Consider the following 144,179-nt stretch of genomic DNA (forward strand, 5'->3'; position numbering starts at 1 on the left):
ACCTGCTGAAACCCACCTCTGTGTTAGATCTATAATCCTTCAATACTGGAGGAAATATACTGTCATAATATTCATTGTTAGCCTTACTGGCTATGAATTTAACTTGTCCTCTTTTGAAAATTTTCAAGCTGGCAAGCATGGTTTGCTTTTATAACAAATGCCATTATTTAATGATATACAGAGTGCAGAGTATATTATCATCTGTCCTGAACTCACATACAAGGGAGAGGAAATGCCAGTGGTGGGTTGCTCCCGGTTCACTCCGGTTCTGGAGAGCCGCTAGTAAAAATCTGCTGGCGTTCGGAGAACTGGTAGTAATGGCTGGCTGGCCACACCCCCGAACCAGTTCCCTGATCATCAGAGGTTTATTTTTTTAACTTTTAAAAGCATCTTTTCTTCAGCCAAAAAAGGGCTTTTAAAAGTAAAAAAAAACCCTCTGATGATGGCGCGGCTGAGCAGGGATCATCAGAACCCTTTAAAAGCTTTTATTTTTAACAACCTCTTCAGCCGAAGAGGTTGTTAAAACAAAAGGTTTTAAAAGGCTCCTCTGGCAATCCCAGCTGAGTTACGAGGTTCTGAGCTGCGATTAAGCAACTTCAGCTGGGATCCTCAGAGGAGCCTTTTAAAATCTTTTTTTCCTCTGGCCCACCCAATCCCCCCTCCTCACTTACCTAATTACTGCTCCTTTCGGGCTTGCTTTCCTTTGGCTTCTGCAATCAGTTGCATCAGCTAGCAACTGAATCTGCCTGCCTGCAATCCATGTCCTCAGTGAGCAGCTCAATCTGCCTTTGCTGGCTGAGGAACTCTGGGAGTTGAAGTCCACAAACCTTAAAGTTATTAAGGTTGGAGACCCCTGATCTAAAAAATATAAATAAAATAAAATAATGAAATAAAATATTTGTGCAGCTTTCTGAGATTTGGTGTGTTTCTGTAGTGTTTCACTCTAACTACACAAGTACACAAAGTGTCACAAAGCTGTATGTGGCATTTTGTGTGTGTGTGTGAGAGAGTCAGTTGTGTTGTGTTGTGTGTGTGTAAAGTGTGAAAGTTGGTTTTTGAGCTTTTTGTGGCTATGTGAGGTTCCTGCTGTTGCAGGGACCATTTTGGGTGAAGTGTAGCTGCTTTTACGTTGTGTGTGAGTCTGTTGTGTTGTGTTGTGTTGTGTTGTGTTGTGTTGTGTTGTGTGTGTGTGTGTCCCTTCACAAGGACTTGGAGGCAGCTCCTCTGAGGAAAAGAGGAGCCGGCAAAGCTCTGGCTGTTCCCCAGGAGAAATCGCCCTGTCTCTGCAGCATTGGTCATGTGACTGAATGGGCATGGCCAACTTGAAGTCACTCAGGGCAAGATGGGGCTGCACCTTGCCCTGAGTGACTTCAAGCTGGCCACGCCCATTCAAACACATGACCACCAAGCCATGCCCACAAAATAGCCACACCCATAGAACTGGTAGTAAAAAAATTTGGAACCCACTCCTGGGAAAGGCAATGAGGTATAGAAGGAAGAGCTGCTATGAAACAATGGTCACCTAAAAGGGGGCCTGATTCTAGCCCAAGATGTGAGTAATCATCTCAGAGAAGTCTCTCCTTTGTTCACACAAAAATAAAGGGCAGGAAAAGGAAGTGCATTCAGACTTGCAAGATTCTTGCAAGGTTTATAACAAAAAGTAGTCTATGGCACTAGTTTCCTTGTTTGGTCTATCTTCAACCCTCCTCTAACTTAAGTTTATTGGATGATCCTGCACACATGCATTCAGAGGTGGAAGAAAGAGGAAAAAGATCATGTAAGTATTGGGACATCATATTGCAAATTTTGGCACTTGGGTAATTGCATCAAGTGTCATCCTACATGCTACATCATAATATATGTGTCGGCATCTTGAGATTATTGTGGTTTATTATGAAGGCCTATGTCCCTAAGTTTGTGCATCATGAAAGTTGGAGAAACATTTTCCCTACTTTTATTTGTCACAATATGTCCATCTGCTCACTCAAATTATTCTAGGTATATTACAGGGCTACTGACCTTATTAAGTTTAGCTGGTCCAGACATAATTTGATGTATTTCTATTACATCTCAATTTGACTTTCCCCCTTAAGATTAAAAAAGAAATTTATAGTATTGCAACCTGTAGCATCACAAGCTTTCCTCTTGGAGAGCTATTCCATTCTGACTGTGTATGTTTTCAGTTCTAGCTCTGTAATACATTGGAGGTACAGAATTCCAAGCGTTTTCATATAACAATAGCGCTTAGACTTATATACCACTTCACAGTGCTTTTACAGCCCTCTCTAAGCGGTTTACAGAGTCAGCATATTGCCCCCAACAATCTGGGTCCTCATTTTACCCACCTCCGAAGGATGGAAGGCTGAATCAACCTTGAGCCAGTGAGATTTGAACTGCTGAACTTCAGCTATCAGTCAGCTGAAGTAGCCTGAAGTACTGCACTCTAACCACTGCGCCACCTTGGCTCAAATATCCATAATATTGGGTATTCTGCTTTCCTACCGATTGCCCATTAAACCTCTTTTCCAAAACAATTTGTCCAGTTCGGACAATATAGTTAAGAGGCTGAGTTTCTGTAATTCCTGGGCAGAATATGGAGTCTGTAGCACATAAACAGAGAAGCCTTTTATGATCATCTATTCTTTCTCAGAAAAAAATAGAGCTTGGAATAGGACGAGCCTCTTCTATTATCAGAGTTCCTACATTTCAGACATATTTTGGGTCTGAGGGTGAATTAGGAATGAAAGGAAGCAGTAAACAAATAGCTATGGAATCCATTCTAATCAAAGCTCAGAAACTGGAGAAGATTTTTTTTAACCTTTAAAAGATCGGTTTCATCAGCCACTGAAATGAGGGGAAATATTCCCAGGCACTTCAAAGTCCCAGTAAAAGGCTTTTACTGACTTCTTTTTCTCACCCACAAGTTGTCAGACCAATTTCCATGATGAGAATAGAAACTGCATCGATACTTTAGAAAGCAAAGAAAGAAAATATGATCCAAGGCCATATCCAATAACAAGAATCATGTTGGCTAGCAGTTTCTTGCTATTTAGTAAGCAGGATAGAATTCATATATTCATGTAATACATGTAATGGATATTTGTCAAGAAAAGGGCTGTCACGTTGGAATATTTATTCTCAATCCTATTTATTTTTCCGTTTTTCTGATTGCTCCATCTCCATTGGGAAATTCTATTGCCCTCTCTGCAACTTAAAAAAAAAATCCAGTGAGCAAATTCTTGGCTTAAGTTCTTCCAGTCTTCCAGATGCAAAATAAATCTGAAACAGAAAATAGAGGGTGCCATTAAACATGGCATCTTAATCATACAATTAACAGTAACCATCATTCCTCCTATGTATTTCCCAGGAAAATATATTCAGCTCAATCCTTAAAAACAACAAGAAGTATTGCTTTAGTCCTCAAAAAAGGAGGAAAGAAATACAAAAAGATGATCAAATAAAACTATATATATTATATACAAAAATAATTCTATTTTTCAAAAACTTCATTAAAATGACCACAAAATACAGCATCAGTCTCATTTTATTATATTGCTAATGAAAAAGAATTCATATTTTTAATGCAGGATTGAGTCTGGGATTACACAATCTTTCTCATATTAATGAGTGAACTTTTTTGCTACTCTCACATTCAACAAATGCTAATCCTGAATGCAGCCCAATGCAAGTAATGCTTAATCAGAGGCTTTCTCACTCCTGAACTATTCATTTTCCAAGCATTTTAATACATGTTTTATTAAAATTAAATACCTGTGCATTATCTTTAATTTTTCTGAGTGCTGACATTTGTAATTGGACAGTGTTGGAGAACTTTTTCGGCACCATGTGCCAAAATGGGGTTGCGCATGTGCACATGTGCGTGCATGCTGGAAACCGGAAGAGCAGCTGCCCAGTATGCATGTATGTGCCAGGAAGATGTTCTTCCGGTTTCCAGCGCACCTGTGTACATTGGCCACCTCATCTTCCGGTTTCTGGCGACCTGCAAGCACGAAGACCAGCTGGCCAGAGCACATGTGCGCACCGGAAACCAGAAAATCATCTTTCCAGTATGTGCGTGTGCACCAGGCAGCGGCTCTTCTGGTTTTTGGTGCTCCCGTGTGCGTAAAAACCAGCTGGCTGGCGTGCTGGAACCTGGAAGAGCAATGGGTGATGGCTCACGTGCCCAGAGAGATGGCTCTGTGTGCCACTTCTGGCAGGTGTTGTTGTAGTCTGCCAGCAGCCCGCAGAGCTAGCAGCAGAGTCAGACAGTGAGGAGGCTAGGGAGGACCATGGGCCAGTCCTGGACTCTGGGGAAGGCTTGGACGAGGGCTCTGCGTCGGAGGCAGAGATGGGGCCAGGGGCATCTGGGAGCAATGCGCGGACTCCGGAGCCTCCAGAGGTGGACAGCAGAGAGGCAGACAAACAGGAGGAGCCTGTTCCTAGTGCACGCATGCAAAGAGCTGCAACGGCTTTTGGTCTCTTTGTAGGAAAGCAATATTGTTACATTTCTTTCTAACCATTGTCTCTTGTTTCTAAACTTCTAAACTTGGAGCTTTGCCAAGAAAAGCCTTTGGCACCCAGCTTTCCTACAAAGAGACCAAAAGCCGTTGCTGCTCTTTTAAGCCTCATGGGAGGGACCAATCATCTCCTGGCCTTACTCCCGAGTCGTCCTTTTTGCTTCAGCTGCTCTTGCCTTCTGGCAGCTCTTTGCATGCGTGCACTAGGAACAGGCTCCTCCTGTTTGTCTGCCTCTCTGCTGTCCACCTCTGGAGGCTCCGGAGTCCGCGCATTGCTCCCAATAATTTTCCCACTTTGCCTCCAAAACTCTATGCCCTTTCTGCTAATCTTCATAGGTATTGTGTGCCTTTAACAAATACTTCTCCATCTTCTAACACAAAAAGAAAATATAACTTGCTAGCGCTGCTTCCCTCCTTCTGCTTGACAATCCATTTATTTATTTATAAGTGTTTGTCTACATTTATCTGATGGTTTGCAGAAACAGAGAAGCAAACACATTTCTGAAAGGCTGAAAAGAAGTGGAAAATTGATTGTAAAAAGATATAAATAGTGCCTGTGGGCAAGATAAATCTAGGGTGATATAGCTGAAAACTAACATTTCAAAACCTTCCAAGTAGCTGCAACCCTGAAAGTATATAGCTAAATCATAATTGTAACTCAGAATGTTCTGATTCTATGGACCATCCGTGGCCTTTCTCCTGAGATGTAAGACCAGCTGGGGCTCAGGAACAGAACAAATTCCTTCAATCTCTTTGAAACCCAAATCTCCACCACCTGTCAACTGTCTCTGAAGCTCTTCCCCAATTCGCAAGCTCACAAGAGCAGAATTGTTCTGTAAAGGTGAATGAACAATAGTCGAGGAATGATGGAATTCCATGCCATCTCTACAGAACAGTCTTGAGCAAACGACCGGAAGGGTCAGCTGTCATTTTCATTGATGGATCTTGTCTAGGGCTACTGCGTCTTGGCTGCAAAGACCTTGATCACGACTAGATACAGCATCCAATGGTATGTATTGGCAAAGCTACGACGTTCTGTAACTCTTTGCATCTATTTAGAGACTGTTTGAAGTTGTACAGTTCAAAGCTGAAGGCCTAAACTTGGCCTGCTGTTTGATCAATCAGTTGATCAAGTTGGTTTTCAAACATTGTAAATGATTAGACTTAGTTCTACCCAGAAACCAGTCACATATAGGGTTAAACCAGGGTTATCAAACCAGGGGTGAAATGCTCCCAGTTCGGACCAGATCGCTTGATCCGGTAGCAATGACAGCGGGTGGTTCAGAGAACCAGTAGCAAAAATCCCTGCCCCCCCCCCTCTGATGATTGTGTGGTTCAGCTGGGTGCTAGGCAAAAAACAGGGGGGGGATCTGTTTTTCCTCCCAGGGAAGCCTGCTGGAAGAAAAACGGACCCCCCCCATTTTTTGGTTTGGCTAGCAGCTTCAGGTAGGCTGGGAAGAAAAACGGGGTGTGTGTGGGGGTTCCTTTTTGAAAGAGTGAGTGAGTGCGAGAGAGAGAGAGAAAAAAAAGAAGGGAGGGAGGCAGGGAAGGAAGGAAGGAAGGAAGGAAGGAAGGAAGGAAGGAAGGAAGGAAGGAAGGAAGGAGGAGAGGAAGGAAGGAATACAAACCTGGCACTAGACGCAGCTTCAGAGGATAATCCAGGGCTGGAAGGGACCTGGAGGTCATCTAGTCCAACCCTGCTCCAGCAGGACATTGTTAGTGAGTTTCTGTCTTTTGATCTCCCAGTCACCTGGTTACATAGCCACACCCACCCAGTCACATGCCCTGCCCCCACCAAGTCACGTCCGCCAAGCCACGCCCACAGAACCAATAGCAAAACTATTTAGATTTCACCCCATATATCAAACTCGATTTCATTGAGGGCTGCATCAGGGTTGTGTTTTTCCTTGTGGGGGAGGCTGAGGGGGGCATGGCCAATACGTCACTGGTATTGGTGGGGCCTGTGGTGGCCCAAGCGCTCTGCCAGCGAAAAAGGACTCCTGAGCTCCGTTTTCGGTTGCAACAGCCTCCTGCAACCTTCTGACGGTGAAAACAGAGCTCCCTTTTTACTGGCAGAGGCACCGCAGGCCCGTCCTTCACTGTTTCCAGGACAGCCCCAAGAGCCAGATCTGAGTTTGACACCCCTGGGTTAAACTAACTATCCCGATCGACCTGGTTGTGGGAACTACAAGCAGTTCTCGACTTACAACGGTTAATTTAGTGACTGTTTGAAATGGCACTGAAAAATGACCATTTTTCACACTTATGACCATTGTAGCAGCCCCATGGTCACGTTATTTATATTCAGATGGTTGACAACTGACTTGCAGTTATGACGATTACAGTGTCCCGGAATCATGTGATCCCCTTTTGCGTCCTTCTGGCAAGCAAAGTCAATGGGGAAGCCAGATTCATTTAATAACTGTGTTACTAATTTAACAAATGCAGTGATTCACTTAACAAATGTGGCAAAAAAGGTCATAAAATGGGGCAAAATTTCACTTAATAAATTTTCTCACTTAACAACATAAACGTCGGGATAAATTGTGGTCGTAGGTTGAGGACTACCTGTATTAACCATGCAGTTATCTAACCCTTATCTTTCCTCGGACTGAGATCAAATTCTAGGGAGGGGTTACGAAAACTGTGTGAGAAAAAAAAATCCCAGAAAGAATTGGGTGAGACCTTCTCAACTGCCATTTACAATATGTATTTCAAATATGTCACAGTGAATTTTTATTATTTTTTCCATTTTGGCTTGTGGGGGGAAGAATGTAGGGTAAGAAGTGACCATCTCAGAGTCCCCTTTCAGCTAAAAGGACTTCAGCAGAAGTGGGGAACAATGGCCCCTTTATAACTTGTGGACTTTGACTCCCATAATTCCTGAGTCAACCAACTCTGGAAATTGAAATCCACAAATCTTAAAAGGGCTATGGTTCCCCACCCCGGACTAAAAAATGGCTGCCACTTTTTTTTTTCCTGTAGAAAGCCTCTTATTCATATGTCAGTATGCAGAGATATACAGCCTTAAGCACATCACTAACCTTACCACTAAAATCTATGGACTCAGTTCTAAAAAATATATATAAGTAGCAGGGATGGGTTCTACTTACTTTTACTACTGGTTCGCATCGTGCCTGCGCGCGCTCTTCTGCGCATGTGCAGAAGAGTTTTGATGACGTTTGGGTCAGTGGGCGGAGCCTACCACCAGTTTTACTACCAGTACTATAGAACCAGGCCAAACCGGGGACAACCCACCACTGATAAGTAGCTTTTGCTTTAGGGCATATGACCTGGGGTGAAGCAGTTATAAATTATGCTGTCTTCACAGTTTCTTCAAAAAAGTTGTCCCAAGTCAGTGAATACTGAGAAGGCCATGAGAATAAACCAAACTATGTTACTATAAAAACTATTACCTATTCACCGAGTGCCAAAACTGTCTGCGCATGCGCATGCATGTGCATGCATGCATGCTGGAAACCAGAAGAGCAGCTGCCCAGTGCACATGCATGTGCTGGAAGATGATCTTCCAGTTTCTAGCACGCGCATGCGCACTGACAACCCGGTCTTCCAGTTTCTGGCGTGCATGCACGCGCAAAGACCAGCTGGCCAGTGTGCATGCGCGTGCCGGGCAGCTGGTCTTCCAGTGTCCGGTGCTCCCGCATGCGCGAAAACCAGCTGGCCGGTGCGCCAGAACCTAGAAGAGCAACAGGCGACGGCTTGTATGCCCGAAGAGATGGCTCTGCATGCCACTTCCAGCACGCGTGCCATATGTTCGCCATCACAGATCTAGGATACAAAACTCCATGTGGTAGCAAAAATAAATAAACAAATCAGGGTTTCTATATCTCTTTGTGGCAATGTCTAGTGGTCATCCAAATTTTCGCAGCCCCAATTTTTTTTAATGTTTTTAGAGTTACTCTTTGATAATATATGCACTGACATATATGACTTACATTGTCATAGTAAAAAAGAAAAACATATCATGAAATATATATATATTTTCTTCCGCGTAAAATTGGGAGTGTCTTGGCAATTTTACACGGGAGAAAACCCGAATAACCAAAGACCTACATACAAACACCCGCGAAAACCTCAGAAAACATATATATATATATATATATGTAAAGGATATGCATAGCTATATTAATTAGATATAATAAAGAGAACAATAGGACAGGAACGGTAGGCACTTTTGTGCTCCTTATAGTCCTCTTAGGAATGGGGTGAGGTCAATAGTAGACAGTTTTTGGTTGAATATTTGGGGATTTTACAGTAAAATGCATATAAGGTATTTTATTGTTGTACACTGTCTGAGAATGGTGCATGGGTATTTTAATATTCTTTTTTGCAGGCATTTTCCCCTAATGTGTATCTTTCTTTTACTGATTTTTCAAACATACACATTTTCCTATGGAGCTTTACCTAGTTAAAAATTTTAATCAGATGGCAAAATCTGATGAGTGCCAATGAACAATGAATATTGGCATTAAGTTTGCAGATAAATTAAGGAACTAGGAAGTAACTTGGTTTAAATTAAAATGCAAACTCCTAAATGGGCAGCTGTAGATTTCTTCAGATAAAACCAATGTAATAAAATTAGCTTTTGATCATCAGTTGTGGACATAGTCTGACTAAATGATATATAGTCATATAGAGATACATCTGATGAAAACCTTGCTAGACCACAAATATTTGGGCTTGATAAATCTGTCAATTTCTTGAAAGGACTGCACATTTCTCTGTTAGTGGCTAGAAGTGTCCTTCATTCATATGCTTAAAAAAAGAACAAGTGAGTTTGACCCCAGTCCACTTAAAAGCTAGACTCCCAGCTCTGCTAGTTTCAGTTGATGTTACTGGAAAGGCCTTAATTTATTTCCGTGTACAGTATAATCTATACATTTTACAAACATATTTCTAATCTCCTTTTGAGTGAAATATATAGTGGTTGGCATTTCCATCTCAAAAAGCCTGTAAATGTTTCCAGATTGCATTCCAGCTTGTCTGGTAAAGTTTGCCAGATGGAGCACGTGGTATATTTTTGTGTGGTGTTAATGTGTTGAGCTTCTGTGTTGAAGAACACTTTATGAGCATTGACTACTTTCAGGGGAACCTGAACACTGTGAAATGGACAGGGCCAAACAGAATCAGAGGGCCCAATCCACTCACCACAGATCATAGTTTCATTATGACAGGTGAAGAATTTGGTGTAATTCTTACAGTTGCAGATTAACAAAGTTCATACCATCTATTAAATGATTATTCCTGTTTAATAGTTATATAGTTTAGTAGTTATGCAAAGATAGATTATGGTTCTTTATCCTGTGACAGATGATTGACCCATATGGAACAGGGTTATTTTTTTCCTGAATGATCATTCTTTTCTGGATTGCTGCTTGGGATGTTTTAAACTGGGGTAAAGGCAGGGGTGAAATCCAGCAGGTTCTGACAGGTTCTGGAGAACTGGTAGCGGAAATTTTGAGTAGTTTGGAGAACGGCAAATACCACCTCTGTCTGGCCCCAGAGTGTGGAGGGAATGGAGATTTTGCAATATTCTTCCCCTGGAGTTGGGTGGGACTGGAGATTTTGCAGTGTCCTTCCCCTGCCACACCCACCAAACCACACCATGCCCACCAGGGCACACCCACAGAACCGGTAGTAAAGAAATTTGGATTTCACCACTGGGTAAAGGATTATACTTATAGTCAAGGAAGATGATGCAGCAACCTTGCTGAACCAGAGAAGTTCTAAATCTAGCCAGCATTTGGACAGGAAGTCACCTGGGAACTCTGTGGAAATCTCCCTTGATTTTCATTATGAAATAAAGACCAAATAAACAATTAGAATAACATAAAGCAACCAAATAAACAAACCTAGGATTTTATAGAGGCCTGGCATACGTTTCACTATAGCAATATATCAATCTGCTGCTTTTCATACCACCCAAATGCATGATAGTTCTTACATAATTATGACATTTGGAGACACATCAGATGTGGGTTTCAGCAGGTTCTGACCAGTTCTGGAGAACTGGTAATGGAAATTTTGAGTAGTTCGGAGAACCGGTAGTAAAAATTCTGACTGGCCACGCCCCCATCTATTCTCTGCCTCCCAATTCCCAGCTGATCGGGGAGGAAATGGGTATTTTTGCAGTAATCTTCCCCTGGAGTGGGATAGGAATGGAGATTTTACAGTATCCTTTCCCTGGAGTGGGGTGGGAATGCCAATTTTACAGTATCTTTCCCCTGCCACGCCCACCAAGCCACGCCCACCAAGCCATGTCACACCCACAGAACCGGTAGTAAAAAAAGTTGAAACCCACCACTGAGACACATCTATAGTGAACTTCTCCATGGCAGAAAGGAAACTAAGGCTAAAGATAAGTAGGTCCTCTAAAACATGTGTTGAATTTCTGTATAAGACAATAATTACAATAGAAGCTCTGTGTTTTTTGAGGCGGCGGGGGGGAATGGCTCTTATGCTTGGAAAAGTGCCAATATCTTCAGCAGAAGAAACCTCAGAAAAGTGGACAATAGAAGACAAAAGAGTGGTAATAGCCGATGAGCCTACAAACTCTTGGAAATTGATTTAATGTCCTTGGTATAGAAGGACATTAAGTGATAAACAACTTTCCAATGAGATAATTTAAGAAGTATTTGTCAGGCATAACAACTGTGTGTGTTGCCAAAATTAAGAGCCTTTGGGTTTGTTGAAGTTGTGGATCTGTATATCTTTTTTTTCCTTTATATTGGGCTAGATCTATATTTGGATTGTTCATGGTGGGTAGAAAAGGCCTACAAGTAGCTGAAATTACCATTTCAAAAAGGAGAAATTTTCTGAGGCAACTATTGGCTGACCAATGGCAGAACAGTACACTGTGATGACTAGTGAAGAAGAAAAAATCCATTCATATGAAAAGCATAAGGGGACTTAGATAAACATCTGTTTGTTTCCTGATTTAGTCTTGCAAAGGAATGTCTGGATTAGAGTTAGTGTGTGGTGTGAGTGCACACATGTATCCCTCCCCCCCAAATATTTCTGCTTACGGTTTTTTTCTTCTTTTTTGCATTTATACCCAGGAAACCTTTTTCTAGTTTTCCATAAATCATAACTAAAATGGAAAAACAAATGAATTTTGTTTGAACCACAATACTTCTTTTTTTTTAAAGAAAAAATAAGGGCAAGGGGAAGCAGACCAAGAAAGAAAATAATTTACCATACAAATGTTGAGACAACAAAACTTATCCTGAATGTCAGCAAACCTCTGCTTCCTTCTAAATAGCCTTTATAAACAGGAACTCTTTCCAAAGAGCCTTCTGATCTGATGGTTTTATATTTATAGCTGCATTTATAGAATTTCTGCTGCCAACTTCATGCTCCGGTAGACAATAGGGGAAAAAATATGGCCATGATGTTTAAATCAACATTTTGGCTAGTTTATTTTCTGGGAAATGTTTTTCCCCTAGCCACAGGCGAAAGAGTTAGTGAATGGCTCACATGTGGTGGCTTTCCCTGTTGCCAATATCTTTCCATTTTCTGATTAAAGGGCTGAGGATCTAGAGATCTGCTGGGTATCTTTCATTGCGAGCACTTGTCCTCTTTATCACCCAAGGCCACATGAAGATTCAGATATGTTTTGCATGCTTGGTGTTTCATGTTGAACCTCACAGCACAGTCCAGCATCTGGTTGCAAAGTCAACCACTGAGAAACACAGCCAGTATTTTCATCCTTTCATGATCTAGAGTTTTCTTGGCATAGCAGATGAGTCTATGTTTAGGGTCTGTTATTTAGCTATTCAAAAGAATAAGCTGGTTTAGAGGTTTGGCTCAGCTTATGTCAATATCAAAACCTGATCAATCCAATTCCATCCCCAAATCTCTCTGAAATGCTGCCCACTACTTCAGGTTTTCCCAAAATTGCCTTTGTAGTTTGATGTTCCCTTAAAACTGTTGTCTTCCCTGTGGAAGGAGGGGAAGGAAGGGCCTTTAATGGGAAGGAGATCGAGCTTAAGGCTTTTCCGGGGGGACAACTAATGCATGCCACTGCTCCATTGTATTTATGGTTCCACAGTTCTCCATTTCCCTGATTCTTCCAGTCCACATGAAGGGGATGAAAATAACCTCACCGAGGGTGAAATTCTATGCAGCTGTTTGTCTCCCTTGGGGGAGATCTGCACAGGCTTGTATTCTATCCCTGTGGTGACTTTTTCATAAAATGAGGCATGTGCCCCAACTCGTTCTACTGATCCAGTTTCCCCTTCAAAATCTATTGTTCTCTTATTGTCTTTTGGGCAATAAGGCTTTCCTGCTGTAGGAAACAATGTCTTCTGAAGTGTGGCGTTCAGGATTCATTGGTGAGATAGTACTGGGAAAAAGCATTATGCTTCTCCAAGTGGGGAAATCAAAGCAGGACTTTCCAGTTGGTCTTGCGAAAGAGAGGAACAGGGGCAGGGGTGAAATCCAGCAGGTTCTGACAGGTTCTGAAGAACCGGTAGTGGAAATTTGGAGCAGTTCGGAGAACCGGTAGCGGAAATTTTGAGTAGTTGGAGAACCGGCAAATACCACCTCTGGCTGGCCCCAGAGTGGGGTGGGAATGGAGATTTTGCAGTATCCTTCCTGTGGAATGGGGTGGGAATGGAGATTTTGCAGTATCCTTCCCCACACCCACCAAGTCACACCACACCACATCCACCAAGCCACACCCACAGAACCGGTAGTAAAAAAATTTGGATTTCACCACTGAGTAGGGGGAATAGTGAAATTGATGGAAAAAATGGACAAGACACCCAAGGCAAAAAGTGAGGGTGAAACAATCCCCTCTCATTTCTGGATTGATAGATAAACAAATTAATAAGCAGAAAAAGAGATTCCCCACCTTACAAAAATTCATGAAATGTACAAGAATGAAAGAGCAGTGCTTTGAAGATTTAATTTTTCAGATTGAAAACTGGACCTAAAAAATTCAATGTTGTTGGAGAACCTCCTACTTCACCCTCAGTTAAATTTCCAGTGTTGGAGCATTCACAACTTCTGCAGGCAAGTCGTTCCACTTATTAATTGTTCTAACTGTCAGGAAATTTCTCCTTAGTTCTAAGTTGCTTCTTTCCTTGATCAGTTTCCACCCATTGCTTCTTGTTCTACCCTCAGGTGCTTTGGAGAACAGCCCGACTCCCTCTTCTTTGTGGCAACCCCTGAGATATTGGAACACTGCTATCATGTCTCCCCTAGTCCTTCTTTTTATTAAACTAGAAGTTTAATAAACTAGTTGTGTGTTTTGTATGATGTTCAACTGATATTTCAATGAATTGCTTGCTGTATGCTTACTAGGTGGCACTTGGGTTTTGGAATATCATGGTGCTTCATACAGAAATAGTTCCAGTATCGGCCTTACTTAGATAAATCTCCACAACCAAGATCTTTGAGGGCTATCATCCACGAATGGTGAATGACTTCTTGTTTAATTTTTCCCTCCCACATCTGATATATTAAAAACAAAAGAATCCAATTATAGTAATTAAAAGTAGATTGCAACAACCATTGCTAGTTTATAAAGTTAATTTCTAAGTATTTTTGCCTGTATTTGGAGAAGATATTGTAAACCTCTCCCATCTCATGCATTTTGTCAGAAATTTTGTCAGCAGAAAAAACTCCAACTCCAAGTAAAAACTCTGAAGCAAGCATTTTTCAAAGTTCTATTTACTAGAATAGGTAAACTGGCACATCCAGTTTTCCCTCAGTAAATCAAACCCCCAAAACCATCCCCTCACTCCTCAGTCCGATCACCATCTGTCCCATCTCAAGACAGCACTCCGACCACTCCTCCTCCAGATGCAGGATCGGCCTGACCTTGACCGACAGGAAGAATGCTATTATGTCTAAAGGCAACCCCTCTACTAAATCTCCCCTCCTACTTTCCCACACATGAGAAAGTGGCAGCATGGAAGCTTCCGCCTTAATAGGGCTTCCAAAGCTGACACATTTTCCATTTGCATATACGTGACATAAGTTTTCCTAAATGAAATAAAGTACTCAAAAATAGTTTCCCTGCTCCTTAAGTATCCTAAAGTATTATGCAATTTAGATGTCTTTGCAAATATCACCAGAGTGGGGTGACTCTCAGGAATAAATCAACCTTGGTACAGAAAGTTAGGACTACCTATCCAGTAAAACAATCCTAGTGACAAAAGAAGCATAGATACCTTTCCATTGTACACTTCAGCTACTATGTGATATAAAAATAGCGCCCTTCATAGGTTATCTCTTACCCTTTCAAGATGATTCTGTAGACACAAATCCTTATAAGGCATATGAGAGTAACTATTCAAACAAAATTAAATAACCTACTCATTTCTTTAATTTTAATTTGTGGAAATGCACCCATATTAAGAAACCAACCACCTCTGTCTTAAGAAATAATTCTCCTTTGAGCATCAAAATATCTGCTTTTATTTACGCCAGCAAATTATCACATGCTTTTCAAAGGTTTGTAGCTTTATGTTAAGGGAAATGCCAGTCTTCTGGCTTAGAACAGGAAAATGAGTAAAAGGAATGGGAGAGAGAAAAGAGAGAGCGAGAGTTTAAACAAAGTACAAAGTTGGGAAGACCCACAAAAAATGTTTTGCATTCCATACTCCCCACAAAGGGCAGGTCGAGGGAAAGGGAATGAGGGGCTGAGCATGCCATAGATGTTTTCAAAGTGCTGCACAGCAAAGTTGATCTGATCACATAACAGCCACATGAAATCAGAACACATTGGTTTGGAATATGGCAAAGATCTTGGGTAACTGCACGCTGGCAACATTGGATCAAAGAGAGGGGAAGCTGAAATAACATATTTATGAGAGTTGCTTGGGCCCTGAACACCAGATGTTTCCAAAAAGAACTTTTGTTGAAGGTGAAATTCAGTCCAAACAATATAAATTGGCTTACTATGTTGCATGCTCCGACTGTTTCAGGAGCTGCATTTAAAAGGCAATTGTTACAGGCTGAAAGAAAGAAACATCCATGCCAATTTAGGACTGTGTTTTTCAGGGAACCACTCCAACTGTAATGAGAAACCTGGATAGCTGCAGAAGGTAGCTTGTCAGGAGTGGATTTCACTTACCTTTGCGACCGGTTCTGCGCATACGCAGAGCATATTTGATGACGTCCAGACCGGTTCTGTGCATGCACAAAGCTTATTTGATGACGTCCGGGAGGAGCTTCCCGGCGCTGCTGCTATCGGTTCACGCGAACCGGTAACAACCCACCACTGCTTGGTCTGGGACTTTGGCTTTGTGCTAACACAAATAGGCCACAGCTCCCAGGAGGAGACTGTACAGAAAAGGTGTTGATGTGCTCAATAAACAGAGATACCCATCTTTTGAGCCAATCAGTGCTTCAGAGGGTGGGGCAAAAGTTCAGGGATATGTCTCTTCCTAAACCAAGTATTCTGCAAGGAGGGTTCTAAAAAGTAATGATGGAAGTCACAACTACATGCTTGAAACTCTACCCCTGATTTTCAAGCGTTGTTGCATTTTCAAATACAACAGGGTTTTAATTGTGGCAATCAAGGCTGCCATTTTCAAGTGCAACAGGGCTTTAATTGGCAATCAAGGCTGCTGTATTTGCTTTTATACTCCCACCCCCACCCTTGCAGGTATCCCTGATTAAATGTAAATGAAAACTTACACATCTATAGGTGGTCCTTGACTTACAACCATTTATTTAATGACCATTCAAAGTTACAATGGAAAAGTGAAAGAAGTAACTTATAAGACTGTTTTTTCACACTTACAACGGTTGCATAGTCATATGATCAAAATCTGGGAACTTGACAACTGACATGTACTTATGACAATTGCACTGTCCAAGGGCCATGTGATCACCATATATAACCATCCCAGCTGGCTTCCAGTAAGTAGAACAATGAAGGAAGCCAGATTTGCTTAATGACTGCATGATTCACTTAACAACTGCAGTGATTTGCTTAAAAACTGTGGCAAAAAGGTTGTAAAATGGAACAAACCTCACTTAACAACCACCTTGCTTAACGATGGAACTTTTCAACTCAATTGTGGCCATATGTCGAGGATTATCTGTACTTGCTTCTCTGCATCAAAAAATGGTCAGAAATCTTACTAGTGTTTCATCCACAGAAATTTGATGGCATCCTGCTGGGGAGATCATTTTGGGGGATACTATGTCAGTTTGGGTTGTTTTCATCATAGATCTCTTCATGATTAATATTTTGAGCAGAGATTGCTTCTTCTCTGAGACGCTCATATTGGAGTCCATAGTTCAACTGGAGTCAATATCAACTCAGTGCTTTCAAGAGCAGGGGTCTCCAACCTTTGGAACTTTAAGACTTGCGGACTTCAACTCCCAGAATTCCTCAGCCAGCAAAGCTTTGCCGGCTGAGGGATTCTGGGAGTTGAAGTCCGCAAGTCTTAAAGTTCCCAAGATTGGAGACCCCTGTTCTAGAGAAATGCTTTACTTGTTCTTCTGTGAACTTAGAACTAAGGAGAAATTTAGAATAGAAGCAACTTAGAACTAAGGAGAAATAAGAAGCAACTTAGAACTAAGGAGAAATTTCCTGATAGTTAGAACAATTAATAAGTGGAACGACTTGCCTGCAGAAGTTGTGAATGCTCCAACACTGGAAATTTTTAAGAAAATGTTGGATAACCATCTGACTGAGATGGTGTAGGGTTTCCTGCCTGGGCAGGGGGTTGGACTAGAAGGCCTCCAAGGTCCCTTCCAACTCTGTTGTTATGTTGTATGTTATGAATATATGTTGCTTCCTATTTATTCTAAGTGAGAAAAAATTACACTGTGTGAGTGACTCATTATTTTTATAATGTTTCCATATGGAACAATGGGAATAAAGCCACTAGAATCAGAATTAAAATTAGGAAGAGGCTGGGGAAAAAGAGGAAGATAGTATTGGGGCAATGATGCTTTGACACTATTGGTAGGTGCCCTTCTAGTCACTTTTTATTTCCAACAGTCAGTAACAGTCTCTACCTGAAGACCTGCAAGATAGCTCCTTCAAATGCATTTTCCCTTCATGGAAAGAAGTTTTGACCATTCTTTATTTGAGGACAGAGACTAAGGAAAAACCACTTACAATCCATAAAGCCCAGTTTCATAAGCAATATGTAATTTTGAAATCAATGCCTCTTTCCATTCTGTCAGATTAATGACGAATGACCACTACTTCTGTAGTGTCAGTAGGGTTGAGATAGAAATTAACCTATCAGTAGTCTCCATTCTGGTTTATTCTGGGGTGAAATTCAAAAATTTTCCCTACCGGTTCTGTGGGCGTGGCTTGGTGATGTGGCAGGAGAAGGATATTGCAAAATCTCCATTCCCACCCTACTCTGGGGCAGCCAGAGGTGCTATTTGCCGGTTCTCCGAACTACTCAAAATTTCCGGTACTGGTTCTCCAGAACAGGGGTGAAATGTAAAATTTGTTACTGCCGGTTCTGTGGGCATGGCTTGGTTGAGCGGGGTAATGTGACTGGGTCACAAAATGCTTTTAAAAGCTTCTGATGATCAGGCAACTTAGCTGGGATCACAAGAGGAGCCTTTTAAAAGTATTTTTCTACAACCTCTTCAGCTGAAGAGGTTGTAAAAAAATGCTTTTAAAGGGTTCTGACGATCCCAGCTGAGCCGTGCGATCATCAGAGGCGCTTTTTTTTTTTAGTTTTAAAAGCATTTTTTCGGCTGAAAAAGTACTTTTTTTACTTTTTTAAAAGTAAAAAAAAAAAGAGCCTCTGATGATCGCGCGGCTCAGCTGGACATGGGGAGGGGGCAGGGATTTTTTGCTACTGGTCTCCGAACCACCCGCTGCCATCGCTACCAGATTGGGAGATCCGGTCCGAACCGGGAGCATTTCACCCCTGCTCCAGAACCTGTTAGAACCTGCTGGATTTCACCCCTGGTTTATTCATTAGCTTATATCTCTTCTTTCCTCTGAGGTGGACAGCATAGGATTCAAATTTCCCTCCAAGAACAGCTTTCTAAGCTAACTCTGAACTGAGTGACAGTGACAGTCCTACAATCACCTAAGGAAGGAGTTTTGATGGCTGACAAACCTGGATCTTCCTGGTCCCCAGTTGCAATTCTGAAACACAATACCGGGACGGCCCTCCATACTTATTGGATTCTAATTCCGATCATCTTTAGCCATTATATATGTGCTGGCTGGGGTTAATGACAGGAGCTGTAGTTCAGTGCATCTGGAGGAAACCTGGCTGGGGAATGCTAATCTATCTAAAGAGAACGATAGAATTAATCACCCTCCCAAAATGATAAATCATTAATACCAGTTAGGGCATTAGACAGGAAAAAATAAATCAGTGTGTGTGACATCTGGTGACAGATGAGGCTCCTTTGATCTTTGCAAAGGAGACACAGATGGTTATTAACTCACAAGGTCAGCTGCCAGACGTCTTTTGGCGACTCTGTGCCCACTCAACCACCCACATAATAAACAGCCATTAAGCCACTTTGCTTACTGTTCCCTCCCACCTCTTTCCCTAGGAGGAGCTTTTTCAAAGCAGTCTCAGTTCAAAGAGCCTTTCTGCTCCCCTGAACTCACAGGGAAACTTTTGGGGAGGGACTGGAGGGTAGAAAGGCTGGTTCTGAGCCACTTCAATACACTTCAGAGAACATGAACAGGATATTGAGTGAAAGCTTCTTTACCCTAACTGGTTTACAAACACCACACAATAAACGTTGAAGGCAGACAACTTCAAGCCAAGGAGACCGCATTTGTTTTAACAGACAGTGGTTAAATCACTGTCAAGTCAATATGAAACCATAAGATGCATGTTGATTAAATAAAACAAACAAGCAGGATTAGTGTCAAATGACCTTACAGAGAGTAGTCTTAGTCACATTTGAGAATATGAATGCAAGAAATCTGCACGTCTGTGGGAACCTCATTAGGAAACAAGACAACCCATATGCATTGGATGCCGGGAGAGGCAGTCCAACATATGTAGAGGGAACCAAATTGTGGAACTCTTCACTGTTCTAGGACTATTCCTGTATCACCTGAAACTTGGGGGTCAATCTATTTTTCAAAGCACCTGCGGGCAGAACAAGAAACAATGGATGGAAACTAATCAAGGAGAGGAGAGAACCAACCTAGAACTAAGGAGAAATTTGCTGACAATTGGAACAATTAATCAGTATAATGGCTTGCCTCCAGAAGATGTGGGTGCTCCAACACAGCAGGTTTTTAAAAAGAGATTGGACAACCTTTTTTCTGAAATGGTATAGGGGGTTGAGCAGATTGCACTAGAAGACCTCCAAGGTCCCTTCCAAAGGGACAAAGGTCCCTTTGTTATTCTGTTTTGTTAAAACTAGTAGTGTAAATATCTCCTTGATTTTTTCTTCAGGGTAATAGTTATATTTATCTTCTTCACCCTCTATACCCTGGCCCCTAGACCCAAAGCAGACTGTTTCTCAGTGCTACCCACCTATTCTTTTTCTCAAATTACTTTTTAACATGTTTAAATTTAAAAAAATCTAGTGTTTTACTAGTGAAGAAATAAAAGCCTCTACAATTCAACTAATACAGAAGGTGAATGGGAGAGAGGAGTAAGGATACTACCAGAGTAAAGAGATTCTTGGGGCAGCATTATTATTAACAGCAGTAAACAACAGTCATGAGAGGCAGTAGACAGTTTCTCCCTAGCTGCTCACCAGAAAAAGCTGCCTCCAAATTGATGAAGGCAGCATAATAGATCCCTCGGGGGTAGCCACATTATTTATCTATCAAATATTAAATGGTAATGCCTTGGTCAAAAATTGAAAAGTCTAACTGAAGCCATATTGTTCCAAAATTAAGATCCTATCCATGAGCTTCACATAAAGATGCCTGGCATATAATTTGCTTATTACATGAAATAAATTAATTAGGCAATAATTATCTGGATTATGCCTATATACTAGTGACAGCTAACCTTTTCGGCACTGAGTGCTGAAACTGGAGCACACGCACCTGCACCAGAGCACCAAAACTTGGAAGAGAGCAGCTGGCTGGTGCACATGCATGTGGCGGCCAGCTGTTCTTCCTGGTTCCGTTACGTGCCTGCATTCTGGATAGTTGGTCCGGTGAACATTCACACCAACCAGCTGCTCTCTTCCAGAAGACCAGCTGGCGCATGAACACGCCAGAATCTAGAAGAGAGCAGGTGGTTGGTGTGCATGTGCACCGGATCAGTTGTTCAGCACGCATGCGTGCGATGGAACCCAGAAGAGCAGCTGGCCGCCGCACATGTGGCCACAAAGAGGGGTCTGCATGTCACCTCTGGCACACGTGCCATAGGTTCACCATCATGGCTATATACTTTTTAAAGATTGGGATATCTACAAAATATTTCCACTCTTTAAGTCCCTGGGTTCATCTGTGTGGGCAAAGAGTGAACCATCTGTTCAAGCTAGCTTTAGAAAAGACCAAGGAACATGAAACATTATTGCCGATGCCTACTAGATAACATAACATAACATCAGAGTTGGAAGGGACCTTGGAGGCCTTCTAGTCCAACCCCCTGCCCAGGCAGGAAACCCTATACCATCTCAGTCAGATGGTTATCCAACATTTTCTTAAAAATTTCCAGTGTTGGAGCATTCACAACTTCTGAAGGCAAGTCGTTCCACTTATTAATTGTTCTAACTGTCAGGAAATTTCTCCTTAGTTCTAAGTTGCTTCTTTCTTTGACCAGTTTCCACCCATTGCTTCTTGTTCTACCCTCAGGTGTTTTGGTGAACAGCCTGACTCCCTCTTCTTTGTGGCAGCCCCTAAGATATTGGAACACAGCTATCATGTCTCCCCTAGTCCTTCTTTTTGTTAAACTAGACATACCCAGTTCCTGCAACCGTTCTTCATATGTTTTATCCTCCAGTCCCCTAATCATCTTTGTTGCTCTTCTCTGCACTCTTTCTAGAGTCTCAACATCTTTTTTACATCGTGGCGACCAAAACTGGATGCAATATTCCAAGTGTGGCCTTACCAAGGCATTATAAAGTGGCACTAACACAGATAATTGAGAAAGGCAAAGAATACCCCAAAGAAGGAAATGCTTTGTTGATTATACTGATTATGTTGATCACATCAAGCTGTGGCATGTATGCAGAAAAATGGAAATCCCAAAGTATCTTATTGTCCCCATGAAAAATTTACATACAGGCCGGGATGTCAAAGTATGGAAGAACACACCGAAACAGATTGATTCAAGGTTGGCAAAGGAATGCAACAAGGTTGTTTATTTTTCCTTTATTTATTCAAACTATATGTTAAATATATATTAAGGGAAGCTAGATTGAAAGAAGATGGAAAGAAAATTGGGAGAATATCAATAACCTGCACTATACTGATGAAATTACTGATGGCCAAAAATGCAAAGGATCTTCAAACTCTAGTAAAAAAAGTCAAGGAGGAAAGTGAAAAAAATGGAATTAAAATTAAAGAAGTTTAAACTAATAACAGATAGAATAACGAGCTTTAAAATTGACTTTGAAGATATCAAAATGGTGGGTAGCTTCTGACTTTTAGAATCAACTTTGAAAAGTAATGGAAGAAGCAGTCAAGAAATAGGTCATACACTAGTAGCAATAGCAATAGCAATAGCACTTAGACTTATATACCGCTTTACAGTGTTTTATAGCCCTCTCTAAGTGGTTTACAGAGCCAGTGCATGATTGTCCCCAACCATTTGGGTCCTCATTTTACCCACCTCAGAAGGATGGAAGGCTGAGTCAACCTTGAGCCTGGTGAGATTTGAACTGTCAAATTGCAGGCAGTCGGCAGGCAGCAAAAGTAGCCTGCAATACTGCACTCTAACCACTACACCACCACAGTTCACATACTTATAGAGCAGCAGTACTCTATGTACTTGTAGAGCAGTACTTGTAGAGCAGCCATAAAGACTGGGAAAAGATACTCAAATGTTATGATGTGTCTATATACCTACAAAGATCAGAATCATGCAAGCCATTGTATTCCCTGTGACACTCTATGGAAGCGAAAATTCCAGACTAACCATGGGCAGAGCCTCCCAGTCCTGGAAGGGGCACAATCAGTGGTGGGATTCAGCCAGTTCACACCACTTCAGGATAACCGGTTGTTAACTTTCTGAACAGAGTGGTAAACTGGTTGTTGGCAGAAATCATTAGGGCAGAGAACCGGTTGTTAAATTATTTGAATCCCACCACTGGGCACAATATATGCAGTAACTGGGCAAAAAATAGCTATAGATGTCACCTATGGTTCAAGTGGGAATGATGAGTCCAAGAGGCCCCAAAATTCTGCACAGGTTCCAAATGAAGGTAAGATAAATCCACCCAGAATTAAAGGTGGATATAACTAGACTGAATGTTTATAAATATTCACCTGATGAAGTGAGCTGAACCTCACATAAGCATGTGCTTTTAAATGACATTTGTTACTCAAAAATGGTGACTGGGGAATTCTGGGAGTTGGCCACACATCTTAAAGTTCCCAAGGTTGAGAAACACTGGTGTAAAGGAAGCTCGGACTGGTTGGGCTCTTCCCTTCTTTCACAGCACCAGATGGAGAATGCAGAGGAGTGAGAGGAAGAGCTAACTCCATGATCCGTCCTTGACATTACTTTCTCCAAATGAGCCAATAAATAGAAACAACCACTTGTCTTCCTTCTGAGCAGAGGAGATGCTAAGCTCCTGAATTTTAGCATTTTCTCTGAAGCAGCAGCTGAACCAGAGATCATTAACTCAGTTACAGAAACCTTCCTAAAATTAATAATGTTGTCGTTAGGACAGCATCAGTCGTGCATTGACTCAGTCGGTGGATGTGGATCAGGCCATTCTTATTATTTTAAAGAAAATCAGAACCCCCTGTATATTTTATATGACCAAACAGTCCTCCATGCAGCCTGCAATAATCTTATAGCTGTTAAAAATTAGGTTACTAGTTATTTGCATTTTCAGGTCCTGATTTGTTCTTGTACTTATTAATATTCCACTCATTTATTTAAAAGATGCCGAGAAATACCTCACTCTGAAAAGTACTTAACTGCAATACATCTATGTCACCGGAGCTTGAAAGGATTGTGGTTTTTTGTTTTTTTGTTTTTTAAATTTGTTGGTGTTGCCCTGGTTTTAAATCTTGCATTAGCTCTCCCCTCCTCCCATTTGCAAGTTGGACAGTCTTATGATTTGATATAATAAAATTCACTATTTTGAAATTGTGCTATTTTAAGCTTGATCCTGCAAAGTAAGCCAATATGAATCCAGTTTCAAATAGGGAAATAATCTCATTAATTCAGCAGAGATGATTCATCTCTTTTCTGATAGGTAACCAGGGGAACCTGAGGTGAACTCTTCAACTGAATTTCAACGAAGGGGCCTGTTTTACATTCAGATCCTTAGTTATGATGACCAACTACTTTCTTTTCTTGAACCACACACGAATACACACAAACACTCTGTACGAGCGGTACCCTTTTCTTCCTAAATTCCTTCAAAGTATCGACAAAAATCAATCTGAGACACATTTTTTATGGCCGCCATGTGCAATGGCAGTTGCAATAGCTCCTTCGTAATATAATAATAATAATAATAATAATAATAATAATAATAATAATAATAATAATAATAATAATAATAATAATAATAATAATAATAATAATAATATTTTAATTGGTATACCACCCTGAGTCCCGAATATCACAAATTGTGAGAGCCTAAATTCACAATGGTTGATAAAAACCATGATTTGTTGGGGGCTCTACTTCAGCTCAAATGCTCATCTCCCCCTTTTTGCCCAAGGGCAGAGATTTATGAGCTGTTGACAGCAGATTAACGCTGTTTAAACAACTCTTACAGAATCACACAGAACTGGCGGACTGAAATCACCCGCCATTAACGAAGCGGAGCCACCCGGAAGTGGCCCCAGAATGATTTCTGGTGGTTTGTTGGGAACGCTCCTTCTATAGCTCGAAAAAAGCTCCAGAATCCAGAACGCTTCTGCAAAAGCAGAACAAAATGCAGCGTCCATCTCCGTGACTGAAAAGGATTATTGATAGATTGTCAACACGGAAAGAGCCGAAAATAGGAGGGCTGGCATTTGATTGTAAGATGATTTTAACTCCCTGATAGAGAAGGTATTTGTATTTAAGAGTGGAGATGATGAAAGATGGCGTTCTTGAAAGTGAAAGCTAAGATAAGCGAAAGCTAAGGAAATGCTGATTACAATTGCTGGTGTGGAACCTTTAAGAAGAATATAACAAGATTTTTTTTTTTAATGGAATTCTTTCTTTTTTAAAATCTCTTTTTTTTATTATCTTTTTCTTATAGTGTTTAAGAAGAAAAGTTTATTGATTTTTTTTCTTTTTATTCCCTTTTTTTTCTCTTCTTCTTGATATTACTTAGTTTAAAAATGGCCTTTAAGCAAAGAGATTTAACCACTTCTAAAATATTGGAAATTTCTTCACTTCAGGTACGGAAATTGAGAGAGGATATTAAAGAAAGTCTAAGGAATTTTTTACAGGAGCTCATGGAGGCTCATCTTTCAGAAATAGATCAAAAATTTAATGAAATGGAGAAAGAAATACTGGATTTTAAAGATTTGGTGGAAGAGCAGAGGAGGGAGATGACAAAATTAAAGGAATCAATTACCCCATTATTGTTATCTAGCACACAGACAGAAGAAAGACTGGATGAATTTAATCAAATTAATTTAGATTTGCAAAGGAAAATAGATGAAGTTCAAATTAATCTGAATTTAGAAAATAAAATAGACGATATTCAGGTTAAGGTTGATAAGGCAGATGAAGAAAGGGTTAGATTACAATATAAATTAATGGAATATGCTATAAGGGTGAGGGGATTAAAAGAGTGTAAGGAAGAAAATTTGAAAGAGATTTTTATTCAGGCCTTTGCTCACATAGATGGAGTGGAACCAGAAGATTTTGAAGTTAATAGTGAAAAAATCTATCGTGTTAATTCTTGGTTGGCAAGTCAGAGGTGTTTACCAAGAGATGTGGTTATTTATTTTACAAATAAGAAGATTAGGTATGGAATTTTACAAGCATTTTATAAAAATAAATTTCAAATATTAGGACAAGATATAATAATGATGAAGGAAATTCCTCCTAAAATGTTAAGAAAGAGAAAAGAATTTGCCTTTTGGTGGATGAGCTTAAGAAACATCAGATATATTTTAGATGGGAGGTTCCAGCTGGTTTAACAGTGAATTATAAAGGAAGAAAGTATTTTCTCAATACAATTTGTAAAGCACGAGATTTTATACTAATGTATTAAAGATTGGGAATTCTTTATTAATAGATGTTAAGTTGAATGGTGAATAGATGGTGGAAAATGTAAGACAGAAGAAGGAGGAGAATGTTTAACTTTATTATATATGATTATGGTTAATTTTGTAAATGATTTATTGTGGATATAAATGTGTAATTTTAGGGGTACTATTTGATATATTAAGGTATAAAGGAATAGGAAGATGGAATATTGTTTAACTTTGGAGGATAGATAGTAAAATTTAGGAATTTGGATTAAATATTATATTTAAGAGATGGATGTAATGTTGTTATATGGCTAATTAGAATGTAATTGTTATAATAGATATATTTTGGATAAGTTATAGGTGTAATTTTAATAATGTTATTTGATATAAGTAAGGTAAAGTGAAGATTTTAATTATTACAATTGATATATTGGATATTTGTAATATTATTTGTTGTATATAAATGTTAAAGATGTGAAAAGATGGACTATTGTTTACCCTTGAAGGTTGGACAGAAAAATTAAAGAAATTAAGTTGGAAATATGAACTATTCTTGAGAGACTGCTTAAGGAAGAAAGACATTTTAGAAGAACCCTTGGTGAATATTGGAAGATGGAACGTTGTTTTGATATTGACTGATGAAGGTTGGATATTAAAAAACTATGTACTTTATTCAAGAACAAACACTAACTCAATCGGAAATTTCTGAGAACTCTAGGAGTGGAATGGTTTGATATATAATGGATTGGAAGAAAAGTATCTTCTTTGTCTCTGGAAGGTGAGTGGAGGTTTTAAGGAATGATTATGGATTATGATTTGTGCTATATTTTAATTTTTGTTGTTAGTTTCATACCCTGTATTCGGTTCTCGGAAGTCCCGGGGGGTGGGGGGAGGAAGGGGAAGAAAGGGGGAGGGGGTAGAAAAGGGATTGGGAGGAAGGGGAAGAAAGGGGGAGGGGGTAGAAAAGGGATTGATAGTTAATGTACAAAGATGATTGAAGATTTATAATTAATGTAAGATCGGAGCTGCCCGGCTACCACTTCAGAATGATGGGAAAGAAGGAAGTAGAAGAGAGAAGGAGGTAGGAAAGAGAAGAGGAGGAAGAGGAAAGGAAGGAAGAGGGATAGAAGAGGGAGAAGGAAGGAGTAGGGAGGAAGGAGGAGAGGATGTAGATAAGAGAGGGGGAGGATGGTTGTGGAAAGTAGAAGAAGGTAGAGAAGGAGAGTAAAAGGAAAAGGAAGGGGGTGGTGACCGGGCAGATCCGATTAATTGTATATGATGGTACATTAAATATGTTATTGGATATGTTATTGGATAAGAATGTTAAAATAAAACTTTTTTAAACAAAAACAAAACAAAACAAAACCATGATTTGTTGATTAAGCAAATGCCTGTTTTCATACCAACTTTGCTAAGGTTTAAATCATGGTTTTCAAATAATAATGGATGGATTCACAACAGTGATGCCAAGATAAACAGTCAACCAGTGAGTTCTATGGTTAAGGAAGGACTAGAGCTCGGATCTCTCCATTTTAAATGGAACACCTTAAACTGGTTTAATGCTCGTGTTTTGTTCATAAAGTGGCTTAAGCCATACTTTAACATACTAAACCATACTTCCCTTAACCACAGTCTCTTAAGTAAATCACAACTTGCTGGGTTTGCATATCTTGCCAAATCACAGCTGTACCTCACAATGCCTAGTCTCATTCAATATGTTAAACCAAGCCTTAATTATATAATGGCTTAATATAATATACAAACTACTAGGTATGGGAGATAGCAAGGGATCTTTAATAAAATCCACATTCCCTCATCCAATTATCTTTTCAAAATAATTTGGGGGGAAAGCATAGCAATTAAAAATATCAGTGTGTAGGTCACGAATGGCCTGGGAGAAAAATCTGCCTCTCTAGCCTACTAATCTAGAAGATATCAGTGTTTATCTGTCTCTTCCTGTACCTGCCAAAATAGAATAGGCTGAAGGCTTGGCAAGTAACTGAATCATAGATAGAAAAAATATTGTTGAAGGCAGGACAGGAACTCCTTCATTTCAGTGGTTTTCAGATATAGCACCGGAGACTATTAATCAAGTCTATATCTGAACGTGCTAAAAAATAACATCAATAACACTTCTATAGTAATGTTTTAAATCTTCTCATCAGTTATATATTGGCTTTCCATACTGTACCTCCTTTCTATACCTCTTTTCTATTGAAATCCCTTCTATCTAAGTTTGCTTTATGTTTGATTATGCAGACAAGCTGCAGTGATTGAGAAAGGATTTCAATTCCATCTTGTTTGGGCAGAAGGCAGTATCCTTCTGTATTTATTCCTCCCATGCCCTGATAGTCCCCAGCTGTAAAGAACAGTGGTGGGTTTCAAATTTTTTTTACTACCGGTTCTGTGGGTGTGGCTTGGTGGACGTGGTATGGTTTGATGGGTGTGACTTGGTGGGCGTGACAGGGGAAGGATACTGTAAAATCTCCATTCCCTCCCCACTCCAGGGGAAGGATACTGTAAAATCTCCATTCCCTCCCCAATCCAGGGGAAGGTTACTGAAAAATCCCAATTTCCTCCCGATCAGCTGGGAATTGGGAGGCAGAGAATAGATGAGGGTGGAGCCAGTCAGAATTTTTACTACAGGTTCTCCGAACTACTCAAAATTTCCGCTACCGGTTCTCCAGAACTGGTCAGAACCTGCTGAAACCCACCTTTGGTAAAGAAGCTAGATGAGGCTGAAATATAGCCACTTGCTTAGAGCCTGTAACTGAGCAGGGTTCGAGCCGTTTCCATAAAGAATAATCTTGGTTAAATGCAGCCGACCCTTGTACATCAGAAAATTGGGGAAGACTCGGTCTTTTCTTGACAACACCTATTTTTATATTTGCATGAGATTTATGTTCTGCAGACCAGCATTCCACTAAGGGAGCTCTCAAGTGCAATTTTGACATTGTGGAATCCAGGCATGGATTCAGCCTGCCATATGTTCTTTTGCAAAAACTAGATTGAAGTAAGGCTGCAGTCAGTAGTCAGGATCCATGCCTGGATTAGAATCGGTTCCAATGTCAAGAAATAAACAGATAAAATTCATGCTGGGCAAAAAGCCAGGAGGCCACAGTAGACTTCAGTGGGATTACAGCAAAGGCAGACAAATTACGTCCAGGGGCCAGAAAAAATGGAGCAGATAAAGCCAGTGTGTTGAAGATTAGACTATGCGTGTAGAAACAGGAAGCCAAAAATTTCAGTGTCATCGGCAGTTAGCCAAAAGGCCTATTGGTTGTTTTTTTATTATTTATTAAACAGGAAACTGTATAAATATCAAGAAAATGGCTGTGGGCCCAAAGGGAGCAAAAGGCACACATGGGATGGCATGACAGTAATCTGGGGCATTTTCACAAGTATCAATAAAATACTGGAAAGAAAGTAGCATTTATTCTATTTACATTTCTTCTTGATGCATTGCCTCAAATCATTTTTTTTGTAAAATGGCATTCCTCTCTTTCTATCTCACATGAAGATAAACACACAGATCAGCACATTGCAGACATAACAGCATTCTTAGCATTATTGATGAAAACACCCACAGATAATGAGCTCCCAGAGTTATGATCCCAGATTGCTTCTCCCAACTAATCTGTAAACTGCCAGATTTGATAGAATTAATTCAGAAGAAAAATGAGATGGAATCATAAAAATGAGTTGCTGTCCAAGAGTACACTAATGTTCATATTCCTTCTGCTAAAGACCAATAGAAAAATCATACTACAACACAGAACAGCAAGGTTGGAAACGACCTTGGAGGTCTTCTAGTCCAGGGGTCTCCAACCTTGGTCCCTTTAAGACTTGTGGACTTCAACTCCCAGAGCCCCTCAGCCAGCAAAGCTGGCTGAGGAACTCTGGGAGTTGAAGTCCACAAGTCTTAAAAGGACCAAGTTGGAGACCCCTGTTCTAGTCCACCTCCTCCAATTTTATATTATTCCAGACAAATGGATGTCCAATCTCTTCTTAAAGACCTCCAGTGATGAAGCACTCACAATTTCTGGGGGCAAGTCGTTCTCACTGTCAGGAAGTTCTTGATTGGATCTCTCTTTAATGATCTTCCACCCATTACTTTTTGTCTTGCACTCAGTGCTTTAGGGATCAGGTAGTCCCCTCTTCTCTGTGACAGCCCCTCAACTACTGGAAGATCTCTATCATCTCATGCCTAGTCTTTATCTTTTCTGAGACTAGGCATCATGAACACATCATGAGAAAGAACACATTATGAACATTAATTAATTATTTATAATTAATTAATTATGAACATTAGAGCACATCATGAGAAAGGCGGGGCTAGATGAATCAAAAATTGGAATTAAGATTGCCGGAAGAAATATCAACAACCTCAGATATGCAGATGATACCACTCTAATGGCAGAAAGCGAAGAGGAACTAAAGAGTCTCTTGATGCGGGTGAAGGAGGAGAGTGCAAAAGTTGGCTTGAAACTCAACATTAAGAAAACAAAAATCATGACATCCGTCCCTTTCAATTCCTGGCAGATAGATGGTGAAGAAATGGAGGTAGTGACAGATTTTATTTTCCTGGGCTCCAAGATCATTGCAGATGGGGACTGCAGCCAAGAAATTAAAGGACGCTTGCTCCTGGGGCGGAAAGCTATGGCAAATCTAGACAGCATACTAAAAAGCAGAGACATCACCCTGCCAACAAAAGTGCGTATAGTCAAAGCTATGGTTTTCCCAGTTGCAATGTATGGCTGTGAAGGTTGGACTATAAGAAAGGCTGAGCGCCAAAGAATTGAGGCCTTTGAACTCTGGTGCTGGAGAAGACTGGTGCTGGACTGCAAGGCGAACAAACAAGTCAGTTCTAGAGGAGATCAACCCTGACTGCTCTTTAGAAGGCCAGATCCTGAAGATGAAACTGAAATACTTTGGCCACCTAATGAGAAGGAAGGACTCACTGGAGAAGAGCCTAATGCTGGGAAAGATTGAGGGCAAAAGAAGAAGGGGATGACAGAGAACGAGGTGGCTGGATGGAGTCACTGAAGAAGTAGGCATGAGTTTAAATGGACTCCAGAGGATGGTAGAGGACAGGAAGGCCTGGAGGAATGTTGTCCATGGGGTCGTGATGGGTCGGACACGACTTCACAACTAACAACAACAACAAGACTAGACATATCTCAGTTCTCTCAGCCATTCTTTATATGATTTATCCTCCAGACTCTTTATTTTTGTTGATCTTCTCTGTACTCTTTCTAGGATCTCAACATCTTTTTTTCTATCATGGTGAACAGAACTGGATGCAATTTTCCAAGCGTGGCCTCACAAAACTAATCACACATAGTCATATACTACGTATAACAAACTCACAGTGATTCCAATTCCACTTTGGAGTGGTGAAACATATGCATTCCAGAGGTGGGTTTCAGCAGGTTCTGACCAATTCTGGAGAAATGGTAGTGGAAATTTTGAGTAGTTCGAAGAACCAGTAGTAAAAATTCTGACTGGCCCCGCCCCCATCTATTCTCTGCCTCCCAATTCCCAGTTGATTGGAAGGAAATTGGGATTTTGCAGTAACCTTTCCCTGGAGTGGGGTGGGAATGGGGATTTTGTAGTATCCTTCCCCTGGAGTGGGGTGGGAATGGAGATTTTACAAATCCTTCCCCTCCCACACCCAGCAAGCCGCGCCCACCAAGCCATGACACACCAACCAAGCCATGCCCACAGAACCGGTAGTAAACATTTTGAAATCCACCACTGATGCATTCTGCTTTCACATATATTTCTGTGGTATAAGATTTATTTACACACAGATACAGCTCTCAGCAAGATGAGGGTTCACCCTAGTGCCGTGATGGCCAACCTATGGCACGCATGCCAGAGGTGGCATGCAGAGACCTCTCTGCTGGCACACACATCATCGCCCCAGGTCAGATCTCCATAGCGTTTCTTTCATGAGCTTCTGTTTCCCCACAAACAATGAAACAGAAGCTCACACACAAAAAAAGATCTTATCACTTGCTGCACTGCCGGTGTTGGGATGTCCCGCCTCTTGCCGGCCAGCTGGTCTTCAGGTCTCTGCTGCGCTTGCGCGCATGTCCATGCATGTGTGCATGCATGTCTGCACATTTGCTCATGTCTGCACATGTCCGCACACATGTGCACATTCATCCATGTCTGTGCATGCACGCACATTCACACATGTGCACATGTTCGCACATGTCCATGCTCACACTTCATGCACACACCTTTCAGTTTGGACATGCACATGCACAGTTTGGGCACTCAGTTTCTAAAAGGTTCAGTGTCATCATTGCCCTAGTGGCATTTAACAAAATTCTGTACTTGTAGGATTTTTGGGAGAAGCTAAGCTGTGTTTTAAACATTGCTAACCCAAACTATCCTTTTAATATACAAAAAGGAGCCATATTCTCTTGTTCCCTTTGATCAGAGGGATTATCTTGGCCCATCTATGCATCTTTTGACCATACTAGCTCCCATGAGATAGTTGTAACCTATCAAATGTTTCCTTTAAGGACTCAAAGCACTCACTAAGAAAATCTGGAGAATTATAGTAAACAAAATCTGATTTAGTCATCTGGATTAAGTCATCTAAATTCATATTAAGATGTTTTTATAGTAAACATTTTAGGGAGAAAAACCCTCTGGTGGCTCAGCAGACTAAGTCTGTCTGTTATTAACACAGCTGCTTGCAATTACTGCAAGTTCAAGTCCCACCAGGCCCAAGGTTGACTCAGCCTTCCATCCTTTATAAGGTAGGTAAAATGAGGACCCAGATTGTCGGGGGCAATAAAGTTGACTTTGTATATAATATAAAAATGGATGAAGACTATTGCTTAACACAGTGTAAGCCGCCCTGAGTCTTCAGAGAAGGGCGGGATATAAATTCAAATTAAAAATAAATAAATAACAGGAATTATCAAATTCCTGTTATCAATAGTTTGATAACAGGAATTAACAAGAACAGGGATTTTTTGGAATTCATTGGACAGTAATATAAAAACCTATGGATTCCAGGTTGATCACTGGATGCAAATTAGCATGAAAATTAGACCCTAATAATAAAAAGTTAACAATTAATATCCATGAAGGGTCCTTAACCAAACATTTCTCAGAAATATTTGTATTAAGGTGAAAAAATTAAATTCCAAAAACCAGTCTACTCTACATTTTACAGAACTGTTCCACAACCAGAATCAAGTATAAAACTGATAAAACTAATCTGGCAAAAAAGTCTTAACAATGTGACTTCAATTATTTGTAAGTTTGATTTTAAGACCATAGCTATTAACTCTTTATAAACAAAAATCAGAAATAAATCTAAATGAAGCATTACCCAATAAATTTGTTTCCTGGACTCTGTAGATAGATGAATAACTGAATATTGGCAAATTAAACAATTCAGTAGTTCAGGATTTTTTCATTTTGTTCAAAATTCTGAAGATCATAATTATATATAGTTAAATCTATGATGAGGTGTGGCTCCTTGGTTTCATATATGTATGACAGTCAACATTTAAAAACATCATCCTCAACTATTTTTGTTTCTGGAAAGCAAACCTGTGATTATCTACAGTCTGTGAAATTCATACTAGCAGAACAAAGTGAATATAAATGGAAATACAGGAGGGGAATAATGAACTATATTTTGTGTGTTTCTGAATGTTTTGCATAGAATTAAATTGAAACTGTTCAAATATATTTATTTATTTATTTATTTATTTATTTGATTTTTATACCGCCCTTCTCCCGAAGGACTCAAGGCGGTGTACAGGCAGAATAAAACCAACAAAGAACAATATACAAGGTTAAAATATCAATTAAAAACTGATTAAATGAGCCTGGAAAATTTAAGAAATTTACCATAAAACCAAAAACCCCATTAAAATTGCTAAAAATTTGAGTTTAAAATTCCATTCAAGCCAGCCCCGCGCGAATAAAGAGATATGTTTTCAGTTCGCGACGGAATGTCCGAAGGTCAGATATCTGGCGTAAGCCCGGGGGGAGTTCGTTCCAGAGTGTGGGAGCCCCCACAGAGAAGGCCCGTCCCCTGGGGGCCGCCAGCCGACATTGTTTGGCGGACGGCACCCTGAGGAGTCCCTCTCTGTGAGAGCGTACGGGTCGGTGGGAGGCATGTGGTAGCAGCAGGCGGTCCCGTAAGTACCCAGGTCCTAAGCCATGGAGCGCCTTAAAGGTCGTGACTAACACCTTAAAGTGCACCCGAGAGGCCACAGGTAGCCAGTGCAGCCTGCGCAGGAGAGGTGTTACATGGGAGCTGCGTGCAGCTCCCTCTATCACCCGCGCGGCTGCGTTCTGGACTAACTGAAGCCTCCGGACGCACTTCAAGGGGAGCCCCATGTAGAGAGCGTTACAATAATCCAAGCGAGAGGTAACGAGCACGTGAGTGACCGTGCATAAGGCATACCGATCAAGGAAGGGGCGCAACTGCTGAACCAGGCGAACCTGGTGGAAGGCCCTCCTGGAGACGGCCGTCAAATGATCTTCAAACGACAGCCGATCATCCAGGAGGACACCCAAGTTGCGCACCCTATCCTTTGGGGCCAATAACTCGCCCCCAACAGCCAGCCGTGGTTGCAGCTGGCTGAATCGGGATGCCGGCATCCACAGCCACTCCGTCTTGGAGGGATTAAGCTTGAGCCTGTTTCTCCCCATCCAGACCCGTACGGCCTCCAACGGGACAGCACTTCAACAGCTTCATTGGGGTGGCCCGGGGTGGAAAAGTACAGCTGGGTGTCGTCAGCGTACTGCTGGTATCTCACCCCAAAGCCACTGATGATCTCACCCAGCGGCTTCATATAGATGTTGAACAGCAGGGGCGAGAGGATCGACCCCTGCGGGACCCCACAAGTGAGGCCCCTCGCGGTTGACCTCTGCCCCCCCGTCAACACCGTCTGCGGCCGGTCGGAGAGATAGGAGGAGAACCACCGATATACGGTGCCTCCCACTCCCAATCCCTCCAACCGGCGCAGCAGGATACCATGGTCGATGGTATCAAAAGCCGCTGAGAGGTCTAACAGGACCAGAGCAGAGGAATAACCCCTGTCCCTGGCCCTCCAGAGATCATCCACCAATGCGACCAAAGCCGTCTCTGTGCTGTATCCGGGTCGGAAACCGGACTGGAACGGGTCCAGATAGACATCTTCATCCAGGTACTGGGGTAGCTGTCGAGCCACAGCACTCTCTACAACCTTCGCAACAAAGCGAAGATTGGAGATCGGACGATAATTACTTAAAATAGCTGGGTCCAGAGAAGGCTTCTTAAGGAGGGGTCTCACCACCGCCTCTTTCAAGGCGGCGGGGAAAACTCCCTCCAACAAAGAAGCATTAATAATCCTCTGGAGCCAGCCTCGTGTCACCTCCTGAGTAGCCAGTACCAGCCAGGAAGGGCACGGGTCCAGTAAACATGTCGTGGCATGGAGCCTCCCCAATAACCTGTCCACGTCCTCGGGAGCCACAGGATCAAACTGATCCCAAACAGACTCAACAAGGCGTGGCTCCTCTCCCCGCTTGGATCATCCCAAATTCGGTCCAGATCGTCCGGGCTGGCGATTTTATCGTATAGATAACCACTAAACTCCTCGGCGTCCCTGCAAAGGGTCATCCCGCACCTCCTGATGAAGGAGGAGCGGGTCACCAAACAGGGCGGCCGGGCGGTTATCTGCCGACGCAATGAGGGTGGGCGTGATGCGCCTCGCCTCCCCATTGCCACTAGGTAGGTCCTAGTATAGGACCTAACTAGTGTCCGATCAGCTCGGAGCGACTGGACCTCCAGGTGCTCTCTAGGCGTCTTCTCCGGCGTTTCATCTCCCTCAGCCCTCGGAGAACCAAGGGGCCAGGCGAGACCTCGCCGGGTCAGAGGCGCAAAGGCGCGACACGGTCCAAGGCCCCCGCCGCGGCCTGTTCCCAGGCCGCGACGAGTTCCTCAGTCGTGCCGTGGGCCAGATCCTCAGGGAAAGGCCCAAGCTCCGTCAGGAACCTCTCAGGGTCCATCAGGCGCCTGGGACAGAACCAACGTATAGGTTCCGTCTCCCTGCGATGGTGAATGGCGGTTCGGAAGTCTAGGCGAAGGAGAAAATGATCGGACCATGACATTGGTTCTGTTACTAAATCATCTAGTACCAGATCATTTAACCACTGACCAGAGATATAGGCAAAGCTCAACAAATTAACAAAACAGAGTGTATTTCCTGAAATTGTGTAGCTATAAATCAGAATCCAGATCAACAGTTAAAAGAACAAGCATTCAGGAAATACACCAGAGACTAGCACTTGGTAGGGCAGCCATGACAGGCTTGGAAAAGATATTCAAATGCCATCACGTGACTACATGTGCAAAGATCTGAACTGTGCAAACTACAGTATTCCTTGTGACACTCTATGGAAGCAAAACTTGGACTTTGAAAAGAAGGATAGGGAAAATATTGACACTTTAGAACTTCAGTGTTGGAGAAGACTGCTAGGAATACTGTGGATAGCCAAGAAAACAAATAGATCCTTGAATAAATCAATTCAGAGTTCTTGAGATATAAATGACCAGACTCAAATTATTCTACTTCGGACACATTATTCAAAAACATAGCTCTCTGAAAAAGCTTAAATGCTTGGAAAGATGGAAAGAAAGACAAAAAGAGGGCCACCAGCAGTTAAATAATAGAGTTAATTACAGTGGTGATGAGTGCACCATTGGAAGACCTGAAAGGCCAGGTTAGGGACAGATTGTCATGGAGAAGATTTATCTATGTCACGGCAGAGGTGGGTTTCAGCAGGTTCTGACCAGCTCTGGAGAACCGGTAGAGGAAATTTTGAATAGTTTGGAGAACTGGTAGTAAAAATTCCCACTTGCCCCGCCCCCATCTATTCTCTGGTTCCCAAGTCCCAGCTTATCGGGAGGAAATGGGGATTTTGCAGTAACCTTCTCCTGGATTGGGGAGGGAATGGAGATTTTGCAGTATCCTTCCTCTGGAGGAAGGAGATTTTACAATATCCTTTCTCTGCCATGCCCCCCAAGCCACACCCACCAAGTCATGCCATGCCATGCCCCCCAAGCCACACCCACAGAACCGGTAGTAAAAAAAATTGAAATCCACCGCTGTGTCACGGGTGTCAAAGTTTCTGCGTCATGGTGCCATCACATGATGTTTCGCGACATTTTTCCCACAGAGCCGGGGTGGGCATGGCCTGTGCATGACGCAACCGGCCCGCAGGCCGCCAGTTTGACACCCTTGATCTATGTGGCTGCTACGAGTTAAAAACCTGATAGCACACAATGAATAATAGTACAGATGTTCAAAAGCATATTTATTTATTAGATTTTTTAAAAAGATGGCTACAATACTGTGACTCTCCATAGTATGCATGGGCTTGATGGCAATAAAGATTCTTCAGAATCTGAGCCCTCTGAATAAGGATGGATTCACCTTGCCAGATCTGTTCATTCATCCAAAATCAGGGTTTCAAGCTAATTTTCTGCTTTGTTCACCTCTTCTACTGGTAATAGGTCCTGATGGAGCATGACATAAAGTCTACATTTCTCAGAGTGAAAAGTAGCTTTTCTAGAATTATGCATGTTCGAAAGAAGAGAGTGCGTGGATTCTGCTCATTTTCATAGCGGCTAATATATTTTCCTGGAACAATTAATAATGACAAAGGATAAAAGTAAAATACTACAGGTGTAAAAATACTGATGGACATGTTACAGTTAAACTGGATGAATTCAATATCAGAACTGCACAGCATTCCCCAAGTTTGGGAGCAGACAAGGTCACCAGTAAAATATTCCAAGAGGTTTGCATCATTTATTTTCCTAACCTCTAGGTAGCAAATAATTGAAAAGCTTTGTCTTGGTTGTTCAATAAAATTGAACAGTTGAAGAGAAGTTCAGAAGATTATCAGGATTAATTAAATCATCCTCCAAGGTCCACATTAACAGCTACCATATCTGGATAGCAAGAATCTGGATGACCGCTAAATGAAAGCAGCCAGAGCTAATGCCATCCTGATTATCTCATTCCTCCCTTGTCTGTTGCTTCCTTTGATTTTCAAATTTGCCAGCTGCAGATCTCTTTAGTCAGAAGAAACCTGGGAGTTGAGATTGATGATAGACTGCCTTTAAAGATTTTCATCAATAAACCTGCTGAAATCCATATCTAAGTGATGAAAGACAGTAATAGCTTGGCACCCTAGTATCTTTAAGACCTCTTTCTGCAAGTAGAACTGACCTGCCCAGTTCACTCTTCTAAAGGACGATGGGATAACCATCTCTTGGAGATGTACTGAATGTTGTAGCAGTTATCTATACTTCTTCTTTTGTCATAATTACAGGAGGCTCTTCATATAAAATGACTATGAACAAAGCATTGTTTTGGGAGATAGAAAATGAATGGAAATAAACCAGTTATTATCAGTAATAACTTTATAGAAGGAAAAAAAATAGGAAAATAAATGTAATAATTTTAAAGTTTCAAAGGGGCAAAATAAGTTTTTTATCACATTTTATTCAACAAGACAAAATGTGCTATATATTTCAGCCACAGAATCACTTCTGGGAGGATAAAATATATTCTAAACCAGGGGTCTCCAACCTTGGCAACTTTAAGACTTGTGGACTTCAACTCCCACTCTGGGAGTTGAAGTCCACAAGTCTTAAAGTTGCCAAGGTTGGAGACCCATGTTCTAAACTACAATATTGTTGTTTCAATCTGTTGACAATTTGTTATTGGTTGACTCTGTAAAATAGCCAGAAGAATTATTTTTCTGGAAAATCTAAAATCATCATGTTTACCAGAGTTTTAAGCAATCTTTCTAGAGGGCAAGTCTTATCTTAATGAAGAACTGTTTAAACTGATTTTACCTAATCTGTTAAAAGGCCTCATTTGTGTTTAAAATGCCCCAACAAGTTTAGGCTGGCCAGACCGTTGTTGGCCATAAACGTGTATTTTAAATGCTGAGGTTTGACTGATTTACAGCTCTACTGTAAGTCCAACGTTACAAATATATTTAATTATATATTCTCTTAAGATTCATCACAACACATATTTTTCTGCTACTTGAGTATGGCAGAAGTCTTTCCAAGGTTGGTAAAATGATGACCCAGATGGTTGGGGGCAATATGCTGACTCTGTAAACTGCTTAGAGACGGCTGTTAAAGCTTTGTGAAGTGGTATATAAGTCTAAGTGCTATTGCTATTACAAGTAGGAAGATGGAGCAAGGAAGAATCATGTAGAATGGTGCCTAATAACATACAGATGGGTTGGTCTATTAATATAAAAAGGAAACAAGACTTTTTTCTCCTCTTCTAACATGATTTTTCATGCATACTTTGCACTGTAATATGAATACTTTTTTTAAAACTAATAACTAGGAATTGTTTTTAATGCATAGCTGTTATGTTAAATCCAGATGTTTGATGCAATGAGAATAGTGATGATTTCAACACAATTGCATGCATCAATACAAGTTAAAATATTGAACGTGTCCTTTTAAAACAACTGGAGTTCAATTGCAAACATATTACAATTAGTCTCTAATATTTTTTTCTCTTCCACTCTTTGTCTTCAGTTTCACCAAATATCAAAGTTGCTGTTGGGAAGGACAATTGTTTTTATGTATGGCTTGTGGTGGTCTAACAATATTTAGACTTTTTAAAAGAATTATTTGTAGTTTGGAGCTTGCGCTATATGGTCCTTGGGCCATGGACCACTACCAGGCCATGGCTTATTCATAATTGGGCCATGTAAGTGGCTGGCTGGAAACCGTGCATGCACGCGCAACTCAACTTGCACAATTGGCAAGTCGGGGGCAATCGTGTGTGTGCCAGCCTGCTGCTTGTGTAAATTGAGCTGTGTCTATATATGCTGGCCCACTGCTCACACAAGGGCTGCCTGTGTGTGCTGGCCCAGCACTCATGCCAGGGTTGCATGCACATGTCAACCCACCACTCGCATGTTCCAGTTCCCCTCTTCCTCCCCCACCAAGCTGGCCCACCAAGCTGCAAAGGTTGAGGACCGCTGCTATATAGACCAGTAATGGGTTCTGATGGCTTAGTGGCTAAGACACTGAGTTGTCGATCAAAAGGTCAGCAGTTCAGCAGTTTGAATCCCTAGTGCCACGTAACGGGGTGAGCTCCCATTACTTGTCCCAGCTTCTGCCAACCTAGTAGTTCGAAAGCATGTAAAAAATGCAAGTAGAAAAATAGGGACTACCTTTGGTGGGAAAGTAACAGCATTCCATGTACCTTTGGCATTTAGTCATGCCGGCCATGTATGTTCAAGGGGAGCCTTTACCATTACCTTTTAATGGGTTCCACTTACCTTCGCTACCATTTCGGAACCGGAAGTACCCACGTGCGCAGAACCTTCTACATATGCGCAGATCATCTGTGATGATGTCCGGGTGGGTGGGTGGAGCCTCCCACCACCACCACTACCGGTTCGCTCAAACCTGGGTGAACCGGTAGAAACCCACCACTGATATAGACCATCTGCACTAGCCTTGTAAACCAGTAGTGACCACCTGTTGGGAAACATTGCTCTGAAGTTTTAAAATTAGACTATAGTTTCACTAAATCTCGCTGATTGAGATTCTTTTTAAACTACAGTTCACTTGCTTCTGCGATCACTTTTGCCTGAAATCATACAGAGTTGTCCTTTTTTGTTCTCTGATTGTAAAAGACACTAATATAGAGATGTTCACTCTTAGAGGGAGAAACCAGTTTAGAAAATATTTTCTAATTTTTCCAGTCCCATCACTGATGAGAAATTTCCTGAAGTCAAACAGTTTCACTGAGTAGGACCAGAGTTATGCAAGTTCCGTTTTTTTTAAAGGCGAATAATTAGAATTTGATTATTTTTTTATACCATATTCTATACATAGATACAGATTGTAGCCCAATGTGCATAACATAGGACATGATGACAGTAGGTCAGCGGTGGGTTGCTATCATTTCAGTCCGGATCTTGCGAACCGGTAGTAATGGCAGTGGGAGGCTCATCATGGTCACTCTATGCATGCACAGAAGCTTCTGCGCATGCACAAAAGCGCTGCACGTATGCTCCCATTGCGAACCTGTAGCAAAGGTAAGTGGAACCCACCCCTGCAGTAGGTGGCAGTACTTATGCACCTTGGGATAATCCAGAAAGTTAAACTTGATTAGCTCCTGGATGGAGAGCCATTTCGAAAGTCTAAGGCTCAGGCTAGACTGGAAATTCAAAATAAATTCTGAAAGAAAATAACAACACACTAAAAAAGCATATTATCTCTCTTATTTAGTTTCTATGGAAATTCAGAATCATGTGGTTTCTTGCAAAGGGTTACATTAGAACAGCTATACTAAGTTTTGGAGTCAAAGGTTCAAAAAGGAACTTTGAAGAGCATGTAAACACTGCTCTTCATGTGTGAGTCTGCACACATTACAACTTTCTACAACTCCTTACATTAAATGCATCATTTTCCGTAACTATTCCAGAGCTGCAAAAAACAGTCATGCAATCCCCAGAAAATGACGTTGCTGGGTTAAAGTGTTTCAGACATCCATATGCTTAGAACACAGGTCAAACTCGTGTCGTCATAGCAGTGTCACGTGATGTATCGGGACATTTTTCCCCTTTACTAAACTGGACGGCGGCGGGACCAACACGTGACCCATCTGGCCCACGGGCCACAAGTTTGATACCCCGGCTTAGAAGAATATTTTTGCCTTCAGATCTGAAGTACCACACTGTTCTTGTCTGTAGTTGCAGCATGCACAGCCCTCAGAAAGAAGCCAGAGGCTAGGCTATCTCCTTTCCCTTAAAGGGCAGAAGGCTAAATTGTCTTCAACCATTATGACCATGCCATTTCCATTTTGAGATTATTGAAACACAGTCCTTTTTTCTAGCTGTCAAATGGCAGCCATGTTGACTGCTCTGTTAGGCCAAGAAATCCAGGAGAAAGAGACTGTGTGAGGCCCACTAAGCTCTCTTCCCAAATCTAGTAACAGTTTTATACTGAAATTGTCAGCTTGGATGCTCATTTGCATTTGTCCGATTAAAAAAAGAGAACAAGGAAAGGGACGGGCAATTTCCCAAAAAAATTAATCTTCAGAAAATGAATGCAGAACGTATTTATGATATCAGTGATGGCTCTGCCCCAAAGCCCATAAGCCAAATATTTTGGTGAACTCTGAGATTTAGATCTACAGCTTCAGGTCTCTATCCATATTTGGTGGGAGAAGGATAATCATGTTGCCTGCACACTGGAAAAGTAAGTCAGAGGAAGATAGGCATCTGTTTGTTGGAAACATATTGCAATAAGACATGAAATAAAAGAGAGATTGTGTAGAGTAGCTGAGTAATATCTATAAACTACAAAAACAACAGGGTCTATAAAACTTTCAATAGTTTCAGGCCAAGATAACTAAGATAAGTTAATGAAATGCTCTTGAAGACAGCGTAAACTCTGTCCTCTGATTTGAGCTTGTTGAAATTTGCAATCTTCATCAGAGACTCTGTTATATGTCCAACCACAATAGTATTGATAGATCCATAAGATTTGCTAGGATCTCAGTGCTTTGGAACAACCTCTTATTAAGCATATTAACAACGCTAAGAAACAGAATCAAACACAGAATGGTTAATAACATATTGAGTATCTGGGATAAATACAAGAAATGTATGTCATTTTGCTCTTAAATGCTTGTTTTATAAAAAGAAGAGCATAGTGAAGTTCTCTAAGAGAGGGTATAATACATTTAGATTGCAAGATGATTATAAAATAAGACAAGGATAACATCTTTTGAGACTTGCTTCACAATGGCTTAGTCCACCTGATTGGCTTCTATCTTTTCATCTTCGTAAAAGTAGTCTAGGATTCAAAGAATTATGAAGTACAGATTTGACTAAATCTGAGAATCTTTTAACATGTAAGTCAGAGCATCTGTTGGGCCTTCTTTATAAATGGCTGATGAAGGATGATTCAGAAACCGAACAAGACAAAGACTGATTAAATAGATGGAGAAAATGGGGCCGGCAAACATTAAATTGCTTCAAGCTAAGTAAAGGTTGGAGGGAGAACACTTTGACAAAGCCTTTCCTATTGCAGGGATGCATTTAAATTATAGCAGTAAACTTTACTTTTGCATGAATGCATAACCAGCATGTGTAAAATATATGTATAATGTTAGATTCATGGATAGAGAGACAGGAGACAGGCTTCAGCTGCAGCTTTTATTTGCAACTATGTACAATCCAGCAGCTAGCCTCTCTGACAGCCAGCCCTTTTATAGGGAGCTGTCAGGAGGACTAGCCAATCACATTCAAGCTATTTTCCCGCTTGAATAGCGGACCAGAGGGAAAACTTCAGTTGTTACTATCTAACATATAATATTTCCCTCTTTTGTTTTTTTTCTTCTGCTTTGGTTTTTGAGGTGTTGCATAAAAGCCTCCTTTACTGCAAAATGATTTTAACATGTGTTCATTCATTGTCAATTTTTATTTTGTTGCTGTTGTTTTGTATCTAACTTTTTCTTTTAGCTGATTGAATATTCTTCCCATGTAGAAAGGCAAATATGTAAATCTAATAAACGTTACCTCTATTATTATTATTTTTTGTGGTCAAAGCCCCCCTCCCTTTAAATGAGGACCCAGATTGTTGGGGGCAATAAAAGTTGACTTTGTATGTAATATACAAATGGATGAAGACTATTGCTTAACACAGTGTAAGCTGCCCTGAGTCTTCGGAGAAGGGCGGGATATAAATTCAAATTAAAAAAAAAAAAGAATCCTGAGAACTGACGTGGTGGTATTATAAACATTCGATCAGAAATCCTAATCCCATCCCCAAAATGAACTTAAGTAACCAAACAAGGAAGCAATGTCAATAAGTCGTCAGTGACGCTATCATTCCTGATGGCTCAAATCTCTTCATAAAGAACTGCACAGCGGGGTTTATTTTTTCAAAAGGACAAATGGGGACCTGGCTATAACCTGTGCTTTCCACAAACTGACACACATATTCCTATTATGTAATAGAAAGAAATGAAAAATATGTGATTGACAGCCAGAAGAAGAACAATGGCAGAGTTCTCTCTCTTTTTTCCCCAGCCAAATACCACAAGCAGCCTATGCTTTGTAATTTTAGTTTATTGCTCATTCCTGCCCTTTTTTCTTGCTTCCTCATAATTAAACACTGTTGGAACATTGCTCTGAATCATATATTCAATAGAATAGCCAGAGTCAATTAGCAACATATTTTTAACATAAAAAGTGGGGATCATAAGTATTGCACATGATAGCTCTTTGAAGATTGTGTTGGAAAGGTATCCATCTGTTCTGAATTGAAAGCTAAATCTGGAAAATCTGCCCTCCGTGGAGGTCTATAACAGTTAAATGGCACCCCATTGCTAGAATTCTTTTCCGTTACAGTAATCTTTCTCTTTTTTGAGACCTGCTTCGCTAGAATTAAATAGCTAGAACTGTAACCTTGTGAACTACTAGAAGTAAGTCCCTCTGCAATCTTTAGTTTTTTTTAAAAAAAAATAGATGTATATGTCATTGATTTTAAAATTAAGGATGAGCAAGTTGCTACTCCCGACGACTATGAACTTCATTTCTTCTGAGTGCCAATTACATAGCCCATGGAGAGGTGCAGTTCATTAGACTATGGAGGATCACCTATGGCCAGGAACCATCATAAATAATCATAAAATATTGAATATAGCAACCAAGTAAATAAACCCTCTTCAATGTATGGATACTGTGCATGAGTATCAGAATGGAATAGAACTCGAAGGGACCAAGGAGGTCTTTTAATCCAGCCCCCTGCTCAAGCAGGAGATCCTATACCATTTCAGAAAAGTGATTGTCCAGTCTCTTCTTAAAAACCTTCAGTGATGAAGCACCTACAACTTCTGTTCCATTAGTTAATTGTCCTCACTTTTAGGAAATTTCTCTTTAATTCCAGGTTGCTTTGCTCCTTGATTAGTTTCCATCCATTGTTTCTTTTTTATATATATAATAAGTTTTGTTTTTATTTTATTTTATAACATACAAAACTTCCAATTTCAATTGAACAGTATGTTGTCTGGGTACAAATCATTTTAGGAAATAATAGTCAAAGTGTTAACAGTATTCCTTGCATTAGTATCAGTTATAATAGTCATAAGGTTGCGAAGGTTGTAGAGAGTGTGGTTGCGTGGCAGCTTCCCCAGTACCTGGATGAAGCTGTCTATCTAGACCCGTTCCAGTCCGGCTTCCGGTCCGGTCACAGCATGGAGACAGCTTTGGTCGCGTTGGTGGATGACCTCTGGAGGGCCAGGGACAGGGGTTGCTCCTCTGCCTTGGTCCTATTAGATCTCTCAGCGGCTTTCGATACCATCGATCATGGTATCCTGCTGCGCCGGTTGGAGGGATTGGGAGTGGGAGGCACCGTTTATCGGTGGTTCTCCTCCTATCTCTCCGACCGGTCGCAGACGGTGTTGACAGGGGGCAGAGGTGGGCCGCGGGCGCCTCACTTGTGGGGTGCCTCAGGGGTCGATTCTATCGCCTCCTGTTCAACATCTACATGAAACCGCTGGGCGAGGTCATCAGTGGTTTTGGGGTGAGTTATCATCTGTACGCTGACGATACGCGGCTGTACTTTTCACCCGGACCACCCCAGCGAAGCTGTCAAGTGCTGTCCCGGTGCCTGGAAGCCGTGCGGGTCTGGATGGGGAGAAACAGACTCAGCTCAATCCCTCCAAGACAGAGTGGCTGTGGATGCCGGCACCCCGGTTCAGCCAGCTGCAGCCGCAGCTGGCTGTGGGGGGCGAGTTATTGGCCCCAACGGAGAGGGTGCGCAACTTGGGTGTCCTCTTGGATGGGCGGCTGTCGTTTGGCGATCATTTGGCGGCCGTCTCCAAGAGGGCCTTCCACCAAGGACGCTTGGTGGGGCAGTTGCGCCTTCCTTGACCGGGATGCCTTATGCACGGTCACTCATGCCCTCGTAACCTCCGGCCTGGATTATTGCAATGCTCTCTACATGGGGCTGCCCTTGAAGTGCACCCGGAGGCTGCAGTTAGTCCAGAATGCAGCTGCGCGGGTAATAGTGGGAGCAACTCGTTGCTCCCATGTAACACCACTCCTGCGCAGTCTGCACTGGCTTCCTGTGGTCTTCCGGGTGCGCTTTAAGATCTTGGTCACCACCTTTAAAGCGCTCCATGGCTTAGGACCCGGGTACTTACGGGACCGCCTGCTGTTACCGTTTGCCTCCCACCGACCCGTACGCTCTCACAGAGAGGGCCTTCTCAGGGTGCCGTCCGCCAAACAATGTCGGCTGGCGGCCCCCAGGGGCAGGGCCTTCTCTGTGGGAGCTCCCACGCTCTGGAACGAGCTTCCCCCTGGTTTACGTCAAGTACCTGATCTTCGGACCTTTCGCCGTGAGCTGAAAATGCACTTATTTATTCAAGCGGGACTGGCCTAAAATTTTATTGGGTTAAAATTTTATTGGGTTATTTATATTTTAATATTTTAATTTGTTTTAAATCTGGCCACTTTATAATATGTTTGTTTTAATTTCTTTTAATGTTGATATTGTGACTTTTTACTTGGCTGTACACCGCCCTGAGTCCTTCGGGAGAAGGGCGGTATAAAAATTGAATAAAATAAATAAATAAATAACAACAATATTTGCTTAACCAATTTAACATACCTTCCTTATATCACTATATCATTATATACATGGTCCTTCCATATATTTCCCTGTTTCTAGCTCCTGGTTTTGTCAGCTAACCATTGATAAAATAAGTCCCAAGTCAAAAAATATTCAGTTTCTTTCTTTTCCTTAATTATAAGTGTTAGCCTATCCATTTCTGCATGTTCTAATATGTTTTTAATCACTTTTTCATCTGTTGGGATCTCTTCACTTTTCCATTGTTGTGCAAATACTATTCTAACTGGAGTCAGTAGATGTAAAATCAAATATACATTCCCTTTATATTTGTCTAGTAAAATACCCAACAAAAATGTCTCTGGTTTTAAATCAGTATTCTGTTTTATCATTTTTTTTAGCCATGTGTATATTTTTGTCCATTGTTTCTTATCCTGCCCTCTGGTGCTTTGGAAAATAAGTTGACCCCCTCCTCTTTGTGGCAGCCTCTCAAACACTGGAATACTGCTATCATGTCCCCCAATAGTCCATCTTTCGCTAGACTAGCCAAACCCAAATCCTGCAACTGTTCTTCATACGTTTTAGTCTCCAGGCCATCTCTTTGCACTTTTTCCAAAGTCTCAACATCTTTTTTGTAATGTGGTGGCCAAAACTGGATGCAGTATTCCAGGAGTGGTCTTACTAAGGCTTTATAAAGTGGTACTAATCATTCACAAGGGGCTAGGACGTTGAGCTCAGGGGCTAGGACGTTGAGCTTGTCGATCGAAAGGTTGGCAGCTCAGCGGTTCGAATCCCTAGTGCTGCCATGTAATGGGGTAAGCTCCCGTTACTTGTCCCAGCTTCTGTCAACCTAGCAGTTTTGAAAGCACGTAAAAATGCAAGTAGAAAAAATAGGGACCACCTTTGGTGGGAAGGTAACAGCGTTCCGTGCGCCTTTGGCGTTGAGTCCTGCTGGCTACATGACCACGGAGACGTCTTCGGACAGCACTGGCTCTTCGGCTTTGAAACGGAGATGAGCACTGCCACCTAGAGTCGGCAACAACTAGCACGTATGTGCGAGGGGAACCTTTACCTTTACCTTAATCATTCACATGATTTTAATTCTATGCCTCTGTTTATACAACCAAGGATTATATTAGTTTTTTTGCTGCCGCACACTGCTGACTCATGTTTAAGTGATTGTCCACTAAGACTCCAAGGTCCCTCTCAAGTTACTGTTTTTGAGCCAGGTTTTGCCTAATTTATACTTATGCCTTTGATATTTCCTGCCCAGGTATAAAACCTTGCTTTTCTCCTCATTAAATTTCATGTTGTTGGATAGAACACATTGTTCAAGTCTATCAAGATCATTTTGGATCCTGTGCTTGTCTTCTGGGGTGTTGGCTATTCCTGGCAGCTTAGTGTCATGTGCAAATTTGATGACTTCCCCTTCTAAGTCATTTAGTAGGAGTAATATTTATTACTGTTGGTATTTGGGAAGGGTAAATAAAGGCAATAAGAAAGGACAATACGTAAGCTAATGTTATCATTGTGGAATTTGCATTTAATAACAACTGGAATCACATATTTCTATACTATAATGTGATTTCCTTGTCTGAGGCTTAGTCTGAAGTGTGAACCCCGTTGATAGTGGGGTTTTCCATCAGGAAGGCTTGATTGCTAAGCATAGTTTATGAACTATGCTAAATTAATCAGAAAAATGATGAAGAAAGGTTGCAGACTTTTAGAGACTGTGCTCTATTAGGTATTGTAATTGTATCTCCTAGAAGTCTCCATAGTATGACTGGCAGAAACACATTATGAGATCCAACCATTATCAGGCATTGCCTTTTTGCTTAGGGCCTATTGTTCAAGTCTGTCAAGATCTTTTTGGATCCTGAGCTTGTCTTTTGGAGCAGGGGTCACCAACCTTTCGGACCTCAGGGACCACTAAATTCATAATTTTAAATCCCGCGGACCACTAATATGATCTGCCTAATGACTGGATGGGTGGGCGTGGCTAGGTGGTCATGTGACTGGGTGGGAGTGGCCAATTCGATGTCACTCACATTGAGGGGTGCCTCACCAGCCTCTACTCACCCCTCCCCTCCCAGCCACTCTTCGCTTGCCCACCCAGGCTCCTTAGGGCCCCAACAGAAAGCAGTTGCTAGAGCTAAACAGCCACCACGAGAAAGAGTTGGCAAAACAGCTGGATCAGTTCAAATTGGATCTGACTGAGAAGGAGGCTCAGCAGAAGCACCTCACTGAGGATGAGTAGCATAGGCTTTCCAAGCAGAGGGAAGACCTGCAAGAGTGCAAGGCCAGGTACCGACACCTGGAGGCGCCCTCTGGCTCCTTGCCACCAGCGACTCTTCCTTCCAGCCTTCGCCCAAAGCCTGCACCAGGATGCTGAAGCAGACTACAGTTTGGAATTTCTGCCCCTGCAACCCACACAAAAAGACCCCAAAGTGGGAGACTCTCTGCAGCAACAGAAGTGTTCATTGCAGAGGCCATATATTGCACTAAATCAGGACCCCTGATTTAGTACAATATAAAAAATGCAAATAATTTTTCTGCGGACCACCAAAATTTTCTCACGGACCACCAGTGGGCCACGGACCACCAGTTGGTGACGGCTGTTCTGGAGTGTTGGCTATTCCTGGCAGTTTAGTGTCATGTGCAAATTTGAGAGGCCTCTACTAGTAAAATTGGGTAGCTTTATCTAGAATTAGAGAGGAAGTATGCTTAAAGAATATCTTCCCACTAAAATAATAAAAAAACCTAATAAAACAATCCTTTATGGGAAAACTACAGTAATAGGAGCCAAGTCAAGTTTTAGAGCCATAGATATCTTTTAATTTCCTTTGTTTGGAATAGCAGATTGCCTACATCCAAGTATCCCTCAGCACATTTTTTTTACTGCTCCCCTACAATTCATTTTCCTCATGTGTCCCAGGAGATAACAACTAAAAATTATAACTATCTGATATCAACTGAACATCTGATAAGACAAATTCCAATTAAGAATGTGTGTGTGTGAGAGAGAGAGAGATTCTATTAATGCAGTATCCATTAGCCTGCCTAGCTTTTGTTCCTCCACTTCATTGGTGGAGGCTTAATCACATTAATACTATAGCCAAGTAGATTTCCTGCTTGGAAGTATTCAAGGCAATAAAACATGGGGAAAGTAGTATAGGATGACGCTGGAAACCATGGCTGATGAAAGAGCCCATTGAAAATGAGTTCATTTGAGAAGTGTTTCTCAATACTACCTTTTAGGAAAAGTTTTACTAAGAACTCATAATGGAGCCAAAGAGGGCAGAAGAGGCAAGCTCAATAATCTATGAGAACAACAACAAAAAAAAAACTAATTTCCTTAAAAACTGCAGCACGGATGCCCCCATGTGGACACAGTAAAATAGTTTGCTCAGGAAATTATACTGATCTTTAGCTAAAAGGATAATTCAGAACTTGTTTTAAAAGAACTCAAACTTCCATTTTATCGGCAAATAGGAGAAATCAGCAATATACTTCAAATAAAACAAACACACTATTTTTTAGTATTAGTGATTTTTATAAATCACACGCAGATAATCTGGTATCAGAGAAAGTAAGAGAATTCTCGACTGATACAGCTTTTAAGCTGTTTTCAGTTCTAGACATGTTATTTGGAGAAGGATACCGCTTTAAGAATAATTCTGTAACGGCCTGAAGAAATAATCTTGAGGAACAGGTGGAAGAGTATGCTACCAAGATATACTTTTCAGATAAAAGAAATCTTGAGTCTGGAGCAGAAATGTAATTTGAGAACGTGACTCAGACAGGATCCTCCTAGTTGTCATTAAGATAAAGGGAGGGGGAAAGCATATTCAAACTTAAAAGACTGATATTAGACCCTCAAGGTAGACCAGGGGTATCCAAACTTGGTTCCTTGAAGAGTGGTGGACTTCAACTCCCAGAATTCCCCAGCCAGCATGAGCTATAAATATGAGCAAGTTGCTGGCTGGGGAATTCTGGGAGTTGAAGTTCACCACTCTTCAAGGGGTCAAGTTTGGATACTTCTGGGGTACACCAAACTAGGAAACTAAAGTTATCCTAATACTACTACAGGTAGTCCTTGACTTACAACAGTTTGTTTAGTGACTGCAACAGCACTTTAAAAAGCGACTTATGACCGTTTTTCACAGTTATGACCTTTGTAGTATCCCCATGGTCACATGATCAAAATTCAGATACTTGGCAACTGGTTCATATTTATGACTGTTGTTGTGTCCAAAGGTCATGTGATCACTTTTTGCAACTTTCTGACAAGCAAAGTCAAGGGGGAAACCAGATTCATTTAACAACCAGGTTTCTAATTTATCAACTTCTGTGATTTACTTAGCAAGAAAAGTCATGAAAGGAGGAAAATCTCATTTAATAAATGTCTCATTTAGCAAGAGAAATTTGGGGCTCAATTGTGGTCGTAAATCCAGGATTACCTATACAGGAAGTCCTTAACTTACAACCGTTTGCTTAGTGACCGTTCAAAGTTACAATGGCACTGAAAAATATAATTTAGGACTATTTTTCGCAGTTACAACCTTTGCAGCATCCCCATGATCATGTGGTCAAAATTCAGTTGCTTGGCAACTTGTTCATATTTGTGACCATTGCTGTGTCCCAAGGTCACTTTCTGTGACCTTCTGTCAAGCAACATCAATCAGAAAGCCAGATTTACTTAATAACCAGGTTTATAATTTACCAACTGCCATGATTCACTTAACAACTGTGGCAAGAGAGGTTGTAAAATGGGGCAAAATTCACTTAACAAATATCTCCTTTAGCAACATAAATTTTGGGCACAAATGTGGTTGTAAATTGAGGATTACCTGTATTTTTATTATAAGCTTAAGTAACAGAATCTTTCAAACCTAAATACCTTCCCCCTACTTCTCTACAAAAAATGTGCCTTGCAAATTCATAGATGGCCAGAAGATGATTAGAACAGTAAAACCAAAGAGAAATTAAGGTAATTGGACCTGTTCAACTTTGAGAACAGAAGATTGGGAGGAGCTATGATAGCATTGTTCAAGTATCTGAAGCGATGACACATAGAAGAAAATCAGGGCCAGTGTATGACCTAGAAGAATTTAATTTAATTACAGGAGTATATGGGAACAGATCATTTACACTTAACACAAGAAACTAATGGACCAACAGGAAAAGGTTACCTTTCTAGCCAAAGGCAGAGCTTGAACTTTAACATCTGGTGGAGGAAATTCCTTTTTCCTCAGTTGTGTACATTAATCTCAGCTGAAAGCAAAACCTATACATATGGAAAAAATATACTTCCAACAACATCTAAAAATAAATCCATAACCAGTTGATCAATGAAATAACAATATTAAACAATTGGATTGCATATGCTTTTTATTATAGTCCCTTCTCTCCAGTTTGGATTCCTGACGCTGTTCTTGATTACTGATGATGGAGCTAATGGGACAGTGATACACCATATCCCGATTCTGGGGTTGAAATGAAAGTTACAGTACCATCTGCAGCACTAAGTGGTTGGCTGCCTCTACTGAAGTGAATTTATTTGTAATTTATTTGCTGTTAATATTTAACAATTGTTGTCATTTCCACCCAAGTCACAACTCTAGAGATGTCTATCAATGAAATCAATAGAATAGAATAGAATAGAATAGAATAGAATAGAATAGAATAGAATAGAATAGAATAGAATAGAATAGAATAGAATAATAGAATTTTATTGGCCAAGTGTGATTGGACACACAAGGAATTTGTCTTGGTGCAGATGCTCTCAGTGTACATACAAGAAAAGATACCTTCATCAAGGTATAACACAACACTTAATGTTGTAAGTACATAGGGTACAAATTTAACACTTAATGATACAACACTTAATGATAATCATAGGGTACAAATAAGCAATCAGAAAACAATCGATATCAATATAAATCATAAGGATACCAGCAACAAAGTTAGTCATACAGTCATAAGTGGAAGGAGATGGGTGATGGGAACGATGAGAAGGATGTAAAGGAATGAGCTGTGATGCCATCCAGAAATTATGGCCAGAATAAATTATTGCTGTACTATGTATTTCCTGCCCCATGCGTTAATGGAAGGTAGATAATTCACCTCTCAGCACTTCCTGTCTTATAAGACACAAATATGTGCTTAATAAAGAGATAAATTCTTATGGCTCTGTATGCAAATAATTTCTTCCAATTATATTCCATGAAAAAACCAAAATTTAGTAAGATTATCTCCTGGACAGAGCTGGCAGGATTTTACCACTGGTTTCAATATGGAATCTGAGACAATCACTATTTTATACAAAGTTTGGGTCCTTAGGGGGATCTAGGACAAATTGCTGCAGCCAACTCAGCGCGACCAGCTTATCACCGCCAAGCTGCCTGTGTCAACTCACAACTACCAAGTTGCTTCAGGACAACTCCACATGGCCAATGTGCCATGGGGACAATTCACATGGGTGACTCAAGAAAGAGCCAGGCAAGTGAGTGGGTGGGTGGAGCACAGAGCTTGTCAGGACAGGTGGCAGGGAGGCAGTGGGTGCCAGGGGTTTCCCATTTTCACATGCTCAGCCGCTGGTGCTGCTCTTGGCTCTGAGACTGGCTTGGTGGTGGTGGTGGTATTGGTGGCAGTGCCGAGCCCAGGATGGATTAGTATCTGTGCTGTGCTCAGAGCTGCAGCTGCTGCTGATGCCACTGTGGCAGGCTCAGAGCCCAGCATGGCAGCAATGGCAGGGTGTTTGAAAATGGGAAGTCCCAGCTGCTGTCGCCTCCCTGTTTGCCCACCCACCCGCCTAGCTCTTTGGCCACCTGTGGTGAATTGTCCCTGCAGTGAGTTGGCTGTGTGGAGTTGTCCTGTGGCAACTTGAAGGCTGTGAGTTGACAAAGGCAACTTGGCGATGGCTCTTGACTGCTTTCTGTTTGGGAAGCTATGATGAGGAAATGATAAAAATTGGCATAAATATGGAATCCCTGAATCCTCAGGTGTCTGATAATTTGAGTGCTAAAGTCAGACCAAATCTCTGAATTGAAGATATTTTTTCATATACAAAACTGGGGAGTAGATGGTAAGTCTGTCTGAGGAGGCTATGATGGGAAAAGGCAAATATAATATTGACGGCTCCACTGAGGCTGTAAAATTGTTTGGTATGATGGCTTATGCTGTGATCTCGAAGTTTCCATTCTAAAAGGGGTTTGAGATTCAGAACAACTCTCATGCTCTCATGCTCCCATTCTTCTTTGTGATATCCTGTGATTCCCATGACTCCTATTTTTGTTTACTTCAGCAAGGCCTGGGTAGCAGCACCATGGACTTCAAGAACATGGGTGAGATAACTCCTCTGATAAGATTTCCTCCCCACTGCGTTTGTGTGTTCCTTCTCAAAATGTAATTCTTTCTGCCAAGAACATGAACTGGAACATTTCAAAGAAGATGAAGCAGGAGAGAAATGGAAAATTCTAAAACGTTTTGTGGCCCGATGCCGTCAAACCTCTTTAGAGTCTTGTTTAAGGCACATACAACATGAAATAAAACTCCATCTCCAGTTCCAATGTGCCCCCATCTTTGAAGTAAGAGCTTGTTGCCTGGAACCGGGTGGGTGGATGATGTGTGACATTTTGTTACATCCACACAATTCAGCTAGGCATTTTTTCATTCTAACTAGAACTGGTCCTCTTACTTCTAATAACATGTCCATTCTAAAGGCGTCTCAAATCTGTCATTGTTATACTGGTACAAAGGAGGGAGATCAGGCTACTTTATAAGTCAGTGTAAAGGTTTTGGCTGCTCTTGGGCTTCCTTCCTGGGGCAGGGAATTGGGACAGAAAGTCTTCTGCAGTTAGTCACGACATGCCAAGTGCCTTTATCTCTGATAGATAATTTTAAAAAGTACCACATGGTTATTTTCAAGGCTCCCTTGGCCACTGGCTTCTTCTTATCCAACACGCAAGGCCTTTTTAAGAACGCTTTGTTATTTTGCATGACTCTAATTGAGGCCTTTGAACTCTGGTGCTGGAGAAGACTCCTTTGAGTCCCTTGGATTGCAAGGCGATCAAACCAGTCAGTCCTAGAGGAGATCAACCCTGACTGCAATTTAGAAGGCCAGATCCTGAAGATGAAACTCAAGCACTTTGGCCACCTAATGAGAAGGAAAGACTCACTGGAAAAGAGCCTAATGCTGGGAAAGATTGAGGGCAAAAGAAGAAGAGGATGACAGAGAATGAGGTGGCTGGATGGAGTCACTGAAGCAGTCGGCGTGAGCTTAAATGGACTCTGGGAGATGGTAAAAGACAGGAAGACCTAGAGGAATGTTGTCCATGGGGTTACGATGGGTTGGACATGACTTTGCAACTAACAACAACAGAATCAGAATTGCAGGGAGGAAAAGAATGCCACCTCCGCCATGCACCTCTTCTTTCAAATTTAGCTTCCTTCCTTTTTTTCTTTTTGTGTCTTTTTATTGACTGCAAGTGAAAAGAAAAAAGTTGCTTCTTGGCCTGAGATGAAGCTGAGAAGAAATGCCCGATGGCAGAGTTAAGACTGAGGAAGGAGAAATTCCCTCCACCAAATGCAAAAGTCTAAAAGGGTCAAAGTGAACCCTTCCTGTAGGCTCCACCATTAGTGACTAAAATAAATTTCTCCACAAAGCAAGTTGAATTACTGGTAATTATCCATAGAGGCTAGATAGAGGTTGGAAGAGTTCCGCTGGAAAGCCATCATTTGGATTCCTGGCCTGCACAGGTGACTAGACTCAAATGACTAGTAATGGATATATTCCTTGATTATATTTTTGTCCTCCAAAAATTCAAAACATTTTATATGGTTCCCTTTGCTACCATTTTTTTCCTCATAACTGACAAAGTTACATTAAGACACAGCAAAATTACATTGAGACACAGCAATTGCAATCTTAATTAGATTGCAATTAAGTCATTGCCTTAATGACTTTTATTCACAACTAGGAATCTGAGTCTGGTTTCACCAAACAAGCAAGTTTCTATGATGTTTGTCCACCGCTCAACGTATGTTAAGATAACAAATAAAATATAAAAATAGTTTGATTGTAAATTACTATTTTGAATGTAACTTAAAGGATTTATTGTAAATTGACTGAAAAAAAAGGACAGTCGTTTTAATTTCTTTTATTGCCTTTCACAACTGGGCCATTGCATAACACAAACTTAACACAAGGTTAAAAATTTGGATTCCTTCCATGCCAGTTTACATATTAAACAGTATTCTGGCTCATTTATTGTGTATAATATATATTTCAAGTAAATAGTGAAAGGTCGTTTTCCAAAGATCATTTTCAACTAGCAGTTGCATCGCTTGTATAAACAAAATTGCTTTCTGTTGTCCGGGGAGACAAAACGCCTTCATTCTCCTCCATCCACCTGAAATGCCCTTCAGATTTTCTCCCAAACAAAACAGCCACGTTATTTACGTCAAAACTCCTATTGCATTCAGTGCCGATATTAGTTAAATCTCATACTCGGTACGGGTAACTGGGCATCCTAACAGTTTCCGCCGGTATTGGTCTCCGAGACCTCCGAGGCCAGGAGCAGCGGAGGAGAGAACCTGCCAAATTGGCTCAGCCAGCCGGATGCACGGCGGCGTTGGCGTTGCGAGCCCTTCGTGGAGATTAACGAGGTCTCCATCCCTGACAGAGGACTCCGGAAGTCCTCCCAGGTCCGTGAAAAGCCGTCCTCGAGCCGCGTTTGGAGGTCAACTTCCACCGCCCTACAAGCGGCACCGGCAGGGGACGATGGGAGCTGCCGTCTGGCGAACAACTAAGAAGCGGCGCTTCCCCGGGAGCGCTGTCCACCGCCCGCCCATTCGTATCCGGGTCTCAAACGGTGTGGGCGGCCCTTGAGCGGTTTCTCCGCCGCCGTCTCTCCGCAGGCTCAGGTGCGGAAGCGGGAAAGCGGCGGCGGCGGGAGCGCAAGTAGCAGCGGGAAACCGGATCGGAGCCCCGGCGGGAGGGCTTCCCCGGTAGGTGGAAACTGAGCATGCCTGCGTCCTTCGCAAGGGAAAACGGGGCTGGCTGAAGGAGAAGAAGAGGCGCTCGGAAGCGGGTGCAGGGATGCGTCTTTCCTCCTCGACAGCGCCGGAGGCTCGCGTAATTTGCGCCTAGGCGCTCTCTGCTCAGTTAGGGCTGCCTGGGCTGGATATAGCACCGCTTCTTGTGATTGTATGCCCACAATGAGCATGCATGGATTTTCGGGTTACGCGCTTGGTTGTTTCGGTTATAAGAAAGCCGACCTCTGCAGCTTAGCAACTCACCTAAAGCATTGGGGACAGCATAGTTAGAGACAGACTTTCTGGGGAGAGAACACAAATATAGAGTTTTAGAATAGAATAGAATAGAATAGAATAGAATAGAATAGAATAGAATAGAATAGAATAGAATAGAATAGAATAGAATTTTTATTGGCCAAGTGTGATTGGACACACAAGGAAATTGTCTTGGTGCATATGCTTTCAGTGTATAGTTTTAGACACCCTAGAAATGAATATTATTATTATTAAGTCATAGGTAGACGACCTCTCCAAAGCTTTTGCTCTATTAAAATAAATGTCCCACAAAACAGTCATAGGCAGGACTTCGTAGAAATAACTTTTCCTGAATTTAGTTTAGTTCTGAGGTTTGCCTTTCAGGTATCATTAGATTACCGGTATTTGAGCCAACAAAAGTTATGACCCTGGATACTCTTATCTTAAATTGATTTTCCTTGAATTATTTACTACCATACGGAATATGAGATTTAATTAATATCTGCTTCTAAGTAACATTTTAAAAATCTAATGAATGATTATGCTGAAGCAGGTCAACCAAGTCTCAACCAAGTTTTTAGCAGTGTATGGAAAACTGGAGCTGGATAGTTTCAACAGTATGAATTGTTTACTCGCTCGGCACCTTCTAATCCCATTTAGGAAATAGGAAGTTATTGTTATTTTTTCAATGTAGGCACTACTCCATATGCAACTTAATGCAGTGCAGTCATGGTATGAAAATATCAGCCTTCATCCTTGACCCTGTCACAGTTTCCTCTTCTCATTCCAGACCAATAATTTAAACAGCCTTGTCCTGTCCCCTTTGCATTGGGTTTAAATTTCAGTGAAACCTTGATGTATCAAAGATCAACGTGATTGGCTTTGCAAGAACAAATCTGTTTTTACACATTGACTAACAACATTTGTCTTTGATTTAATGGACACTTGTAAATATCAGATATCCTCTCCTTTAAATTGGTCTACTGAAATGAAGATTTGTATTAAGCCAAACCTGTCCTACTGCTCCAAGGTATATAAAATCTTAATTGGTGATACCAGCTTGATATTTGGGAAAGGCCCAAAGCCAGTTGATCTATTGTAGGTGTGATCAGTTCTGTTTTAAACACTTTGGATGCAGCATGCTAACACATGTTATATTGCAACTATTTATTTCCCTGCATTTGTTCTTCCTACACCCTCTGCTTCCACCAATAAGACACTTGGTTGTTTGTGGAGATTCTCAGTCATCCAGGTCATAGTTGTCTCAAGGTGCTTTTTTTTTTCTTCAAAAGGCAACTGGACTCCAGTTGTCTATTGAATGGCGGGGTGGGGGGGGGGAAACACCTTTCAGACAATACACTTGGTTATCCAATAACTACTCACTTGTTAGTTGCATGGTCATGGAAGAATCTGACTCACACCTAATTTGGACTATTTCTGCGTTGTGTCCCATTTCTGTATTCCACATTATTTTAATTTGAGAAATTGGGCTGTGGGAGGAACAGTAGACCAACTAGTCTACAATTGCCTGGGCAGTATCTAGAAGTGAGACACCATGGGCCAGTTCTTTGCTGTTTCCAGGACGGTCCTGTGGGCCAGATCTAAGCACCCCGTGGGCCGGATATGGCCCATGGGCCTTGAGTTTGACACCTGTGCTCTAGCCTGTCTTTTGCAAAAAGCAAGGTATTTCACAGAAAGCATTAAACCATGGTTTCTCTTCTGCTTTGTACACTCTTTCAGAAGCAGCAGGCATGTCCCAGTTTGAAAACAAAAGGCTACTATTTGGCTTAATGGCAGGAGCTGCTGGAGTAACCTTTGCCCTGTGTTGGTTTCTCAAGACATACAAACGCAGCAAAGGTATGCATTTGCCCATATATCCAAATTCAGCCAGCAGTTTTGATTTAATAGATTTTCCACATGAAACTCACCAAGAGGAAAGGACCGTTTTGCTGTTACAAGGAAGACAGCTTCAGATCCTGGAGAAATTGAATGGCTTGGTGATAAGTGTGGAAGAACTTAAAAGAGAATTGACGTTTCTGAAGGAAGCTATTCCAAAGTTGGATGAACTTGTTCGAGATGAACTTCAAGGAAAAACAGAAAGTCGCAGAACCAGCCCTTCCCATAGGCTTGTAAAGAAGCGAAAAACTGAGGCAGCAGCTCAAGGCGTATCTGATGCCACCAGTTCTGAAGAGGCTGAAAGTGAAGGCGGGTGGGTATTTTAAAAATATTTGGAATTGTGTTAATGAAATGCTTAGTTTTTAAAAGATAAAAAGCCCATAAAAGTGAGGTACATTTTATATATAATTTTTATTACTTGTTATAAAGGAAGATTAAAAACTAAATCAAACAAAGATAAAGTTGCAAGAAAGGGGAAAAAGGAAAGAAAAATAGACAAGAAAGGAAAAAGTTACAAAGAAATAACTTCCAGTTTTGTTTGCAGCAGTTAGAAATACAATTATAATTTTACTTTATACTCCATGTTTACAACATAATGCTTCTTTCTATAATCTACCCTGTCTAATCATCGAAACCGTAAGTCATAATTTCATTTTTTCCTGTTTCATACAAAAGGTTTACTAAGAGCTTGTATTCAGCAATAAACATAGGTATTGTCTTTTCTCTGATAAAGAATTCAATTTAGCTATCTAAGCAAGTTCCATCATCTTCACCAACCATTCCTCCACTGTAGGTTGTGCCGCATCTTTCTATCATCATACATACAATAATCTCAATTGAACCAAGATGGTGCTGACGAAGGCTGCCTTGGTGAAATGCTCTCTAATGGTTCTCTGCGACTCACTACAGATTTCCTACAATAATCTCACTACAGTTATGTAAAAAAACCAAAGCTCCAAAACCTTTTTTTCCAATTGTTTTGTCCATCGATCCCAAAAGAAAAAAATGTGGTTTCAGTTGCGTATTAATCTTTAAAATCTTCTGAGTAAATTCTAGCTTTTTTTTACATGTTCATCAAACATGTTCAAGATTGATTGACAGATTTATATTCCTTGATGTGGGAAGACCAGTGTGCTTGGATGGAAAGCTGAACCAATTGCAAGAAGTAGAGATGCTTGGTTTACCCGTGAGGGCTGTCTTTACCAATGCAACTACTACGTTGTCTTCTTTATTTATGGATTACTGCAATGCTCTCTACATGGGGCTGCCCTTGAGGTGCACCCGGAGACTGCAGTTAGTCCAGAATGCAGCTGCGCGAGTAGTAACGGGAGCCGCGCGTGGCTCCCACGTAACACCACTGCTCCGTAGTCTGCACTGGCTTCCTGTGGTCTTTCGGGTGCGCTTCAAGATTTTGGTTACGACCTTTAAAGCGCTCCATGGCTTAGGACCTGGGTACTTATGAGACCGCCTGCTGTTACCCTATGCCTCCCACCGACCCGTACGCTCTCACAGAGAGGGTCTCCTCAGGGTGCCTTCCGCCAAACAATGTCGGCTGGCGGCCCCCAGGAGTAGGGCCTTCTCTGTGGGAGCATCGACGCTCTGGAATGAACTCCCCCCTGGCCTACGTCAAGTGCCTGATCTTCGGACCTTCCGTCGTGAGCTAAAAACATACTTATTTATTCAAGCGGGACTGGCATAATAGTTTGATTTTAAATTGGGGTTTTATTAATATTTTAAATATTTTAAATTTAAATTTTAATTATCAGCCTTTTTCGTAATTTTGCTATATTTTAATTCGTTTTTAACTGTACATATTCTGTATTTTATTTCTGGCTGTACACCGCCCTGAGTCCTTCGGGAGAAGGGCGGTATAAAAATTTAAATAATAATAATAATAATAATAATAATAATAATAATAATAATAATAATAATAATAATAATAATAATAATAATAATATTTATAATCTATAAGCTCTACAGACTACAGTAGAGAGAGAAGTTGAAATAAAATTCTTCCTCTTCCCCGATATTGAATGTACTAATTTTCATAGACAAAAAAACATATAGCAGATTTAAAAAGCTCTTGCAAACTTATAAGAAATCAGTACAGTATTTGCAAACTTGTAATGATGAATTTGACGGCTTGAATTTTACTGGCATAACAAATACTGCACTAAGAGACCCAGTGTGGCATAGTGGTTAATGTGCTGGACTAGAAGGAGGGAGTACCGGTCCTTCTCCATTCACAGAGGTCCAGTGGGTGGACTTCGGTCAGTCACTCCCTCTCAGCTAATAAATTTCGGATTCTGCAGTAAGCCGACTGAAAAACAAACCCCCTTGTTGCATCATGCATTGGTAGCTTTGCTATAAGAAGTAGGTGAGCACAGTTCAAAAACAAGCAGACTATGAAATCTTGTGGGACAAAAACTAAGAACTGCAACAACAACTTGCAATATCCAGTACAGTCTTTTCAAGGGTAAGAACAAGACCTTGACTGTTTTTTCTTTTTAAAGGATTGAAATGTTTTCATTGGAAACTAAGAGATAATTTATCTTTTCTCAAGGTCTTGTGATTTAGTAAATAATACTAAATCTTAATACCTCTGAATGTCAGAACATTTTTTATTTGGTGCAGAAATGTTGTTAGTTCCAAATGGTTGCATTTAAAAACCTATAATTCCATTGGGTATCTTTTCTACAATTAAATTGTCTGAAGAAATTTTCAGTTGGTAATTTTAAAGAAATTAAAATTAAAAAATAATTTCTTCCTTTTAAAAAGTTAAACATTTTAACTGAAACTAATTTTTTTATGTTATTTAGCTTGTCAAACATGTAAAAAGATAACAGGTATAGGTTTGAACATAAATATGAACATAATAAATGGAGACAGTAGGACAGGGACGGTAGGCACGCTGGGGCGCTTATGCATGCCCCTTAGAGACCTCTAAGGAATGGGGTGAGGTCAACAATGAACAGTCTATGGTTATGGGAGTTTGGGGGTGTAACAACAGAGTCAGACAGTGCATTCCAGGCATTGACCACTCTGTTACTGAAGTTGTATTTTCTGCAATCAAGTTTGGAGCGGTTTACCTTGAGTTTGTATATATTGTATATACAATATTTGAGTTTGTATATATGCTCGTGTATTATTGTGGTTGAAGCTGAAGTAGTCATTGACAAGTAAGATGTTATAGCAGATAATTTTTTGTACTATGCTTAGGTCAGACCGAAGGTGGTGTAGTTCTAGGTTGTCCAAGCCCAAAATTTCAAGCCTGGTGGCGTAAGATATTCTGTTGTGAATACAACATATAACCATATATATATCTCTTAGTTTCCAATGAAAACATTTCAATCCTTTAAAAAGAAAGGACTTGTTCTGTGGATATTGCAAAATTAATGAAAATGCTCAACATTGCATACTTTGCAGAATTCTTAAGCTATGTTAATTAGGAAAAAAAAAAGAACAGTTACAAGCTGCAATATAACCATGTGGTTTTTAAGAAGAGATTATGTTTCTCCTCTTCTATTTTAGTTACATGACAGCTCATACTGATACTGAAGGAGAATCTGAAGAAGAAAAAGGATGGATCAATTCCTCTGTATCCTCTTTGTCACCAGAAGAAAAAATAGACTTATTTAATCTCCTGCAGGAGGTGGACAGAATGCATGGTGGCTCGGAACATGAGAAAAGAGAAAGCTTCAAACTATTGCTTGAAAGAGAAGAAGAGGTATGGTCGATAGTTCAGTGCCTTTTAAGATGTACTTTTAAAAGTTTTAGTCATGTTGAAGTTTAAGGACACATTTGAGTAGATTGGTTTTAAGGGGAAATAATTTCATTGCTTAAAAATGACCTCTGATTAACATTCCCAAATATTTGCTGAGGGTGGGCTACCCATATAAGTGGTTATGGTTATTCAATGCAGATGGGAAATAGGACTTAGCAATAGCACTTAGACTTATATACCACTTCATAGTGCTTTACAGCCCTCTAAGCAGTTTACAGAGTTACCATATTGCCCCTAACAATCTGGGTTCCCATTTTACCAATGTCGGAAGGATGGAAGGCCGAATCACCTTTAGCATGGTGAGACTCGAACTACTGACAGTCAGCAGAATTAGCCTGCAATACTTCACTCTAACCATTACACCACATCCATGTACAAGTTCCACCTCTCCTGGTTTCCCTTTTCTGGTTGCCAACAGACCAGCATAGGCTTTCTTCCCACATTAAATTTTTGGTTTATATGAGAGTCAATGTGGCTTTTACTGTGGGGTCAGAGAGAAGATAGAACATAGAATAATAAAGTTGGAAGGGATCTCAGAGGTCTTCTAATCCAACCTCGTGCTCGAACAAGGAACTTTATACCATTTCAGTTAAATGGTTGTCCAGTTTCCTTTTGAAAGCCTTCAGTAATGGAGCACCCACAATTTCTGAAGGCAAGCCATTGCTTTGGTTAATAGCTCTCATGGTTAGGAAATTTCTCCTTAGTTCTAGGTTGCTTCTCTCCTTGGTTAGTTTCCAATCATGGATGAAGGGATTCTAGCAGCAAACAAGGACTTCCCATTTTGTTTGTAGAATTTAGTACAAACAGAATTTAGTACAAAAACATAGAATGCAGAGCAAGATTGCTAGGAACTTCTCTTGTTTACACTAAAATGAAGGTGATAGGAGGGAGCTGGCACTGCATCATATATGATGCCTGTGGCCATTCTAAGGAAATACTAGTGATGCTTTCTTCATAGGCAGCCCCCTTGCCTAGGAAAGAAAGACAACCGTTGGCTCAGGTGATAAAAGAGTCTTTAATGCATAGGGGAGATGTTGGTTTGCATTTTGCCAAATTATTGTTGCTAGATGTACCCACCATGGCAACTGGTTCATACAAAACCCCATAGCATGTTTTCAACAAATGTTGGGGTCCCCTGAACTGTATGAATGAATGAATGAATAAATTTCAGTGGTTGGATAAATGCATTTGAAGGGTCAAAATAAGCTACCGTATATTAGTTCAGTTTGCTGGAAAAAGGAAAAAAAATACTTTACTGCTTCCATGTCACTATTTATAGAAATCTGGCAGGCCGTACAGCAAAAAAAAAATCTTACTTTACTGCAGAGACTTTAAAACATATAAATTCTAGATCCTATTATTTGCTGCAACAGAAAACTCTGAAAAAGTTTTTTTTTTTTTTTGGCATAGGGTCATTTATTTGGAGTGCACTCTGAGTCTCCTCAATTAAACAGTGTCATCTTTTGGGACCCAGGAAGGGTACAATGTCTGTAGTGGCACCTTCCCTCTCAAATTAGGGCCCCCATGAGATCCATACGGCTCCCATTCTAATGGTATCCAGGAAGCCTTGAAAACCTGACTGTTCTCCCAGATCTTGGCCTAGGGTGGATGGCTCTCTCCCTGCTTTTTCATGGGTTGTCTGGATTGCTATCTTGTAATTACCTTGTAATTTGTTTTGGCCTAATTTATTGTATTTCATTGTTTTAAGTTGTTCTTCGTTCTGTGAACAGTTCCAAATTGGTTGGAGTCAGGCAGCTTCAAAAGTTTAGTAAATGAACAAAGCACAACACAATAATGCATGAACCAGGGGTGAAATGCTACCGGTTCACTCTGGTTTGGGCAAATCGGTAGTGATAAAAACTACCAATTCGGGCAAACCGGTAGTAAAAAAAAAAAGCTACCGGTTCGGGTGAGCCCGTAGTTTAAAAAAGTAGTTTAAAAAAGCTATCGGTTTCTCCGAACCAGTATTTCTGACGATCAGCCTTGCAGTGGGGTTTAGCTTTGCTAGAAAGCAGGAAATCCTGCTTTCTAGCAAAGCTAAATCACGCGCCACAGCTGATTCCCCCCCCCCTTGCTGTTCTGCTTACCTTCCAAAGCCTCATTTTGGTGCGGACTATGCATGCACGTGCAGCACGCAGTTGGCGTGAAGTGTGCATGCGAGGCCAGCGAAGTGGTAGCAAACCGGTTTGGATTTCACCACTGGCATGAACCCAATGAATTTAAAATACAAGACAATGTAATTGCTTACAGAATGGCACATGGGGATTGGGGGAACATGCATTTTAAATACGTCAAAGGATCTCTACAATAAAGCCAATCTAATGCATTTCTTTTGTTTGCAAGCAGTATCAAAACCAGCCTGGCTTTCTTTGGAGACTTGTCCGAGCTTATGGGGACATGTTTGAGTTAACTACAGATGCTGAGGAGAAAAAGAATTATGCTGTTGAAGGTTGGCTGCTCAGATAGATTTTAATGCAAATTTGTTCAAACTAGAAATATATCAGGAATGCTGTTTTATTATTGTTTCTGCTAAAAATAAGATGTGGCTCATTTAACCAGCTGAGGCAGAGAAATAATTTTGGTAACAATCCTAATCTGATTCCCTCTTTACTTTTCTTTGTTTGTACCAGGGCAGTCTCACACCAAGAAAGATGGTGAGAATATTTAGCTAAGCAAGTATATTAGTGGAATTTCAGAGATGGAGCTTCCCTGCCCCAGTTCAATTCTGAATACACAGGGAATGCTAGGGATAGGGCTTCAGGTTTTATTCTGTTTCAGGTTCTTTTTAATTTTCTACCAAAACATGCATTGTAGTTTTCAAAATATTAATTACAAAGCTGAATATATTTATTTATTTATGACATACTGTTGAGCCCAGCTCTGGCTTGACACATGACGCTACAGGGATATGGATCATGGGAGCAGCCTCTAATCAAAGATCCAAAGGGATGACATATCAAGGACTTTTTTGAGGGCTGCAGGGATCTGCGTTTGGCAAGCATGGGAAAGGAATCAGCACACTGGGGGCGGGGATAGAGGGAGATGAGGGCTGGGTGTTAGGAAGAGCTGCTTTAGTTCCGGGATTTAGTAGATGACATGGCAGCTGAGGCTGACATGGCAAAGAGGAGGGAGAGAGCGGCTGGGCGTCCAATCAACGGAGTAGTTCAGCCATGGGGCGGGGCATGAGCAGCGCGGGATGTTTAAAAGGGGCTGAGAGTTCAGAAGCTCTCAGCGCTGACTTCCTCTCGACTCGCTCAGCCACAGTTGTGTCAGAAAAAATCCGAGATGTCTGGCCTCATGTAAAACAAGTGTTACAGGCAAAGAATATAGAGCACAATATAGATTTAGATAATTGAGAATTAATCTGGAATAAAAATTTAAAATTAACCAAATCTACTGCTTACAAAGAAAATCAATATAAAATGCTTTACCGCTGGCACCTAGCACCAGATAGGTTGGCCAAAATGTACCCTAACCTAAGCCCAAAGTGCTGGAAATGTAATCAACATCAAGGTACCTTCTTTCATGCCTGGTGGACATGCCCCAAAGCTAAAAAAGTACTGGATTAAGATACAGGGATGGTTACAGGATATAACAAAATGCCCAATTGAACTGAATCCAGAAACATTTCTTTTGGGAATGTTTAAGACAAAATTAGTTAAAAAAACAAGATACTTGATTTTGCACATTCTAACAGCGGCAAGGATTGCGTTCACGCAATATTGGAAACTTAGTATCATACCACCAGAGAGTCTGATTATCCAAAAAGTATATGACTGTGCAGAAATGGACAGGTTTACCATAGAACTACAAGAAAAAGAAGATTCAGAATACTATGCGGTCTGGGAAAACTGGTACACATGGACAATCAATAGAAATAGAAAACAAAATATATATAAGGCTATTGATGATTAGATGTATATAATGTATATAGAAATTATATGGAAGGTAGATTCGAAATATACAATAATGTCACAGCTCTGTTGAATATGTACAATTGTTATGAAAAAAAATTGTAATAAAAATAATTTTTTTTTAAAAAAACAAGCATTACAAAAGGCTGCTACCGAATGCAAAATGCAAGTGGATAAGAGAAGGAGGGAACCCAAGCCTTTCCGAGTAGGAGATCGTGTATATTTGTCCACTAATTATATCAAACTAAGGCTGCCGTGCAAGAAATTAGGGCCTAAATATTTAGGACCATTTACGATAATCAAAGCACTACATACATTTAGTACATCTTTCCCTTGAGAATTGAAGGCAACATGCCTTTTCCAACTTTCTCCTAAAAGCATCCTTGGGAACAAGGTTATGCTGAGAGACAGTAGCTCTATATTTCCTTCAACAGCTGAGGTGGGACTTGGACCCCTGCCTACACCACGTTTGTTTTATCCTAGATGTGTGTCCTGCTGAATTAAATTAATCTGGAGCCAAATAAGATAAATTCCCCATTTAAGGTCACAATCAATATATAATTGTATTTATTGTTGCGTGGATGGAGCATGATCTAATATTACTTTATGCATATTGCTAAAATCAGTAAAATGCACCTTTTTCAGGAAAACTTGTTGGAGAGAATGCAGTTAACTTGGATCCATCAAGTGCTGAAAGTCATCAGTGGTAAGTTTGAATAGTGGAGACTTTACCACATCTTTGATCCCATTTCTACAACTTTTAATCATGAAATGCCTGAAACAAACTGTTTTAATAAATGCATTCAGAGACTTTTCAACTTACAACCACAATTAAGCCCAAAATTTCTGTTGCTAAGCAACAGTAAGTGTGAAAAATGGTCGTAAGTCACTTTTTTCAGTACCATAACTTCGAACAGTCATTAACAAATGGTTGTAAGTCAAGGACTACCTGTTTTCACAGGTTCAAACTTCTTCTCAAAGAAGTTTGACATCTTCATATAGTAGAGCTGAGTAAGTTATTCTAGATGTAGCAGGTCTCTTTTATGATTGGTCAGTTTGGCTCATCATTTTTTGTGCTACTAGATTGCCAGCTACTATTGAAGATTATTGATAGTAAACTTTCCAAAAAATGGAAAATAATGCTTCCTTTAAATTGAGTTGGATTCATCGTGATGCTATGACAAATATTTATTGTTTTCTTGCCACTAACATGAAAGTAGCTCAACAATGCCACCTTGTAGGACAGAATTTCTCAACTGTGGCAACTTTTTAAGATGTGTGAACTTCAGCCCCTAGGTGTTGAAGTTCACACATCTTAAAATTTCCACAGTTGAGAAACACTCTTCTAGGATATTTCCAGTCTAGTCATCAGCCCTGCTTTTCCCAAGTGGATTTCCTAATCAGGTTTGATCCTATTGAACATCCACATTAATATAAGATACATAAACTGTATAAACTAATAAACTAATATAAGACATAAACTGTTTCAACTCCTACCCTCAAAACGACGCTATAGAGCACTGCACCAAAGAACAACTAGATACAAGAACAGATTTTTCCCGAACGCCACCACTGCTAAACAAATAATTCCCTCAACACTGTCGAACTATTTACTAAGTCTGAACTACTATTAATCTTCTCATCGTTCCCATCACCCATCTCCTTCCACTTATGACTGTATGACTGTAATTTTATTGCTTGTATCCCTATGATTTATATTGATATTGATTGTTTCCTGATTGCTTATTTGTACCCTATGACTATCATTAAATGTTGTACCTTATAATTCTTGATGAAGTTATCTTTTCTTTTATGTACATTGAGAGCCTATGCACCAAGACAAATTCCTTGTGTGTCCAATCACACTTGGCCAATGAAAAAATATTCTAAATTCTATTCTCAGATACTATCATCTTCTGAACATCTCTATAATTATTGCTTTTTTTAACCTTGGCCATTAGATGGAGCCATTGGATTCTCTACTTTTCTAATTTCCTAACTGTATGATAAATTCTCATTCTTCATTCAGAATCTTTCGAAGTTACTGAATTATTTTACAATTCACCAAGATTTTCTTTCTCAGAAGAGACGGCTTCTCTTCTGAGATTTCAATGAGACAAAAACAGCTTTGCGGTTTTTAAGGCTTTAGCTCATATTTAACTCATATTCTGAACCACTTTTATAATTTGTGTTGAATTTTCTCTCTCTCTTCTTTTACATTTACAATATTATAGAAGAATTAACTGTGACACCTTCAATATTATATATAAACCAGTAAAAACCAGCTCAGCTTTTCTTGCCTGGAACCCTCCAAATGCTAGGAAAATAAATTTAGTGTCAGCACATGCAAAGGGCATTAAACAGAGTGAGGCTTGGCTCACCTCACGTTTTGAGATGTTTATAGAGGTTCTCAATCACCCAGGCTTGAGAATGATAAATTCTGGAATCTTTATTGATAAAGAAATGATTGATATTTGAAACTATGGAAATAGGTAGGATTTATTCAAATGTAAGACATATTTTGTCAAAGCAAGGACTTTTAAAGAAAAACAAGAAGGAAACTAACACAGGTTAAGATTGAAATATAAAAGAGATGAGAATTAAATGCACAAGAGATTCTTTGGAAAATATTAAAGAGTTAAGAATTAAATACATAAGAGAGCTTTTGAAATAATGAATGTTAATATTATTTTGTCTTTTGTCTTTGTTTTTGTTTTTCTTTCAATAAATTAAGATAAATGGTTTTTTAAAAAATGTTTATGGATGGAATTATAGATGTTGATGATATAAAGATTGAAAAGAAAGAAACTTTTAATTGGGAATATAGGGTTTTAATTTAGATGGGAGAGAGAAGGGGGACAAAAAAGGGGGGGGCTAGACTTGATTAAAGAGTTAAATTCAGGACAGAGGGTTAGATTGAACTTTGTGTTAGAGATATGCAAATAATGAAAATTAAAATGGGGGAAGGGAAATACATTTTTAAAAAGTATACAAGAGGGTGGTGGAAAATTGAATTGGGTTTGATTATGTACTTGGCTGATATTTTTGTTCAAAAAATATACTGTATGTGGTTTGTTCTAAAAAAAAATTAAAAAATCAAAAAAAAATCACCCAGGTTATAATTATCCCAAAGTGCTTTTCTCAAAGGCATCTGGACTTTCTTGTTTTTTTTCCTTGAAAATGTTTTGCTTCTCATCCAAGAAGCTTCTTCAGTTCTGAAGAACTGAAATAATTTTGCTCATTTTTCTGCCCTTAATAAATGTATTTTTCTCTCCCTTTTTTTAGCCAATGTATAGTAACGAGGTAAATTCATCCAGCTATTCAAATGAAAAAATGATGGCAGACATTTTTATCACTTCTTCTTCCCGTAAGGTTGCAATTTTGGACGTCTGTTTCTGTTCCTGTTCCCATTAACAGATTTTTTTTTCTATCCTGTTCTATCTCTCTTATCTTCTTCCTAAGGTAGATCTTTTCCTTTCTCTAAGTACAATTGAAATGTACAGTAAATGAAACAGTAATTACAGAGTTGGGAGGGACCTTAGAGATCAAATAGTCCAACTCTCTGCTCAATCAGAAGATCCTGTCCTATTCCAGACAAATGGCTGTCCAGGATCTTGCTCAGATTTTAAAGGTGTATTGCTCTTAAGTGTCTGGATTTCTGTTTAGGCAAAGTGATTGGAAATCTGCTTTATGTAAACTTTTGGATAAGAATTTATTTTCACTAAGAATTTGAGGAGCTGTGAGAATTGATTTCTCATTTGTATATTGTAGTTGAAGCAATTAGAAGCTTATGGCAACGCCTAGATCCTTATCTTGGTATAATAGGATGAAACCGGATCACAAAAGAGCTACTGTATGTATTTAGTTAATGTTTTCATTTGCACATTATGCCCTCAATAGTAGCAGTAGATATCCATGAACTCCTGTTGTACAAAGACTCCATCCTTCACAGATTGCAGGGTTATTATTCTTTCATTTTTTATATTGCCCCTTATATTTATCTATTTGTGGGAAGCATTGAAAGATGTGAATTATTTCTCAGTTCAGTTGTGATGAAAAAGAAATACATTTTCCTCTTTCTGATTTTAATAAAGGAAACTGTTACCCTATCTGTACTAGGTATGCAAAAAAAAATCTAGATCATCCAGAAATTAAGTCATAATAAGTGCTGGGTCAATGCTGAGTTAAGATCTCCTCTTTTAATTGTGTTTAAAGTTATTCTACTGTTATAGATCTAATACTTGTAGCTAAACATGTTTAATAAATAAACAAACATGAAACATGCAGAATATCAAAGAGGGAATCCAGGGTTAAATTCAGTACAATCAGTAAGACGTAGGTTTTTATGAAATAAAAGCTCTCCAATTTTCAGAATAACAGAGTTGGAAGAGACCTTGAATGTCTTCTAGTCCAACCCTCGGTTCAAGTAATTTCGGATAAAGGCCGTCTAATCTTTTCTTTAAAATCTCTAGTGATGGAGTACCCACAACTTCTGAAGGCAAGCTGTTCCACTGATTAATTGATTTTACTGTCAAGAAATTTCTCCTTAGTTCTAATTCTAGGTCCTTTCCTTGATTAGTTTCCATCCATTGCTTCTTGTATTGCATTCAGGTACTTTGGAGACTAGGTTGACCCCCTCTTCCTTGTAGCAGCCCCTCAAATATTGGAACACTATTATCATGTCACCCCTAGTCCTTTTCACTAGTCTAGACATATCCAATTCCAGTAACTGTTCTTCATATGCTTTTTAGCCTCCAGTCCCCTAATCATCTTTGTTGCTCTTCTCTGCACTCTTTCTAGAGTCTCAACATCTTTTTATATCATGGTGACCAAAACTGGATGCAATATTCCAAGTGTGGCCTTACCATGGCATTATAAAGTGGTATTAACACTTTATGATCTTTGTGATCTTGATTCTGTCTCCCTGTTAATGCACCCTAGGATTGTGTTGGATTTTTTGGTGACTTCAGCACACTGCTGGCTCATTTTTAAGTGGTTGTCCACTAGGACTCCTAGATCCTATAATCAATGGATCTACTCTAAGCATACTAAGACACGATTCCCATTTGTGATTTATAGTTTCATTCCTGTTTTATCACTGTATGAAGATGATTTGCTAAGTGGTTTCATTTATGTAACAATACTTATATGCTGCCCCAATCCATGCAGATTCTGGGAAATACGGTAAATAAAAAAATAAAGTAATGAAAGTCCGCTATGATGGTTGCCCATACTAAGGACCAAAAGCTTGCCAGAATAATAGCATTTTAAACTCACTTCCTAAAAGATGACCTAGTCTGAAACCTCTTTAAGAAGCGATGACCCCAGAAGATCCTCCCTGGTGGATCTTCCCTGGTGAAGCAGATCCAGTTTTGGCAAAATATTGCCAAACATAACCTGGTATCATATCCTGAAGTTGTCAGTGGCTGTGGGAAAATCTGAGATGAAAAGCTTAGTGTGAAGGCCAAAAGAAGTTAGTAAATTCCAGCAATCACTTCCCTTAACTTATATTATGGGCATTACGGAGACCTGGTTGGGCACGGAAGGGGGGGTCCCCCTAGTGGAGATGTGCCCACCAGGTTTCCAAACATTCCATCAACCGAGGGCCCAAAGTAGGGGTGGCGGGGTGGCGGTTATTATTAAGGAAAGCCTGGAACCGAGGGAGACCACTGTGCCTTAGATAGCTGGTTGTGAATCCCTCTATGTGAAGTGGGGTCGTAGGACTGACGTGGGCTTGTTGATCACGTACCTGGCTCCTTGCTGCGTGACAACAGCCCTGCCCGAGCTGTTGGAGTTGCTGGCCGGGTTGGCAGTTGAAACCCCTAGACTGTTGGTCATGGGGGATTTCAACTTGCCATCAACTGGCGTGGCATCCTCGATGGCTCGGGAGTTCATGGCTTCCATGACGGCCATGGACCTGACTCAATTAGTGGACGGCCCTACCCACATTGGGGGAGGCACTCTAGATCGGATTTTTGTCTCTGGCCAGTGGTCGAATGATCTGATTTTAAATGATTTAGTTATCGAGCCTTTGTCATGGTCAGATCATTCTCTTCTTCATCTGGACTTCGGACCGCTACTCACCACCTCAAGGAGACGAAACCAATACGTTGGTTCTGTCCCAGGCGCCTGATGGACCCAGAGAGGTTCCTGACGGAGCTTGGGCTGGTTCCCGAGAATCTGGCCCGCGGCACAGCTGAAGAACTAGTCGCGGCCTGGGAACAGGCCGCGGCTGAAGCTTTGGACTGTGTCGTGCCTTTGCGGCCTCTGACCCGGCGTAGGTCTCAACCAGCTCCTTGGTTCTCCGAGGAGCTGAGGGAGATGAAACGCCGGAGAAGATGCCTAGAGAGCGCTTGGAGATCCAGCCGTTCGGAGGCTGACCGGACACTAGTTAGGTCCTATAGTAGGACCTACCTAGTGGCATTGAGGGATGCGAAGTGTTCTTACGTTTCCTCCCTCATTGCGTCGGCAGATAACCGCCCGGCCGCCCTGTTTCGGGTGACCCGCTCTCTCCTTCAACAGGAGGGGCGGGAGGACCCATTACAAGGGCGTGCTGAGGAGTTTAACGGTTATCTATACAATAAAATCGTTCAGCTTCGGGATGGTTTGGATCAAAATTGGGTAGATCCAGACGAGAGGTTCGAGACACGTCTTGTTGAGACGGATTGGGATGACTTTGACCCTGTGACTCCCGAGGACATGGACAGGTTGCTGGGGAGGTTGAATGCCACCACATGTTTGCTGGACCCGTGCCCCTCCTGGTTGGTGCTGGCCACGCAGGAGGTGACACGAGGGGGATTACAAATGCTTCCTTGCGGGAGGGTGTCTTTCCTGCTGCCTTGAAAGAGGCGGTGGTAAGACCCCTCCTCAAGAAGCCTTCCCTGGACCCAGCTGTTTTAGGAAATTATCGTCCGGTCTCCAACCTTCGCTTTACGGTGAAGGTTGTAGAGAGTGCGGTGGCATGTCAACTACCCCAGTACCTGGAGGAAACTGTCTATCTAGACCCATTCCAGTCCGGCTTCCGACCCGGTTACAGTACGGAGATGGCTTTGGTCGCGTTGGTGGATGATCTCTGGAGGGCCAGGGACAAGGGTTATTCATCTGCCCTGGTCCTATTAGACCTCTCAGCAGCTTTTGATACCATCGACCATGGTATCCTGCTGCGCCGGCTGGGGAGTTTGGGAGTGGGAGGCACCGTTTTTCGGTGGTTCTCCTCCTATCTCTCTGGCCGGACGCAGACGGTGTTGGCAGGGGGGCAGAGATCGACCCCGAGGCGCCTCATGTGTGGGGTGCCGCAGGGGTCGATTCTCTCGCCTCTCCTGTTCAACATCTATATGAAGCCGCTGGGTGAGATCATCAGTGGCTTTGGGGTGAGATACCAACTGTACGCTGATGATACGCAGCTGTACTTTTCCACCCCAGGCCACCCCAACGAAGCCGTCGAAGTACTGTCCCGGTGTCTTGAAGCCATACGGGTCTGGATGGGGAGGAACAGGCTCAAGCTTAATCCCTCCAAGACGGAGTGGCTGTGGATGCCGGCACCCCGGTACAGTCAGCTGCAGCCGCGGCTGACTGTTGGGGGCGAGTCATTGGCCCCAATGGAAAGGGTGCGCAACTTGGGCATTCTCCTGGATGGGCGGCTGTCTTTCGAAGATCATTTGACGGCCGTCTCCAGGAGAGCTTTTTATCAGGTTCGCCTGATTCGCCAGTTGCGCCCCTTTCTGGACCGGGATGCCTTATGCACGGTCACTCATGCTCTCGTTACCTCTCGCTTGGACTACTGCAATCTCTCTACATGGGGCTCCCCTTGAAGAGCACCCGGAGACTCCAGTTGGTCCAGAATGCAGCTGCGCGGGTGATAGAGGGAGCAGTTCGGAGCTCCCATGTAACACCTATCCTGCGCAGACTGCATTGGCTACCTGTTGTCTTCCAGGTGCGCTTCAAGGTATTGGTGACCACCTTTAAAGCGCTCCATGGCTTAGGACCGGGTTACTTACGGGACCGTCTGCTGCCATCTTCTATCTCCCCGCGACCTGTGCGTTCTCACAGAGAGGGACTCCTTAGGGTGCCGTCAGCCAAGCAATGTCAGCTGGCGGCTCCCAGGGGAAGGGCCTTCTCTGTGGGGGGCCCCACCCTGTGGAACGAACTTCCCCCTGGACTTCGACAACTACCTGACCTTCGGACCTTTCGCCGCGAACTTAAAACCTATTTATTCCGTCTTGCTGGACTGGCTTGATTTTTTAAAATTTTTAGATGATTTTATGGGTTTGTAATCTTTATTAATTTTAAAGGGTGGATCGTATTTTAATATTCGGTCAAATTGAATAAGTTTTTTAATGTTTGTTTTTAATATTGTATGTGTTGTTGTTGTATTTTATTCTGGCCGTAAACCGCCCTGAGTCCTTCGGGAGAAGGGCGGTATACAAATTAAAATATTATTATTATTATTATTATTATTATTATTGTTGTTGTTGTTGTTGTTGTTGTTGTTGTTATTATTATTATTATTATTATATTAAAACTACAAATACAGTTCTTGTATCCAAGGTGGAATACGATTAGGCTATATAACTGTGAGGAAAGAATTAATGAATAGTAAAGTACACAGATAGTCCCCAACTTACAACCACAATTGAGCCCAAAATTTATGTTGTTAGCTGAGAAATTTGTTCAGTGAGTTTTGCCTCATTTTACGACCTTTCTTGCCACATTTGTTAAAGGAATTGCTGCAGTTGTTAAATTAGTAACACGGTTGTTAAGTGAATCTGGTTTCCCCATTGACTTTGCTTGTCAAAAGGTCACAAAGGGGGATCACATGACACCAGGACACTGCGACCGTCATAAATATGAGTCAGTTATCAAGTGTCTGAATGTAAATTTATTTATTATTTATTTATTTATTTATTCGAATTTTTATACCACCCTATCTCCCGAAGGACTCAGGGCGGTTCACAGCCAGATAAAAACATGCAAATAATACAGGTAAAAACAACAATTAAAAAACTTATTAATTAGGCTGAATTAAAAATATCACTAGAATGAAATAATATAAAACCCCATTAAAAACTAAATTTAAAAACTAAAACCCTAGGCTAGCCCTGCGCAAATAAATAGATGTGTCTTAAGCTCGCGGCGGAAGGTTCGGAGGTCAGGAAGTTGACGAAGCCCTGGGGGAAGCTCGTTCCAGAGGGTGGGATCTCCTGACCATGGAGATGCTGTGCTGGTCTTAAGGGTGAAAAATGGTCATATCACTTTCTTCAGTGCCACTGTCACTTTGAACAGTCACTAAGTGAACTGTTGTAAATCAAGGATTACCTGTATGCCATTCTGAAAAGATTGGAGGAGACCTCCAATATAGCAGTGAAGGAAAGTCACTAGTATCTAGTATCATCTAGTATCCCCCAGCCAGTCTGGATTACTGCTATTGTCAGCTGAATAATGGTTGGTTGACACTAAATCATAAGAATTTTTTTTATAGAATTTTTTTATTGGCCAGGTGTGATTGGACACACAAGGAATTTGTCTTGGTGCATATGCTCTCAGTGTACATAAAAGAAAAGATACCTTCATCAAGGTACAACATTTACAACACAATTGATGATCAATATATCAATATAAATCATAAGGATTGCCAGCAACAAGTTAGAGTCATACGGTCATAAGTGGAAAGAGATTGGTGATGGGAACTATGAAACGATTAATAGTAGTGCAGATTCAGTAAATAGTCTGACAGTGTTGAGGGAATTATTTGTTTAGCAGAGTGATGGCCTTCGGGAAAAAACTGTTCTTGTGTCTAGTTGTTCTGGTGTGCAGTGCTCTATAGCGTCGTTTTGAGGGTAGGAGTTGAAACAGTTTATGTCCAGGATGCGAGGGATCTGCAAATATTTTCACGGCCCTCTTCTTGATTCGTGCAGTATACAGGTCCTCAATGGAAGGCAAGTTGGTAGCAATTATTTTTTCTGCAGTTCTAATTATCCTCTGAAGTCTGTGTTTTTCTTGTTGGGTTGCAGAACCGAACCAGACAGTTATAGAGGTGCAAATGACAGACTCAATAATTCCTCTGTAGAATTGGATCAGCAGCTCCTTGGGCAGTTTGAGCTTACTGAGTTGGCGCAGAAAGAACATTCTTTGTTGTCCTTTTTTAATGATGTTTTTGATGTTAGCTGTAATAGGGATCTTGTCTAAAGCTTGATTCATCCCAAAGAACTTTCTACATCCTTTTAAAATAGTTTTCTTCAAAATGAAAATTGTCCTGCAAAATCAATTTCTAGTACTGTATAGTTTTGATATAAGAATAGGGACAAGAATGTATATAATAGCTATTGTTAAATCCCCATCATTGCTGGGAGACAGCCATGGCAATGTATGGCATTCACAAAGAAATAAAAGTTCAATCATGCTGTCCTTATGAGCTATGGTGTTCACTTTTCCTGCCTTTTTTGAAAAAAAAAAAACCGCTTGTCTCTCATCTTTTGGAAGCTGAATATGAGGCAAAAATGTGCTATCGTTTTTTATTGTTTTGTTTTATAAAGTCTGTTTTTGATTTCCCATATTTTTAACCAATGGATTAATACCTGCTAGTTTCACGAACATATTCTGGGAAAGAGAGATTCCAGATTGTTTTTGGTCTACTGGAAAAAATTAGAAATCCAGGTTTTTAGACAAGAGGTTGTGAATTCTTTAAATTTTTTAAATCTCTGGTAAACTTACCAGTTTATGGTTTGTGGAGTTAAAAATCTATTTCAGACTTCCTTGGGACATGCGTCATCAGCCTCTATCTTTAAATTACTTTCTAAGACCATCATTGCTTTCTTCTCACATGAAATCACAAATCTGTGATAGCTTACAATAGCATCAAAAGAGTCCAAAGAAGGCTGGCCTAGCATTGCAGTCATTTAATCAAATCACTAGCATATATCCCAAAACAGCTATGGTATACAGTGGATCTTATGAACATAAAATTGCAATCCTATCTGACACTACAGCTTTTCTCTCATAGATGTCAGTAAATATAGACTGCGGATTATTGTTCGTGTGACTTTTCCACTAAGAGAAAATAAGCAGCTTTCTTATTCATCCAGAAAAGCCCTCACATACAGAAATATAGCCCTTAACTGGTTTAACCCAGCACTTTTCTTTTCTTGTCACGCACAGACTTGGAGATTCTATGAAACTTCAGGATTAGCTTATTTGTATTTCATTGTTTTCTTTTCTAGCTGTAATCCGTTTAGCTATGGTATGCTGAGTTTATCTGATTAGCACCTAATGAGCCAAGCGGAACTGGAGAGAAAGTGGCGTTGCCGTCCTGCAACATACGAGAAATCAAGTTTTAGTAACTTTGTTTCTCCTGAATACTTGAAATTCTTTAACTGTCTTTGCTAGGAATATCAAGTCTGGTTTCTTTTTGAGTTGTGCTACAGTAAGATGATCCCAACTGTTTGGATAGAAGACTATCCTGAATATCCTGAATTTGACTTGTAAAGGAAATAGATTGGGATAAGATGAGAGACTATAAAATAATGAATTGCTTTATTCCAGGGGTGTTAAATTTGATTTCATTGAGTGTCACATCAGGGTTGTATTTGACTCTGGGGGCTGGAGTGGGCATGGCCAGCTTGAGGTCACTCATGTCAGAGGCACCTGTGGTGGCCCGAGGACTCTGCCAGCAAAAATAGGCTCCCAAGCTCTGTTTCGGGCTGCGACGGCCTCCTGCAACCCTCTGCCAGCGAAAACAGAGCTCAGGGGAGCGTACATGGCCATCCCATGCTCTATTTTCGGCTGCAACAGCCTCCTGCAGCCCTCTGCCAGCAAAAACGGAGCTCAGAGGGACCGTGCATAGCCCTCCCAGGTTCTGTTTTCAGCCGCAACGGCCTCCTGCAACCCTCTGCCAGTGAAAATGGAGCTTAGGGGGTGGCGCATATGGGCCTTGTGTTTGACACCCCTGCTCTATTCCTTTCCCCACCTGGCATTCTTCACTTGGATAGCAATACAGTTTCAGCTTGTGGCACTATACAGCTAATGGGTATTAGATTAGAGAAGACAGATATTAATTGTATCCACAAGTTTTAATTACACACAAGTGTGTAATTGCTGCTTGGAGAGCAAGGCACAAGAGTGTGAATACTTAATAGCTGAAGTTGAAACTCATTTAAAGCATCCTAATCTTTATGGATGATCTGAGTCAGGATTGAAAACATTAAAGTTTGAATCACTGAAAACTACACTTGGGAATTTGTTAATACAAAACAGATTTTGAGCTAGCAGATACATACTGAAGCTGAGTTGGCAACTAAAGGTGCACAATAAAAATGGGGCTGTTGTCTAGTTAAATAAATCCTCGTTGCTTCACCCTTTGCAATTTTAAAAAGTTAAAGCAATGAGCCTAAGCACCGCAGCGCCTAAGCTTCATTCCAGTAGATCTATGGAACTTTCTTTACTGCAAAATGGTTTAGGTTTGTTTATAGGAATTATTTTTTCCAGAACAACAAATAAATAAAAAAATTATGTAATCTTTTTGTTGATGTTTGTACAAATCAGAAGGAGCCATCTTAGAAGAGGTTGGGTAATGCATGATAAGAGAAGGAATGCCTCTTCTAAGATGGCTCCCTTCCTTATAAATATCTACTGAAAGTAAAAGTCTGGCATTATAGGTAGTCTTTGTTTAGTGGCCACAATTGAGACTGCCAACTTGGTCATTAAGTGAAATGGTTTACCATGACTATGCTTACAATTTTACTTCAGCTTTCCTTAGCTTTACAGACCTGTAAAGTGAATGTCTTAAATGCAAGGATGGCAGCGGCTAAGCAATGTCTTAAATGCAACGACACAGTGGCTAAGCAAGGGATATCTGTATTGTAATGATCGTAAAAGTCTAATGATTTCCCCCCTCTTCCCCTCTTTTTTGTCACTTCCTTTTCAGGTTTGCAATGATGTGTGGCTATGTGTCTCAGTTTGAAACTATACAAAACAAAATCAGGAATGGCTATCTTTTTAAGGTATGTTTTGGGTAGTTTTCTTAAATTGCTTGCTACTGTAATTAACTTAATTCACCCTGACAGTACTGAAGATTATGTGTAAAGTAAAACTAACTCTGCCTGGGAGGCACAGTTTACTGTCAGAGTTACGTTGATGAACGCTTGCGTGCATGCGTATGTGTGTGTGTGTGTATAATCTTCCAGATAACTTAAACTAGTTTTCAAACTGAAAAGAATTCTTTTGGATTAGCTACAATATTTTCATCCTGCTCCCACCCTAAATGCGGAAGGAGCAGCATGAGACCCCACTGACCTGGAGGCCCAGAGTATGTGGTTCAAGAAGTTTGCCTTAGAAATATTCATTTGTTCTTGATTCTGTGGATTCCAATTTCTGAGGGTGTCTGTCAGTGGTGGAATTCAACTTTTTTTTTACTACCGGTTCTGTGGATGTGGCTTGGTGGGCATGGCAGGGGAAGGATACTGCAAAATCTCCATTCCCACTCCACTCCTGGGGAAGGATATTGCAAAATCTCCATTCCCACCCCCTCTGGGGCCAGCCAGAGGTGGTATTTGCTGGTTCTCCAAACTCCTCAAAATTTCTGCTACCAATTCTCCAGAACCTGTCAGAACCTGCTAAATACTGCTGTTACCACATGCCTCCCACCGACCCGTACGCTCTCACAGAGAGGGACTTCTCAGGGTGCCGTCCGCCAAGCAATGTCAGCTGGCGGCCCCCAGGGGAAGGTCCTTCTCTGTGGGGGCTCCCACACTCTGGAACGAACTTCCCCTGGGTTTACGCCAAATACCTGACCTTCGGACATTCCGTCGCGAACTGAAGACACATCTTTTTATTCGCGCGGGGCTGCCTTAAATTGAATTTTATCAAATTTTTAAAATTCTTATTAATTAATTTTAAATGGGGTTTTTAGCTCACTGTATATTTTAATTTTCAGGCCAATTTTAAAATAAGTTTTTTAATTGCATTTTAAATTATATATTGCACTGTTTGTTTTATTTTTGCCTGTACACCGCCCTGAGTCCTTCAGGAGAAGGGCGGTATAGAAATCAAATAAATAAATAAATAAATAAATAAATAGCACCCCTGGTGTCTCTGCTCACAATAGATTTAAAATGCTATTCTCTTAAAATCAGTCCCATCTTACTCCTGAGTTCAGTTGATTGAGAGAGGATTCCTGAAATGCATTCCACTTTTATCATTTTCTGTCTACATGTATTCTTTGGTTGCCATTAAACGTTTTTAATGCATGCATAACCTTGATGAACTCTTAATATTTATGGAATAGGTAAGCAAACAAGATGCCTAAATTTATTGTGGCAAAGTAGCTGAAAACAGGAAAGGCAATTCTTTCTTACGGTCTTCTTTCTTACAGGAACATCTTGACAAAGCAATTGCACTTAAGCCACAAGATCCCCTTTTGTATTATCTAACTGGAAGGTGGTGTTATGAAGTAAGTATCCCGTGATCCTTTACTCATAAACTTCTGATGAGCATTTACTCATCAGAAGTTTATGAAGATTTTTGTTTTGAAAAGGGGAAAAAAAGGGAGGGCAGCTGAGTAATTTTAATAAAATTTGGGACTGGATTAAAACTATACCTCAGACTGGTATGAGAGATGCACTTTAAAGCCCTAAAGGATTTATGTCCAGGGTAACTTCACAACACCCTCTTCCTAATTTAAGATCTGATGGAGAAACCCTAACCCTAAGTTAGAGGCACAATGTCTAACTTTAGTTACTACATATGCCTGCTTTTATTTATTTTTTCTTCTGTTTAATAGTTGTTCGCCTCTGAGAATAGAATCCAAGTTGATAATTTGTACATCAGGATTCATATAATAAAACTACTAATAATCGTGACCTACTCTTTTTCTTAAACTGAACATACTCTTTATAGTTTATATATGTATTTCCAATGACTCACATTTACTGGAATACTGTGTCCAATTCTGGTCATTATGAACAAAAATGATGCTAAGACTCTAGAAATAGTGTAGAGAAGAGCAACAAAGGGATGATAAGGGATCTGGAAACTGAACCATATGAAGAATAGTTAAGGAAACTAGGTATGTCTAGCCTATTGAGAAGGATTAGGGTGACATGATAGTTGTCTTCTTGTACTTGAGGGGCTGTCACAGAAAAGAAGGGGTCAAGCTAGTCTCCAAAGCACTTGCAGGCAGGACAAGAAGCAGTGGATGGAAGCTTGTCAGAAAGAGATTCAGCTTGAAACTTAGGAGGAATTTTTTGGCAGAACAGTTAAGTAGTGGAACAACTTGCCTCCTGGAAATGTGGGTGCTCCATCACCAGAGGTTTTTTTTAAAAAAAATGGACAACAATTTGTCCAGAATGACATAAGCAGGAGGTTGGACTGGAAGACCTCCAAGATCCCTTTGAGCCCTATGATTATGTCCCTTCTAAGATGGCATGTTTAGCCTTGAGAAGATTAAGAGGGGAACTTTTTTTTCCTGTGTTGGAGCATTTACAACTTCTGCAAGCAAGTTGTTCCACTTATTAATTGTTCTAACTGTCAGGAAATTTCTCCTTAGTTCTAAGTTGCTTCTCTCCTTGATTAGTTTCCGCCCTAATTAACTTGATAGTACTTTGTATAAAAGGATGTCATCTCCTGTTCTGTAGTGCAAGTCACAGAATAAATTACAAGAAGATAGATTTCAGCTGAATATTAGAAAAAAAATTCCCAACGATAACATCAGTTTAGCAGCGAAGCCAATTACTTAGAGGAGTGATGGAGTTCACTTGGTTGGATGTGCAGTATTTGACGTCAAGGCCGGAGAGCCATCTGTCTGGAATATTTCAATTTGGATTCCTTCACCAAAAGTTGAACTTAATGGTCTACAGGGCCCATTATAATATTACCTTTTAAAATTACAGTTATAATAACATTTCTTTTAAAAATGGTTTAATTTTAGTTTTAGAATATACTAGAATCAAGTAAAACAGGACCTTTGGGGAAAGAAAGATTATTAAGCAATATAGACCAAATTCGCATCCAAACCAAAATGTGAAACTGAAATCCTCTATATCAGTTCTTATTAGGTTTTGCAAGAAAATGTACATTGCCCCAGACAGTTCCTTTATTTTGCAATTCAGCTACAAGCCTTAGAAGCTGATTTCAGATTCCACATGGAAAATCTAGAAGCCTGTGTGCTTCAATATCACAGATGAAACTTGTTTGTGAGCCATCCATTTGTGGTATTCCAAGTGTGCATGCATGCACGCTTGCCAATAGGTGCATTAAAATGTGAATGGTTTCTAGTATATTACAGAATATACGGTATTTCCCTTTATTTTACTTTTCCAACAATCCGTATATGCTTCAGATGGATGGAATGACCTTAATGGTGTGATTCAAAGATCTCTGATTTTCCAGAGTTCTTGCTCACAGCTACATTTTATTTTTATTTTTTAATTTATTTTATTTATTTTGTCACAACAATATATGTAAGTATCATACAAAAAAAGATTATATAGTATATAAACATATATACGAGTAAATATTAGGAGGTATAAGCATATATATATATATATAGGAAGAAGAAAAGAAAAGCAATAGGACAGGAACAGAGTTGGCAGAAAGTATACCAACATCAATTGCATGGCCATGATGCCTGAAGCCCCATTCCTCTTCAGTGGCGAGGTCAGAGTCTGATGCTGTCCCAACAGTTTTAATGTAGGGCAGCTGATGTGTAGCAATTGGCTGATCTCTTGAGTTGCATTTGCCCTTCAACCCAGTGTGTTTTTAATGTGAGGTGGAGCCTGCCTGGAGTACTAGGACTGGTGCCTGGGATGGAGATTTTTACCCACTTTCAAGTTGCTTGATTTACAGATTGGTTTCATTGAGGTTCCCCATAGTGCAGAAATATTCAGGGTGCTTACGTCCACCATTCTTCTGGAAGAGCCCTCTAGCCGTGTCCAAAATGAAGAAAAGAGAAGCCGAGAGGTCACAAGCATGATGGGTGAAGTGTAAAGAAGTCATCTCTGTTTTTTTCTATGCCCTTCTATACTATGTGTAGTCTGTTGCCCAGACTATTTTAGGTAGTGTTCTTCCAGAAGAGTGGTGGACATGTTTTTAGAAATACCCTGACAGGTCAAAGAAATGACATTACAAGGAAATTGCAAAGAGAATCAAGAGTGGTCATTCTATTCCTTTGTTAGCACTTTATGAGGGATGGAGTAAAGGGAAATGAAGTGGTTCAAGGAAATGTCAGTGTTGGCAGGAAATGGTTGGGCCAGATTTAGCCTACGCCAGTGGCTCCTCTTTGAGGCCAAAAGATGAAACAGGCAGAATCCTTGTCAGTTTCACTGTATCTCACCTATATCCCAAATCAGTAAGTGCTGCAGGATAATGTCAGCAAGAGTAGCCCATAAAGTACAGAAAATTGCACTGGAGTAGGCAGAACAACACACAAACACACAACCATTAAAAGGGGCAATCATGTAAAATGCCTAGTTATTCAAAACAGCAGAAACGCACTCATTTGTGCCCAGGAACTTGAGGGCAGGAACTTACCCACCACAGCCTAAACAAGCAGGTAAGTATTTGGCATATGCCAACCTCTAAGTACATTATCGCCAACATAATCAACCAGCCATCATAGATTCTACAGCAATATATGGGTTGGAAGAACAGAGTAACCAATATTTCAATATTAGAGTATACTTTAAGCTGCCAATAATAATATAATATAATATAATATAATATAATATAATATAATATAATATAATATAATATAATATAATATAATATAATATAATATAATATAATATAATATAATATAATATAATATAATATAATATAATATAATATAATATAATATAATATAATATAATATAATATAATATAATATAATATATCAAGACGATCTGTTTTCAGAAATCTGCTAACAAGGCATATTTGTGCCATGGTTAGCTGGATATAAGAATAAGCCCCAAAAGGACTTAGAGGAGAACATAGAATACAAGCTGCAGGTAGTCCTCTACTTACAACCATTCATTTAACAACCTTTCGAAGTTAAAACAACACTGAAAAAAGTGACCAGTGCTTGCATTTATGACCATCACAGTGTTCTTGTGATCACGATATGGACTCTTGGCAACCAGCATATATTTACAATGCTTGCAGCATTCTGTGGCCACGTGATTTGCCATTTGCAACCTTCCCAGGGGACTTCCAACAGGCAAAGTCAATTGGGAAAGCTGGAGTTGCTTAACATGTGATTCGTTTAACAACCAGTTGCAAAAAAGATAGTAAAATTGGGCATGATTCAATTAATGACTGCATCGCTTAGGGATGAAAGTTCCCGCTCCAGTTGTGGTCATAAGGCAAGGATTATCTGTACAAAAAGTACAAGTCTGTTAAAAGTTTAACTTTTTCAGTAGTGAATTTGACCACATTTTTGTTACAAAGGTGTGAGAAAGGACTCTGTTTTATATGGTTTCCATCCTTTTGCAAATCATTCCAATAACTACATAAAATGTGTATTCATGATGCAGCCTATTCTCCTTGTAAATGGAATACAATCAGCCTTGTTCAGAGAAGTTTTTGGGTCCTTCCTTATCTTAGTCCAAAACCCCAAAAGCAAACATAGTAATATATGAATAAGTTGGTAGTCCAAGTGTTTAAATTCTCCTAGACTACATGCAACCATGTAATCTTTTTAGTGCAGCCCCTGTGGCCCATTTTGACCATGAAGAAAATTACAGCAGTGTGGTAATTTTAAAAATGGGCAGAATGCTTTTCTGTCAGTTGCAAGTAGAAAAAACAAACAGTGTCTGTCCCCAAATAGGCTTGAATTACTTTTAAAAATAAGGAGAAAATGTAAAGTCCAGCAAAATAATAAAAAACATATCATAGAGATCAGCGGTCCCTAAGTTGAAACTGGCACCACGAACCAGTTTCATGGAAGACAATTACTCCACAGACTGGAGGAGGGGAGCGGAAAATGAGAAGCATGGAATCTGGATCCCTCACATGACTAGTTTACAGAAGGGTTCAGGCTGCTGTGAGAATCTAATGCCTGTTGATCTGAGGTGGAGCTGAGACAGTCATGCTAGTGCCAGGCAGTCGCTGCAAATGCATATGAAGCATCATTTGCTTGCCCACCGCTCACCTCCGGTGATGCACCCCGGTTCCTAACAGGGCACAGATCAGTACTGGTCCGTAGTCCGGAGGTTGGGGACCCCTAATAGAGATATTTTTTCATTTCACTTGTCTTGATACCCAAAAACACACTAAATGATTTTTTTTCCACCTTTCCCTTCTTCCTGTTGGGGTTTCCAAAGGTCGCTCAGTTGTCTTGGATTGAGAAAAAAGTAGCTGCTGCTCTTTTTGGGACGCCGCCAACTTCAACAATACACGAGGCTTTGCAGAATTTTCTGAAGGTAGGTAAAATATTCTGTCTTCTCTCTGGCTGCCAACTGGCTGGCATTCAAGAAATTTGTTCGACAAATTGTTCTCAGGAGCTATCAAGTCAATGTTCTTCAAAAGATTTTCCAGACAGTATCTTTAGAAGAGTGACCACTCCTGTTCACCTAAGCTGAATTTCAGGATCTGCTACGTTGCTCTCTCTCTCTCTCTCTCTCTCTCTCTCTCGTTTTTTTTTTGCAATTAAATATTCAGCTCTTTGAATTCCATCCGTAGAGTTGCTTATGAGCATTTCCTGTGGGAATAGCTCCTGTTGTCATCTTTGACTAGTTAAACACAGGAAGTTTGTCTGGGCAATTTAATAATTGCTGTTTAGCACAAATGCCTTAAAGAGATTAGAGCTTTCATCTCCTTCTCTTCTTCTCCTCTGCTCCCCCCCCCCCGCTTTTGTTACTTCATTTTTTGTGTGTGGAGTGGTGTCTTCACTTTAATCCTTAGTGCTAGTTAAGAAGCAAAAATAATGCATCAAGTCTAGATTTCAGACAGTTTCCCTGTTCTTGTCTCCCTCGGATCCCTTCCTGAAAGTGATATACTGTACAAATAGCCCAGCAATCTCTATTGAATGATTTTGATATGAAAGGGTATGAAGATCATGGGAGGTTTGCAAAATGATTTTGTCTGCTCTCTGAGATCCTTCCTTCCACCTCCCACCAGTCTACAAGGTGTACTATTTCAACAGTTGGTAGAAACCGAGCAAATATTAAGTCTGTTTCTGCTCACTGAATTGACTGTAATGGTTCAGTGGTAGGTGAGCTGCTGGCTAACAGCAGCAGAAGTATCAAACCTGTGGAGGCTATATGGTGCCTACATGACTGAAATGTCTAGTTTTTGCTTGCCCCGAGTACAGTCTTTGTATGTTGCTGGCTTCAATCTTGGATGAACCACACACTATGGATGTCCGCAACCTTACTCTTACTGGCTAAGTTTTGGGAAGCTTTATTTGCTTTGTAAGAATCATGTTTTTCTGGAGAATTGGCACCTGGAGAATTGGCACCTGAGGCTTTGGCATCAGTTCTGGATGGGTGCCATACAGGGGTGAAATCTACTTACCTTCCCTACCGGTTCGGAAGTGTACACATCACGTGCGCATACTCAGAGGGTAAAATACAGGTTACTTCCTGGTAAAAACCAGGAAGTAATGACGATGGGACAGGTGGGTGGAGCCTTGAGCTGCCATCGCTACCGGTTCTCCGAACCACTGGCCGCCATTGCTACCAGCTCAGCCGAACCGGTCCGAACCGGGAGCATTTCACCCCTGATGCCATATCTCTACCATCCCTTGCCCTGCTGAGTAGCTGAGGTTATTGACTTCTACGAGGCATCATGAATCACCCAAATTTCAACATAGCAATTCCTCCGAAGCTTGGGAGCAAGTTAATTCTCCTTGATGGGAATTCCTTTTCTAAAGTCCTTCGCTCTCTTCCTTCCCTGCAGTTGGGAAGCCACATAATGCCAAAACACCTCACTTGGACCAAACAATGGCTTTTATCAATACCTTGATAAAATATCTTTTAATATTGTTCCCTGTAAAAAGAAAGACAGCAAAGTAGCAATAGAAATGAGAGCACAGTACTAGCAATGTGTATCTTCAACCATTAGCAACTCAAGGGAGATCTGTTCAGGTCCAGAAATGGAGATTGGCATTATGAAGATATAAGAGCAGTACAAAATATTTTGAAGGTTTGGGGCATGAAAGCAATAGTTAAATGGAACTATGCCTAGTATTGCTATGGCATTCTCATCTCTCTCTCTCCCTTTTGTCCTTCTACTCAGGCTGAAGAAATACATCCCAGATATTCTAAATGCAACTATATGTATTTGGCAAAGGTATGGGGCATTGCGGTCTTTCTCTGCTTTAATTTCTTTTCTCATGTTTGATTTTGAATGCAAAACAAATTTCTGATCACTAAATACCTGTTATATTTTTTTTCCTCGTCCTTCTTTCTACCTAAGTGCTACAATGATCTGGGCCAGAGGAGCAATGCCCTGAGTTACTGTGAAACAGCATTGTCCATTCTGCCAGTCACCAAAGAGGTAGGTCTGAAGGTTGTGTATTCATCTTCTGATGGAGGAAAAAGATTTTTTTCCTACAGCTACTTTCGCCACTATCTGTCAAAGTCAGAAGACGTTGACTGTCTTCAGCAGTTCTGATTAATTTCAGTCAAAGAGACAGAGAAGAAATTCTTGGTAAACTGAATTCTTTAACACTGTAGAGGAAGATCTAGAAACGAAAGGAAGGGAAGTTAGTATGTGTTCAAAGTCTTGCAAAATAAGTCATAAGAAAACAAAAGAACTTCTGATGTCCGTGATTGCAATGTTGAAAATGTGTAAAATCCGATATTATGAAATTATACTTAAGTAGATGATACGATCACAGGGCTAATGTCTTATTTGATTATGAACTGAACAATTTGTAGCAATCAGAGCTGGTGATTCTGATTGCTGTGGTCTAATTTTGAAATTATTACTATCTGATTTAGAAATTACTCTGCAGGAGAAAATGGTTAATTAACCCTATTAAGCCCACTGATTTACCATGCTTTAAAATGACTTTAAAAATTTGGGGATAAGGAATCATAGAAATTATATCTCATTGTGATTTAGTTATCTAACACTTTTAACTAGGTAATATATGCAGTATAACTTTTGTGCAATGTAGATAGAGGTTGAATGAATGAATACTATAAATTCCTTTCCAGCACTGATATGTTATTACTTAGCTATTTTTATTGTCTACTTGCAAGTATCGATCCAGCTTACATTTGAAGACATGAAGCTTTAATATTGGCCTGCAATATAAATAATATTTAGTGTTCAACTATCCTTGGGAAATGGCAACACTTGGGCCTCAACTGACTCTAAAGATAAGCAATATCATTTTTGTTTAAAAGTTGGATAAAAGAACTCCAGGGATCCCAGCATAATAAATTAGACTGGGAAAATGTATCTCAGAAGTCAGCAGTGAAACCGATGTCCATACTGTTGCCAAGAAAACCACTTGGCTGCCTCTGTGAAGTCATTAGGCGTTAAACTCGACTTGAAGAAAACTACCTTTTTCATGCTCAATGACAACATGCTGTTCTGCTACTTAATTCTAGTGAGTACAGTGCCAAGTTCTCTGATACTTCCCAACAGACAGATAAATCCCAATATTGGCATTTCTGACTTTTGCAGCAAACAGAGACCTTCTTAGGCTTGTACATAAATGCTTATATTTATTTTAAAGTAGTGTTTTTGTTGTTCAGTCACTTCTGACTCTTATTTTGCCAGGATTAGTTTCCGGTATTTTTTTTTTAAGTTATTGTAAGTTCATGCTTGTGTCACAAGTGATAGTATCTGACTTCCTTGTCTTTTTGTCAGCTTCTTTCCTTTTATTTATATTTTTTAAATCATAAAGTAAAAGACAAATCAAAAGGAAAAAAGGAAAGAAACAAAATAGAGAGAGGGGAAAAAAAACCTAAAGCTAAGAAATAGAACTTTTAGCCTTTCAACAAATAGTTACAATTTTATAGTCCTTCCCCCCTCTTAGATATTATACAAGTCCCTTAGCCTCTTACTGAATTTATATCTTTCTTAACCTTCAACCCCATAAGTCATTGTATTCTTTCTTTCTTTCAGCAAAAAATGTTTCCAGACTTTTTCCAGACAAGAAAGTTGTTGTTTTTTCCCTGATCAGACAGGTCAATGTTGCCATTTCTGTAAATTCTGACATTTTCACAACCTATTTTTCTACTGTGAAGATTTTGTTCTTCTTGCATCATTATACATCAAATAATCTTGCTGCAGTGACCATATACAAAATCAGTCTACCATGCATATTTTTCTAATTCAGTGCCCATAAGTCCCAATAAAAAGAATCCCGGGTTCTTTGCAATATCATTTTTAAAAAATTGTTACATCATTATATGAATTGGTATCCAACATTTCTGCGCTTTCTCACAAGTCTACCAAACATAGTTCCTGCCTTTTTGTCTTTTTTCATCTTTTTCATTTGCCTTTCATTTTTCCAGGTATAAAGGTCTTCTCAAATAATTTTTGTCTTCAGATTATGCATCTAAAATATCCAAAATACTTAACCTTTACCTTTATTATTGATGTTTCCAATGAGGAGGTTTTACTTCAATCAGTTTTTATATTGATGATTTGTTCTGCTTGTAGGTCAACGTGTTTTAGTAATATTCTCCAGCACCACAGTTCAAGGGTACCAATTCTTCTTAGTTCTGACGGTCTAACTTTCATGGCTGTATGTTTCAGCTGGGAAAATCATGGCCTTGACAATTCATATTGTCATTTTATTGCCATACATTTATGAGTAGTCTTCGACTTACATCCGTTCATTTAGTGACCGTTCAAAGTTACAATGACACTGAAAAAACTGGCTTATGACCATTTTTCATGTTTACAACCATTTCAGCATCCCTATGGTCACCTGATCAAAATTCAAGAGATTGGCTACTGACTCATATTTATGGCAGTTGCAGTGTCCTGGGGTCATGTGATCACCTTTTATGACCTTCTGGCAAGCAAAATCAACGGGAAAGTTAGATTCACTTTACAACTGTGTGACTAACTTAACAACTGCAGTGATTCACTAAACAACTGTGGCCAGAAAATGGGGCAAAATTCTTTTTCTCTTGGCTTGTGGTCATACGTCAAGGACTAGCTGCATAATGTGATTTCTCTGTATATTTTGTCAAAATCTGTCATTGACTTTTCCCCAGAAAGCAGATGTCTCTTTATTGCATGGCTATCCTCACCAACTCTATGCATTTTTTTTGAGCCTGGGAAGATAAAATCTTCAGCTTTCCTTTGATTTACAGACCTGCAAAGGTTGTAAATTCAAATATTGGTCACAAAATTACTGTAGTTTGTCCTTATCATTAAAACTGTGAAAGGATGCTAATTATGCTGCCATTAAATGAGGACTACTTGTCTAGGAACTGGGAATGTCTAGTTTAATGAAAAGAAGGACTAGGGGAGACGTGATAGCAGTGTTCCAATATCTCAGGGGTTGCCACAAAGAAGAGGGAGTCGGGCTGTTCTCCAAAGCACCTGAGGGTAGAACAAGAAGCAATGGGTGGAAACTAATCAAGGAGAGAAGCAACTTAGAACTAAAGAGAAATTTCCTGACAGTTAGAACAATTAATCAGTGGAATCACTTGCCTCCAGAAGTTGTGAATGCTCCAACACTGGAAATTTTTAAGAAGATGTTGGATAACCATTTGAAGTGGTGAAAGGTTTCCTGCCTGGGCAGGGGGTTGGACTAGAAAACCTGCAAGGTCCCTTCCAACTCTGTTATTATTATTATTAGATAAATATCTTATATGAATTTCTTGTTTTCAACTACACTACGAGCAAATTTGTGGGTGATATGATTATGGAATCTAAACCAGATAGAAAACGACTTTGTGCCAGTAATGTTTTGCTTAGAGATGTGTCACTTAATACAATTTCATTTCCAAAGGCCACCCAGCTTTGTGGGAGCTGAACTTGAAGTTCAAGAGCAACGAAGTGCTCAGAGGTGCAAAACAGCTGTAAAAACCAACAAAGCTGCGGTCCCTCAGAGCAGAAGTCTTCAAACTTGGCAACTTTAAGCCTGGAAGACTTTAACAGCAAAGCTGGCTGGGGAATTCTGGGAATTGAAGTCCTCCAGGCTTAAAGTTGCCCAGGTTAGAGACCCCTGCCTCAGAGTATCTGTGTTTTAACAGCAACAAAGGAGAGGGAGAAAATGCATATTAGAAACTTCAAGCCTCAGGAATGTTGGGTTCACTGAAATACCTTCAAAGGTGACTGTTGGAAGATGAAAACCTTTAATTACAAGGCATTAGAATTGTAGACAACACTTCATTATACTTCTTTAGAAGGAAATTGGAAAGGGAAAAGTATAGTGTAGTTTACAGTATAAAAGTATTCTCCTTTTCCCCTACTTTGTTTTTGTACTGCATTTGAAAGCAGAATGAACCTGTAATCCTTTCTGCGCTTTTAACAGTGAACATAATCTCTTGTTTTGATGCAGAAATTGGTGCTGGCTTCATGCAGCTCTGGGTGGTTCTTAAGGCATAATTACATAAGCTTAATTCTTTTTTTTTCTGTTTTCTTTTTAGGATCAAGAAGCTGAGAAAGTTTTAGAAACTTTACTTCCATCCTTGAAGCTTTGATGATGACACGAACACCATTTAGGTTTCTGTGAAAAAAGGCAGAGAAGACTCAAGTCCCTGTTCTGGAAGAAGCGTTCCGTTGAATTCAGAGGGATTTCAGTCCATTTTGAAGTTAGGATTTGAGGGGATGGGGAGGAATTTTAATTTTTAATGATGGCGGTTCAGTGACAAATGAGTGGACTGACTTCTCTAAGCCTGCAATTTTTGTACAAGTTACTTCAGGGCCTGCAATAATAACAGACTTACGTGCAATGTTACCAGTTCAGCAGGACAGTCTTTCATTCTGTCCATGCAACCCCATTGAGGTGGGTTTTCTGAGGCCATGTGGACCATTGTATAATGAGACTGATGTTTTGTGTGAAAAAATGCAGAAGAAAAGTGAAACCATCTACCCTTTTCCTCTGGCACTACCCTTCTCTAAGCTGAAGAAAAAGCAATTCACTCGGGATATGGCTTTATGTTTGCAACATCAAGCAGAAGAACAGTGCTTACTGCATTCCTTTTATTTTCATAACATTTATCTCCAACAAACAGGTTGCGATTCAGGATTCTTAATCAATGGTACCAATGATCTTAACCCAGGGAAATCAACCATCTTTTCTTTTTCTCATTTTTTTAATGCATAGACACAATGAATTTAGCATTTAAAATACTAATTTTAACTTGTTGGGACTCTCCAAAATGTGAAATCCACTGCTGGCAATGGATATATTTGTAGTTACTGAATGATGGGCACAATTTTGCTGAGAAGGATTAGCTAGTTGGTTTTATGCCTGAATGTAGATGTACGTATGCAGCTGAGTTTTTCTGCTGAAGAGACATGGGAGATATTATATTTCATGTTTCTTTTCTCTTGAAAAATATCAATTTTGTGGGGAAATGATACTTTGTGGATATAACTTGGTCTTTGAATCTTAAACTGAAAAAAAATAAAGACATGGTGAATTTGTCATATTTTGACATTTCTGAGCACCCAAATATTTTGGCATTTCCTTCATCTGGCTAATATTTCTCCTTGGAGATTATGTCTCTGCTACAGAAGGGGAGGAAAAGAGAGGTTGGATTCTGACTAGCACACATTTCGAAGTACAGGCTGTAGATATTATTTGAGCTCCCTGAAGCAGGAAACAGCTGACTCTCCTTCATCTTTTTTGCCAAACCAACTACCATTCACATCCAAGCTCAAAAGAGCAAGCCAAAATGTAATCTTAAACTTGTGAGACAGACGTTAGTGATTTTAGTCCATGATGCTGGGGCCAAATAGACAGACAGACCATTCAACTGTGAAATAGAAGAGTCCATGGCCAAGGAAGAAAAAAAAGTGCCCAGGAAAATGTAATTCCTGAACACCACTTGTGTAAAGTTTTAAACATTACCTATTTACTTTGTTAGAAGTCTCTTACAGTGTTAGATTGTGTTGTTCTCACACTCTTACTGCCCTACACTGAGATCATCCACATAGAAGTAAAGTTTAAAACAAAAGTACATTTTTGTTTTAAACATTTTTTTAAAACAATCTAATACATATAAGTGAGGTCTGTGATACAGCCTATATCAAATTATAATGCAACCATTAAAATTATATTAAACATGATAACATCAAACGTTATATAACAAAGTGATGTAAAATTTAAATGAATTATAGTTACATAGAATGCATTGGAAAATTGGCCCATCATCTGTGATGTTTCACAAAATCTAGCTACATATGTTGTAACAAAACTATATGAACAGCATCTGGGCATAGACTGAATCTGGGTGACCAGGATATCTATTGATTAGAGGTAGTATGAATCTAGTTCAAATGTCTATAAAAAGATCAACGAAGAATAATATGTTCTGTAATTTTTACCTGTCCAAATCACAAGGGGCAAAACCTTTCAGACAATGGTACTTTTTAGTATTTACCATCCAATACCGCAGAGGAAGAGATTGCATGACATCGGGCAAGAGAAAGCTTTCTGACAGCTAAGTGGTTGTTAGATTGATAAGTTGACAATACTATAGAAAAACTTTCAGAAATCCATTAAGGACATGGAATAGGAATAACACAATTGATGTTAACGTGATTCACTCTGACTCCAGGATAGGAAGAAAGCATGGCAAAGTGGCCATCCAGATTATTCCACTATGTTCTAATGTCTACCTGTGCTAAAAAAAGATCCCAGAGTTGGCAAAGTTAGGGTATTGCTGCTGAATTATTTGTCCTATCACATATATTTTATATAAATTTAGATTGATTTCAAATGCAGAATGTACTATCCAAGAGGCAAGGCTCCAAAGTGTGAGGGTTCCAATCTCTTAATTCACTCTCATCACCACTCCTGACATCAGATGTTCTTAAATTGGATAGAAGATAAAGCAGCATAGTAGAGGTTGGTTGAAGTGTGAGGTGAAGACCAAGCTTTGCCCCGGTTCTCCACCATGACTTAACTCCATTTGTTGCGGTAATCTGCGTCACAGCAATATTTCCACCTTGCTAGATGAGAGATTGAGAAACTTCATTTCAATCCTCTTCATAGCAAAATCCAGCACTTCTTCTTTCTCCATTTCTCCAATGAGAAGTGGGGAGAGGGGGAGAAAGAGACAGAGGGAATGGTTTCCCTGTGAAAGACTTAAATATTCAGAAATTTATAAACATTGAGTATAATTAGCTGCATGTCAAAAGTCTTATCAGAAAAAGAGGCAATAAAAGGAATTGAAGTTTATAACTTGCAATATTTAACACTTGGTGCAAAGCAGGTTGTATTATACCTGAATTTTGTGCTTTTAATGACCTCTTGGCAAAGAAAGTCTGCATGACACAAAAGCAATCTGCTGTGTCAGCTATAGAAACACATGTATCAATGCAACAATTCTCAGTTTGGCAAGACGCACTCAGAAATTACTATTGCCCCTAAGACTATAAAGAACTTACAGTCCTTTAGCTGACTTACAACCCCAAGTATATATCTTTCAACGGAAACAGAGTAGGAGTAGTGGAAGAGATGGTTAAGCTACAGGGGCAAACTATAAACAATGTCCAGTGTACCCTATCTTTCTACGGAGTTGAGAATTTATCTCAAATTCTTTTCAATGGGGAAAGCAGCAAATATCATTTTGCCCATCTAAAACCCAACAGAAAACAATAATTGGCCTAGTTACTGAATTGCTTCAAGGATATTTTCTGTAATTTATTTATCTCCATAATAAAACCATCAGTCCTCCCAAGAGAATAATCAAAACAAATAAATGCTAAATTTCCTCTCTGATGCTCCCTCTCTGTTCCAGTCTTCCACTGTTTTTCCTCCCCTCTAATCTGCTTCTTAATCGGTACCGCTGGAACTTACCATTCAAAAAGGATCAAAGAGAACTGAGGCCCACCCAAAAGCACAAGACTTTGCTGTAATTATGTCATAACCCAGTTCAGAAAATCTGGCAGAAGTGACATCCCTGGGAAGTGCTCAGGTCATTTGGACAGGGCAGCTTACATTGCGGAGACGATTTCACACTGAAGAGGTTTCAGTCCTTGCTAGTCCTAATCAACATAGAAACTAAGGTAACTGCTTGTTAATACTTTGGTCTCGGAAATTTTCAATAGTAACTCCAGCCCAAGGATCAAACCTCCTTATTTCTTCCTGTGTACCAGTTAACGCCTTCCCTCCCTGCACTCTTAATTACACCAGCATTTGTGTTTGCGGAAAAGCCAAGCCAAGCAATACAGACGGTTTCCATTATAGCACAAAACAGAAACATATGAAACCTCATGAACAACTTGCCAGCTCATTTCACTCCAGGGAGGCCTGACTGATTACTTGTGGCAAGTAATTCCCGCCATTATATATTGCCAGTAGAAAAACTGGATCGATGGATGGATGGAGAAAGTAAAGCGCTTGCTATAGGTGCTCTCCCTGTTCATTAATATAAATATTTCATCAATGTCCTATTAATATTATTAGGGCCTCTACCTTTCAATGTATTTCTGAGTATATATAATTCAAGATGCTAGTTTTAACTAACAAAGCCCCCATGGGGAATGAGATTGTCCCATCTCTAGTAACACTAGTCAGCCTGTCCCTTCTACCTGTTAGGGAAATAGTCCGAATTTCCTCAGTTCAGCAGGTGGAAGGAATAGGAATTGATGCTATGTTGCAACCCCATTCTTTGGAATAGACTCCATCAAGCTAGAGTCTAGACCTTATATTAGTCATCAACTTAGCCTGGAAAGACAGGAAGGGATGAGGAAGAAACTCAAGATTGGCCTACACTGATTTACATGTGTATAAGAGGAAAAGGGAATATCTGTCCAGCTTTTAAGACTGATGTCACTCCTTCAGCATAGACTAAACTAGAAGAAATATTAAAAGTCCACTTTATTGATATTGGCCATAACGGAAACTGAAAGCCAGGCAGAGTATTTCTTTTCTAGGTTATGTTTTTGTAACAATTGTCATGTACTACCTTTGATTCTTCAACACCTACTGATTCCCAACCTTCTCAAGAGTAGTGTACTATTCTCAATAATTATGGAGGTTAATATCTATACTTCACTTCCTAGTCAAATGGCAATGGGTTATTTTAAATTTTACTATTTTTAGGCTGTTACAATGCTTACTGCTTTTCTATTATTTGATACGTAGACTGCCTAGAGATATGACATTGTGCCAAGGTAGAAATACTGGGATTTGAATAACTACATAGCTCCTATCCATTACATTGGTAACCCTGGAAGTGTGTTTGGATTGTTGCATTGTATTCTGAGGCAAGACTGCCACAGGAGAAAATTTAAAGGCTGACACAAACTGATCCAGAATATGGTTCTTAGGTTGGTCACAGGATTTGTGTTTGAATATGTGACTACTAATTGCATTATATTCCATTTTGACTTAGGGGATGATTCAAAATGCTGGTTGGTGGCCTTTAATATCTTCAAGGTTGAAAATGAGAGGGCCATACCTACTACTGTCTTGTGTGCCTTCTACCCAGCTTAGAATGTGGTTGCTGAAAATCAGACCAAACAAACAAACAAACCCACATGATTTTAGCACAAGAGATGCATATAAGACTTGTGATAAATAAATAAATCTCATAGGAAACATACAAGATTTGTCAAACCTGCTTAGTAGTCTGACTGTATTTGTGTTAGAAGCACCTACAAAGCTAACTGAAGGGTGCTCCTGGATTGAAAGGATTTGTCGATGACTACTTAATAGTAAAAAGCAACAATAAACAAATCATCCAAGACTCCCCAAGACAATAGCTAGAAGAAACCCACTCAGATCTTATCTCCATTCATACAGCAGAAATGGCGTCATCAATTATGCATTCAACCACTGCTCTCCCCCACCGCCTCTTAAGTCTGATCCTTGGCCACTAAACATTTAAGATCAGGATGTGGGAAAAACTGTCTTTCATCATATGCACTTACTGCTTTTGAGCTCATGTTTGGAAGGATTGCAGCAATGCCAGGAATATGTTTTTTGGAGTTGAAGTGGAAGGTTGTTTCAATGGCTGGACTTAGATTTTAGAATTCCCTTCCATGTTTTTTCCCTTCCTTAATGGCCTTTCAGAAGATTTATAATGCTTTCCTTTTTAAAAAGAACATTGGGATTGTTATTGTTCTTTGATCAAATTAATCAGGTTTCAGAATTGCTTTTTAATTGCTGTTCAGTTGGGGGGGGTTGTTCCTGCTTGCTGCTATTTTAATGATGTTCTACAATTGTTAATCAGTTGTGAGCTGCCAGAAAAAAATCTCTTCTGAGAAAAAAATGGAAGGAATTCAGATAAAGTAATGAATATATTTAAAACTCAGGAAGATCTTTCTGTATGATTACTGCTGAGTTCAAGGTTGTTAAGAAATTTGAATGGGGTTCATAGTTTTTAACATAGTCTTAAGCACCAAAATAGCAAATGACAGGAAAAATATGCAGCTAAAACAGTCACTGGGGTATATTTGCTCAAAATAGGAGTAGCAATCCAGATTTAAGTCTCTTCTTAGCTAGGAAGCCATTTCTCCATTTTTCAGCCACTCGCTTAATTTAATGGAGTTAATTTAATGGAAAATAAATTATGTTCTTTTCCTTTTCCAAAAGCAAGACATAAAGTGAAATGTTTAGGGCTGGGAGGCATTGTTTTTGTATACAAGATATAACACTTAAAAGTGTTGGGGTAAGGATCTGCACTGCAAAATTCCATTTTGCATTCCACCATTCCACCAGATGATAACATTTCATATAAAAATTAGAATTAATGTATATGTATAATATTTAGACTTATTAATTTAGCTACTAGCACCCATCTAGAGGTCATCGGGGTTTTGCAACCCAGCTCTGCAAAATTGAATTTAAAAAAAGAGATTTTCACATTGGTTTTGCCTCTGGTCAAATGATAAATTCCTCAAGAATCCCAAATTTTCAGCACACCCACACATTCCCCCTAACTTTGGCTCAAAGATATCTCCCTAACCACTAAGAATACATTTTCATGCTACAGCCTTACTCACATCTCTAACACATATGTAGCTGAGACCAGCTAATTTTGGGCTTTTTCTGATCTAGAGTAGAGTTGTTTCCTTCTGAAACAACACATGCTTAGGTGCATGTTTTTTTGTTGCGGTGGTAGTGACCATGGTGATGATCCAGATGGGACTGGGATCTGGCCACCTCCTATTGGCTGTTTTTGATTTTTGCAATCATTCTCTGCTTCTTTGGTCATTGCTGACTTCCCCCTACAGCCATTTTTGTTTATGGTGATGGCTTATATTACACAAGGAGTGTGGGAAGAGCAGCTAGATTATTAAAGAGAGAAAAATGCTCTACTTGTTAGATGTGGAGGAACAAAGATTCTTACAGACAGGTTGTCCTGGTTCTACGTCGATATGACAGGCAGATCGCTTTAGAGAAGACTTGATCTGCCATTTTCTCCATTTCACATAAAGCTACTGTTTCAATGAAAGGAGGTAGTCAAGAACCACTGTAAAGTGCTGGTCAGACATCCTGGTTTACTAATTCTGCTAGTAATCCTAATTTAGCGCTAGCACTTATAGGTAGATTAGGACCATGCAAGTAGTAGACAAAGGCGTCTGGTCTATTTCCTGTTGATAACACAGCATCAGCTTTCCTAAGAAAGGGGTAGATCAGGAATTTTTGTGCAGAACTATAAAGGTGGATGTTTCACTGGCATTCTTTCCACTAGCATGTCATTGGGTCTTTATTTATTTATTTATTATTTTATTTATTTTGTCACACAGTATATATAAGCATAAGCATGAGATAACTTTACAATGTATAAGCATATATATAAGCATAAGTATGTAATAACTATATTAATTGGATATAATGAAAGGAAACAATAGGACAGGAACAGTAGGCATGCTTATGATCTTATGCACGCCCCTTACAGTCCTCTTAGGAATGGGGTGAGGTCAATAGTAGACAGTTTTTGGTTGAAGCTTGGGGGATTTTGGAAAGAGACCACAGAGTCAGGTAGTGTGTTCCAAGTATTAACAACTCTATTCCTGAAGTCATATTTTATGCAGTCAAGATTAGAGCAGTTCACATTAAGCTTAAATCTATTGTGTGCTCGTGTATTGTTGCAGTTGAAGCTGAAGTAGTCTTCGACAGGAAGGACATTGTAATAGATGATTCTATGAGTTAAACTCAGGTCATGTCGAAGGCAGCGGAGTTCTAAATTTTCTAAACCCAGGATTTCAAGTCTGCTGGCATAAGGTATTTTGTTGTATTCAGAGGAGTGGAGAACTCTTCTTGTAAAATATTTCTGGACACGTTCAATTGTATTGATGTCAGAATCAATACTCTGCAGTAAATTATTCAGACAATATTATTTGCTTCCACATTAAGGAGAAGGAACAAAGACTAGCTACGTAGTCAGAACAAATTTTGCCATCTTATTTTTGTGCTACCTCACAACACTGATGACAACACTGTGACCAGTTTGTTTTTCAGAATTTTCTTTCATTATTTCATTGGCTTCTTTCATATAAGGTTGCTTGTGTGTGTGTGTGTGTGTGTGTGTGTGTGTGTGTGTGTGTGCCTTCACATTATGGCTGACGTCTGGCAAACACCTGGACAAGTCCCTGCAGTTTTTTTAGTAAGACTTTGAAAGTGCTTTGCCATTGTCTTCTTTCTAGGGCTGAGATACAGATATTGGTTTTGTGCCTAAAACAAGCCAGAAATAACTGTTTCCCAGTCTCTAGCCTGATGCCTTAACACCAAACTGGTTGTAGCCCTTTATGCTTAGCTCTTCCCATTTTTCATATCCTTTTCAGTATAACAATACTGAGACTCAGTATCTGTTGTATGCTTGTTTTTCCCTTAGGAGACTGAATTAGTCGCTCTGTAGTAGACTATGCTTCAAGCATTCTTGTCATGCATTTCAAAAATATGACTTGGAAACAATGTACAGGATGCTAAATGGGGATACCTAAGAGAAATAATGCATTGAACAGAAAATGGTCATGGGTGGATCCATATTTCCTTTTACTCTTGCATCCCTTGAAAAGTTTACCCAGAAGGCCCAATGTTTTGGACTACAGATTCAGAAGTCTGCTTCTCACTTCTGCCAGAAGCTGAAAGGGCCAATGCAGAGCCGTCTAGGAACAAGCAGCAACATGAGCCAAAGCTTCAGAATGAGGCTGTTCAACTTGACTGAATCTCAGCAACCGGAAGGAAGCCCAGACTTTAGAGAAATCTCTCAAACAAAGCTTCCTTTCCACTTGAGAGGTTATCTTGGAAAGGAACTAATCTTCAATTATATTGTTTTGGTTGAACTAAAACTAATCAATCATCCGAAGTCAGAGGCCGGATCCAATCCAAAATCTACAACTAAGGGGGAAATCTGCTGTACATGAAAAATTAAAGATATGCTTCTACAAGCCCAGAAACTAAAACTTATTGAAGTTTTTGAGAATTAAATATATTTGCAGAGCTCGCATCATTCATCAATACCTGATTTCTGCTTTGGCTCCTCCACATTTGCAAATTTTAATTTTAATTTTGCAAAAGCATAAGGTTCCATTAAGGATTCAAGACAAGAAAAATTGTGGGAACATAAAATGGGAGTATTCAGGGAAATCCTCTCAGGAGCTTTGAATTCCCAAAAGTAAAACTTTATTGGATACACCATATTGGTACTGAAGAAACAAAACCAGCTCTGGTTTTCCCGTGCAAATGCTTGCCTAGTTAAATAATAACTTCCCCTTCTTCCCACCCCTTGGGGTTCGCATTGTCCAATTATGAGATATCCATTTGTTATGGGAACAATCCTTCTCTTTCTCCAACACCTGCAGTGGTGACCTTGATGATTTCCATGTTCTCACCATCTCCCCATACATTCTCGGCACTCCATTTCCCCCTTCCCTTCCCCCAGTTCATTGGAAAGTTGAAAAGCATTATGGTTTGAAAGAAGCAAACTGGTTCAATCTTGACAGCCTGCTTCTTCAACTCCAATAATGTGATAATCATAAGCGACAGACTTAAGACAAAAACTAAGGAGACCAAATTTGTTATAAAAAATTGCTTTTAAAAGATAAAAAAAAAGGCTCTGGCGATCACAGCTGAGCCATGTGACCATCAGAGCCTTTTTTTCTTTTAAAAGCATTTATTTATAACCTATTTGGCTGAATAGGTTGTAAAAAAAATGCTTTTAAAAGTAAAAAAAAACTTTGCACACCACAGCTGATCACCCCCCCCCACCCAGTGCACTATTCTACTTACCCCGTGCCTCTTTTGGCATGCACTGCGTGCACACACACCTCGCATTTGGTGCATGGTGCGTGCAGCATGCATGCATAGCCAGCGAACCAGTAGTAAACCGGTTCAGATTTCACCACTGGCTAGAACTGATACTGAAATACCTTGATCAAAGGAATTAATGAGCATCTTACTTGCCTATCCATTTCCTAGGGTCATTAATTGTATATATTCTTCTAGCAAAAGTCTATGCATTGAGTTCACCAAGTTTATGCTGGCATCATTATATGTTTGCTTCTGTAGGAATTAAATTCAATCATCAGTTTCCCTATTAACTGTCTATCAACTGTGGTCTTAGCCAGAAACTATCACTTCAGGAATCTTCCCAGTTGCAGTGCCGATTTATGAGGTGGCTCTGGCAAGGGACAGGGCCTAGGATGATACTGCAGGAAGAGCCACTCGTTTTTCTTTCTGGTGCTACGTCCGCTTGCCCTACTGTCATGTTGAAATCCAACAGGTTCTGACAGATTCTGTAGAACCCATAGCGGAAATTTTGAGCAGTTCATAGAACCTATAGCGGAAATTTTAAGTACTTTGGAGAACCGGCAAATACCACCTCTGGCTGGCCCCAGACTGGGGTGGGAATGGAGATTTTGCAATATCCTTGACCCAGGAGTGGGGAGGGAATGGGGATTTTGCAGTATCCTTCCCCTGTAGTAGGGTGGGAATGGAGATTTTGCAAAATCCTTCCCCTGCCACGCCCACTAAGCCACACCCACAGAACCGGTAGTAAGAGAATTTGGATTTCACCACTGCCTACTGTGCTGCACCTTGGGAAGCATGTGAGCATGTCCTACAACAGGGCTGGTAAATTGGCAGCCAAACTACTATTCTGCAATAGCATTGTGGTCTCATTATTATGTACCAATGCACTAATAATAACTTCAGGAAACAGATGGAACTGCTGCATATATTTGCAAGATATACACAAGTGGAAATAAACAATTCAGGTTTCTTTATTAAAACTATACTGATTAACAATATAGAAATTTATTTTCTGTGGAGGATGGTTCCTTGTTACAAATAATGATGGATAACAGACATATAATACAATAATGAAGATTAGGAAGACTTCTCTAGGTAGTCCAATAATAACTTATCCAAAACACTTCATCCCCAACCACATCTACCCATAGACCATCTACTGATTAAGGACATATGAGTTACAAACCCCCATTATACACGACCATATTGCAACAATATGCATGATCAACTCAGATTAATAATACATATAATTAACATGGTACAAACACAGGAAAAATCATGTTCTTTCAAGATGAATACAGCATAAACAAAGGAAGCATCAAGAACCTCCCACTGAGATTATAGCTATAGTTAGAAGAAAGGAGAAACACCAACACCCAAGATTCAAAGTTAGTATAAACTATTATCAGGAAGTAATATAAAATAAAATTAGAATTTTACTTTTTACTGGATAAACTGTAAATGAATGTGTATTATAATAAGATCTATATAAAATTAGAAGTCTAATCTCTTTGAAATCCCAATAAAATATAAAAGGCAACTGATTCCACAGGACATTAGGATATTCAGAATATTTTACCACCAAAAGGCATTAGTCATTAAACCCTGGGCCTGGCTGCCCTAAGTATGGTACGGTTACCTACCACAAAGGTAATTCAAAGCTTTTGCTGATTCATAAATCTAAATCAAACGAGCCCAAAAAACCTTCTCTGCTAAGCTTCAAAAGTACAAAAGATTATGATTTTGTAGATGAACTGGAGGTAGAGAATAAGGAACAAACTGTACTTGGTAAGAAAAGGGCCAAGGAAGGAACCCAGCTAAGATGGAGGGATTTAAGCTAGGTTAATAACCAAAAATGAAACAAAGTCACAGAACCATATTAAATTGGCCAGCAACAGGGTCATCAGGATGCTGGAAATGTGTTGAGTCTTAAAGAAAGGACAAAGTTCAGGCAAGCAAACAAACACAGAAACTAGATTCTGAGTTTTCTAAAGCCAGAAATTTCCAACACTATTATGCAATGATTAAACACAGAATATAACTAATGCTGGCTCTCCCGCTTCATTTTATAAGAATAAATGTATGAAGTTTTAAAAGAAGTACTTAAATTTCCCACTTTTGAAGGTGAGACAAAATATGTACCGTTTCCCCCAAAATAAGACATCCCCTGATAATAAGCCCAATCAGGCTTTTGAGTGCATGGCAACAAAGCAAAGCGCTTATTTCAGGGTTCAAAAAATATATAAGACAGGGTCTTATTTTCAGGGAAACACAGTATGTTCTGTTTTGAAAAACAACACAGCTTCTAGAGGAGGGCCAAGCAAATTTTGTGGGTGGATGTACATATTTGGAATGCTAAGAATATGTTCTGCCCACTCTTATAAAACAAGAAAATTAAAAAGATACCAATGAAAAGATGTCCCCAGCCAATGGAAAGATGTTTCCTGTAACACTTCAGCATGCATTTTAATCACCCCCAGATTTTCTTTGAAGTTTTTTTCTGGGCAGGTGGGCACTTATCCAAATAAAGCATTGGATTACAATCCCACACGGGTTGTTTTTTTTAAAGAGTTCTTGTAGTATATTTTAAGCCAGAAGTATTTTCAGAAGACTGGCATTTTCTTGTGTGCCATGCTAGCTGCTCATTCATTTTTTAAAATAAAACGAATTAGAAAAGAAATAAGTTAGGTGGTACAAACAATAAAAACCTGATGGACACTAAGAGTGACTCCATGTTGCCTGCTCCTAGCCATAATAATAAAGTTCAAGGCAATCCAAATTGATATACTTTTTAAAATTTCATTAGGTACAAAGTAATTGGAATAGAGGAACAAATAGTAAATAGTTTGGGTAATTAATCATCCATCTCAAAAAAACAACAACAACGCTCAGATCTATTAGCTTTCAAATGAAGTGACCATTATGAATGAAGGCAAATATACATGTCCCAGGATAACCTTGCAGTATCCAGTCTGGGCTGGTCACCAGGACGAGAAGTTTAGTCTTCTGAGCTTTTGGAGTCATGCTGGTGCCCAACCACAGGGAACTTCTCTCTACCAGAATGTGACACATTACTGTACTATAATAACATTCTGTTGAGAGAGAAGTTGCCCAGCGATGGGCTCAAGCACAAGTCTGAAGTCTCATAAAACTAAATCTCTGATCCTGGTGACCGATCCAGATTGGAACTCACCATTATGCATATTGGATCAAGTACAATAGGTTTTAAACATTTTAAAAGTGATTTATATAACTGAATTCTGTTTGCATATATACATGCTGTATTTTCAGTCTGATATATTTTTAAGGAAAGTTGAATAAACAAAGTTACAGTCAACATTTGTTAAAAGAAAGTCAGTGAGAATTATGTTGAAATATTACATTCTGTAATATATATGCATATTCATAAACATACACAACACACAGTTGCAAACCTTCTGTACATAACTAAAAATATTACCCTATGTTCAATCCTATGTTGACCTGAGATTAATATGTTTATAATCATACAGAGGGTTTCACAGGAGCAGGCTAAGTTCTATAAGAACACATTTTATACGTTAGATTATGAAATAATTGATATCACCTTTCTAAATTTGTTTTTAAACTCTAGGCTTTCTCTCTCAAAATTAAGTATGAAATTAAGAATTCTTAAGTATAGGAATGCATGAATTTATTGCTATTTTGAATTTCAGAAATAGAATGCACAGGAAAATGCATTGGTTTATACAGCTGCAGGATTACATAATATAGCTTTCTAGAATACAGTATGATGCCTTTCAGGGATTGAACTAATATCCAGTAGGATCAAAGGACATGTTGGCAGACTATTATGGAAATTGACTCTAACACCTATGCAGGGTATCAGTAAGAGGAAGGTCAACATAATGCACTGGCAATCACAAACCCATTGCTTCATTTCCAATGTATACAGCTGGATGTTTTTTGAAACTTCGGTTTTTAGCAGGTTTGAGAATAGTGCTCTATATATGACATCTAAAAACAGAAGCAAGGCACTAAATTATTATTCACTGTGGGTGTTTTACTCAGAACCAAATTTGATATTTGTCAGATTGCCCTGATAAGACTTGATATTAAACCTTTAAAGTATTGCAGGACATTGTTTGGCAATACCGCATGAGAATCTTTACTTGGGATAGGCAACTTGTGGCACTTCCATGTTCTTTTTGCATCTCTTACCATTGGCCACTTGGGGCTGCTGAAAACTATACTTCAGCACAAGCCAACAGGTTATGCAGATGTGGATAAAACTGTATGGAATATGACAACTATGTGGAAATTAGAAACATGATGTGTTGTCCCCCCCCTCCATTTTCCTAAAATGAGTGCTAATGTTTCAAATTGTAGTTTACACATACATAGAACACTCAATTTGGAAGGTAAAGTCTGAGAGCAGCCGTTTCCACCCTAGACAACTTTCAAACTCCCATGTTCAGTTCTCAGGTTGTCTCTGGAGAGGTGATAGTTTGTGCTAGTTTGGCTTAGATGATCTGGAAAAGAATGACTTAATGACAAATTCACATGGGGTCGATGGAGGACAGTCAATTCAAAGGGGTCTGGGCATCCCAATCTTCCATCACTCAAACTGTATACAACATACAGAATGACTGTATGCTGTTACTATTTTTTTTTACTAAGAACCTTTTTAAATGAAATATTACAACTTGGGAACTTTTTGCCTCTCATTAGTAAACCACTGATTTCATCAGCAAAATTCATAGAGCTTTCGACTTCCTATTCAATTAGTTTAAAACATAGACAATCCATTTTATTTTATCCTATGATTTCTAAGTATATTGTGACCAAGGACAGGTCATTCTATTTCTGAAAAGAAATGCATTTCTTAAGAAAGCACAACTGAAGAAAGCCGGGTAAATTAACTGATTTATAAACGGTGAACTACAAATAATATCCAATGATATAGAATACCTTGAAAACATGTATTAGGGGGATAAAAATAATTCACATTACTAAATCCATCATCTCTTATCAATATGTTATGCATGTGCAATGCAATGCACCCATTTAGTTAAGATAATGTGAAGTGCATTTCTGAATTTGTTTTAAAGCCACCCTATGAGCAACAAAAACAAAAAATCCTATTTGAATTTCAACATTTGTTCAGCACTAGGAATACAACTACAAGCCTATGGCAATATATTAGATAGAGCTGCTTTAGCAAATGTCAATGCACCATATGTAGGTGAATGTAGGTTCTTCAAAAAAGCAGAGTTTATATTTAAGGTTTCAGATGGGTATATCTTCTAGGAGTATGTATTGTTCTTACCATTTGAAACCAATATACTGAGAATTCTGAGGGCCCTAACACCTAGAAGACACTCAATTACAGAAACTGATTTCCTATATTTTTTTCTACTTGTCACTTAACAAATAGATCTGACAATTCTACCGTTGGTGGAAAAGTCATCTAACTGGCCATCTGAAACCTAGTGCTTGTGTCCATTATCTTGACAGTAGGTACTATTTTATAATCTATAAAATAGATTAAAGGCATTAACATGTCTTTTTCTGAATATAATATTATTAGATAAATATACCCCTCCCTAAAAAGGTTAAAAACACAGAGAAAATACAGAAAGGGAACTGTGTAATGAGAGAATCGTGTGGATGGCCAGTAAAAAGATAAGTGAACAAAGTATAGGAATGTCACAGTGTAATTAGGGAAGAAATCTAATGATTAAATTCACACTACAGAGAACGTTGACAAGATTTGCTGAGGTAAGTAAAACATCAATTTGCAAACCACACCATGCTTATTCATACATTGTCTTATTTTGTCTCTTGCTAGCATTTCTCCAGAATACATTGTATTTCTAAGTGCTTCATTTAAAAAAAAAAAGAGGGGAGAAATACAATCCTTACACAGCATTACAGACAACATTCAAACCTGAGCATTCATGTATTAAACAAGCCATTTTCAGATGCGTTTTCAGCCTGAAGTCCCTGGACAGCATTATCTAGCAGATCCATGCTATCTCGAAGTGTGACGCTGAGTGTAAATGGCTTTGGTTTAACAGTCAAGCCATAAGTGAAATCCATTTTAGAATCTTCCTTTGGATTAGCACTGAAATTGCACTGGTGGACCAAGACGGCAGTAAAGAGAAAGAGCTGCACTTTGGATAACTCCTCTCCAATGCACCTTCGTTTGCCCACTGAAAAAATCAGCACGCTGCTAGCAAGGTCCTTGTTCAGGAATCCACTCTCATCCAGGAATCTTGCTGGATTGAAAACTTCTGGAGCAGGCCATTTCACTGGGTCGTGGTTCACTGACCACTGATTGATGAAGACCACTGTGTCTTTGGGAATGTGGTAGCCCATCAGGATGGTATCGGCTGTGGTGGAATGAGGAATGGTAACTGGCACAAAGCTACTGAAACGCATAGATTCATATAGGAAAGCCATGACAGAAGGCAAATGGGGCTGATCCTCAGCACAGGGCAGGCGGTTGCGGCCAACGACTTTGTCTATTTCTTCTTGCAGTTTAGTTTGCACCTCTGGGTACCTGGTTAAAAACAAGAGCAGCTGTTTTTAAAACACTTTCCTCAATTCTCTGAAAGCAGGTATTATCTAGGCAAACCTATGCTACCGGGAACACATGAAGACAATACCAGGTGAGGGGGCACAACTGACAGGAAAGGAGAAGATACATATGAATCTCTTGTGACTATGTGTTTCCCCTTGCAAATGCAGTTCTGGTGTACAGTAATTGGGCCTTGCCATTTTGGAGATGGTTGTCAACTTTTTTTTTACTTTATTTAGTACCTTGCTAGAGAGATTCACACATATATTCTCTTTCTTTCATGTTCATTTTCCCAAATGAGTATAAAATTAATATCGTTCTCCAATAGTTTTACAGATGGACAAACATATTATGTTGAAAATCATGGCATACAAGGAACTGACCAACCGCTCCATTCACAACAATTTTATACAGTTCTAACAGAAAATATATGACAATAGGCAAGTTAATGAAAAGATAGCTGAACATCTATTCTTTAAAACAATACCCACTGTAATATTTTGATCGAATTTGACTGAAACAGGACTCCTACTGAAAGTTCCTTTTTTATATATTTATCCTGCCTTTATTATTTTATAACAAATAAGGTGGCAAACACACCTAATACTCCTTTCATCTCCTATTTTCCCCACAACATAAACCCTGTGAGCTGAATTGGACTAAAAGTGACTGGCCCAAAGTCACCCAGCCAGGTTTCATCTTCCCACTGACAAAATTTCTTCTGTCAGCTGCACCACTTGGATCCACTATATTAGGCTGATATATTACGATATCCTAAGTTCTTGGGAAAAACTTGATGCATATGAAAGCCAACACCAGATAAAGAACTGGCAGCTGTGACTCCACATTGTTGAGAACAGATAATAACGCCCACTAGAAATCCAGACTCTTGAACAAAAGTGAAAAAAATGAAAATTACTTAATTAAGATCTGTTATTACGCTTATTTTTAATACTAATTCTGTTTACAATCAGTTGTGAAGATTTTGACAGTTTTGAGGATTATTATTTCTAAGGGTTCTGATTTTCTGTTATGTTCTTGATTCCTTTTTTATACTGCCATGTATCCATATGGAGGGGCAATATATAAATAAAAATATACATTAAAAGATGCAGTAAAGTTTTCCTATTTGTCATCTACCCACAACATTACAATTGTCAGTTGGTTTTTCTTAACCTAACCAAAGATCCAAAGAAGAGCTATTATTTGGTCTAAAAAAACCAATCTCAGAGAACACAAGTTTCATTGGAGATTCATATTAATGAAGAGCAAACCATGGAAAATCCATTCTTCCTCCTGAATTGATAACTGCAAATTTCAAACAGAAATTATCAGTAACATCTCATAACCCTTTTTTTTCCTATAATCTGGTGGGAGAGAGAGATGAAAACAAACAACATTCACTAAAAATAATTGCCATTGAACCGCTGAAATATTCATCATTCAAGTTTATATAAGCCTGCAATAGTATTGACTAATATTAGATTGCTTAATTTCCTTAAAATATTGAAATATTCTCTGGTACATGGGAAGATATAAAAAGCTTGTTTAAATTATGAGTCCTTGGCCAGTTTGGTCTAGTGGTTGGTCTACCAGGCTATAAAGGGTGAGACTGAGAGTTCTAGTCCCATTTTAGGCATGAAAGCCAGTTGAGTGTCCTTGGGCCAATCACTCTGTCTCAGCTCAACCCACCTCATAGGGTTGTTGTTCTGGGAAAAATAGGAGGAGGAAGATGTGTTGGGTATGTTTGCCACCTTGAGTTATTTGTAAAAATAATAAAGATGGGATATAAATAAATAAATAAATCTAGTTTTTTTGCTTTCACAAATGGAATTCTGTTCTTCCATGAGATAAAATTCTACTGGGGAGATGGGGGAAGGAGGCAGTATTTTGCACGTTTCCTTTGTCCCCCTTCCGCCCTTCCCATATTTGCTCCAAATGATTCAGAAACCCTCTAAGACTATCTGAGCAGGTGGCGTGGGAATAAATGGGAAACTTAAATTTTTGCTTAGCACCAGTGCAGATTAGATATCAGAGACCACCATCATGCAAATTTGTGTGATATCATCCTCCCTCTTTTTTTAAAAAAAAAATGGCATAACCTTGCAATGCTTCACAATCTTTCATAACGGTCAAGTCTTCTTACCCTGAACATTTCCAAATTCTCACTAAATATTCATCAACTTTTTCTGCTGTCCAGAATTCATAGTTTAGCTCAAGTGTAGCCACCATAGAGAAGATATACGTAATGTATGTTTAAAAGGCACAAAAGTGGGGTCCAAATCGGGATCATGGTTGGGATGCAGGGATGAATCGTGAACCCTATCCTGTTTTTATCAAACAGGATAAAAAATTCTCCCTCGATTTTCAATTTTTCTATTTTTGGCTGCTTTCATAGATTTTAGACTCTCCAGCTCAGTTATATCCCCATGACTGTGTTTTTTTTACTAATCTTTCTTATATTATCCCGAAGGTGCTTTTTTAAAGAGGCAACTAGACTTTCTGATTTTTCTTTGAAGATGTTTTGCTTCTCATCCAAGAAGCTTCTTCAGTTCTGACTAGATGGGGGCGAGGTATGGGGGGGGGGAATGAAGGACCTCTTCAAAGAAAAACCAGAAAGTCCAGTTGCCTCTTTGGGACAACCATGACTGGATGCCTGAGAATCTCCATGGACTTTCTTATACTGGTATCTAACACTTCTAAGCGCACAATAGCTCCTCCAGTCTCCCGCCAATCAGCTCACCTGATGAGGAAGATCAAGAGCCACTGCAGGGCGGTAGAGAGAGTGTCCTGGCTGGCGCCGAAGATGTCCGTGACGGTGGCCGGCACATGCTCCAGAGGCAAGCCAGGCTGCGTTTGCTGAAGGCGGATGAAGGCATCCATCAGGTCGCGTAGAGGGTCTCCGGGGCGGAGACTGTTCCGATGCCACAGAAACTTCTGGCGGACGAAACTGTAGAACTCGTGATTGAGGGCGCGGAAAGCGCGGAAGGCTGAGCGCACCGGGTTGGGAAAGCGCTGCAGCCAAGGCAGCACGTCGACCACGCTCCCGGCGCCCACCGTGCGCCCGAACTGCTCGTTTCGACCCACCAGCCGCCGGAACTCGACATCAGCGTGGCTATAGCGGCGGCCGAAACAAAGCGCGCTCATGACGTTAGCCACGGCCACCCCCAGGCTCCGAGACGGATCTACGAAGGCGCCGCCGGCGCAAGCGCTCACCAGGAGACGCACCACAGTGCGCGCCTCGGCCAGCAAGGGCTGCTCCAGGAGGCGGCGCGCCGAGAAAGCGCGCAAGGTCGAGTGCGCCAAGCGCCTCTGCAGTTTCCATAGCTCGGAGTAGCCGCCGAAGGCCAAGCTGCGACCGCCGGATACCAGCTGAAAGGAAGGGAAAGGAGGCCTACCCGCGAAGGTGGCCCCTTGGCGGATGAGGGCCTCGCGGATGGCGCGCTCGCCGCTCAACACTACCACCGGCCATCTGCCGAGGCGCAGCTGGAAAACGCTGCCGTAGGTAGCCGCCAGGCGCCCGAAAGCTAGGTGAGGGGCGCGGCCCAGTTGAGCGGCGTTGCCCAGAAGGGGCCACGGGAAAGGACCCGGCGGTTCCAGCCTCCTCCGTCGTGTCCACTCGAAGACCAGAAATTTCACCGCCTGGAAGGCGAGCAGCAGCGAGAGGAGCAGGAGCAGCAAGTCTTGCATTGGCGGCACGCCGGCCCGGAGCGCTTCTTCCAGCCCGCGAGGGCGCGCGCTGCGGAGAAAAAGAGGCTCTGCCTTAGGAGCGCTTCTGTGGGTCAAAACTTAGGTGTGTTGCACCAGACTCCGGTGCTGCTTTTCAGTGGCCAGCTTGCAGATGCGTACATTTAGGGGGACCAGATATGGGTTGCGACATTATTGCGTCGCCTTAAAAAAAAAAAATCATTGACTCCACTTTCTACACTTGGATCTATCTGTATCCCAAAGAATTTCCCCTCCCGCGGTAAGATACTCAGACCTTCAGCCTCTCCTCTGGAGCTTAGAGTAAGGAGTCCTCAGACAGAATATAATTGGAGACTGTTAATAAACTGACACGTGTTGGCTTTCAATTATGTATTGCATGTTTCCAAATCCTATAATCTCACTCTTGCGTTTTTCTGGTCGGTTGCATTACTAGAACATATTACTTGAGAGCATATGCACCAAGACAAATTCTTGTGTGTCCAATCACAGTTGGCCAATAAAATTCTATTCTATTCTATTCTATTCTATTCTATTCTAGAAATAAAGACAGCAGGGGTGGGGGCTCCGTGGGTGGAGGGAAATGGTACCCCAAAGGTCAAGGTGGGTGCAATCTTTATCAAAAGGGGTGAGGCTTCAGTTGCACAGTAATAGCTGCCATCTTGACTTTTTTGATCATCACCACTACCCATGCCACAGAAAGAGGCATGAAATTTGTGAATTTCTGTTTGGCTAAACAGGAAGCAACTTTTGTTTCAGGTGCACAGAGTGAAGTGCACTGGGTATCTAACTAAAAAGTTTTAGTTCTTAATATATCATTAAGAGTAACTCACTTGTATGCTGAAGAATTCATGCTGTAAATATCTAAAACTTGCCAGAATGGCAAGTGATACTTAAGTATTCAACCGTAATGGAGGAGAACCATTGACTTCTAGAGCAGAGATTTCCAGTTTAGATTTCCAGTTCCATCGAGTTCTACCAGAAAGTTGAATGTTCAATAACACTATATAGGAACTTAACTTTTGAAGTGAGAATTTTCATATTTGTGCTATTTGATAGCACAAATCTAAATAGATCTAAATAGAAAAAAACAAAAATAAAAATACATAGCAGGGAACAGGAAGATGTAAACTTACTAGAGAAAGTATGTTCGTGTATAACCTGTTTATTGCATCATTGACCAAAGGAGACCCTTAAATGAAAAAAAAAGGCACCTGAACAAGATTTATGTATATTTATATTAATAGGTTCTCTTCTCTGGGATTATGTCACAAAATGAGAGCATCTCCTAAAAGGGCTGGGTTGTCACAAGATACTAAGGTTCATTTGATAGGGATTTGTTCTGTGAGTTTGCATAAAACACTAAAACTATGTTATCTGAATTAAATGCATAACATAGTAAGCTATAAACTAGTCAATAATGTTTTAGATTCATACATAAGATGTATGACTCCAACCATAAAAAGTCATTTCACTGAACTTGTGGGGGATTCTACTGAACTTGAATCTCTTTATTAAATCTTTGTTCTAACTTGCTAATTTCAAAATAAATCCACCACATTAAACAATAGATGATAGCAAATTACTTCCCTTCTCCCCCCAAATTAATGCCACTGGTTTGAGCTAATCTGATCTGCTGTATATGCAAAGTGTTTTACAGGTTTTGTTTATTGTCATGGCTTAGTGTTTTAGGATGAAGTGTAGCATTTCCAAGACCACCCACAAATGGGGATTTGGCTGTGAATCCAAACAGCATTGTATCCATATTACTTGTTGGCTCTTCATTTTCTTAACACAAAGGTTGGGATGGATAGAAAGTCAAGATAATTCTTAGGAACGCCTGGGGCTACATGTCTGAACTGCAAAAATACCATAAAACTTGGATAGCAGCAGAGATTTAGAAAATGCTGAGTATTGCAATCTAGTGGTTTTCCAGATTTTTTGCAGGACAAAACACTTTCCTCCCCCCCCCCCAGGTATATGAGATGTAAGTGAAGAACAGGGAAAACTACAGCACTATGGCCAACATTTCTGAATTCTTGAGTGTAATAAAACATTTATGCTTTGCCTGTCTTCTTGACTAGCTCATATTCAGTAAAATATCCTAATTTTTGTTGTTGTTAGTTGCGAAGTCGTGTCCGACCTATCGCGACCCCATGGACAAAGTTCCTCCAGACTATCCTAATATGCAACCCGGTTTAACCTATAGTTGAAGGCAAAAACCAGTTTCAGTAGGATTTGGTCCTAAGTGGATCCACAAATATGGGGGGGGGGGTGTCATTGACTTCAATATAACTTTTTTCCATGTAACTAGTGAAGGATGAAGCCTTTTATCCTGATACTAACCACTGAAGTTAATTGTTAGATTCAAACTGAAGTGAATAATTGTAACTTGGCAGTAACTCTTCAGCTCGATTTCTTCTCATCAGATACATTGAACAAGGAATCCAGTAACAACAACAGAAGAAGCTATAGTTATAACAGGACTGCTACAGTTTATTCAGAAATCTAATCAATAGTTGATGAAGCATACTTGTACATAATAGTGGGGAATTCAGCAAGTTGGTAATATTTGGTGATGCACTCATCCACAAACTAGCCAACTGTATTTTGGGTTAGTGTAGTTGTTCAGAACTGTTCAACTGTACAGTTGTACAGAAAATGAGTTAATTAGAAAAAAACCTGATGGTACAAACAATTATGGGCAAGCCAGTGTGAGAACAGAGTAAAATCAGGTATTAAGTTTCCAAGTTAAAGATGTGGAATACCTCAAGGTTTTGGTGGTCATCCTAAAGTCAACATTTTTAGAAGCTGATGGCTGCAAATCACATGGAATATTGGGATCTAAATTCCAATTCAGAAAAATAGGGTTTTTAATTTGCCATTGTAAGGTCAAAAGTTATAACTCAAAGAGACACTGGAAGACAACAGGCAGTTTAAGTTTCCAAGGCATACATGTTAGCAGCTTAAGTTGCTATGGTGAAAAGGATTTGAAAGTTCCCTCAACATATTGTGTAAGGAACCTCTTTGCATGGGTAAAAAAAAAAAAAAGACAGCAGACTTTTCCTTCAGTGGTATTATACCATAATGAAAGAAGACACCTGTATTTTGCAAAATGGTAAAAGTAAACTCTGCCAAACTTTTGTTTGATACTTTAATGATTGATTCTAATTTCTATTTGAACATATTAATTTTGCTTTATCCTTTTGGTTTTTATTCCACTTGATAAACCAGTATTGAGTATTGGAATAATTGGAAAATAAATAAACAAACCACCTAGCTCATTTGATGTGCGTGGGTAGATAATCTCACCATCGCCAGGACTTTTATTACAGGCTGACATTAACCACAAAAGAACCACCCCGTCCTAAAATACGCAAAGGGTTGGAGCTCTTTCCAGTCTCAGGACTAACCTGTTAATTAACGCTTCTCCCAGATCTCTCTGGGTCATAATGCCTCCGTCCACGAGGGAGCTGTGCGCACAAGTGGTTGCGGTTCGCGGTCTTGAGAAGGAGGAGAACAGCTTAAGATTGTCGTCTGGGACCGGGGCTGCCGGCGATCGAAGTTGCCACTGTCTCTGCTGCCGCCGCCGCCGCCGCCTATTAGAGACTCTGATCGGACAAGGAGCCGGCTGGCGTGCTCCGAGTTGCACCGGCCGTTCAGTTTAGCTCGGCGCCCGGCAAAACCTCTTGCGCTGCAGTTGCCGAGAAAGATGGAGCGGGGAGAAAGAAAGAAGTGAGTGAGTGAGAGGGAGGGAGGGAGGGAAGAAGAGAGAGAGAGAGAGAGAGAGAGTTGGCGCGCTTAAAGCAGCCACTCTCCGTCTCAAGTCGCGTCCCGAGTGACCAAGGCGAGCGATCCCTAAAAGCATCCAGCCAGCAAACGCTTGAGATGGCGGCAGGGAAAAGCGCCCTCCTCTTCTTATTATCCCTGGGGGCTGAAAAAAGTTTCTATCCTTCGAGTGTCACCTCCCCGTTGCGTGCAGAGTTGCATTGCGTGATCTGTTGATGGAAAGCCTCTGGCCATCCCCTCCCCTCCCTCCCTCCCCTTCCCCGCATTAGATGCTCGCACACGCGAGATCCGAGGGTGGGGGGAGGAGTCCAAGGAATTGCAGAGAGGGACGGGCTAGAGGCAAGCCCTCCGCCCGGGGACCAAGCGAGTTTCGACCCTTCCCAGAACTTTTCAAATGCCGCCATTCTTTCCCCAAATCTGGCTAGAAAAAGGGTGGTCGGTTTCTATTATCCAGCTTCATTTGGCAAGGTGAGGTGGGAGTTTGGGGTAGATCTTGAGGGCTATGAATGAACCTCCATAAAACTTGAGAGCTACAGACAGCTTGGAAAATTGAGAAAGGTCCCAGAAGAATTTAGTGGCAGACCATTTTCTCTGCTATAGTCACAACGTGCCTGGATGTCCTGATGAAGGCATCAAGAAGACCATCCACCCAAACAAAACCTTGAAAAAGAATATTGGAAATTGACTTGGTGGTTTGGGTTCCCCATGAAGCCATATTTTGAGTGGGTTCTGCCCAGCCAAATTTCCTCAATGGGGGGTTCCCTTAGAAAAACCATCATTTCTGGGTTCCCTAACAGGCAAAGCTGATTCCATAGAAATCACATACAACCAGCTGAATATTATGGCATCATGCAATGTATGAGTCCTGGTAGTGGCTTCCTAGCTGAAGGGTATCAGCGGTTGAGTCAGACCTCTATCCTATGTGAATGTTCTTATAGAAAAATATCACCTAAGAAATCAGGGGCTCTCAGAAAACATTCTCCACTTGGATACAGTTTTATTTCTCAGGAACGTATAAATGATAGTATAAGTTGGTACACGTAGCCAATTTGCACTAAAACAAGATAACAGGAGAATTAATGGCATTCTGCAATTGGAAGGGAATCCTGGTAGAGACATTGGGAATTTTGGGAGTGGGTCATGACCATTCCAAAAAAACACAAAAATACAGTTGCCATCCTGGGTATGGCCGGTCATAGGACACCCATCCCATGCAAACTTGAGAGATTGCCCCCCCACTACCTTCTCCAGCTTCCCAAGATATTGTCTGCAAAAATTAGTCTTATGTGATGGTCCAGAGAAGCCCAGCGAGGAGTACTAGCTCCGTCTTTACTGTTAAGTTACATTAACATAATCTTGTGAGTCTGAATGTACCTCATCTGTCCTTCACCTTTACTGTGCCCAAAATTACAAAGGGTCCCTTCTGAGGCATTTTCGCTACCCCGCCTCCTTCAAACTCCAATTTTGTTTAGCATACCATTGTCTAGGCTGCCACTCTTCCTCTTGGCTCCCAAGATCATTCTCAGATAGCAATAGCACTTAGAGTTGTATACCATTTCACAGTGCTTTACAGCCCTCTCTAGGCAATTTACAGAGACAGCATATTGCCCCCAACAATCTGACTTCTCATTTTATTGACCTCAGGAGGATGGAAGGCCGATTCAACCTTGAGCCATTCAGGATTGAACTGCTGGCAGTTGGCAGAGTTAGTCTGTGATACTGAATTCTAACCACGGTGCCAGCCCAACACCACCATTGCTTCAAAGTTATAGCCAGCTTAAAAAGAGGGGAAAGCTTATAAGTGGTCCCCAGTTTATGAACATTTGTTTAGTAACTGTTGGACGTTACAGTGGTGCTGAAAAAAAATGACTTATGATCAGTCCTCACATTTACTGTATAACCATCACAGTGCTCCCCTAGACATGTCATCAAAATTTGGACACTTGACAACTGGGAAGTATTTATGACAACTGCAGCATCTTATGGACATGTGATTACAATTTACAACTTTCCCAACTAGCTTCCAACCAGCAAAGTCAATGAGAGAATTGAGGTAATGACAAGAACAGATTAAGGATAGATTGTCATGGAGAAAATCTATCTATGTGGTCATTAAGAGTAAAAAAAAAGTTGATGGCACATAATCAGTCAATCAAGATGGGTTCAGCCATGAAGTTTTCTTGGTAACTGTATAAAATGGATTGGTTATTGCTGATTATTAAGATGATTAGGGGGCACTTAGACTTATATAACTTCATGAAACAAATGAAGAACAGTTGCGTGAATTGGATATGACTAGAGGTGACATGATATGGTTCCAAAATCTAAGGGGCTGCCACAAAGAAGAGGTGGTCAAGCACTTGAAGGCAGAACAAGAAGCAATGGATGGAAACTAATCAAGGAGAGAACCAATCTAGATGTAAGAAGAAATGTCCTGACAATTAGAACATTTAATCAGTAGAATGACTTGCCTCCAGAATTTGTGGGTGCTCCATCACTGGAAGTTTTTAAGAAGAAACATTTGTCTGAAATGGTATAAGGTTTCCTGCTTGAGCAAGGGGTTGGACTAGAAGAACTCCAAAGTTCTTTCCAACTCTTATTGCTTTCTAGATTACACCCCTGGTATTCCCTAATAATCCTATTAGTAACAATCCTATCTGGTTCTAACAATCAGTAAGTAAAAATCCTATCTGATCCTGTTTATCGTCTAATCCCAGACAAGGTACATATATGATGGGACCAGAGTTCTCAGGATTCCCAGCCAACATCCAATGTTTGGAAATTCTGGATGCTGAAGTCCAAGACTGAAGAATCGGGAAGATAGCTCTACAGTCTAATCCAGGGGTCTCCAACCTTGGCAACTTTAAGACTTGTGGACTTCAACTCCCAGAATTCCTCAGCCAGTTTTGCTGGCTGAGGTATTCTGGGAGTTGAAGTCCACAAGTCTTAAAGTTGCCAAGGTTGGAGACCCTTGGTCTAATCTAATTGGAATTGGGAACGCATCTAAATGAGAAGATGGCTGAAATTTCCTTTATGGTAAGCATTTCCTGTTTGATGGTCACATCCGCAATGCAAACTTTGGACAACACCTTGGAGATGTATTCTTCTGCAGAGGCATATGCTTAACTTTTTAAGTTAAGTGGAGAACTGCTGTACTTGGTAGGGATAAGATAAATTTACTTGAGTGGAAATTTTAGATTTTAAGCTACTTCGTATATTTTATTTCAGTATGTAATAGAATAGATGTAGGGAAGATTAGTATGCCTATCATGAATTATGTGTTTTTTAGATGCCGTTTCCATTGTTGATTTCCCTTAAGAAAACTACAAATAAAGTACTACAGAGAAAATAGTTTGAGCATGGGTTATAGTGATTGTATAGAAGTGTTTAAAAGTGTGTAGGGAAGCATTTGACTTGGACAGTCCATTTCCACTTGCCTGCCTTTGAAAGAAACTTATGTTCATGAATACAATTGTTAGTTTTTCCTTTTAAAACTCTTCATTGAGATATTTATATACTCTATCATAAAAATGTACCTCAGGCAACATTTCATTTGGTTTACAAAATCAGAGAGAGACCAGAGATTTATGGGATTAGAAAGAGGAAGTTTATCCAGTACATAAAGCTCTTTTCATCTGCTTTGTGTTCTCTGTTTGATTCCTATTTGGCTGTAAAATATATTTTCTGCACATCATTATTATAGTTGGCTTTTGTCACAGACATTGGAAGATACTGAGATCATAACCAACCACCCTCAATCTTCTCCTATGTGAATGTTGACAGTTTCCAGCTATTGAGTTATTCTCAATGCTGAAAGTAATGTACATGAGAGCACAAGAAGATAACATGTTTGAATTGCAGGCCCATTTGAAATTTTGTGAGCATATCACAAAATGGCTGTTAGTGTACGTTTCCATGGCAAGGGAATACAAGGGAACAGGCGATAAAGCAGTTGCGGCAAACTCTGCCTTTTATGAACAGGCATGTGATGTCATGCAAGCATAGAAAGATAGAACTTGTATTATTATTAGAACTGTAAGATATGATGGACATTTTGTCATTTTGTCATAGTTGTGATTAAGTCATATCTATGGTTACCAAGATTATGCAGCTAATCACAAAGGATTGTGGAAGTGGGTGGAAAAGACAAATTGGCAAGCTTGGCTCTCCCCATTATCCCAAGATACTCACTCACTCACTCACTCACTCACCCTGGTGGAAAAATTTCAGTGCAAAGCATTAAATTGTTACTTTTACTTTCCAAGAATGCCTGATTTGGGACCAAGGGGCTTACTTTGAAACAACAGGAATGCTGGACGTTATTGCTTTGATTTGCAGCAGGCCATTTCCCCATTTCGAAATAGTAGTAGTAGTAGTAGTAGTAGTAGTAATAATAATAATAATAATAATAATAATAATAATAATAATAATAATAATAATAATAATGCCAGTCAATGATATTTGTGATACATTTTTAAATGCTTGGTTGACTGAGTTTCATGTTTAATTAATAGATGATGATGATGATGATGATGATGATGATGATGATGATGATGATAAATTGATATAGTGGTACCAGGAGATGCCAGAGTCAAAGAACAAGAACTGGAAAAAAATCACAAAATATTGCAACCTGGCCATCAAAACTACGCAATTATGGATGAAACAGGTAACAGTGATACCCATTGTCATCGGGGCTCTTGGTACCGTGTCCAAAAATTTTATTAAAATACATCAAGAAATTGAAGCTTCCTGCAATAATACCAGCAGAAGTGCAAAAAACTGCGCTACTCGGAACATCATACATGTTAAGAAGGTAATTGGTTAATACCTAGGGTTCTGGCAGTGACCCGTATCAACCATTAGCACCAATCGATGGAATTTGTGATGCATTTTTGAATGTTCAGTTTTTTGTTTTTTGTTTTATTTGCATTTATATCCCGCCCTTCTCCGAAGACTCAGGGTGGCTTACACTATGTCAAGCAATAGTCTTCATCCATTTGTATATTATATACAAAGTCAACTTATTGCCCCCAACAATCTGGGTCCTCATTTTACCTACCTTATAAAGGATGGAAGGCTGAGTCAACCTTGGGCCTGGTGGGACAAGAACCTGCAGTAATTGCAAGCAGCTGTGTTAATAACAGACTGTCTTAGCAGTCTGAGCCACCAGAGGCGCTTGACTGAGTTTCATGTTTAATGAATAAAGTACATAATAATAATATAATCCCCAGTGAGGCACTACCTTGACATGGTTGTAGAGCTCGCCCACTCCAAGGATAATGAGAGCTACACCAAAGGTTCAACTGTACTGGACAGGTCTCATCAGAGGAACCAGATGAAGAGTGCCTCTCCCATAAATAAATAAAGGCTCAGACTGCTAATGCAGTCTGTTATTAACACAGCTGCTTGCAATTACTGCAGGTTCTAGTCCCACCAGGCCCAAGGTTGACTCAGCCTTCCATCCTTTATAAGGCAGGTAAAATGAGGACCCAGATTGTTGGGGGGGCAATAAGTTGACTTTGTATATAAATATACAAATAGGATGAAGACTATTGCTAACATAGTGTAAGCCGCCCTGAGTCTTTGGAGAAGGGCGGGATATAAATGCAAATTAAAAAAAATCATATGATGAGATGTAATTTATAGAAAATTTATAGAAATATACCAGTTCATAACCCAATTGAACAAGGACTGCACTAGGTGTTGGAGTTCCTGGACATCTGGTGACAAATGGGCTACAGAAATAAGGATTGTGGGTTCACCAATGAGGGCCAGGAGCTGCAGGGTTACTGAAAGATAAGTTGTTAACTATCACAAATATACAAAGACTGAAAACAAAGAAATAATGATTTCCTATTACAAATCAAGTCCAGCAGGAAGAAGATATCTGAAAAGAATGCACCAGGTCTGGAAAGAACACCAAGAGTCAGAAGTAACAGAACCGAGGCTAGCAGATCAACATTGATTTATAATACAAAATAAAGTAGAAGAAGAAGAATTGAGAAAACTGAAAACGTCTACCCAAGTCAAAAAACTAGAAGACTTGCCAGAAGTTGCTCAAATTGTTCCAGGGGCAAACCAGAGGCAGTCAGCAGTGGAGGATAGCATAGTTATACAATTGTTTTTATTCCTAAAACAGATACCCTCTCCTCTGCCTTCAACAAAGCCTTCTAACTAAAACAAAAAACAAAAAAACCAGGAGGAACTGAAACAGAAAATAACTGAGCATATAGAACAACACAAAAATAACAGAATAACATTGCCTGCATTGAAGCTTGATCCAGCACAAATATTAAAAGATGCCAAAACTGTAATATCAAACAAAGTATCACTTCACTGCAAGAAACAAACCAATCAATCAGAATAGAGCTGGAAGGGACCTTGGAGGTTTTCTAGTCTGACCCCCTGCTCAAGCAGGAGACCCTATACCCGTGTTGGCAAACCTATGACATGCATGCCAGAGGTGGCATGCAGAGCCCTCTCTGCTGGCACACACGCCATCGCCCCAGGTCAGATCTCCGTAGCGTTTCTTTCATGAGTTTCTGTTTCCCTGCAAATGCCAAAACAGAAACTCATGAAAGAAAAAGATCTTACCTCTTGCCGTGCTGCCAGTGTTGGGATGCCCCACCTCTGTTGCACATGCGTGCATGTCCATGTATGCGCACATGCATGTTTGCACACATTCATGCGTGCACACGTTCATGCACACATACCCTTCAGTTTGGACATGTGCACACGCGCAGTTTGGGCACTCAGTATCTAAAAGTTTTGCCATTACTGCCCTATACTATTTCAGACATTTGACTGTCAAGTCTCTTAAAAACCTGCAGTGATGTCCAACTAATGTGCAGCATGGTTGTATTAGTTGAATGTAAAATCAACAACAGCAAAAATTACAAAAAAACAATAACAACACCCAAACAGTGCACCATCAAAATGGAAGATAAGGTTGGAAAATAAGATCAGATACAAATAAGCTAGAACAGATGAAAGGAAAAAAAAAGCTGAAGAACAAGAAGACCAAAGAATACCTGATCAAGAAATGTCACCTAGAAATAAAGGTGAAGGAAACTCTGGAAATACAGAAGCAAATAATAGCCATAGCCAAATAGGGGTTCCTATTAGCAAAATCTCCAATTCACTTGAATCAGAAGCATGTCTACTATTCCATCAATGGAGAGACTATAATAAACCAGTCAAGACCTGACAAAGACGAAACAGTGCAGTTTTGGGCACAGCTATATGACAACCCCAAGAAATATAAGAATGCAGCTTGGGTAAAGGAAGTGGATAAAAATAAAAAAGAATCTGAAATGAAAGAACTTGTAACAACACCAGAAATGGTGGAGTAGTCATCTTCAAAGTACTCCATTTTCTCCCTGGAACAGATGGGTCCTTTCAAGGATGGTTGTGTGTTTACAAAAATATATACTTCATAGCACAAACTAGTTTGTGCGATGCTGAATACCATGTGATATCATTAACCACTTCACATTTCCAAAAGTTATTTTCCTGAAGGAAATCTATCATCCTGGAATACTTGGATTACTTTCTTAGGGAGACAAACAAAATATTGAGATGATGTAGTCTGTTCTCCATCTCCCTATTTATTTACTGAATTAACCAGGCTGATTTTCTCTTTTTTCACTATTCTGAAACATTAGAATAGAATAGAATAGAATAGAATAGAATAGAATAGAATAGAATTTTTTATTGGCCAAGTGTGATTGGACACACAAGGAATTTGTCTTAATGCATATGCTGTCAGTGTGCATAAAAGACAAGATACGTTCATCAAGAATCATAAGGTACAACACTATATTTTCCCCATTTTTTACAAGCTATCTAGGTTGTTGGATGTGCTAGATACCTAAGAAAGTAATTTTTCTTTGAATCAGCTTGCAAAGCTGTAACAGTGTGCAATCTTTGGAATTACATAATTATGCAGAATTCAAAGGACTCTTGGAAATTAAATGTATGGCTTGCAATCAGTTTTGTATTGAGAGTATTTATAATTGAATTTCATGGTTACTTATTTTCAATATGAAATCTAGCAACCACATAATACAATCAAATAATACTGAAAAAGAAGCCATCGCCTTCTAAAGGCTGACTTTAAAGTCTTCCTTTTTTAAAAAAGCATTTCTGTACTGGGAAAAATAAATTGCATTGCGGTAGCTGTTAACAAATTACAACAAATATTGCCCCAGCTAAATATGGTTGAAATTATACATATTTTTTTTCCTGAACAGAATGCAGTATGTAACTTTGGCTGCATCTCAAATAAAACTTTGATTGCATGCTCAAAAGGATTGGAGGAAGCATGAAAAAGACTCTGTCACTTTAAAGGCTTCCTCCCCCTTCCTACACCTCCATCCACTAATTGCCTGCGGCAAATCTTTTTGGGGAATTGCGTGCAAACTCTGACATAACCTTGGGCTTAACATAAACTAAACTCTCTCAGGTCATTGGCAAATAACAGGTATATCCGGTTATGCTTTTGTTGTACCTGTCTACTCAAAAATTAAAAATGTATGTAAAGTACCCCTAATCAAAGGCAGAAAAAAAGAGAGAGATAATCTTAATAGTCATGCTATTTTTTACATCATTAGCAGCAGATGAAATAAAGCTCTAAGATCTGCTTGGCAGCCCAAACATTCATACTGCTGGGAGTAATTCAGGATTCCTTAAAAACATTACAACTGGTTGAATGATTGATTTAATTTGATTTGTAGGACTACCCATCTTAATACACTCTGGGAAGCTTACAACTCTGGGAACTTAAAGCAACATAATCTGAGACCATGCCCGATCACTTAATAAAGATGGCTTGCAAGGTATTGTTCATATGTGGTATGGGAGCATCTCAAGGCTGGAGATTCAGTGATTTCTTGCTTTTCTTTATTGATGTAGAAAAAAGAGACTATATTCAACACCTTCCTCTGGAGTTTGTCCCTTGGATCTCTCCTGGGTCTGCAAACTATTTGGAGAATAACCAAATTAAAGTAATTCAATATAACGTATAATTAGGTTTAAATATGATACAAAAAAGTCATGACCACCATGATGTCATATCATAATTTCTTAAAAAGAAACAGTAAAGGCCGTAGGAGTGGCATTTGCATTCAATTGAAATCATGCCATTTTTAATGTTGTATTTTGTGTAAATGAGTCCAGGGGTGAAATCCAGTGAGTTCTGACAGGTTCTGGAGAACCGGTAGTGGAAATTTTGAGCAATTCGAAGAACCGGTAGTGGAAATTTTGAGTAGTTTGGAGAACCGGCAAATGCCACCCCTGGCTGGCCCCAGGAGTGGGGAGGGAATCGGAATTTTGAAGTATCCTTCCCCTGGAGTGGGGAGGGAATGGAGACTTTGCAGTATCCTTCCCCTGCCACGCCCACCAAGCCACGCACACAGAAATGGTAGTAAAAAAATTTGGATTTCCCCACTGAATGAACACCATATTTGTCCATATAAGGTCCGTGTCTATAGGCAACCCAGCCAGAAATGGCTAGTGCAATTAAATTGCCAATACATTGAGTGAAAGGGACCATCTATTTATCTTTTCAATGCTGTAATATCAGTCTTTTGACCATAATAAGGGCACACAGAATCCATTTATATTGTTCAGTTGACAAATTCCAAGTACTGTGTGGTTCAACAGAGTATTATGGTCTGAAAATTTTAGCTTTTGTGCACAGTCATATTTATATAGTCCGTTATGCAAGAAGAATGACAGTTATATATATACCATAGTGTGTGTGTGTGTGTGTGTATAGACACACACACAGTACAGTATGTGTGTGTGTGTATATATACTGTAGTTGCACTAGATAACTAGAATTCTGTTTACTGTTAAAATTATACTTTTTTTTAATTGTATTTTATTTTGAAACACACTTTTTATGTTTAAATGCACTTTGATATTTTTATCTTTGAGTTTTGTTCTTTATTGTTTCTTTTTGCCACTATTTTAACAACAAAAAGAAAACATTTTAAAAAATCATACAAAGTTAACAGCGCAGTTCAAAAATACAAAGAATACATTCATTTTAAGTTAGAAAAAAAGTATAAATCAAATGAAAGAATTGTTAGTTTTAAATCTCAAAAAGCTTATCAGGGTCGGATCGCATTTTTTACTTAAATGGGAAACCACGGGAAAATCCCAGGTTAGATTGGGAAGTAAAAAAAAAAATCTGAGAAAAAGGGAAAGACAAACCAATTGTGCACTGTTGCCAAGGCAACTACACAGAAATGTCCATGAACACCAGCAGTCAAGCTTGATGAAAAGCTGATCTTATCTAATTAGAGTATATTAATATTTAATTAATCTGATTTGTTAACATGGTCCTACACATTCTTCTATCTCCATCAGACACTTACTGGAGTATATACTAGTATGCTGTTCCTTGCCAAGTAAGTTCCTTTCAATGGACTTCAATTAATCTCCTGGAGAACAGTGGAAGCGCAGATTGAAGATGCATTCAGAAATTGAAGCTTGCCTTCTTGCCTGTCTCTTTCCCTCCACCCACCCACCCCCCTCTTTTATTAATATATGCAATGATAAAGTACATGATTAAAAAACTAGAGGAAAGATTGCTTGAATTTGGGAGATTTTTAAATTTCCTTCATTCCATTCCTGGTTTACTGCAGGTAGGTCCCTCAGGGCACCCAAAGATAATTAACACAGGAGATTCAGCATTTCCTCTAATAAAGTTGACAGGATAATCTCATCAAATAAATGAGAAACTGTTCCCTGAGATAGCTGTAGTAGACAGAGACATGTCACAGCAGTTACAAGGATTTCTGTCAACAACTATCACTAGGGGTTCTTAACAAAAAAAGGTGCCCTGATCCAGTTTACAAGATTCTACACAGTGGGCAGAAAGGAGAGATGGAAATTCTGTGGCCTCTCAGACTACAGATGCAAATCCACAGTGTGAATTTCTATGCCCCGGGGATAGCATATTCTGCATTTTCTTCGAAATAAAATATGTGATTTCCTTAAATCATTCATTGCATCTTTGAAGTGTGAGTGAGTCATCTTTGATTTGGCAGGAATATGGTAAAAGGGGTTGTTGAGTATCTATTGTCTGAACTTCCTGGGGAGAGAGGTTGTCATAAATAAAATATTTTTCTTTAAGAAAAATATCCCAGTAATAATGCCAGCAGGGTAGAAATATTTAACTAAATATTTAAGATCAAACTATTTATCCATGTTCATTTCAATAAGGGGCGTGCATAAGTGCACAAAAATGCCTACCGTTCCTGTCCTATTGTTTCCTTTCATTATATATACGCTTATATGTTGTATAGTTGTTTCATGCTTATGCTTATATATACTGTTGTGACAAAATAAAATAAAATAAATAAAAAATAAATAAAAAATTATCCCGTTCCATTTCACTATTTAGCAATAAATGCTACTGCAACTAATAATTGTTCCCAATGAAACATTCGAGAATATTTATTAGAATCATTCTCACAATTCTTTGTCTTTGTTCTTTCACCAAACAGATGTATAAAATTTAAAAAAAAGCATAGCTTCCATAAATCCTGATTATGTTAGGACAGTGCTGGACATTGGGATATAAAAGTAGCATAAACATTAAGAACTAAATTAAAAGAAATTCAGCATTTTGAAATACTGGACAGAATAATTTGAAAAGTAGGAGATTTAAAAGCTCACAACCGATATATAGCACATTATTTATCATCCCTTGTTGCACTTAGATCGCAAATAATAAAATTCTGAAAATTAGCAGCAATCTGCAAATGCCTCTTTGGTAGTTTATCACCTGAGAATAGTCCCCAGCCCTTTTTTTAAATGGCTTTTGGAAATTCCTTGCCCCCAGGTCTGAAACTCTTCTTCATTTTGAAACAGGAGAAGCCAAATGCTTTAGTAAAAGACCTAAGGTGGATTTAGCACATAAAAAATGAAAATCATCAGGCGCCAAATTTTGGCACCAGATAAGACAATGGATAGAGGAGATACTAATGCAAAATATAGAAGCAAAACCGGAATTCTTTCTACTGGGTATCATAGAGAACAACTACAATAAGAGTGCAATTTACCTAATGTTACATATTCTAACAGCAGCAAGATTAGCTTTTGCACAAAAATGGAAAAACAAAGAGACCTCTTCAGAAGAAGTGTTAGCTAAAATATTAAATTTGCGAGGAAATGGATATACTGACCTTGGAACTTAAAGATAAAAACGAATCAGAGTATTATGAAATCTGGAACAAATTTTATTATTGGCTGAAAGGAGGAGAAATGCTGGGATATAGGACCATTGACTAGTAAAATGTTTGGAAATTTTTAATGCTGATTTGTTATGATAGATACAATTGAATTAGATATCGATGTAACCTATAAGGATGAAAGAATATACATATTAAAAATGTGATAATGTAAATATGTATAGAGATAAGTGTACCAAGTGTAACAATTATATGGCAAAAGTTGATGAAAATGTTTAAACCAGAGATGTCATGCTATGTCCATTGTTTTTAATTTGTATTAGAAATAAAAAACTTTAAAAAAAAAGAAAAATGAAAAAAATCCATTTCTCCCAGCTCAATTTTTTAAAAAAACCTAAAAATTCTAGCTGTATCCACATGAATGGGAAAACTCTTTCCATTTTGTATCAGTGTCCCATCCACTGTTCTCCAGAAACATTAACTTCAATTACCTGGCACTATAAGTGATCTACCTCTCATATATGCCTCTCATTATGCCAACTCAAGAAACTGTATTTTATTCAATAAAACATAGTTGCATGATTTAGCACAATGGGTCAAGTTTAAACATTCAGTGGCAAACCTGGGTTCTTGGATTTCACTGTTCTGTTGCTAAATGATAGATTGGATGGGCTGCCAGATGAGTAGATGAAGTGAAAGTGTGCCAAGTGTTCTGTACTACCATGCTTTTTTAAAAAAATTGTTGAGGTTTTACCAGCAGGTGGCACAATACTTATTCAATTTTGGTGAATTGAAAAACTAACTTGGATCAGTCCTGGTTAATTCTGAACGGGAGACCACAAGAAAATTTCAAGGCTGACAGCTGGACTAGAAAACTGAAAAAATAACCTATGGTAAATGATAGTGGCAAGCAATTTCTATACTGTTGCCCAGAAAATCACATGATGTATCCATAGAATTACCCACATGTATGTAATTATGAGATGAGCACCATTTGAGAGAGTCTATAATACTGTTGCTTCTTTTTAATCAGCTAGATTCATTTATAACATAAAGGGAGTACATGACTGATCCAGTGGGTGAGATATGACGAAACAGTCAAAGCAAACCTCTTCAACATTTTCTTTGGCTCAGTTTTTGTTAACTCCGACAACACATATCCAACATTCCACAAACGAACCAGCAATGACTATGATGATTTAACTCATATAGATTTCACAGAAGACAACGTTGGTAAAGCTCTTCACAACTTAAAACCATCGCTTTCTATTGGACCTGATGGTCTATGTGCATATTTCTTAAAAAAACTTTCCATTAATATAGCTGAACCCCTAAGTATTATCTTTGATAAAGCTTTCACTACCAGTTCTCTTCCCAAACTTTGGTCACTAGCCACAGTCATCCCCATCTTCAAAAAAGGAGACCCCAGCTTAGTCGAAAACTACAGACCGATCTCCCTTTGCTGCGTCACCTGCAAAGTCATGGAATCTATCATCAATCAATCCATTACCTCACACTTAGAAACTAACAACCTACTCTCCAACAAACAATTTGGTTTCAGGAAAAAGTTATCATGTAACTTACAACTTCTCCACTGCAAAAACATATGGACTTCAAATCTAGATCAAGGCAAATCAATAGATGCAATCTACATAGACTTCTGCAAAGCTTTTGACTCAGTAGTACACGATAAACTTCTCCTTAAACTAACATCCTATGGCATCTCAGGACCCCTCCACAAATGGATATCTGCTTTTCTGTCTAACAGACAACAAGTGGTCAAAATTGGCAATGCTTTATCAAATCCTGTTCCTGTCAAGAGTGGCGTTCCTCAAGGCAGCGTCCTTGGACCAACACTCTTTATTCTATACATTAATGATCTTTGTGACCATATCTCAAGTAATTGTGTTCTCTTTGCTGACGATGTCAAACTATTTAACACCACAGACAACACTTCTATCATTCAAAACGACCTTGACCATCTAACCGCTTGGTCTAAAATTGGCAGCTCCAAATTTCAACCAGCAAATGCTCAGTCTTACATATAGGAAAAAGAACTCTAAAACTAAGTACATACTAGATGGACATTACCTTACAGACGACCCCATCCCGTTAAAGACCTTGGAGTTTTCATGTCAAATGATCTAAGTGCCAAAGCCCACTGCAACTACATAGCAAAAAAGCTCTAAGAGTTGTAAACCTAATTTTATGTAGCTTCTTTTCCAAAACACCACACTACTAACCAGAGCATATAAAACATTTGCTAGACCAATTCTAGAATACAGCTCACCTGTTTGGAACCCTCACCACATCTCTGACATCAATACAATTGAGCGTGTCCAGAAATATTTTACAAGAAGAGTTCTCCATTCCTCTGAAAACAACAAAATACCTTATCCCACCAGACTTGAAATCCTAGGCTTAGAAAACTTGGAACTCCGTCGCCTTCGACAAGACCTAAGTTTAACTCACAGAATCATCTATTGTAATGTCCTTCCTGTCAAAGACTACTTCAGCTTTAATTGCAATAATACAAGGGCAACCAATAGATTTAAACTTAATGTAAACCGCTTTAATCTAGATTGCAGAAAATATGACTTCTGCAACAGAATCATCAGTGCTTGGAATACTTTACCTGACTCTGTGGTCTCTTCCCATAATCCTAATAGCTTTAACCAAAAACTTTCTACTATTGACCTCACCCCATTCCTAAGAGGACCATAAGGGGCGTGCATAAGCGCACAAACGTGCCTACCGTTCCTGTCCTATTGTTTTTCTTTTCTTCTTCCTATATATGTTTATATGTGTATATACTACATAATCTTTTTGTATGATGTTGTGACAAATAAATAAATAAATAAATAAATATACTGCACTAGTTCTCTTATCTATTTAACAAAATGCAGGTTGCAGTGTTTGAAGGGGAGGGAAACCTTAGATCTATGTAATAAAAGAAAATGAAGGCATTAAATTTTGGAAAAGGTTTCAAGTGACCACAAACCCCCTGGGTATGCTAAACTGTTTCATTGACCCTAGGGTTTATCTTTGCCTAACCCTCAACTTCTCAGAGAATTAAGTGAAGCTGTAAATCAGTGAAACTGGAGCCTTGTATATGCGAAGCACACAAACTCTGTTCAGATGGAGGTGGGGTGTATGGTTGTGCACGCTAATTCTGCCCTTGCAGTTTTCTATGCATGTCTTTTGATGTCAATATCTGAGCAATTTTTTCCAGAAAGTTTTCTGAAAGGAATAGGGTTCAATTGTTAGGTGCTACACGCTTAGAAGCCCCACGAAAAATATGTTTAAGGCTTTGAAATGGAGGCTGAGTGAGAAGAGAAGAAGACTAAGATGAACATTTTATTTTATATTCCAGAAATATTATACTAGAAGAGTTCTTCACTCTTCCGAAAACAACAAAATACCTTATACCAACAGACTTGAAATCCTGGTATTAGGAAACTTACAACTCCGTCGACTTCGACATGACCTGTGTTTAACACACAAAATCATCTATTGCAATATCCTTCCTATAAAAGACTACTTCAGCTTCAATCGCAATATTACAAGAGCAAAAAATAGATTCAAGCTAAATGTCAACCGCTTCAAACTTGATTGCAGAAAATATGACTTCTGTAACAGAGTTGTTAATGCTTGGAACTCATTACCTGACTCCATAGTCTCTACTCAAAATCCCAAAATTTTCAACCAAAAACTGTCTACCATTGACCTTACCCCATTCCTAAGAGGACTATAAGGGGCGTGCATAAGAGCACAAAAGTGCCTACCGTTCCTGTCCTATTGTTCCCTTCATTATATCAAATTAATATAGTTGATGCATATTTTTTACTCATATATATATATTTTTCTTCAAGATATGTTGTTTTATCTATGATAATTGTTTGTGTATACTGTTGTGACAAAAAGAAATAAAAAAAACCCACATTATTTCCTCAGGTCTCTCAGAATCTTTACATGTATTTATCTGTGGAAGTGTACAAATATCTTTATATACTTCATTGGTATATTCTGTGCATGCATGAGACATCCATATGCACATATATCATTTCTACCCAAATAAATACCTAAGGCGAACTAAAACTTACAATTGATCAATGAAACTTCCCCAAAATTACAGGTTCATCCATTGATAATTGCAATCTCATCAGTCTTTTAATCCTGATTGACAGCACCAAAGTAGAATTACTCAAGGCAGCATAAGATTCATAATTTCCCATCTGCTTCTAAGAACAGGGAAATGAAAGGTGTGAAAGTAAATGTTTTTATTCACATAGCTGGAGGCCTTTTCTTGGAACAATTTACATGTCTTACTTAGTATATACAATTTCTGCAAGCAGAGATGAAGGAAGCAGAGATAATGGTGGATGTGTTGGCGGAGGATTATGCATTAGGGGCCTTGGCTTTTGTATCTGGCATTCTATATTATATCTCTCTCTTCTTTGAATTTATGGGGGTTTTTTATTGTTTGGGACCGTGTGCTACTTAGAGTTATAAAATGGTCAGCTATATGATTTTTTAAAAATAAATAAATAAGCAAAAAAGGAGCAGTACAGTCTCTATGTACAGTATACCTACAAAGATCAGAACCATGGAAGTCAGGTTTGTAAGCCAAGTCTGTGACATTCTATGGAAGTGAAAGTTGGTCTTTAAAGACGCGGGATAGGAAGAGCATTGATGCTCGTCTTCTTTCGTGTTGCAGAATATAGTGGACAGCCAAGAAAACAGACTGATGGATCATTGAACAAATCAACATAGACTTCTCACTCAAAGCACAAATGACTAGTCCAAGGGTGGGTTCTACCTACTTTCACTAATGGTTCGCAATGGGAACATACACGCGCGCAGATCACTTTTGATGACATCTGGCTGGGTGGGTGGAGCCTCCCACCACTTTTACTACCGGTTCTTGTGAACCGGTCCGAACTGGAGGCAACCCACCACTGGACTAGGGCTCAAATTATCCTAATTTGAACACACTTTGTAAAGTCTCAGCTCTCTGGAAAAGATTGTAATGCTGGGGAAAGTAGAAGGAAAGAGAAGAGAATGACCAGCAGCGAGGTGAATGAACTCAGTTATGGTAGGGATGAGTACACCATTGGTAAACTAGAAAGAACAGATTTAGGAGTAAATTGTTATGGAGAAAATCTATCTATGAGATCACTAGGAGCTGAAAACAACTTGATCAAAGCCAAATGGTTAACTTACAGCAGTTACTAATCTCTTATCAGTTTTGTAATAAACACAGGACAGTATTTTTTTTAAAAAATCTCTATTGGAGCAGCAAACCTATCCAGGACATGAGTCTTGTAAGCAGTAACCTATGTGCAGGAGACGTTTTCAGAGTGAACTGTCACACTCTTCTTTTAGTCAATTTAATTCATTTGCAAACATGTTATTTTCCGTTCCCCATTACTACTGAGGTCATGCCTGAATCCTTATTGACTTGCTGGTGAAGTGCATGATCTGTACAACAGACATTAGGATTTGTGGCTTTAAAATACTTATTAGGAAATCATTATTTTCTGAGACTAGAACCAAACTGTTAATTGGTTCTTTAATGGTTTAAATTGGTGTTTAAGCAACTCAACTTTGCAAGTTTAAGATGAATAGATTTTAACTCCCAGAATTCTACGGGTTTAAATCAGCAACAAGGAATCAGTATTTTTTAAGTGTATTTTTAAAATAAATAAATAAGCAAAAAAGGAGCAGTACAGTCTCTATGTACAGTATACCTACAAAGATCAGAATCATGTAAGTCAGGTTTGTAAGCCAAGTCTGTGACATTCTATGGAAGTGAAAGTTGGTCTTTAAAGACGCGGGATAGGAAGAGCATTGATGCTCGTCTTCTTTCGTGTTGCAGAAGATGCCTGAGAATATAGTGGACAGCCAAGAAAACAGACTGATGGATCATTGAACAAATCAACATAGACTTCTCACTCAAAGCACAAATGACTAGTCCAAGGGTGGGTTCTACCTACTTTCACTAATGGTTCGCAATGGGAACATACACGCGCACAGATCACTTTTGATGACATCTGGCTGGGTGGGTGGAGCCTCCCACCACTTTTACTACTGGTTCTTGTGAACCGGTCCGAACTGGAGGCAACCCACCACTGGACTAGGGCTCAAATTATCCTAATTTGAACACACTTTGTAAAGTCTCAGCTCTCTGGAAAAGATTGTAATGCTGGGGAAAGTAGAAGGAAAGAGAAGAGAATGACCAGCAGCGAGGTGAATGAACTCAGTTATGGTAGGGATGAGTACACCATTGGTAAACTAGAAAGAACAGATTTAGGAGTAAATTGTTATGGAGAAAATCTATCTATGAGATCACTAGGAGCTGAAAACAACTTGATCAAAGCCAAATGGTTAACTTACAGCAGTTACTAATCTCTTATCAGTTTTGTAATAAACACAGGACAGTATTTTTAAAAATTTTTTGCAACTTTAAGATGGTTGGACTTCAGCTCCCAGAATTCTACGGGTTTAAATCAGCAACAAGGAATCAGTATTTTTAAGTGTATTTTAAAAATTTTTTGCAACTTTAAGATGGTTGGACTTCAGCTCCCAGAATTCTACGGGTTTAAATCAGCAACAAGGAATCAGTATTTTTAAGTGTATTTTAAAAATTTTTTGCAACTTTAAGATGGTTGGACTTCAGCTCCCAGAATTCTACGGGTTTAAATCAGCAACAAGGAATCAGTATTTTTAAAAATCTCTATTGGAGCAGCAAACCTATCCAGGACATGAGTCTTGTAAGCAGTAACCTATGTGCAGGAGACGTTTTCAGAGTGAACTGTCACACTCTTCTTTTAGTCAATTTAATTCATTTGCAAACATGTTATTTTCCGTTCCCCATTACTACTGAGGTCATGCCTGAATCCTTATTGACTTGCTGGTGAAGTGCATGATCTGTACAACAGACATTAGGATTTGTGGCTTTAAAATACTTATTAGGAAATCATTATTTTCTGAGACTAGAACCAAACTGTTAATTGGTTCTTTAATGGTTTAAATTGGTGTTTAAGCAACTCAACTTTGCAAGTTTAAGATGAATAGATTTTAACTCCCAGAATTCTACGGGTTTAAATCAGCAACAAGGAATCAGTATTTTTTAAGTGTATTTTTAAAAAAATTTTTTTGCAACTTTAAGATGGTTGGACTTCAGCTCCCAGAATTCCACAAGCCAGCAGACTGAAATCTATGCTGTGTGTTCAGTGCTTTTTAAGTAGAATTCAACAATGTGATTTCTATGTCTGCAGTATTTTCACCTCAAGCTGAAATTGATGTTGTCATATCCAATAGTGCATGCCTAAAGAGCCAAAATAATCATATACAGGAAGTGCCGGATGTATAGAAACAACTTTTCCCAGTGAGGGAAATGCTGAACAACTGTACAAGACAAATTTTTGGATGATTTGTTTCTTCCTTCCTTGTCCCTTCCTCTTCTACTCCCCCCCTTTTTGGGGGGGACGGGACCTGTTCTAGTTGGGTCTTTCTTGAACAGCAAAATTCTCTTCCAGATGAAAGTGTTAAAGTGTTATTCCATTTCATGAGCCAGCCAAAAAAAATGCCTGCATAAAATTTACTGCTCATGTTGCCACATTAACAAGGCTAGCATAGAGTGCTGTCCTTACAGCCTACAGTGAGCCAAGATAGAATGCAAGACTGGTTCTTTCCCAACTCTCCTATCAACTGGAAAAGGCCACCAATCTGTCCTGGAGCAGACAGAGTTGGGCAAGCATAGGTAGATACTTAGAATGACCAAAGGTGGGTGGCTGGAAGCAGGAATGAGGGACTCCTTCTGCTGGATGCAATTCCTGGCCCTGTCTGGGATCTCTTTTTCTGAGCTAAATCTCTGTACAAAAAGAGCCCAGATGAATAGTCATAGATGAGGAGGAGGAGGAAGAGGAGGAGGCAGAAATTGGGTTGGAGATAGAGATAAATATGACTTCAAAACTAGGACATCTTGGATGATTCATGCAGGGGAAAGCGAGGATCAGTCCAAAATTTTTCAGACATTTTTCTGTTTTTCCTCAGTCCTGATTATATAGCTAGCTCTCCTTCATTTCCCAGCTTTTTCCTCTTTTAGACCAGGATAGCCAAGCTTGATAAGTTTAAGACTTATGGACTTCAACTCCCATAATTCTCCCTTGGTGGCTGGGGAATTCTGAGAGTTGAAGTCCACAAGTCTTAAAGTTGCCAAGGTTGGACATCTCTCGTAGACCTTCAACTCTGTTCTAAGAGTTTGTCCCTCAAACCACCAATTCATGGCACAATCATACCCTGGCAATATTTCTTTTCTTCCAGTGATGCTGCTTTTGTCACATCCCAATTTTCTCTACCAATATCTAAGTGGCATATTCTTCTTTATGACCACATTATCCAATGACAGTCCCACTGTGCAAAAATATCTATAAGCCTTTGTGACTTGAAGGGAAGCCAGGTGGCTGGCAATCATTTGCAAAAGGCAGGTCAGGGATTGACAAGAGGAGTAGCAAATTTCAAGGTGATACTGATTTCTATCAACTCCAGGATAGCCCTTGGCCTTTCTTAGCTCTCAAATCACCATCCCATGCTCAGATACCAACATAACTCTGCATTGAGAGTCTTCCTCATATTGTCTAGTTCAGGGATGTCAAACTCACATCGTCATGGCAGGGTCACATGATGTATCGGAACTCCCCCCCTTCGCTAAACTGGGCAGGGGCGGGGCCAGCACATGACACATCTGATCCGCAGGCTGCAAGTTTGACACCCCTGGTCTAGTTGATCTTTCCCAATCGAGACATCCTCCAGATATGAGGACTTAGGTTCCCAGAATTCTCAGAGAGCATGGCCACTGCTGAAAATTCTAGAGTAAAGACCACACATCTGGATGATGCCTGGTTGGGAATTCTAGTCCACAGTATCTTTCTTTTTGCTCTTACCTACTGCTTTATGTATTTAGGTATTCACTACCTTTTGCATATTATAACTGATAGTTACTGGTAATTATTGTGCCCTCAGCTGTACAGTAATTTTCATAAGGAAATTTGTGTAGGGGATTTTTGGTTGTGCATTATATGTATATCTACTTGAAAATGCAGATTTAAGGTGTAGAGATAACAATCTTATTACTATTTACAAGGTAACTGATTCCAAGATTAGAGAAGTGCTTAACTTTATCATTCATCTCAATACTGCCTTCAACCCTTGAGGCATGGAAACAAGAAAATGGAAAGTGAATTAGGTTATTTCACAGAATCAATCACACCCCAATATTCAATCCTACAAAGCCCATTTAAAAATAACCCCCCAATGCTAATAGTCCCAAACAATCCCAAACTTTATAATCAGATACTGAACTTGAAAAAGATATGCAACTCTCTCTTAACCACCAATTAAGTTATTCCAAGTGGGTAGGAAGTTCAGATTCTCTTTATCTCATAAACAGGACCATAATCCTATTCTACTAGGGCTGCCTTTATGTACCATTTTTTAAATTCAATGGAAAAGTGCTGACAAGTGTTGTCATGCAGAAATTAATTTTTCAGCACAACCTTCCGTGGCTTAGAGAGATTTATACAGTGTAAAATATTTGGCAGAATTCAAATCCATTTATCCTGTTTAAATAATGGAAGGAAAGTATTAAAGTAAACATTCCATTCAGCTCAGGCTCTTCTTTACTGTCTTCAAAATCAACATGTTCACAACTGCAATATCCCGCTTAAGATCCATTAAGCTGACACACAAAACTTATTCACCAACATTAGAAAGCTTTAGAGCGAAATTATGGAGTTTACTGCTCACTTTCAATTTTTATTCTGAATTTAAAAAATATTTCTGCATGGATTTATAGATAAAGTTCATTGAGTTAAACCATGGATTATTTATGAATAATTGCTGAATAAACCATAATTTGCTAAAATTGTTTGCTAAACATTAAACCACAGTTTAAAAATTACAATTGTTTGATTCATACACCACAGGTAAGCCAAATCAAGAAAACTACATTATTAGGGGCCCATCTTAACCATTTTAATAGTTGAACTTTTGCAACTGGACTTTATGGCTTAAATATCCTCTTCTTTACAATTCAGTTTAGGTATCAAACTAAGGAGCCATTATTAATTATAAGCACATGAAGATAAAAACAGTAATATCTGTACTGATCCAGAAAAAAAGCCCCAAATAATCTTTAATTGAAAAATATATGATTCAACTTGTACCATTTTTTAAAATGAGATACTGACAGCAAGTGAATAACCTATAACTTAGGAATTCTTAAGAAGTATTAGGAATAGTGCCTCATGCATATGAGTTTCCAGAGAAACAGTTAAATCTAAAAATGGGTCACCTATACTTTTGGCTGTTTTTATTTGCTCCCAAAATTGAGCAGACTTTTTCACTTTTACAGGATATTCACCCAAATCTCTGGTTTCTTGGCTTTCTGATTCTAATGGAAAATATTAGAGCAAAAAACACAAATTATGCAAATTTACCTTTATAACTATGTTAACAGCTGAGTCCTTGCACCAATACAATTGTCTTAACAGTGGAAAATATGGCATGTAGTAAAATAAATAACTTTTTGCTATATTGTGAATAATTGCAACTTGATCTCATCAACATAAATATTACAGCATTTATACTAATATTTTAGTATACCTTAATATTAGGAAATATATTAATAAATTAAGATGATTTATAAAAGTTAATTTAAAAACTATTTGTACGAAGAATGATCTTTTTCTTTATAAAAATATATATTTATATTTATATATATATATATATATATTTCTCTTTTTTTCCAAAAGGTTTTTATTTCTGAAGAATTCATTATAAGGACACACAATTCTTGTGTTTGCTGTGAAATTACTTTCTTTGAGAGGGATACTCTAGATAGAAAATAAAATCCTGAAATTTATTTTGCAGTTGAAGCAAAGTTAAAATTAGATGTAATACAAGAAATTCACAAAGAATTCAGACAGCATTTTTAATTCATGATAAATGAATGAAGGGCATTTAAGGGAGGTCTTGTTTATTGTTGCTGAATGGAAATTTTTGCAAAAAGAGGCAAAAGTAGAAGAGAGATTTTGCATTCTTTCTTTTATAACCCTACCAGTAAATATGTGTTTTGATTGAGTTAAGAATTGTATCCTTCTGGATTCAGAATAGATTAGTTTAATTAGTTTAGATTATTTTATTTTTTAAATGAACATCTCAATATTATATCTTGCTATCACACAGTCTCAGCCTAGAATATTTAACCTCATTGAGAATATCCTCAGCTTTGGGATACTCTAGCCTAAGATGTTCTAGAATTACATCTCTTTTCAGAACAATTGAAGAAATAAAATGTTGAAATGTATATTTTGTTTACAATTGCACATTTGTATTTATCCCATATATGTTGTGTACAAAGTGCTATACAAAGAATGCTTAATCATTTGCTTCCTGTACTGTAGAATTTCCTTAAAAGATCATTAAGAAAGGGAGATGTGAACATTGTGAATGAAATCTAGCTAACTTAATGGATTCAATTTAATGTTATTCAAATTTAACAGTCGGACCAATGGCAAAAGGTTCTGGCAGCAAATACGAAGTAATTATATGTATTTGGTTACATTATTTTTATGTGTAATAGATGTAAAAGAAAGCATGAATTAACAAAATTATAATGCTAATAGGTAAAACATTTCCTTAATTGCATTTGAAATAAAAGTTGTAGTAGCAATATAAAAATGTTGGGAGATTTGCTACTATCTATACTTTATGCTTCTCCATGAATAATGGAGCATAATGTGAATAATAGAGTTATATTTTATAAGAGACCTCTCTGGCTGAACACAAGGAGCAGGATGGTGATAATCGTGGTAGAACAGAATCTCTTCCCTGTAGATTTTATCATTTAATGTATGAATCATTACATCTTGTGAATTTTAAAAATTTAAAAGCAAAAGCTTGGAACTTTTCTAGAATATGAAGAGCAGCTCACTCATATTTTCCATTCTTCCCAATTTATGTGGAGATACATCTTAGTGTTCCATTACTGTTTAGTTTTTTGCTTTCTCCTATTTCATTTCCTGACCAAATTTTACAATTATGATTTTTTTCATGTATGGGAAGAAACATGTACATTGCAATTCTATGCACATTTCGTCAGAAGTATATCAAATAGTCAAGATTCACCCATTGCCCTGAGCCAAGATGAAAAAAAGAAATTCTACATTAGCACAATGGGTGAATCTAGCAATTGTAGTTTTCAGACTATGAATGTTGATGATCATTATTATTTCAACATTGTTTAAGACAAGTAGTCGAAATTTAAAAAAATAAATATTTAAAAGAACATTAAAATAATTTACAGTCAACTAGTTTACATTGAAAAGGCATAATTTTAAGGCTCCCCCCCCCAAAAGCAGAAGGAGTAGTTTAGCACTACATGTAAACCTGCTACTTTGCTTATTCTGTAAATGCTCAATGCTAACTATTGCTTAATATGAGAGATGAATCTAGCTACTGTTGTGTTACGTGAGACTTAGTAAAGGAGTGGGTTTGGGATTTTAGCCTATATGAATCATTGATATGATTCATTTCTACACTAAAAAAGTTAAATAATAGGAAACAGAAATACTCCTTAATAACTGAGATGTGGAAGGCTGCTGAATATTCCAATTCATCTGATTGTGAGAAAATATTTTGAGGTGTATTTATCCAATAGAAAAAAATGCAAAAAGGTATTCTGGGGATACACATTGCTCTTACTGGGTACTCATTTTCTTCATTTTTTCAAATGATTACTATCTATACCATTTTAATTGGAAGTAAGTGCCACTGAATGGAATGTTTGATGAAATATGTTCTGATAAACATTTATAAGTTGCTTTGGGGCTCCTTTAAATAAGATTTCACTTTAAGTAATTTCTTTGACTTAATGCAGTACATAAGGGACTATTACGTTTACTTCATTCAGTAATCTATCTATCTATCTATCTATCTATCTATCTATCTATCTATCTATCTATCTATCTATCTATCTATCTACCTACCTACCTACCTACCTACCTACCTACCTACCTATCTACCTACCTACCTACCTATTTTTGTTCAGTGCAGCCTTATCCACATTGTTGGAAAAAAGATCCAAACAAATTGCTTAATTAAAGGAAGTATTTTTAAAAAGGCTTTAAAGAGATTAAAATCATTTTGCCTTATGAAATATGTTTCATTCTGTAATGAAAAAGGTGACATCTGTTTTAGAATAGATTTTAAGGGTTACATTTTCCAGCCTGTACACTCTAATTGCAGCCTATTAGAAATAATGAGATTTACATGGGGGGGGGAGAGGGAGAGAGAGGGAGAGGGAATGAGAGAGAGAGAGAGTCATAATGTGAAATATTAGTACAAATGTATACTGCCTAAATGTGCAAAAGATCCTTCAATTGGAGCCTCATTATTGAAGAATGACCTGTGGGTGGAAGTGTCACCCCAGAGACTTTCCCATGTAGCTGAGCTTCAGAAGTTACAAAAGATAAGGACCCAGTTGTGGGCACTTCTAAACTAATGAGAACTGAAAGTTTTTTGAAATATCCCAGAGACCTCCCAGATAGGATGCTTATTAAGGTATCTGCATCAAGCTCCCTTTCTGTCTAGCCAACTGTTACAAAGCTGTGCTGAGGCGTAGGCAACAGTCCGTGAAGGTGTCTCTACGCTTTTCAACCTAGCCACAGCCTATCTCAATAAATCCACAATCTACACATTCAACCAGGGGAGGGGGTGTTTGCAGATAGGTTTGTGTGATCGTGCAAGCAAGGCAGTCAATTGTGATTACTTCATCAAAACTGAGTGTACAGCTGCTACCTATGTAACTATCTGCTTCAGTGCGCTGGTAGCTAGCCAATTCCGGAGCCCAAGTACTTTATATATATGGCGTCCATGAAAGAATAATTAAGCCATTAAAACAATAAGTAACAAAAGGGTAGCCACTGGGATGGGTTCTGACATAACTCATTAAAATACAATTCACGTATAATAAATCTATGTTCTTTTCCATATTAAAGTTATTCTGAAGCTTGTAAGAGAAAAACAATTTATTGGACTTTAGGGTTTCTCCTCATGTTTCTGTAACTTTGGCATAAAATTTAGATCCTTTTTCCTTTTTAATAGTAATTTTATTAAAATTATAATTAAAAATAGAAACTAATACAAACTAAAATATTAAAATTAAAAATAAATAGGAAAAACGGAAAGTGCTGGAAAAAATAAAGAAAAAATAAAAATACAGTAAAAAGAAAAGATATATATAAAGAAATTACTTCAACCTTCATTAAAAATTAAATAATTGTAATAATTTATCACCTTCTCTTAAAATACAAGAAATGATATTTTTCTCTTATCCCATCTCTTATCTACAGACAAATTCTTAAAGCCGCATTGCTCAGTCCTACCAATAAAGTACTAAAAACTGCCAGAGATAACAACGTATCTATTTTAACTTTGATCAAATAAACCAACTTTATATTCCTCCCTTTTACTTCTAACAATTTTAATCTTTACCTTTAATCCCTTCAAATAATGTCCTAGAATTTGATTTCTTTTTTTGGTCTCTTCTCACAAAAATTCTTCAAAGATTTAACAAGTCATTTTGTAAAGCCAATATAGGGAAATTAGCCAAGTCACTATTTTAGTTTATTATTGATATATCCCTCTTAATTATTAAGATATTAGCTGATTTCATTTATATATTGAGTATAGCATTTTTTCACATCATTTTTGTAGCCTATCATTTTTAAATCTACTTTCAGATCACTCACAGTCTTATGCAATAAAACTTTTATTTTTCATTTGTTTCTCTTTCATTATATTTTTTAAACATAAGTCCATCTATAGAAATAAACATACTTAAAATTATCTTCTGAGTCCATTCTTAAAAAATATTCTTCAATATATTCAATGTTAAGATACCTTTATCCATTCTGTATGAGTTAGGCAAATATAATTATTCACCTCCTTTAAATATAATCTTTAGTTCCCTCTAGTGTCCAATTTTTTAAATCTTATGGTTTTTTTTACAAAATTTCAAATGAAAGTATTTTGACACAGGAAGGTTTCTTTATAATGAATACCAAAACCTTATGTCAAATCCACCTGGACTCTTGGTGCATTTGTAACTTTCTAAAATCAAAATTCTAATCACCTTTTTGCTCTTTATTCCAAAAGAGTTCTTTTTTAAGTCCCTAAACTAATATTTAATTTTGGGGGGGGGGGCTAAGGATTAAAAGAAACTTACCTGATTCTGTAAAATTGTAAAAGGTTCTTAATAGCTGAAAAGTAATTAACAATTTCCAAAACGGATTAGAAAAGGAAGTATGCAAACCCAGGATCATTTGAAAGGCACTGACCATCCTCTGAGCAAAAAATGCTTTTCCCTCATCTCCCATTGCTCATTGTCTTACACTTTCCTCATAAGAAACAACTGCATGGGATTGTGGATGGTCTCAAATTCTCCCCTTGTCTGGAAACGAATGATAAAGAACTGGTCTATTTGCCATTTCGCTGTAGTCTTTTGGCAGAGCCATTATTAGTTGGCCATTTTTTCCTTGGAAGTCCAAAAATTAAAAACCCTTTTTAAAAAATATGATGTTGCCATCATCTCATTTTCAAACCATCATGGAAAGTAAGATGTAATTGTTCCAGTTGGTGTTTTCCCTCTTCTTTTAAAAAAATGTTCTTTGCTTCTGATGCTTCATTGACAATGTTGCTGATTCAGAGATTGGAATCTGCTCAAGTCCTATTGGCCCATTAAGATGATATAGGCACATCCCTTCCTTTCAAGTCACTTGGCACTTTACTCCATGAAGAGATTTGTTGTTGTTGTTGTTAGTTGCAAAGTCATGTCCGACCCTCGCGACTCCATGGACAACGTTCCTCCAGGCCTTCCTGTCCTCTACCATCCTCTGGAGTCCATTTAAGCTCACGCCTACTGCTTCAGTGACTCCATCCAGCCACCTCATTCTCTGCCGTCCCTTTCTTCTTTTGTTCTCAATCTTTTCCAGCATTAGGCTCTTCTCCATTGGGTCCTTCCTTCTCATTAGGTGGCCAAAGTATTTCAGTTTCATCTTCAGGATCTGGCCTTCTAAAGAGCAGTCAGGGTTGATCTCCTCCCTTGAGGAGATAGGAAGAATTAATACTGGATTTAAAAAAGCATTTATACCTGTTTGGTTTTAAACAAAAGAAATGATATAGAAT

The 144,179-nt window shown here is 39.4% G+C and overlaps 2 protein-coding genes across 3 annotated transcripts; one reads left to right on the forward strand and one right to left on the reverse strand.

Moving 5' to 3' along the window:
• The first annotated feature begins 55,933 nt into the window (after positions 1 to 55,933).
• RMDN2 (regulator of microtubule dynamics 2) lies at positions 55,934 to 92,886 on the forward strand. The gene is made up of 11 exons (XM_058164378.1): positions 55,934 to 56,464; positions 58,487 to 58,955; positions 62,174 to 62,369; positions 64,773 to 64,875; positions 66,986 to 67,046; positions 79,260 to 79,335; positions 80,706 to 80,783; positions 85,633 to 85,731; positions 87,548 to 87,601; positions 87,728 to 87,808; positions 91,879 to 92,886. Exons 2-11 carry the CDS (start codon positions 58,498 to 58,500, stop codon positions 91,930 to 91,932), a joined length of 1,260 nt encoding a protein of 419 aa, XP_058020361.1. The 5' UTR covers positions 55,934 to 56,464; positions 58,487 to 58,497; the 3' UTR covers positions 91,933 to 92,886.
• A 9,806-nt stretch (positions 92,887 to 102,692) lies between these two features.
• Positions 102,693 to 115,435, reverse strand: LOC131188812 (cytochrome P450 1B1). 2 transcript variants are annotated; one of them, XM_058164392.1, is made up of 4 exons: positions 115,347 to 115,435; positions 112,767 to 113,009; positions 110,972 to 111,967; positions 102,693 to 108,210 (listed from the first exon to the last, which is right to left on the reverse strand). In XM_058164392.1, the coding sequence occupies exons 2-4, from the start codon at positions 112,784 to 112,786 to the stop codon at positions 107,604 to 107,606; spliced, it is 1,623 nt and encodes a 540-aa protein (XP_058020375.1). In that variant the 5' UTR covers positions 112,787 to 113,009; positions 115,347 to 115,435; the 3' UTR covers positions 102,693 to 107,603. The 2 variants fall into 2 exon arrangements, with proteins under 2 accessions (XP_058020375.1, XP_058020384.1); XM_058164401.1 differs by lacking the exon at positions 112,767 to 113,009 and having other exon boundaries at positions 115,347 to 115,364.
• Between the last annotated feature and the right edge of the window lie 28,744 nt (positions 115,436 to 144,179).

This window comes from Ahaetulla prasina, chromosome 1, assembly GCF_028640845.1.
Source record: "Ahaetulla prasina isolate Xishuangbanna chromosome 1, ASM2864084v1, whole genome shotgun sequence".
Classification (NCBI taxonomy): domain Eukaryota; kingdom Metazoa; phylum Chordata; class Lepidosauria; order Squamata; family Colubridae; genus Ahaetulla; species Ahaetulla prasina.

What these genes read in the sequence shown, in the direction of transcription:
- LOC131188812 (XM_058164392.1), bottom strand. Translation starts at nt 112,786, where the DNA reads ATGAATTCTTCAGCATACAA. An exon ending in ATGAATTCTTCAGCATACAA is followed by an intron (nt 111,968 to 112,766) that starts GTGAGTTACTCT and finishes TTTTCTCCGCAG; the next exon opens with CGCGCGCCCTCGCGGGCTGG. An exon ending in CTCTTGATCTTCCTCATCAG is followed by an intron (nt 108,211 to 110,971) that starts GTGAGCTGATTG and finishes GTTTTTAACCAG; the next exon opens with GTACCCAGAGGTGCAAACTA.
- RMDN2 (XM_058164378.1), top strand. Translation starts at nt 58,498, where the DNA reads ATGTCCCAGTTTGAAAACAAAAGGCTACTATTTGGCTTAATGGCAGGA. An exon ending in AAAGAATTATGCTGTTGAAG is followed by an intron (nt 64,876 to 66,985) that starts GTTGGCTGCTCA and finishes CACCTTTTTCAG; the next exon opens with GAAAACTTGTTGGAGAGAAT. An exon ending in CTGGAAGGTGGTGTTATGAA is followed by an intron (nt 80,784 to 85,632) that starts GTAAGTATCCCG and finishes GGGTTTCCAAAG; the next exon opens with GTCGCTCAGTTGTCTTGGAT.